At 36.4% G+C, this 144,179-nt stretch overlaps 1 protein-coding gene across 2 annotated transcripts; it reads right to left on the reverse strand.

Moving 5' to 3' along the window:
• Window positions 1-253: 253 nt before the first annotated feature.
• CENPE (centromere protein E) lies at window positions 254-92,616 on the reverse strand. Of its 2 annotated transcripts, XM_030924315.1 has the most exons (49): window positions 92,472-92,616; window positions 90,965-91,056; window positions 90,366-90,455; window positions 90,124-90,242; window positions 89,106-89,225; window positions 88,596-88,677; window positions 88,373-88,440; window positions 88,225-88,290; window positions 84,537-84,588; window positions 81,929-82,016; window positions 81,485-81,614; window positions 80,099-80,218; window positions 78,774-78,932; window positions 75,416-75,563; window positions 74,490-74,578; window positions 73,256-73,423; window positions 61,749-61,823; window positions 61,407-61,526; window positions 59,601-59,723; window positions 59,352-59,517; window positions 58,892-59,046; window positions 57,294-57,608; window positions 56,898-57,170; window positions 56,589-56,747; window positions 51,431-51,634; window positions 49,586-49,744; window positions 47,485-47,775; window positions 47,211-47,366; window positions 45,718-46,008; window positions 44,191-44,469; window positions 43,884-44,042; window positions 43,422-43,706; window positions 42,707-42,994; window positions 41,958-42,116; window positions 40,501-40,659; window positions 39,565-39,855; window positions 38,988-39,146; window positions 38,681-38,812; window positions 37,087-37,188; window positions 34,896-35,114; window positions 32,419-32,616; window positions 31,412-31,615; window positions 16,959-17,177; window positions 14,259-14,444; window positions 10,387-10,499; window positions 8,267-8,364; window positions 5,223-5,406; window positions 3,208-3,494; window positions 254-765 (listed from the first exon to the last, which is right to left on the reverse strand). In XM_030924315.1, exons 1-49 carry the CDS (start codon window positions 92,525-92,527, stop codon window positions 671-673), a joined length of 7,950 nt encoding a protein of 2,649 aa, XP_030780175.1. In that variant the 5' UTR covers window positions 92,528-92,616; the 3' UTR covers window positions 254-670. The 2 variants fall into 2 exon arrangements, with proteins under 2 accessions (XP_030780175.1, XP_010361636.1); XM_010363334.2 differs by lacking the exons at window positions 38,681-38,812; window positions 61,749-61,823.
• Between the last annotated feature and the right edge of the window lie 51,563 nt (window positions 92,617-144,179).

A 144,179-nucleotide genomic window follows, 5' to 3' on the forward strand; every position in this document is an offset into this window, starting at 1 on the left:
AATCTAATAATAAACCAACCAATTTAGAGAGTTTGTATAGGGATTGGGATAGGTAGGTTACCAGGAATGTGAGAAAGAACTTCTGTGGTTATTACAGCAAAAGGAATATTAGAACTGGGAAGTTAAGAGGACATAGCCTCTGCTATCCTTTAAGAATTTAAATCCAGAAAGCTTGTGTGTATTTTCATAGCAAAATATTGAGTCAACAAGAGAGATTACCTCACCAAGAAACCATTAACATTACATAGAAAAGTGGTGATTCAGAACTACTAAACATTTATTGAATGTGTAAGGTATTAAAAATGTTTACAATTTTGTTAATAAAATGATGTTTTATATTAATGTATGTATTATGCTTTGGAATATGCTAAGTCATGTAGATAACTTTACATTTCTTTCAATAACTTTATTCTTTACAAAATATACAAATAAATAAAACAATTCAACTTTTAAAAGTATTACCATATGCAAGAAGAAGGTATTGCTATCACCATTCTAAATTACCACAATACATTCATTTCCTGTTCCCTTATCTTTCAACTCTAGTGGCAAAGTAAAGACTGAATTGAAATTAAGCTGCACTACGACATCATTACCAGGGACAGACACATAAACAAAGTCATTTCCAAACAAGGAATGCTGGACCTCCAGAGAAGTGACGAAGAGGAGTCTACTGAGTTTTGCACTCAGGCACATCTTTTCCTGAGGAGGCATGCCAAGGACCTGGCTGAGAATCCACGCTCTCTGCTCCTGCATTTTGTACCTCTGAGAAAGAAAATGGAAACATTAATCCTATTACAAAAATTTACACAAGAACCAAGCACAGCTGGAAGTGGAAAGGACGTTAAGGCAGGAGAGATGTGAAGAATGAAAAAGGGCAACATGGTTCATCATGTTTGGTCATGAAGATCGTGTATTTCACCTTAGAGTTGGAGAAGTGCACTCCCCATTTTGTCCTAAAATGAACTATTAGACAAACCGTAGCCAAACTGAGAATAAAGTTTTATTTGGAATTCTTCAACTTGAAATTCAAAGTGAATCAAACATGGACTGATTGAGTTTTCTTTCATCCTGTTTCTCAAAATAAATGGTGTGCTAAATAGTATTTTAGAGAATATTTAGTTATCTTTGGAAAGCTTTCTGTGAGCCTTTAAAAAGGACTTTAGCTGCATCTATTTGCTTATAAATAATATTTATTTTACAATTATTATATTTATAAAAGTAAATCTAGTATAACTGGTCTTAGCAATTACCTTAGTTTGTTAAGGTAATTTAGATTACCTTTTATAATTGAAAGTAAAAACTCACATTTGCTTTTTAAAAGACTGGTATTAATTCAAGCTGGGACTATCTCATTTAATTCTGAATTGGTCAGTTTTTGATTTATGTATTCTTCTAGGCTACTCTTTTATTTATCTAAAAACAGTACCAGAGAGATCCATATATTAAAAAAGGACTCAAACATTTTTATTTGCAGTTTGATGAATTCACATTATGCATATACCTCTGGCACCAGCAGACAAAACCAAAAGGTGATTACAGCTGGGTGCGGTAGCATGCACCTGTAGTCCTTGATGCTTAGGACTTGAACCTAGGAGTTCAAGGCCAGCCTGGGCAACATAGCGAGACAGTTTCATGCAAGTGTTAGCTAGCTAATAGAAGGTCCTTAAATGTTTGTTAAATACTATTTCATGAAGAGAATATTTCAAACTTTTCTTGTTCCAAATGTTTCTGTACCTACCTATCTCCCTAAGAACACTTTTAGACTGTCAACTTGATCTAATTTTGATATAGTTGATGAGAACGGATAGATTTTTTCTTAATCACAAAGTAGAGGTTTATAAACTCTGGCAAATATTGCTAAAGGTTTTAAATGAGTTGGCAACTGCCTTTCTTAGTGTACAATTTTATTGCTTTAGATTTCTACAGTTGCATAACAGGGTACCTCTGGTAGGGTAGGCAGATACACTGTCACAAAGGGCTATGCACAATAGATGCTACGTGGTGAGAAAGACTACAAGAAATGCCATGTTACAGTTTCTCCTGCAAGTCCTCCCCCTTCTGTGGACAACCTCCATGCAGAGCTGGGGTAATCCTTGATACTTCCCCACTCCTTTGTTCAATCAGGTGCCTGGTGTTGCTGGTTTTACTCCAAAATCTCTCCTGTCGGTCTACTTCTCTCCATCTCTACTCCAAGTCCACACTACCATCATGTCTTGTTTAGACAACTGTCAAACTCCTGCTCCTACTATTTGGTGGTCACCTTAGAGATGAGGTGATGTTTTCAAAATGTGTGACTCACATTCTCCTGCCATTGCTTAAGATCTTTCAAAGTCTTCCTCTACACAATAAATGAAAAAATTCCTTTATATAATTTACAAAAGTCCAGCATTTCTGGCTCTTAATTCTCTCTTTGGCCTCACTGACTTCACCTACACAAGCTTGTACTCACCGTGCTCTGACCACACCATATTTCTTTCAACTCTCCCCTGGTCATGCTCCCACCTACCCTAATGCTGTTGCTGTTCCATCTGCCTGAGATGCTTTTCCCTCTGCTCTTTGTTAAGATAACTCATGTTAACCTTTTATATCTGATCTCAGTTTCCTTCCTCAATATTCCTCAAATACTTATTATATTCCTCATAGTCTTTTGTAGTTGCACTGCTTGAATTTCATTTTTTTTTTTTTTTTTTAAACCACTTGATTACTGTCTGTATCTTCCATCAGAATTAAGCTCTATGAAGGCAGGGACCACGTCTGGTTTTGCTTATCAATGTGCCATCAGGATCTAATCCTTAACACATAGAAGGGGCTCAAAACAATTTTGCTGATTGAATAAATGAATAAGTAAATGATTCGTCTATTATCTGGCTTGGGTAAAGTAAATATAATGCTATTGGATATTCTGGTCTATTGAATTGATAAGACTTTTCAGTAAAAGTTGCTTTTTAGGGTAGTATCTTCATGTCCTTGAGAAAGTTGCTTGTCTCTCTTTGGACAAAACTAAGGGCTTAAAGGGTAGACTGAAGACTTCACTTGGGGTAAAAGTGAATTGCACTTCATTGCTATGCCTTGGAGAAACCAACTTTCTTACACAGAGTCAGCAAATGAAGCCTGACATTGTAGCTTACTTGACTAAATCACTAATCGACTAATAAGTTCCAACTGTTACCTTCTGATTTTAAAGTAACCAGTATATTTACTTACCTGGACAAAGACCTAAATTTGAGTTATCAAAATAGCGAACTGGATGAGGTGATGGTAAAGACTTTGATCGGCTATCAAAAAACCAAGATTTTGGTGATTCTTTTGGCGTAGGATCATGTAAATTCCGTTCCTTGCATTGAGAGGGTGTAATTTGTTTCTTTTTAGAAGCTGTTCCAGTCACTTTAGGAGACTTCGGAGAATTCTCACAAGTTACTTGTTTGTAAGCCTCTCTTTTAAGTGTTCTTTCCTTCCAAGTTTTGACCTCATTGGAAAGATGCTGATTATTGCTTAAATGTGGGGGAAAAAAAGAGACACTGTAAGACTTCTTGATTCTTAAGATGTATTCACATTTATATTTAAAAATTAAATTGTGATGAAATATATATAACATAAAATATAACATTTTATCACATTTACATTTTAATTTCAACCTCATGCTTCCTGTTTTGACTATTTCCAAAGTTCAGAAAACAAAATGGATCTATATCAATTGAATAATGTAGTAAGTTTCCATGATCATGGAGTCTTGAAAACAAAGTTCTAAGTACATTAGGTTTTCAAATAAATCAATGATATAATCCAGAGTGGCTTATCTATTGATGCTTTGCCACAATAATTTGATAAATTAGTCTCCTGGATAGATGAATCTTTGATGTACCTTTCTTACTGTAAAAGAAAGATTACACTGTGCTCTTCTAGTTACAGTGCTGCTTCTTACAGGAGATGCCACCAGCATTTATCCTGTTCCTCCAGAGAGAAACCTGGGAAGCAGTCCTAGAGACCTCACTCTCTTTCATTTTAACAGTCATCCAAGTCTCTTGATACAATCTCATCCTATCTATCAAATTCACTTCCTTGTTTTTATCCCTATTGGAGCCAAGCTAGTCCATACTAAAATTATGTTTTGCCTGAATTACCATAAACACATTCTAAGATTGGGTCCCTCCATAATGCTCTAGCAGCCAAAGATGCTATAAGATTTCATCAGGCCACTAGCTTAAAACCCTCCGGTGCAGGTAATCCTGCCATTACATTTAGGATACCACTCCATATTCTTCAAAATGAACTATAAGGGTCCATGTAATCTGAATCCATTTACCTCTGGCACCTTGTCTTGCACTTTATTCTGTCTCATTCTCTATACCCTGGCCACACTGGATGTCTTTCAGTCCCACCAATTAGTTATTCTTCTTCACTCAAAGACCATGAACATGTTGTCCCCTGGCCTGGAAAACTTACCCTTCTTCTCTCATCTAGCCTAATTCCTATTCATTTTTCATATGTATTCTGATATAGGCATACCTTGGAGATATTGCAGGTTTGGTTACAGATCACTGTAATAAAGCAAATTGCAGAAATCTTTTGGGTTCCCAGTGTATATAGTAGAAAGATTAGTGCAATAAAACGAGGTATGCCTGTTTGTTGGCTTCTTGATCAACCAACCCTCTACCCCTAACACCTAGATAATGTTGGATTTCTCTTTCATAATATAACCCTTTTATAATCTCCTTTTTGTTTCTGTTTCTTTTTTAATAGCTTTCATGGCAAAGAGTCATTCGTAAAATTATTTAACCCTTTTTTTCCCTACTGTATCACAGTAGAGTGCTTGGGGAAAAGATTCTAATCTTCCACTGTGCTAGAAGCCAAATAATTTGTTAGATCTGTTTATAAAGTAAAAACCCTACAATAATGGACGTAAGGAGTTCCTAAGTAAAGCCTCACTGGCTTGGGTATATGGACTTGTGGTGTATTTCAGCTGCCCCCTCAAAGGTCTTTGTTTCTTCCCTGTTTCTTGGCTTGGTTAGGAATTGTCAGTTGATAGACAGCAAACACTGGAATAGTGTACCCATATTCTCATTTTTTAAAAAAAGACACTTATTACATGAGCTCTAAAAATTACTTTCCCCATAATGACTGAAGTGTTACCACCTGCAAAAAATATGTGCATATACCATGTCCCTACATATATGTAATAGCCATAAGCATACTATCTGTATCATGTAAGCAGATCTTACCTTAACAAGTCATTCTTTTGCTTTATTAGCTGTTCATTTTGCTGCTTTAACTTAGAAATTTCCTTTTCTAGCCTTATATGTTCACTTTTCAAAATAAGAGCTTTTGTGTTTTGTACAATGCCGCTGCCACCTCCACAAGTTAAGGGTTTATTTGAAGGCTGAGAATCAGTATGTTCTGATATCACTGTGGGAGGAAAATACACAAATAGGTGATAATTTTAATTGTCTCCAAAGTTCAAAATAAAGGAAATACTATTAAGTACAATAAGCCATTATAGAGACCAAAACACCTCAAGTCTTGTTTCCCTGGAAGTCACCCTTGACTTCAGCCTTCTACTGTACTCCCTGTTTATCTGACCAACCATCAATTCTATGCCTCTAGAATCCCCCTCCACCAATTTCACTAACATATCCCGATCACCAAGATCTTTCACCCGGACTGCAGCAATAGCAATCCTCTCCACTTACAGCTGTCCTTTGTTGATCTATATTTTCTACATCAGTTTTCCCCTGGAGGGCTTGTTACAACACAGTGCATGTGTGGCGGGGAGGTGAGGTAGGGTGAGAGGGCCACCCTGTCATTCAGTGCATTATATATATTCAATACATATTATTAACTAAATATATGTTAGGATAATATTGAAGCACATATTAAATATTCTACACTATGTGTGTAAAGAGTCTGTTTTGTAAATTGTAGGCAAAGTTGCATAAAAATGTGAGATAGTTATGAAGTGGATTAATCCACTAGGTCACTGGGAATTCACAAAAGACGGATAGTGTGTGTGTGCAGGGCAATTCTTGACGTCTATTTTATTTTGAATTCATCTACATTATGTACCTGAAAGTCATCTACAAATCAAGAATAATTATCCTCAACCTTCTGAAACAAAGAATCCTCACTTCTGTTTTTACCTCTTTAAGTTTCTTGGTAGGCGCTGTGGTTATCCTGTAACAGATACTAGGGAAATTTAAGCTACAATAGGTACTAGACAACACCTTAACACGTTTAGCACCATTTTTTTTTTTTTTTGGAAATGATAACAATAATACAAGCAAAACGAGCAGATATCTTGTTTTGCTTAGTATTTGAAATTTTCAATGTGCTTTTACCCACAACTTTTGGTTTGATCTTTATGTATGTGTGTGTGTGTGTGCGCGCATGTATATAAATAAGTGTATATGTATATATGCTTTTTAAAAAAAGACACTTATTACATGAACTCTAAAAATTACTTTCCCCATAATGACTGAAGTGTTACCACCTGCCAAAAATATGTGCATATACCATGTCCATATATGTGTGCGTTTAACTATATATGTGTGCGCGTGCGTATATATATGTATATACACTTATATGTATCCTGTAACATGTAATATATGGAATTCTATATATTCTGTAAATATGTATTATATACAAGTAATATATATTGCACATTGAAAATTCCAAAAACTAAGCAAAACAAGATATCTGCTTGTATTATATATGCTTATATATAAGTGTATATAAGTATATACACTTACATACACATGTGCATGCACAAATATGTATACACTTATATATGTATGTATAAGTATATATACTTATGCATACATATACTTACATATACATGTAGTTATACATATATACTATATATACTTATAAGTATACTTATACTTATGTATAAGTATATATACATATATACACTTATGTACTTATAGGTATATATAAGTGTGTATATATACTTAAGTATATGTAAGTGTATATATATGCTTATAAGTATATATAGGTGTATATATATGTATATATGTGTATATATATACTTATGAGTATATATAAGTGTACATATATATAAGTATATATTAGAAAATGCTTCACAGCAGTTCTGTTTATTCTGTTTTTTTCTCCTGTAAAAAAGTATATATAAGGAGGCATTAGGAGATATACCTAATGTAAATGATGAGTTAATGGGTGCAGCACACCAACATGGCACACGTATACATATGTAACCTGCATATTGTGCCCATGTACCCTAGAACATAAAGTATAACAAAAAAAGAAAGTGAAAAGACAACCACAGAAATGAGATAAAATATTGTCACATCATATATCTTGTATGTGACCTGCATCCAAAATACGTAAAGAATTCTTACTACTCAATAATAAAAAGACAACCAAATAAAAAAAGTATATGAGTATATAAGTATACTCACATATACGTTTAAGTATATATATACACTCACATATACATATAAGTATATATACTCACATATACTTGTAAATATATAGTATAAGTATATATACTTCTTATATATGTATATATATGTATATATACTTATAAGTATGTATATAAGCATATATATATATGCCTATAAGTTAGAAGATCAGATGCTAACCCCATGATTTCACATAGCCATTGAGATCTGCACCTGACTTAGTTCAGTACTTGTTCTACTGCACAGCTATCTCAAGTACTGTTCAAGCATTCTTTGTTTTCAAACAGGACAGACAGAATATGAAAAAAGGTAGTTTGAGGAATGCATATATATTGAGAAATTTGACCAACAGATCTAAAAAGCATATCTCAGATAAATTTCAAAGACCTTTGCAAGTAAATATTAACTTGGTATTTTTAGTTTCAAGAACAAACAGAATAGTATTTATTTTTACTGCACACCAATTATAACTTATGAAACGTATACAATTAAAATCTATGAAGACGTGTTTCATTTTATTGGGAAGCATAATTCTACATTGATATAGTATAAGTCATTCCTTTATTGCCTGAAGGTATCTTCACTAATAGGTAAAGATTTGACAATACAAAAGCAGAGTTCTTATTTTTCAAGAATCTATAATGGATAAGCATCTAAGATTACAACAAACTAAGATGTCACAAGATATCTGGAAATACGGTTCCAATAAATTCATTTAAAAATACATTGGTGGTCAACTTCTGTTTATTCTCGACTGTCACATACTACATAATATTAGTCTTCAAAGTCTGTTGTGTGTTGAGAAGTAAAATTTAAAGGATCTGAAAATATCTGCATTTTCTACTTACTTGAGGTATCTTGGGCCTGTTGACTTCTTCTGAGATTTTCTCTCAATAGCCTTATAACTTCCTTTTGATATTCTACAGTGGCTTTTGTAGCACTGATTCTAACAAAAACAATAAAAAGATGTAAAAAGTTCAGCAACTAATTTTTTACAGGAGAATAAACAGAGGTACTGTGAAGGATTTTCTAATACATCACACTGACATAATGCCCATAAGTTGCAGTAGATAAGCCCTCATGGTAACTCTCTGGTGCCATGTGCCTTATGGCATTAATGCCATCAAACTAGAAGCATTCTGCTTGGGTGCAGGGACAGTCTGGTTTTCTTATATTGAGAAACCCCAGTTCTTCTGAAGCTTCTGGAGGCCTAATTCATTGGATATTGAACAAAATTATAACTACCTAATTTTTTTTTACCATGGGGTCCTAGAAATATCTTGAAGGTATAAGGAGCATGAAAGAGAAAGTGCAGCTTTATTGCTATATGGTCAGGAAAGCAAACCCTGACTGCAGCTCTGGTCTAAGATGCTACAAAGGTCAAATTCTGATCACTGTTCTCTGGTAGAAAGAGACATTTTATGAGAGTTGCTAGTTTAGGCATTAATCAGCAACGATAAATTATGACTTTCTGCCTTTCTTAATGACTATGAATGTATCTGTATCTGCTGACCCTATTTTTTTTTTTTTTTTTTGAGATGAAGTCTCGCTCTTGTTCCCCAGGCTGGAGTGCAATGGCGTGATCTCAGCTCACTGCAACCTCTGCCTCCCGAGTTCAAGCAATTCTCCTGCCTCAGCCTGCCGAGTAGCTGGGATTACAGGCACCTGCCACCATGCCCGACTAATTTTTGTATTTTTAGTAGAGACAGGGTTTCACCATGTTGGCCAGGCTGGTCTCAAACTCCTGACCTCAGGTGATCTGCCTGCCTTGGCCTCCCAAAGTACTGGGACTACAGGCGTGAGCCACTGCACCCGGCCCTGCTGACCCTATTCTACAAGTAAATTTGTTTTTATAATTGAGAATCTAATAGATTTATGTTTCACTAAAACCAATAGGCTGCTTAGAGAGCATGAAAATTCTGAGAGTTACTCCCTGGGCAAAATAAGAGATCATTAAATATTTATTCAAGATCCTTAGGAAGAATGAAAAGTGTTAAAAGCCAGGAAGCATCTTAAATCCTCTAATATAAAACTTTCTTTACTGATTATGAATGCGAGGGCCAGAGAGAATAAACAGTATAAGGTGATGCATTAGTAAGTGAGAACGTATTTCATTTCTTTTTTGAGATGGAGTCTCACTCTGTCGCCCAGGCTGGAGTGCAGTGGTGTGATACCGGCTCACTGCAAGCTCCGCCTCCCGGGTTCACGCCATTCTCCTGCCTCAGTCTCCCAAGTAGCTGGGACTACAGGTGCCTGGCACCAAGCCCGGTTAATTTTTTTTGTATTTTTAGTAGAGCCGGGGTTTCACTGTGTTAGCCAGGATGGTCTGGATCTCCTGACCTTGTGATCCGCCTGCCTTGGCCTCCCAAAGTGCTGGGATTGAGAACGTACTTCTAATTCAGTTTCCTTGACTCTCTGTTTAATGTTCTTTTCATTATGCTATACCACAAAGAATTTAGGCATGCTGTTATGTATAATGCTACCTATAAATAAATCAGTAAAAAGAGGATATGCTCTTGGGCCCCAGGGAACTATAAACTAAAAGGAAATATAATCTTAACACAAAAACACAGTAAGACCAACAAATGAAATTAAGAGAAACAACAGAAACCTTAGTAAAACTGCTACACACACACACATACACACACACACATACACACACACACACACAAACTCTTAATGTTCACTTTCAGGCATAAAAAAGCCACTTAAAATTGTTTATATTATGTATGACTAAGAAGTGTTCAAAGACATAGTGTGTTAATTGATCAGAATTGTGCTTAGTTTTAAAAATTTTGCATATGTAATGAGATCAGTATATTTAAAATCTATGGATGTTTATACTTTTTAAAGAAGAGCAGTAACAATGTTTTCATAAATTTTATTTTAAAAATTTAACTAATGAAAAGTATATGTAGTTTAGGAAGAAAATCTACTAAAATAACATTAAATTAAGACAAATACGTACTCCTTTTCAAATTCTTTGGCATTTTTCATTTTCTCTAGGTCTATTTTCACAAGCTTCGTTTTGAGATCTTCAATTTCTTCTTTATATGGCTTAGCTCCTAAAGCAACTTTGTCCTAATTTTTTTTTTTTAGAGAAAATAAAAATAATTATTAGAGGAGCTTCAATTTCTCCAATTTTAAAGAATGGTTAGCTGTCTTTGCTCTAATTAAGGACATATAAAAATAGCAAACAATTCCAAATATATGAAAAAGCATCAATTTTAACCGAATAACTAGATATTGATATGAAGTCTATTCGAAGCTAATATGCAATTAGAAACACGATTTTCGCAATTAGAAACATGATTTTTGGCCGGGCGCGGTGGCTCAAGCCTGTAATCCCAGCACTTGGGGAGGCCGAGAGGGGCGGATCATGAGGTCAGGAGATCGAGACCATCCTGGCTAACACGGTGAAACCCCGTCTCTACTAAAAAATACAAAAAACTAGCCGGGCGAGGTGCCGGGCACCTGTAGTCCCAGCTACTTGGGAGGCTGAGGCAGGAGAATGGCGTAAACCCGGGAGGCGGAGCTTGCAGTGAGCTGTGATCCGGCCACTGCACTCCAGCCTGGGCGACAGAGCAAGACTCCATCTCAAAAAAAAAAAAAAAAGAAACATGATTTTTATTTCTTAAAATAAATATATTTTTTTCCAACTGAAAATACCTACAAAATGAAAAAAGTTGGAAATAATGAGAAGGGTGGAAAAAGGTAAATCAGAAAATGAAACAAAAAGATGTTGGAGCAGTGATGTAAACATCAAACTAGAACTAAATTCAGGTCACAAAACAGAGCATTACTAGGTATATTTTGTACTGAAACATAGTTCCATCCAGTGATACAAAACACTGTATTTTATAGCAGCAGTTTTAGTTTCCAGAAAAATGGAATGGAAAATACTGGGAGTTTCTACATACCCAGTGTCCCCTATTCCTTTTCCCCCATATTAACATCATGTATTAGTATGGTACATTTGTTATAAGTGATGAATATTGACACATTATTAAGATCTATAATTTCCATGACAGTTTATTTGTATTGTACATTCAGTGGGTTTTGACAAATGTAAAATGGCACATGTCCATCATTACAGTATCATACAGAATAGTTTCACTGTCCTAAAAAACCCTGTGCTCTGCCTATTCATCCCTCTCTTCTGCATTATCCCCGGCAACTGTTTATTTTTTTTTACTGTCTCTTAGTTTTGCCTTTCTAAAAATGTCATATACTTGAAATCATACAGTATGTAGCCTTTTCAGATTGGCTTCTTCCACTAAGCAATGTGTACTAAGGTCCTCTCATTCCTTTCTTTCTTTTTTTTTTTTTAAGACAAAGTTTCGCTCTTGTCGCCTAGGCTGGGGTGCAGTGGTGTGATCTCGGCTCACTGCAACCTTCACCTCCTGGGTTCAAGCGATTCTCCTGCCTCAGCCCCCTGAGTAGGTGGGATTACAGGCACTCACCACCATGCCTGGCTACTTTTTTGTATTTTTAGTAGAGACAGGGTTTGCCATGTCGGGGAGGCTGGTCTTGAAATCCTGATCTCAGGTGATCCGCCCGCCTTGGCCTCCCAAAGTGCTGGGATTACAGGCATGAGTCACTGCACCCGGCCCTCTCATTTAATTGTTGAAAACTATTCCATTGTATGAATGTACCAATTTATCCATTTACCCACTGAAAGACAGCTTGGGTGTGTCTAAGTCTTAGCAATTATGAACACAGCTGCTATTAACATACACATGCAGCCTTTTGTGTGTACATACATTCTCAGCTCATCTGAGTAAATACCAAGGAATACAACTGCTCAATCATACAAGTATGCTTAGTTTTGTAAGAAACTGTCCAACCATCTTCCACAGTGGCTGTAGCATTTTGCGTGTCCACCAGCAATTAGTAAGAATTCCTTTTGCTCCATACACCAGCATTTGGTGTTCTCGGTGTTTTGGATTTTGGCTATTCTGGTAGGTTTGTAATTGTCTATTATTTTAATTTGTGATTCTCTAATGACATATGATATGAAGCATCTTTTCCTATGGTTATTTGTCATCTGGGTCTTATGCCAATTTTAAGATTGACTGGTTGTTTCTTATCGTTGGTTTTAAGAGTTGTCTGTCTATTTTGTATAACAATCCTTCACCAGATTCATCTTTTGTATATAGTTTCTGCCAGTCTGTGGCTTCTCTTTATTCTCCGGACAGCATCTTTTGCAAAGCAGAAGTTTGTCTCAATAAAATCCAACTTACCAGTTTTTTCTTTATGGATTGTACCTCTTGTATTATAGCTAAAAAAGTCGCCAAACCCAAGGTCACTTAGAACTGCTATGTCATCTTCTTTGAGTTTTCTAGTTTTGCATTTTACATTTATGTCTATGATCTATTTTGAGTTTATTTTTGTGAAAAGTATAAGTTCTTTGTCTTTTTCTTTTGCTTGTGGATGGATATTTAGTTGTCTAGCATCATTAGTTAATCAGACTATCCTTTTCCCATTGAGAAGCCTTTGTTTCCATCTCTCCCAGAATAGAAATGAGAGTTCTGAAAATAGCTTACAGGGCCTTTATGATCTGGTCCTCGGCTACTTCTCACCTTATTTTCTACCTCTATCCTCTTGCTCATTCTGCTCTGGATGCACTACCTTGCTTGTTGTTTTCAGTTTGCTATTTCCTTTGCCTGGAACATTTCTCCCTGGCCACACAGTTTGCCCTATCACTTCCTTCAGATCATCTTACTGGTGTGACATTCCTCGACTCCCCTATATACAATCATCTCTCTTCCCACACATGTCCACCTTCACCCAGAACCATGTACAAAGTGAAATGGAAAAAAATTAAGCCTTGTCTGGCTTAATTTTTTTCCATTTCACTTTTTACCACTTGAGATATAATATACCTCTTAATATATATAACATATATAAAAATATACCTTCTATATTTTACATTTTAAGTTAATATTTTGTCTCCTTCAACTAGAATGTAAGTTCTTTGCTGGCATGGGCTTTGTTTTTTCACTGGCCTCTAGAACAGTGAGTAACACATAGCTGGTGCTCAGCAAATATTTGTTGAATGAAGAAAAATTGTGATCAATTATTTGTAATATTAAAAAATTACAACATTCTAAAACTTTATAGTTGAATTTTTTAGTTTCCAGCTGTAACGATAATTGTCAAAAAAACTTTTTTTTTTTGCCTCTCTACTCATGTCTTACTGAATAGACCAGAATTTTTAGAACAATGTTAAATATGAATAAAGCAGGCATTCTTGACGTGTTCCTAATTTTAACTGGAGTGAAAAGACACTGGAGCAGAACAGCAAATTTAAATATGCCAATTCGGATCAGACTCGAGTAGAAGAAATGTGAGAAGTGGCTGGAACTAAAACAAAAGGGAGTAGTGATTAATGAGTGTGTGATTTGTCTAATGACATTCAAGTTGAAAAACATTTAAATTATGGTTTTTCCCCCCAAAACAGGTCAGATTCAGTCCATGGGACATCAGGTGGGACTCAGTAACAGGAGCAGTAAGTAGAAAGAATTTAAAAATATACTCATCTAACAGTATTATATATTTTGATACGCAATTTTTTTGAAAAATGAAAAAAATATACACTTTAAACTATAAACATGTATGTCTTTTAAAAATTATTTTTCCAACATAATAAAAATAACATTTTACATGACAATACGCTCCTACATTTCACTTATAAGTTAAGTTGCTTCTGCATGAGTACTGAACTTCAGACACACATAGGTAATAGGAAGTTGTCGTGAGAGGGAAGAACAGAGCACCAAGAGAGCTGCTGAATTCAATATGCTAAACAAACAACTTTTATTTTTATGTTTAAGTTACCTGAAGTACTTGAATTGTCTCTTTTGTTGTTTCAAGGCATTTATTTGATTCATTAACTTTGGCTTGAAGTTTTGCTATTATGTCATTAGTCACCTCAAGTTCTTTCTGCATCTTTATAATCTTGCTTTCCTTATGCATAGCACTTTCTTTAGCTTCATGTAGCGAATTTTCCAGTTCTCGAATTTTCTATTAGAAAAAGCACACATTCATAAGCTCTATCATCAAGACAGAATCACAGTATACAAATTTGAGACAGAGATGATCATATTTAGGTATTGTTAACTTTTCACAGATTATATTAACAAAGAGAGGCCAAACATCATTCAATCTACAGACATGTTATTTCCCTCATTTAGATGATGATTTTTGGATTGAAAATGTCAAAGGTTTATATTATAATCTGTCTGCAAATTCTTAAAACATGCAGTTAAAAACAGCACAGTGGTTATGTGATTTATTAGTCAGCATAGTGCTAAGCATATTAAACAGGCACTCATATTTTAAATGAACACTACTTAAACAAACGACATTTGTTAATTGACTCTCTAAAGTAATATATATAACTTATCTTTCCCTTTACTTTCATTAATTTTTATTTATTTTTTTGGAGATGGAGTTTTGCTCCGTTGCCCAGGCTGGAATGCAGTGGCACAATCTCGGCTCTCTGCACTCCACCTCCTGGATTCCAGTGATTGTCCTGCCTCAGCCTTCCGAGTGGCTGGGACTACAGGTATGTGCCACCACGGCTGGCTAATTTTTGTACTTTTAGTAGAGATGGGGTTTCACCACGTTGGCCAGGCCAGTATTGAATTCCTGACCTCAGGTGATCTGCCCGCCTTGGCCTCCCAAAGTGCTGGGATTACAGGCATGAACCACCATGCCCACCCTTATTAATCTTAAATAGAAAAACACAAATATGTGGAAAAAAATTCAAAGACATATAATGAAGAATAAGTCTCCCCTTTTCAGACCCCAAGTTGACCCTGAAGCAATCACTACTAAATGTTTTCAAGTGTTTTCTTCCAGAAATTTTCTATCTATAACTAAATATACATGAATATAGTTTCTAAAAATAGTATACACACAATATACTAAATATAATTCTGCTTTATTTTAAAACTGGAGAACACATCTTTCCATTATCAACACATAGATCTCTCCTATTTTTGTCTTCACGGTCATATAGAATCTCACTTCATAGAGGTATCACATTATTCACACGTACACACTCTTTTTTTTTTGGCAAAATGTCTGGATTTTTTGGGGCCCATTTAGAATTCATTTTTGTTTAATGAGTGAGACAGGAATCCAGTCTTTTTTTTTTCCAGTTGGCTATCCTGTTGTATCAAAATCATGCATTAAGCAATCCATCTTTTCTTTCTTTTCTTTTTTTTTTTTTTGAGACAGTGTCTCACTCTGTTGCCTAGGCTGGTGTGCAGTGGCATGATCGTGGCTCACTGCAGTTTCGATCTCCCAGGCTCAAGTAATCCTCCCAGCTAAGCCTCCCAAGTAGCTGAAACTACAGGTGGACGCCACTGCACCTGGATAACATATTTAAAAAACACTTTTTTTTTTGTAGAGACAGGGTCTTACTATGCAGTCCAAGCTCATCTTAAACTCCTAGGCTCAAGTAATCCCCAAACCTTAGCCTCCCAAAGTCCTGGGATTATAGACTTACACACCTGGCCAAGTAAACGATCTTTTTTTCCACTGAATTGAATGTTACTGTTATCATACACCTGTACTACATTCTGATACTTAATTGGGTATATTTCTGAACTCTCTATTCTGTTCCACTGCTCTACTTGTCCATTCTTGCATCAAACTTGTCTAATGATAGTAGCATATATTTTATTATCTGCTAGACTATTTTCTTGGGTCATTGAAGATTGACCAACTTTCCTTTTGTTTCTTTAAATTATTATTTTGGTAGATGGATTTCATCTTTCCTCTATTTTATCTGTACCAGCTGACTGAGGTCTGTAATGCCCTACAAATCAAAACACTGTATACTAGTGATCTAGTTTTCATTAAGCTGGTGGTTGATGTTTTATCATAAGTTTTTGGTGAAAAATGATAAATTTTAATTTACCATTGGGATCCCTACAAAGTCGTTTTGTGTGCTAACAAAATATAACATTTTGCATATGTTGTTAGACTCCCGAGTAAGGGTAGTTAATAAATTAATTTGTTTATTCAAATAATGTACTGGTTCTTAGATACAAGTTAATCTGCATAACAATCTTGTTATATTTTTAACCTCATATTTTTATTGTGATTACAACATGAAGCAATATTAAATATGCTGGTGATAATAACAGAAAAGTTAAATTGCTATTTCTCTCCAAGCTAATATTTGTTCTGCATACGGACATAGATCACAGTTCAATAAAAAGTCACATGATTTGGAAAACTTTTATGGTAATTGTACCTTAAGCGGTAGTAACTTACACTATATTTTATGAATTTAATAATCAAATGAAGTTACAATTTATATTTTATAATAATATCTTACATAATGTCTAGCTTTATAATTAGTTTAGTTAAATGATAGCCAGAGTAGAACTACTAGTAAAAATCAAGCCCATCACTTACAAAAATAAATGTATTCATGTTCGGTAAAAAGTAAATACTATAATTTTGCTCTAAACTCTGTGGCGAAGCTGCAAATTGAATAAAATTTTATAAGAAATTATATACCTCTGTCGTTAACTGTGTAGCTCTTGATGTAACATGAGGATTCTTATTGTCTTGTGTGGTAGGATTAACCTGGGCACCAGATGCCAAGGAGGTCTTTAATGTTTGGTAGTTTTTAAATAGTTTTTCATTTTTCTCTTTCAGTGATTTCAGGTCCTGTTCCCACTCTTTGGATATGGTAGCACTTCTTTCCTCAAACTCTGTTGATTCATTCATTATGGCCTATTGAACAGTAAAATACCATTACAGCTCCAAAACTATTTATAGTAGTCCCCACTTACCTGTGATTTTATTTTCCATGGTTTCAGTTACTCTCAGTCAAAAATGGTCTGAAAATATTAAATGGGAAATTCCAGAAATAAACAATTCACAGGTTTTGAATTGCACACCATTCTGAGTAGCACAGTGAAATTTTGAGTCATCCTGCTCAGTCCTGCCTGGGATGTAAATCATCCTCTTGTCCAGCATACACTACTTGTTCACTTGATAGTCACCCTGATTATCTGATTGCTGCTGTATTGCAGTACTTGTGTCCAAGTAACCCTTATTTTAATTAATGGCCCCAAAGCACAAGAGTAGTAACGCTGGTAATTTAGACATGCCACAGTGAAGCTGTCAAGTGCTTCTTTTAAGTGAAAAGGTAAAAGTTCTCAAATTAATAAGAAAAAACCATTATATGCTGAGGTTGCTAAGATCTATGGTTAGAATAATATTTTATCCGTGAAACTGTGAAGAAGGAAACAGATATTTATGCTATTTTTGCTGTAGCACTTCAACCTGCAACAGTGTGTGATAAGTGCTTAGTTAAGCTAGAAAAGGCATTAAATTTGTGGTGGAAGACAAGAACAGAAATGTGTTCTAGTTGATGACAGTGTGATGACCAGCAAGCATGGAGCATCTATGAAGACTTCAGCAAGGGATCCCCTGAAAAAAGTGACATCAAGCCCTTTACTGCAAGCAAGAATTATTCATGGATTCAGGAATACAGAAGGTCAATAGCAGTCTAAGACGAAATCAAAATGTCTAGGTCATTCATATTTCTTCATCTTATCAGGTAGGCACTGTATCATCTCACATCGTAAGAAAGGAGAGTGCAGTAAAATAACATATTTTGAGAGTTCACATTCATATAACTTTTACTATAGTATATTGTTAAAATTCTTCTATTTTATTAGTTGTTATTAATCTCTTACTGTGTCTAATTTATAAATTAAACTTTATCATAGGTATGTATGTATAGGAAAACACAGAATACATAGGGTTTGGTACCACCCATGGCATCCACTCGGGGGTAGGGGGTCTTGATATACATATTTTTAAAAAACTTTAAAAAACCCTAGAATTCTAGGACAGTGTATAGGCTGAGGTTCATTATTTAGAACATTCTAAAACAGTACTTTAAAAGAATGTGAATATTCTTTGTAGTTTGCATCAGTTTCTGAAATTTCAGATGTTGGATGTGGATGATGACAATAAAATAAATAATGACTAGAGAGGATTCATATTGATCTGCAAGATGATAATCTCACTTTATTAGATTGTACTAACATATGAAAAGAACATGAAGAATTATGCAGGTTAAAATCATTATATATGCTATGGCTGATAATGAAACACTAACCGATATCTAACAGCAGAGCACAGCTAGAAACTTAACAATTATCTATTTTTCTGCTTCGTTACAAACCTCAATGTTAGCTGGGCATGGTGGCTCATGCCTGTAATCCCAGCACTTTGGGAGGCCAACACAGGTGGATCACAAGGTCAGGAGTTCGAGACCAACCTGGCCAGTAATGGTGAAACCCTGTCTCTACTAAAAACACAAAAATTAGCCAGGCCTGGTGGCGGGCACCTGTAGTCCCAGCTACTTGGGAGGCTAAGGCAGGAGAACTGCTTGTACTTGGGGGCAGAGGTTGCAGTGAACCAAGATCGCGCCACTGCACTCCAGCCTGGGTGACAGAGCGAGACTCTGTCTGAAAATAAAAACAAAAACAAAATAAACCTCAATGTTAAAAAGGAAAACAACTCACTGCTTGTTGGCAATTGATCTGAGTATCCTGTATTTCTGTACAGGGAATAACAAACAATACTCTTTTATATTGAAGGCTAACTAACTTTGAAATTACTGATATCTTTTTTACTTCCTAATTCCTACCAATTGTACTTTCTGTTCTCATCATGAATGGCCCATTGGTATCACCTCATTTGTGGCTTTGTGGTCATTCTACCAGGCTCAGATCTTAAATTTGTTGTCTTCCTAACACCCTGGACACTCCTTGGCTCTGGACTACAGACCTCACACCATACCAAGTTATTAATGCCTACTCTTATGTACTGGAAGAAGCCACATATACATGCTGATCCACACAGTAGAAATCCCTACTCTCTAATCACAACTGGGTCCTCAATATTACAAGAAAAACATCAAATTACAAATAGAGATGATCTTATCCAAACATCGGTTTTGTGCCTTTCTCTACTGATTGTGGACTTTTTTGTTTTTTCTTGAAATCGCCAACTGCTATTTTGCTAGCTCTGGCTAATCAATAAATAGGATGAACTCTCCATGGGAAAACTTTTTAAAAAGGGTATTATTCCTTATTTCAACATGATTCCAATACAATTTGCAGATGAAATTAAATTGTCAGAAAAGAACTACCCAAACATATGAACTATAAAATACATTTTGGAAACGATAATATTAATCTAGCTATCATTGCTCCAATTTAATAAAAAGAAGCAATCTTTTGACTGTTACATGTTTTACCAATGAAACAGAGAAGGGATTACTTCTGAAAGCAGGATGAATACTGCAATTACTTTTGGACTCACCAAATACCAATCAGTGAAATGTAAAACAAGTTATCAAACTGGTCTTAAGCAATGTTAGTCCTTATGACTCAGTACATTTGGGCTGATCACCTTGGGAACAATGATAAAAAAAAAAAATCACAATTTTGAAGTTTCCAGTTTAGCATTTTAGGTGTTTAGAAGTTGCCAGTCCAGGACATGTGCAGTGGCTCATGCCTGTAATCCCAGCGCTTTGGGAGCCTGAGGCAGGTGGATCACAAAGTCTAGAGATCGAGACTATTCTGGCCAACACGGTGAAACCTTGACTCTACTAAAAAATATACAAAAATTAGCTGGGCCTGGTGGTGTGCGCCTGTAGTCCCAGTTACTCGGGAGGCTGAGGCAAGAGAATCACTTGAACCCAGGAGGCGGAGGTTGCAGTAAGCTGAGATTGAGCCACTGCACTCCAGCCTAGGTGAGAGTGAGACTCTGTCTCAAAAAAAAAAAAAAAAAAAAAGAAGTTACCAGTCCATCCTAACAACAAGGAAAAAGCAAAACAAATGAAAAAAAATCTACAAGTCTGCTTAGATCCACCAGAGAAGTGAGGTTGCAGGCAAAGGGATGCTCCCCAAACTGGAGAGGCAGAGAGGCAGACACAGAGAATCATAACAGAGCAGAAACCTTTGCAGGAACCAGTTATGGGGTAGGAAAACCTGAATTGCAATGATGAACTATTGGAGCTCAGTGTTAACTCTGAAAGTTAAAAACTTTGGGGGACCTAGTCATACAGTGGCCGCCACACTTTTGTGTTTACCTTCAGGAGATCTACCAAGTCATCACAGTTAACATTGGAGAAATCCCTTTGTGAGTCTGGCAGGAGAGGAGAAAAGGAACCATTTTGAAATAAAACAGAGCATTTTTATTTTTTCTTAAGGTCTGCCCTCAGCAGAAACTATTTTACAAGAGCCTAACATACTGGGGTTTTATCAGGGCCTAATATATCTGGAAGAGGGGGAAATACTAAGTTTCAGCTGGCTCTTGCCTTCCATGTGAAGGCAGGGAAATATACTCCACCTGTCACACACCACACATACCTTGCCACTACACTACTAAAGGCCTGTTTGCTACGGTTACTTTTACCCACGAAATCATGCCTGCTTTTCAGCAAAAAAAAAATTACAAGACATACTACAGGGCAAAAAACACAGCTTGAAGACAATGAATAAGCATCAGAACCAGAGTCAGAAATGCCAGGAACATTAGAGTTACCAGACCAGAAATTTTTAAAAAATTGATTAATATGCTAGGGGCTTTAGTGGAAAAAGTAGATGACATGCAAGAACATAAACAATGTAAGAAGAGACACAGAAATTTTGAGAAAAAAAATAAAGAGATGCTAGAGATAAAAAATGCTGTTAGACTTTAAACCATCAAAGATCAAAAGAGACAAAGAAGGCCATTACATAATGGTAAAGGGATCAATTCAACAGGAAGAGCTAACTCTCCTAAATATATATGCACCCAATACAGGAGCACCCAGATTCATAAAGCAAGTCCTTAGAGACTTACAAAGAGACTTAGACTCCCATACAATAATAATGGGAGACTTCAACACTCCGCTGTCAACATTAGACAGATCAACGAGACAGAAAGTTAACAAGGATATCCAGGAATTGAACTCATCTCTGCACCAAGCGGACCTAATAGACATCTATAGAACTCTCCACCCCAAATCAACAGAATATACATTCTTCTCAGCACCACATCGCACTTATTCCAAAATTGACCACATAATTGGAAGTAAAGCACTCCTCAGCAAATGTAAAAGAACAGAAATTATAACAAACTGTCTCTCAGACCACAGTGCAATCAAACTAGAACTCAGGACTAAGAAACTCAATCAAAACCGCTCAACTACATGGAAACTGAACAACCTGCTCCTGACTGACTACTGGGTACATAACGAAATGAAAGCGGAAATAAAGATGTTCTTTGAAACCAATGAGAACAAAGATACAACATACCAGAATCTCTGGGACACATTTAAAGCAGTGTGTAGAGGGAAATTTATAGCACTAAATGCCCACAAGAGAAAGCAGGAAAGATCTAAAATTGACACTCTAACATCACAATTGAAAGAACTAGAGAGGCAAGAGCAAACACATTCAAAAGCTAGCAGAAGGCAAGAAATAACTAAGATCAGAGCCGAACTGAAGGAGATAGAGACACAAAAAACCCTCCAAAAAATCAATGAATCCAGGAGTTGGTTTTTTGAAAAGATCAACAAAATTGACAGACCGCTAGCAAGGCTAATAAAGAAGAAAAGAGAGAGGAATCAAATAGATGCAATAAAAAATGATAAAGGGGATATCACCACTGACCCCACAGAAATACAAACTACCATCAGAGAATACTATAAACGCCTCTATGCAAATCAACTAGAAAATCTAGAAGAAATGGATAATTTCCTGGACACTTACACTCTCCCAAGGCTAAACCAGGAAGAAGTTGAATCCCTGAATAGACCAATAGCAGGCTCTGAAATTGAGGCAACAATTAATAGCCTACCCACCAAAAAAAGTCCAGGACCAGATGGATTCACAGCTGAATTCTACCAGAGGTACAAGGAGGAGCTGGTACCATTCCTTCTGAAACTATTCCAATCAATAGAAAAAGAGGGAATCCTCCCTAACTCATTTTATGAGGCCATCATCATCCTAATATCAAAACCTGGTGGAGACACAACAAAAGAAGAAAATCTGAAGCCAATATCCCTGATGAACATCAATATGAAAATCCTCAATAAAATACTGGCAAACCAAATCCAACAGCACATCAAAAAGCTTATCCACCACGATCAAGTTGGCTTCATCCCTGGGATGCAAGGCTGGTTCAACATAGACAAATCAATAAATGTAATTCATCACATAAACAGAACCAGTGACCAAAACCACATGATTATCTCAATAGATGCAGAAAAGGCTTTTGACAAAATTCAACAGCCCTTCATGCTAAAAACGCTCAATAAATTCGGTATTGATGGAACGTACCTCAAAATAATAAGAGCTATTTATGACAAACCCACAGCTAATATCATACTGAATGGGCAAAAACTGGAAAAATTCCCTTTGAAAACTGGCACAAGACAGGGATGCCCTCTCTCACCACTCCTATTCAACATAGTGTTGGAAGTTCTGGCTAGGGCAATCAGGCAAGAGAAAGAAATCAAGGGTATCCAGTTAGGAAAAGAAGAAGTCAAATTGTCCCTGTTTGCAGATGACATGATTGTATATTTAGAAAACCCCATCATCTCAGCCCAAAATCTCCTTAAGCTGATAAGCAACTTCAGCAAAGTCTCAGGATACAAAATTAATGTGCAAAAATCACAAGCATTCTTATACACCAGTAACAGACAAGCAGAGAGCCAAATCAGGAATGAACTTCCATTCACAATTGCTTCAAAGAGAATCAAATACCTAGGAATCCAGCTTACAAGGGATGTCAAGGACCTCTTCAAGGAGAACTACAAACCACTGCTCAGTGAAATAAAAGAGGACACAAACAAATGGAAGAACATACCATGCTCATGGATAGGAAGAATCAATGTCGTGAAAATGGCCATACTCCCCAAGGTTATTTATAGATTCAATGCCATCCCCATCAAGCTACCAATGAGTTTCTTCACAGAATTGGAAAAAACTGCTTTAAAGTTCATATGGAACCAAAAAAGAGCCCGCATTGCCAAGACAATCCTAAGTCAAAAGGACAAAGCTGGAGGCGTCACGCTACCTGACTTCAAACTATACTACAAGGCTACAGTAACCAAAACAGCATGGTACTGGTACCAAAACAGAGATATAGACCAATGGAACAGAACAGAGTCCTCAGAAATAATACCGCACATCTACAGCCATCTGATCTTTGACAAACCTGAGAGAAACAAGAAATGGGGAAAGGATTCCCTATTTAATAAATGGTGCTGGGAAAATTGGCTAGCCATAAGTAGAAAGCTGAAACTGGATCCTTTCCTTACCCCTTATACGAAGATTAATTCAAGATGGATTAGAGACTTAAATGTTAGACCTAATACCATAAAAATCCTAGAAGAAAATCTAGGTAGTACCATTCAGGACATAGGCATGGGCAAGGACTTCATGTCTGAAACACCAAAAGCAACGGCAGCAAAAGCCAAAATTCACAAATGGGATCTAATTAAACTAAAGAGCTTTTGCACAGCAAAAGAAACTACCATCAGAGTGAACAGGCAACCTACAGAATGGGAGAAAATTTTTGCAACCTACTCATCTGACAAAGGGCTAATATCCAGAATCTACAAAGAACTCAAACAAATATACGAGAAAAAAACAAACAACCCCATCAAAAAGTGGGGAAAGGATATGAACAGACATTTCTCAAAAGAAGATATTCATACAGCCAACAGACACATCAAAAAATGCTCATCATCACTCGCCATCAGAGAAATGCAAATCAAAACCACAATGAGATACCATCTCACACCAGTTAGAATGGCAATCATTAAGAAGTCAGGAAACAACAGGTGTTGGAGAGGATGTGGAGAAATAGGAACACTTTTACACTGTTGGTGGGATTGTAAACTAGTTCAACCATTATGGAAAACAGTATGGCAATTCCTCAAGGATCTAGAACTAGATGTACCATATGACCCAGCCATCCCACTACTGGGTATATACCCAAAGGATTATAAATTATTCTACTACAAAGACACATGTACACGTATGTTTATTGCGGCACTATTCACAATAGCAAAGACTTGGAATCAACCCAAATGTCCATCTGTGACAGACTGGATTAAGAAAATGTGGCACATATACACCATGGAATACTATGCAGCCATAAAAAAGGATGAGTTTGCGTCCTTTGTAGGGACATGGATGCAGCTGGAAACCATCATTCTTAGCAAACTATCACAAGAACAGAAAACCAAACACCGCATGTTCTCACTCATAGGTGGGAACTGAACAATGAGATCACTTGGACTCGGGAAGGGGAACATCACGCACTGGGGCCTATCATGGGGAGGGGGGAGGGGGGAGGGGGGAGGAGGGAGGGATTGCATTGGGGAGTTATACATGATATAAATGATGAATTGATGGGTGCTGACGAGTTGATGGGTGCAGCACACCAACATGGCATAAGTATACATATGTAACAAACCTGCACGTTACGCACATGTACCCTAGAACTTAAAGTATAATAAAAAAAAAAAAAAAAAAATGCTGTTAACAGAAATGAAGAATGCTCTTGAAGAGTTCATCAGTAGACTGGCTGAAGAAAGAAACTCAACTTGGAAATATGACAATGGAAACTTCCAAAACTGAAAAGCAAAGAGTAAAAATACTGAAAAAAACCCTAAACAACATTCTAGAACTGTGGGGTAATTATAAACGGTGTAATGTATACATAATGGGAATACCAGAAGGTGAACAGAAAAAGAAAGAGCTGGAATATGTGAAGTAATAATGATTAAGAATTTCCACAGATTAACAATGTACACCAAACCAGGAATCGAGGAAACTCATAATGCTAAACGGGACAAATACCAAAAAAAAAAAAAAAAACAAAACAAAAACTATATCTAAGCATATCATATTCAAACTTCAGAAAAATCAAAGTTTTAATATTTGAAGAAGCTGGTAGGGAAAAAACACCTTACCTATAGGAGACTGAAGGTAAGAATTACATCAGACTGTTCTGAAGCTATTCAAGCTAGAAGACAGTGGAGTGAGAAAACATAACAACCTATAATTCTATACCATGTAAAATTATTCTTCAAAAGTGAAGTAGACATAAAGACTTTCTGAGACAAACAAAAATTGAGGGAATTTGTTGTCAGTAGACCGGCCTTGCAAGAAATGGTAAAAAGAAGTTCTTCCGAGGAAAGGAAAATGATACAGTCAGAAACTCAGATCTACATATAGAAAGGATGGGGCGGATCACGAAGTCAGGAGATCGAGACCATCCTGGCTAAAACAGTGAAACCCCGTCTCTACTAAAAAATACAAAAAAACTAGCCAGGTGAGGTGGCAGGCGCCTGTAGTCCCAGCTACTCGGGAAGCTGAGGCAGGAGCTTGCAGTGAGCTGAAATCCGGCCACTGCACTCCAGCCTGGGCGACAGAGCGAGACTGTCTTTAAAAAAAAAAAAAAAAAAAAAAAAAGAAAGGATGAGCACAAGAGAAGGAATAAGTGAAGGTAAAACAAAAACGTATTTTCTTATGCCTAACTGAGCTAACTTATGTATGCTTACCAATAAGTGAGATGAATGATGGCAATGATACAATGGATGGGAGGGAGAAATGATAAATATGTTGTTATTATAAGGTACTTATATTATCTGTGAGGTGGAAAGTGTTATTTGAAATTGGACTCAGATTAGCTGTAAATAGATATATTGCAAACTCTAGAGCAACCACTAAAACAAGATAGAAGTATACTTGTATGCTAAGCGGAGAAAATGGAATCATAAAATAATTAAAATCATAAAAGGCAGAAAAAATGTGGAAGACAAAAACAGGTACAAAAAATAAGGACAAAAAATAGAAAAGAGAAACAATATGGCAGAGATTAATCCAATTATATCAATAAACACCTTAAATGTCAATGGTCTAAATACACCAATTAAAAGACTGTCAAACCAGATCAAAAAACAAGAGCTGACTGTATGTTGTCTACAAGAAACCCATCTTCAATATAAGGACACATAGATTAGAAAGTAAGGGATGGAGAAAGATACACCATGTTAAAACTAGTCAAAAGAGATGAAGTAGCAATACTAATTTCACACATAGCAGAGTTCAGAGCAAGGAAAACTATCAGGGATAAAGGGACACAGTGATAAAGACATCAATACCCCAAGAAGACATGGCAATTTTTATTTTGCATGCACCTAGCAAAAACGCATTAAAATACTTGAGGCAAAAAATGATAAAACTACAAGGAGAAGTAGATCAATCTATTATAGTTGGAGACTTTAATGCCTCTCCATCAGAAGTGAACAGATCCACCAGGCAGAAAAATCAGTAAGGACATAGTTGAATTTAACAGTACCATCTATCACCTGGATGCAATTGACATCTATTGACTAGTTCATCCAACAACAGCATATTATATATTCTTCTCAAACTCACATTGAATATTTGTGAAGACAGACCACATTCTGGACCCATCATACCATGTCTGCTCTCAGACTACAATGAAATTAAACTAGAAATCCAAAACAGCTGAAAAATCCCCAGATAATTAGATATTTAAACAATACACTTCTAAACAACATATGGGTCACAGGAGAAATAAAGAGAAATTAAAATGTATTTTGAACTAAATGAAAATATGACTTACCAGTATCTGTGGAATGCAGTAAAAGCACTGCTTAGAGGAAAATCTGTAGCATTGAATACATGTATTAGAAAAGAGGAAAGACCTAAAAATCAATAAATGAGGCTTTAACCTTAGGAAACTAAAAATGAGCAGCAAATTAAATCCAAAGTAAGCAGAAGAAATAAAAAGGTTAAAGTAGAAATCAATGAAACTGAAACGGAAAAATTAATAGAGAAAATAAATATCCTAAAAACTGGTTCTTTGAAAAGATCAATAAAGTTAACCTCTAGCTAGGCAAACTAAGAAAAAGAAAAATAATACAAATTACTAATATCAGAAATGGATGAGAGGACATCACTATAGAGCCCATGGACATTAAAAAATATTATGAGCAACTCAATTATTACAACCCACAATTATGAACAACCCACAAATTTGATAATTTAAATGAAATGGATCAATTCTTTGAAAGATACAATCTACCAATACACAAGAAAGGCAGTTTGATTAGGCCTATATCTATCAAAGAAATGGCGTCAGTAATTAAAAACTTTCCAAAACAGAAAGAACCAGGTCTAGATGAATTCAATGGTGAATTCTACCAAATATTTAAGAAATTTAAGGAAAAACTACACCCATTCTCTACAATCTACAATCTCTTCCAGAAGATAGAAACAGAAACACATTCTATGATGTCAGCATTATTCTAATATTAAAACCAGATGATGGATGACATTATACAAGAAAACTACAGACCAATATCGCTCATCAAAATAGATGTAAAAGCTGGGGGCAGTGGTTCATGCCTGTAATCCCAGTACTTTGGGAGGCTGAGGTGGGTGGATCACGAGGTCAGGAATTCGAGACCAGCCTGACCAACATGGTGAAACCCTGTCTCTACTAAAAATATGAAAATTAGTCAGGCATGGTGATGCGTGCCTGTAATCCCAGCTATTCAGGAGGTTGAGGCAGGAGAATCGCTTGAACCTGGGAGGCGGAGGTTGCAGTGAGCCGAGATGGCACCATTGCACTCCAGCCTGGGAGACAGAGTGAGACTCCATCTCAAAAAAAAAAAAAAAAAAAAAAAAAAAGTAAAAAAACATGTGAAAACCGCAACAAAATATTAGGAAGTCAAATCCAATCATGTGTAAAAAAGATTATACATGACCAAATGGGATTTATCCCAGGTATGAAAGGCTGGTTTAACATTCAAAAATCAATTAATGTATCCCATCAAAGGCTAAAGAAGAAAAATCACATGATCATATCAATAGATGCAGAAAAAATATTTGTCAAAATCCAATACCCATTCATAATTTAAAACTCTCAGCAATAGAGATGAACCTGTACAACTTGATAAAGAATGTCTACAAAAAACTACAGCTAACATCATAGTTAATCATGAGAAACTAGAAGTCTTCCTGCTGTGATCAGAAACAAGGCAAGGATGTCCCCTCTCACCTCTGGTTTTCAACACTGTACTAGAAGTCCAAACTAATGCCATAAAACAAGTAAAGGAAATACAAGGTACACAAATCTGTAAAGAAGAAATAAAATAAAACTCTCTTTGTTTACACATGACATGATCATCTGCATAGAAAATCTGAAGGCATCAACAAAAATACTCCTGGAACTAATATGCAACTATAGCAAAGTTGTAGGATAATAAGTCAATATACAAAAGTTAATAGCTTTCCCGTATACCAGTAATTTACAAGTGTAATTTGAAATTAAAAATACATTACCATTTACTAGCACCCCCCAAAATAAAATACATAGGCAAATCTAACAAATATATACAAGATCTATATGAAAAAAACTACTACCAAACTCTGATAAAAAAGAAGAATCAAATAAATGGAGAAATATTCCATATTCATGGATAAAAAGACACGATATCGTTAAGATGTCAGTTCTTTCCATCTATAAATTAGAAGCAATCCCAGCAAAACCATAGGAAGTCATTTTGTGAATAGGGACAAACTAATTCCAAAGTTTATATGGAGAGGCAAAGGACCCAGAATAACCAACACAATGTTGAAGAAGGTCAGAGAACTGACATTACTTGACTCCCAGATTTACTATAAAAATCAGCAGTTTCCAGATTTGCTATCAATGAAAGAACAAATAGATCAATGGAATAGAATAGAGAGCTCAGAAATAGATCCCACATGGTCAAATGATCATTGACAAAGGAGCAAAGACAATATAATGGTGCTGAATCTGGACATCCACAAGTTAAAAAAAAAAAAAAAAAAAAAAAAAGACCTTAAGCACTTCAGAAAAATTAACTCAAGATGGGTCATAGGTTTAAATGTAAAACAAAAACGATGGAAGACAGCATAGGAGAAAATCTAGATGATCTTGGGTTTGGTGATATTTTAGATACAAATGCAAAGGCATAATCTATGAAAGAAATAATTGATAAGCTAGACTTTTTTTTTTTTTTTTTTTTTTTTGAGACAGAGTCTCGCTGTGTCGCCCAGGCTGGAGTGCAGTGGCTGGATCTCAGCTCACTGCAAGCTCCGCCTCCCGGGTTTACGCCATTCTCCTGCCTCAGCCTCCCGAGTAGCTGGGGCTACAGGCACCCGCCACCTCGCCCGGCTAGTTTTTTGTATTTTTTAATAGAGATGGGGTTTCACCGTGTTAGCCAGGATGGTCTCGATCTCCTGACCTCGTGATCCGGCCATCTCGGCCTCCCAAAGTGCTAGGATTACAGGCTTGAGCCACTGCGCCCGGCCTAGACTTTTTTTTTAACATTAAAAATCTGCACTATGAAATACAATGCCACGAGAATGAGAAGACGAGCCACAGACTGGTAGAATATATTTCCAAGACACATCAGATAAAGGACCAATATTCAAAGTATACAAACATTCTTAAACCTTAACAATGAGAAAACAAACAACCTGACTAAAATAGGGGCAACAGACCTGAAGAGACATTTCACCAGAAAAGATACACAGATGACAAATAACTATAAAAAATGTTCAACATCATATGTTATTAGAGAATTGGAGATTGAATGAGATACTACTACACACTTACTAGAATGGTCAAAATCCCAAACTGACAACACCAAATGCTGATGAGAATGTGGAACAACAGGAATTTTATTCGTTGCTGGTGGGAGTGCAAAATGGTACAGCTCCTTTCGAAGACTGTCTGGCAGTTTCTCACAAAACTAAACAAATTTTTACTGTATGATCTAGAAATTGCATTCCTTGGTATTTACTCAAGTGAGTTGAAAATGTATGTCCACACAAAAATATACACATGTATGTTTATAGCAGCTGAACTCATAATTGCCAAAACATACAAGCCACCAAAATATCCTTTGGTAGGTGAGTAGATAAATAAACAGGTACATACAGACAATGGAATATTATTCAGCATTAAAAAGAAATAAGCTATGAAGCCATGAAAAGACATGGGGAAAACGTAAATAAATATTACTAAGTGAAAGTTGTCAACCTGAAAAGGCTATATATACTGTACAATTCCAACATATGACATTCTGGAAAAGGTGATACTATGGAGACGGTAAAAAGATTAGCAGCTGCCAGGGTTTAGGAAGGTGAAGTGATGAATATAGGTGGAACACGGGATTTTTATGGCAGGATAGTAAAATTACTCTGTATGATACTGTAATGATGGATACATGTCATTTTACACTTGTAACTCATAGAACGTACTATGCCAAGTGTGAACCCTAATGTAAGCTACAGACTTTGGGTGATAATGATGTATCAATGTAGGTTTATTGATTGTGCCAAATGTGTCACTCTGATGTGGGCTGTTGATAGGGGAGATTGTTTGTGGAGATGGGATATAAGGGAACTCTCTGTACTTTCTGCTCAATTTTGCTGTGAACCTAAAACTGCTCTTAAAAAAAAAGTTTATTAAAGCACATGAGGCCCAACTAAAGTAGCTGAGCAGGCTTGTCTATGACTTTACCATACTTGCTGCCCATAGCCTTGAAACAGACTCATGTCTTATGATCTCTAAGGCTACTTGTGTAAAAGGCTCAGTTCTTTCAGAAGCAGTGAGAAGGAGAAGAAAAAGAGAATAGTAAAAGGGCTCAAGATTTCACAAGTGGAAACTAAATATTATACAACAAGATTTTGTTACCTTGATCAGTATGAATTGGTAAGGATACATTAGAGGAAGAACACTTTTTACCAAATCAATTTTTTTAAAGCATATACAAACAAAGAAAATATACATAAGTTGCCCTTTTAAGAATGAGTTAGGACAATTAAAGCAAACAGCAACAAAAAAGAAGTAGTACAGCAAAAAGTAATACTTACAATTATTCTGTTATTAAAGAAGTTATTCATTTGACAAATCCTATCATTTTCTTTCTGGATGCCATTTTTAAGCTTTTCTATATCAAAACGAGTATTTAACCACTCTTCCAAAAACCGTGTCATTTCTTTCCTATTACTTAGTATTTGCTGAAATTCAGTCTTTATGGTAGGGAACTCACTTTCTGAGAAATCTTTGAGAATTTCCTGTGTGAAAAATAAGTGTCAAATTGTTTAAACACTAGGAAAGTTTTGATCCAAATATCATACACACACACACACACACACACACACACACACCATAAAAAGAGGGCAATACCTACTGGACTCTTGCTTTTCTTCCTTTTTACATCACTTCTTAATATTTTAAAGTAAACTAAGAAATATAATTGTAAGTTAAAACTTTATTCTAGTTATTTGCATAATATAATTTTGGCAGTATATGTGATGTAACAGATTGTACCTATTAGAATAAAAACTTGTAAAAATGACAATTTTGTGACTAATTGTACAATACCTGAAGTATATCTTAATTTTTATTTTTTGAGATGGTCTCACTATGTTGCCCAGGCTGGTCTTGAATTCTTGGAGACAAGTGATCCTCCTGCCTGAGCCTCTTAAGTGGCTGGAATTATAGGCATGCCACTGGGGCTGGCTTCATGAAGTGTTTCTAAATGTAGCTTCTTAATACATTTAGCAGACCTTACATACATGTTGGGAATTGGATGCCAGCCTCACACAGATGAATAAAAGTAACACATTTCATGTGGAGTTGTTGCAATAAAGAGGTTTCTGACTCCCAGCACAGACGTAAGAAGTTTCCTGTATCTGTGGAGGTCTGAAGGGAGGCTAGTCCATTATTTGCCAGTCTTTATGTCTGGCCAGGTATCACTCTGCAACTTATTTTCAATTTCTGGTAAATGAAAATAGCTCCGAGCACATGAAAAAGTACCTTGCTACTTGATAAAAAGGCTTAAAATCTAATTGAATCCATTTAAAATAAATTATACCTCAATATGTAGATCCATATTCTGGTTCAATTTGAGATCCCTTAATTCTCTGGATGGTACATCACAATCTTGTTGAAGGTGCTGTATTTTAATTAGCAATTCCTTTTGCTTTTCCGCTTCATCAATAAAATCCATTTCAAATTTATTGATGGACTCATGTTGTTCTTCTTTTATTTTTGTAACATAGCTTAACACATACTTGCAGAAAAAATTAAACAAATTGGAAAATGAAAATTTTCTCACATTTACAGGAAGTTTTAATCCTTGAGACTGAGGTAGGATGACATCTCTTATTTACCTATATCCTCTCACAAGTGAGGAAAAGAAAAAGAGCTTCTCTCTATCCCCATTTTCTTCCTCTTAGTATCTTAGGAGAATAACTCCCAGACCTATACTTCCTTATTTCTGACTTCTTATTAGATATACTTCTTGGATGTCTTACAAGTACTTCAAATTCAACATGTTTAAAATGTAACATGATCCCTTTTTCTACAAGTCCTCCTTTTTCTATTGCCCCGTTTTTGGCTAATTACATTGGCAATCACCTGGGTTTCCCAGTTAGACTCATGAGACTCATTTTCAACATCCTATCCTGCCAACCCTGATTGGGTAACCCCGACTGGGTAACCAAGAAGATGATGTTACATGTCTCAAGACTTCCTTGTTGGCTGGGCGCAGTGGCTCATGCCTGTAATCCCAGCACTTTGGGAGGCCAAGGCGGGCGAATCACAAGGTCAGGAGATGGAGACCATCCTGGCTAACATGGTGAAACTCCGTCTCTACTAAACATACAAAAAATTAGCTGGATGTGGTGGTGGGCACCTGTAGTCCCAGCTACTTGGGAGGCTGAGGCAGGAGAATGGCGTGAACCCAGGAGGCGGAGCTTGCAGTGAGCTGAGATCGCACCACTGCACTCCAGCCTGGGGAACACAGCAAGACTTCATCTCAAAAAAAAAAAAAAAAAAAAGACTTCCTTGTCAAGCATATTTAGGTATTTGGCTTCAACGAGACAATAATTTGAATGCCATATGTCTCATGGACTTCATGAATAATTCTAGATGTCTGATTACCAGGATTTGTGGAAGAATTACCAGGGCCTGAAGGGCAATCTACCCATATAGGGCAGATAACAGCTTCCTTATTCCTCAACTTCCACCATTCCTTAACCTATTATAATCTGGTCTCTTCCTTAACTACTCAATTGAAACTGTTCTGACGATGATCACTGATGAGTTCTATTATCACCACATTGAGAGAACATCTTCAGTCCATATTCTGACTCTCTGAAGTATTTGCCACTCATAACTTCATCTCTGACATGCTTTTCTCCACTGATTTGGGTAGCAGCACTTTTGCTAGGTTCTCTCCTGTATCTTTGACTTTTCCAACCTTTAACCCATGTGTTGCTCACTTTTCTGCTACTGACTCTTAGACATTTACCTTTTCCAGAGTTCTGTTTCTATCCTAAGGCTCTTACTCTTCATTATGCTTTCTGGATGATCTTACAAATGTATTATCTATCACTTATATGCTGATCAGTCTCAAATGTTAGTCCTTATTTTCCTCCTGCCAAACCTCAAATTCACATCTAAATGTCTACTTGGTTTCTCTTCTTGGATGTTCCATCATACGTATTTCAGCCCCCAAACATCTCAAATTAAACAATCTCCTGCCTCATCTACTTTGTTTCTCTTCCTATTTTTGAATCTTAGTTAATGGTACCACTATCCACAAACCTCACTAAGCCCAAATCCAAGAACTCCATCTAAACTTCTTTCCCTTATGTCCACTATCAATTATGTAGACCTGCTATTTTAAGCTGCTCAATATTTCTTTAACCTTGTTTGTCCTCTCTAGCCCTATGAAACCTTCCCTAGTAGTACAGTTACATATAAAATCTCATCTGGAACACTGTAACTGCCTCTTATTGCTTTCTGCCACTAGCCTTATCTCCCTCAAACTCATTTCTTCTTTATTCTTTAGTTTAGTACCTAAATGGTAATCAGATCCTGTTACCACCACCACTTAAAATAACTGTCTAATGATTCCCCATCTACAAAAAGGACTCCAAGCTTTGTTATTGAGTCTGGCTTCCACTACAGTTTCATCTTCTGTAACTTTATTTGGTACGTCATATAACTTGCATGCACTTCTATCATTGCACTTAATACCTGTTTATATGTCTGTCTCACCCCAGACTATGAGATCTTTGAGATGTCAACTCTCATCTGCCTCCTGAGCACCCTGACATAATGTCTAGGCCCACAGGCAGAGGTCAGGTGTTGTTGAATGACCAGGTGATAGGTGTATTGATTATCCTACATATTACTGTGCTCAGACTCACATAATCTTTAATTTGGTAGTAAGAATACTAAATAGCAAATATGCCAGCACCCGAAGCAGGACTTACATACATTGATGTTTATAACTGAAATTTACAGCAATATTTACAAGGATATTACTAAAAAAGATGGTACCTTAAGTTTCTTCATGATTCTGTGGAATTCCATGGAACATCTCTGGTTTGCAGTAAAAAGTTTTTCAATGTGTTTGGTTTGTAAATAGGGAAGTGAGAGGTTTGCTTTAACTCTCATTGAAAGCTCTTTTTGGATTTCAATTTCCTTCTCTAAGTCAAGAGACAATCTATTCAAGCACTCATAATGATCATCCATCTCTGAGTATCTCTTCAAAAGCTCCTAAGGAAATGAGAATTCACTCAATTTATAACAATTCATTCTAATATAACAATAAGTTGTTACAACTCTAGAATTGTAACAAAACTCACACTTTAACGTTTTCTGTAGGACAGAAATAAAGATCTTTGTATTTAAAAACAAAAGGAAACTCTTGCTGTCATTTTGGATTACAGAAATAATAGATAATTATTATGGCGATTTAAAAAATTTAAGCAAATATTACAAAGAAAGCCAGGACCAACCATTCTTAACATTTTGATGCATTTTCTTTTAGTTTTTTGAATATCCATGATTTGAATCAACATTGACAAAGTCTGATGAGAAATTTGAGTAAATTCAATTAAGTATGTATTGTAGTTCATGGTTGAGTGCTGGTTTATGTTTACAATAGGCAGTCGGAGTTAGCAGATAAAACAAGTGATTAAGAATCTAACTATTTGTCAGCTTGGTATAGATACTTCACACAATCCTACTCTCTGCCTAGAGTCTGTTTTCTATCCCTTTATCAGATGTAGAGTTCAGGTTCCAGCTGTGCCACTTCTTGACTGGGGAAGTCACTGAGCCATTTTCACAACAGGAAGACCATAATAATTACCACAAAGTTTTCTGGGGTCAAGTAAAATATATGATCTATACCTATATATCTATATAATCTATAAAACAGACACAGTCATTTAGCTGAAGGAGACAAAATTATATTTATAAAAGTGTTTCTATACCCAAGTTTTGAAATAAGTCAGATACAAGTCTGACTTAGTTTAAAATTGAGATTCTACCAATTTACTAGCTGTGTAACCTTGGGCAACTGCTAAACTTCCTTTCTGAGCCGCAGTTTCCTTGTGTATGAATGGAGCAATAAAGCCTATATCATGAGGTAAAACACCCAGTATGGTACGCAGCATACAGTAGACATGCGATAAACCTGGGCCCATAGACTCAAGTGACTTGAGGCTATGCAGGTGACACACTGGTCAGAACACAGGTAGAGAAACATGTAAAATTCAAGTTGCTGTAATCATGTAGTGGGTAACATGTTTAGTTCAGGGTGCTAAACAATAAAACAAGGGCGTTCTCACAAGAATGAGCCCTTTATTCTTAATAATTTAAGAAAAGCTAGATGTTAATCAATCTGGAGTGTTGGAGAGGGGATTCCTGTTTTTGGTTTTAGGATGAATCAGTTACGGTATATAGCAGCATATTGAACACTGACTTATGTCAGGAATGTGCTAAACGATACAGTCATAAACAAAACAAAAATGTCCTTAGAGATCTTGCATTCCAACAGGTGTGACTGCAAATCCTGTTGGCTTTCCCTTCAATGTATATTCAGAATCTCAAGACTTCTCACTACCTCTATTGCTCCCTCTCTGGGACAGGCCAGGATGATCTCTGCCTGGGTGACTGAAATTAGTCTTTATAATGGTCTTCCTGCTTCCACTCTATTTTCAATATAACAATTAAGAGTCATCCCTTTAAAATGTAAGTCAAATTATGTTTCGCTTGCAGTAAAAATTCACCAATGGATCTCCATCTCACTTAATAAAACTCAAAGTCTTTTTTCGTGTCCCACAGCTTGCCTCTTCCCTGATAACTCTCTGAACTCATTTGTTAGCAGCTTGCCCCTTTTCGATGTTCCTTGAACCATCACGGAGTCTTCTGCCTCAGGAACTTTGTACTCGCTGTTCCCTTTGCCTATAAGGGTCTTTTCAGACATCTGTACGGCCTGACCCTTTACCTCCTTCAGGTATTTGCTCAAGTATTACTTTTCTGGTGAGGACTTAAATTCACAAGGTCCCATTGTTGTTTGTGTATGTGTGCATTACACATACATACCTATACTAGGTTACAATGTTTAGAAAAATACTGAGCACTATGGATTCATTCCAGAGGTTCCTTCAATTCCACTTTAGGTTTCAGTAAGCCTTTGGAAGGGAACCAATAATGATTTGTAGTTTTAACAGGAGGTACTTACTTTTATTCTAGAGCACTTTTCTCTCAGGCTTTCTGTAAGGTGCTGTTGTCCATCACTTAGTAACCTTTTTTCAGGTTTTACTTGGTGGTTCTGTTGGTCCTGCTTTGGTAAAAAGAAAATAAAATAAACAGGGCTTTCATCATGACTACATTTACATATAATGTCTAACTGGACACTTAAATTACACGACATTTTAATAATGGAATTAAGTATTACACTTGTAACTCAAAGCAATGTTAAAATGATTAGAAAATAAATAACAGTACCAGTAAGTTTTATAGGGAGTGACTTCAACTCATTGGGAAAAAAGTAGAAAAACCATATAATTTTTGGAGATAGGATTTGTTTTCACAGCTACAAATTAGGTTTTAGGGCCAGGCATGGTAGCTCACGCCTGTAATCCTAGCACTCTGGGAGGATCACTTGAGGTCAGGAGCCCAAAACCAGCCTGGGATACATAGTGAGATCCTGTCTCTATAAAAATAAATACATAAATAAATAAATGAACAAATAACCAGGAAAACAAACACATTAGATTTTAATTTCTGATTCCTACCCTTCCAAATCTCTGCATTATTCACTTGTAGTTTTAAGAGGTGCACTTACTTTTATCCTAAAGCACCTTATTGCCACCAACCAAATATACTTAAAATCACCTGTACTGTCTATTGTGTTTCAAACCCTAGTCATATATTCTTCCCAGCCCCTTGGAAAAGTTCATATTCTGTGTACATTTTGCATTTCTGATTAAAAAGTATAAAGTGAAACAAAAACATTTTCTCCCACTTATTTATCTTGTTCACTACAGTACCTAGAAGAATATTTGTTGAATCAATTAAATCTCTTTATAAACTTAGTTAAGGCCCATATAAAGAAATGAGAATAAAAAAATATTTTTACAGATTTTAATCAACTTATTTGTCTGAACTTTGTTACTTTTAAAAAGAGGATTTAATTAGATATTTTAAGATATATGATTCTGAATATCTATAAATAGTCATACCAGAACAACTTAATTTTTATATTTATCTTGCCTTTTTTTCCTTTTAACTTCGCCAATAAGAGCCCAACTCCAGAACTCCAGCATGTATAGGTAGAGAAATGGGAATATTTGCTCTCTTACAAATCTAATCCTTCAAATATTTCTCCATTTAGAATAATGCTAACTCTTGATTTAAAAAAAACTTTAAAATGTTATATTAAGGGAAATAGTCTGCTTTAACACACTTTATAAAGAATTAAATGTTATTTTCTGAAAATATTTTTGCTTCTTTTAAAACTGTTTTCTATTGTGTGAAAATTATAGTAACCATTTCCCACTATCCTTTACTGTTCATAGAAATTTCCAGAAAAAGAAATAAAAACATTGTAATTCTTTTCAAAAAAGCTTAATTCTTATTAATAGTTACTACACAGGGTAAGATTCTGAACTCACTCTAGCTATCATTTCCCTTAAGGTTGCTACGAATTGGTCCCTTTCCATTTTGAGAGATTCTTTTATCCTCCTTAGCTCATGTCTTTCTTTAGCTACAATTCTAATTTCTTCAAGGCTTTCATGAAGTTTCTTAGTCAACTGGAAGTTATCCATTCTCACATTTTGCATAGATAAGTTTTGGGCCTCAAATTGCTTCTTCAACTGTTCCATCTCATTAATTTTTTTATGACTCATATTGACATCTTCTTTCATTCTAAGCAGATGAAGTTCTTTTTTCCGAAGTTCTTGGATCTTGAGATAATTGTAAAACAAGTTAGAATGTAAGCAATTTTTTCAAGGAAGGAAAATAGTGCCTACTTGTGTTTTATATGCACATGTATATCTACATATCTGTATCTATATCTTTTCAATTCCACGAATAATATGGACAAAGTTACTTCCAAAAGAAGAACAAAACAACACATACCTTTTTCTGTAATTCATCTTTTGATTTATCTAAATCCTTTTGAATGTTTGAAATTTGAGTTGTCTTTTCTAAAATTTTTTCTCTAAGTTTATCAATAGTTTCCTTGTGTTCTTTTGATAGCATATGAGCAGTTTTTAGTTCCTGTTGTATTTCCAGATCCTTTATTGTTAGAAGAAGTCAAGAAATGTAATGACATAAAAGTAATTACCTTTACTTAATAATTAATAAGTTTAAACAAAATCTTAAAAACTATATACTCACAGTTAAAAACAAGCATTATACAACCTCCCAAATTAGAACAGTAAAGTAAAATTTCCTGCTGGTAGCTTCCTCCATAGCCTTCTCCTTTCACACCACTTGGACATCTTTCTAAATCAATATCACATAAAGAGTACACCATTCTTATGCTTAGTTTTCCATTCTTATGCTTAGTTATCCATTATACAGATAGTGCCTTATTGGTGGACAGTTAGATTACTTCTAGGTTTTGGTCACCACACACAATGCTGCAGTGAAGACTGTATTTTTGCCCAAATACGTGAATATAATGGTAGGGTAAAGAGAGAACACAACTCACTCTAGCTTTGGTTTCTTGTAGGCTTTCCATGAGTTGGTCTCTCTCCAGTTTGAGTGTTTCCTCTACTCTTCTTAGATTATCTCTTTCTTTCATTACAGATTTCATTTCTTCAAGGTTTTCATGAAGTTTCTGAGCCAAATTTAAGTTCTCCGTTTCTATTTTACTCAGAGTTAAGCTTTGGTCTTTTATTTGCTTCTTTAGTTGCTCCATTTCGGACACTTTTTTCTGTGTCTCATTGACATCTTTTTTTAACTTAAAAAGTTGATGTTCATTTGCCTTAAGTTCTTGATTCTTAAGATAATCATAAAATAATACGTTAGGTGGCTTTTTAGGGACAGATAAATAATAGTTTCTAAATTGATTAAGACAACTGTCTACTCCTGTTACTCTCACTGATATCTTGCACAATTCCACATAGAATTTTACTTTCTTTTGAGGTATAACACATATAAAGCATGCTAATCTTCAATGTGTAACTTAATTTATTCTTGACACAGGAATAAATCTATGAAACTACAACCCAGATTAAAACAGAGAATATTTCCAGCACTTCATAAAGTTTCTGCGTGCCCCTTCCTAGAGACAGCCGCTATTCTGACCTTTATCATCCTGGTTCACTTTTGCCTGCTTTTGAACTTATATATCAAAATGTATGTATCCATTTTCCTGCTGATGAACATTTGAGTTTTCAGTTTTTTGCTAGTTTGAATAAGGGTGCTATAAACATTCTTGTGTCTTTTTATAGAAGTATGTATGTACTCTTTTCTCTGAGGTACATACCCAATAAGTGGAAATGTGGGCCTCAGGCAGGCTACGTCCAGCATTAGTAAATACTGCCAACGTGTCTTCCAATGTGGTTGAACCATTTTATATCCCCAACAATTTTAGGCACAGATAAATCAGATATCCAATCAAACAATCCCCCCACAAAAATACCTTTTCTTGTAATTTAGCATTTGAATTTTCTAAATCTTTTTGTATATTTGATATTTTATCTGTCTTCTCAGAAACAATTCCTCTGAGTTTGTCAATAGTTTCCTGGTGCTCTTTCAGATGCATGTGAGCAATTCTTAGTTCTTCTTGTTTTTTCAGATCCTTTATCATTAGAAAAATTTTAAAAACAGTGACATATCTTAATATTAGTTTTTTAAAAATAAAGTGATATATTTTCTTAGTAAAAATAGTAACAGTGTTACTCTATATCTTTGCTATTAAGTTACAGGTTTTCTCCTCCTCGTCCTCATCTCTTTACACTCTACTTCTGCTTTTCAGAGGCAAACACATTACACATATATTACTTTTTTTAAGTGTTGCATAGTATTTTGACATACTGTTTATATTTACTGTTTCCTTCCGAGGAACATTTAAGATTGTTTCACATTTTTAATTTTAAAATCACTATAATAAATAACCTGTGGTATATGTATATGTTGTGTTTGTATATACACACACACAGTCCTTTAACAGTACATATGTAGGCTAAAGTCCATAAAGAAAATGCTAATTGCAGACTTGAACATTTTCAAGAGCAGTACCAAATTAAAAGGCTGTATCATTTCATTCTTGCCAACAGTCATACTTGGTTCAAAGAAGGGCTCATTGCTGTAAGACAATACATTGAATTGCTAGAGAGAGGAATGGGCTTATTTTAGCTTCTATTTCTCTAAGACCTTCCCTAACTTGGTCTCGCTCAATTTTAAAGGTTTCCTCTACTCTTCTTAGGCCATCGTTTTCCTTAGTAACAGATCTTACATCCTTAAGGTTTTCATGAAGCTTCTGAGTCAATCTTAATTTCTCCATTTCTACACTTTCCAGAGTTACATTCCAGGCCTCTAGTTGCTTCTTTAACTGACCCGTTTGATACATAATTTCCCTAAGATTATTTTTTACTTTAAGAAGTTGAGGCCGGGCCTGGTGGCTCATGCCTGTAATCCCAGCACTTTGGGAGGCCGAAGCGGGTGGATCATGAGGTCAGGAGATCGAGACCATCCTGGCTAACACGGTGAAATCCTGTCTCTACTAAAAATACAAAAATTAGCTGGGTTTGATGCCATGCATCTGTAATCCTAGCTAATTGGGAGGCTGAGGCAGGAGAATCGCTTGAACCCGAGATCATGCTCCTGCACTCCAGGCAACACAGAGAGACTGTCTCAAAAAACAAACAAACAAAAAAAGCTCTTTCTTCTGAAGTTCTTGGATCTTGAGATAATCACACAATAAGTCAGGATATCAGTAGACACAAAAAGATCAATGACAGTTTCTAAATTGAGTAGCCCAAGTAAGTCTTCACTTGCCTTCAGTTTTAGGGTACTTCATATCTTGTTTCATTACACAAAAAGATTTGATTCAAACTCTCAGTAACTGAGAGTTTAAAAAAATATTTAAAAAAATACCTGTGCTTTTAAGGCAGCATTTGAGTTTTCTAAGTCCTTTTGCATATTTGATATTTCATTTGTTTTCTCTGAAACAATCCCTCTGAGTTCATCAATAGTTTCTTGGTGCTCCTTCAAATGCATGTGAACAATTTTTAGCTCCTCTTGTTTTTCTAGGTCCTTTATTAATAGAAAAATAAAAATAATACATTGAGAGTAATACCATTCACACGGTATAGAAAGGTATAAGGCAGGAGGTAAAAAATCTTCCACCCTCTTCTGAGGCCTCCTAATTCTCACCCTCTAAGCTACTTTTAGATGTCAATACATTCTAGATACATTACTCCTGAACTTACCCTGTTCCCTAACAGGACACTTCACACTTCAAATCAGCACTACGGCTCTACCACATTTTTTATTTGTGGCATAGTATTCCATGATGTGAATGTGCTACACTTATTTAACCAGTTCCCTACCAATGGATGGTTAGAATTTTCCCTGTTTTTGTGTTATTTCATTAATACAACTTGTTGCAAAGAATATCATACAAATATCTTTATAGTTTGTGCAAATGTGTGGAGAATAGTTACAATTTGACTTGTGGATCAACGAATAAACCTTTTGAAAAAATTGGAAGGTATTACCAAATACACTACCACCAACTTTCCTCAGTATTGGACCAATTTTATACTCCCACCAACCCTATGGCAGATTTTTCTCTTAGGATACAATGCCATAGTTACTAGAGGTATAGAGAGATGGTAACTCACTCTAGTTATAGTTTCTCTAAGGTTTTCCTTGAGCTGGTCTCTCTCTACTTTGAGCGTCTCCTCCACACTTCTAAGGTCATCTCTTTCTTTTGTTACAGATCTCATTTCTTCAAGGTTTTCATGTAGTATCCGAGTCAACCTTATATTCTCCATTTCTATGTTTTCCAGGTTTAACTTCTGGGTCTCAAATTGCTCCTTCAAGTGTTCTATTTCACACATTTTTTCCTGAGTCTCATTGACAGCTGTCATCTTAAGAAACTGATATTCTTTTTCTTGAGATTCTTGCATCTGAGAAAATTATAAAGTCAGTTACAACATAGGCAGAATATTTTTAGGAAAAGGAATTGTTCCTAAAATAAGGCAATCATTTTTACATTGTAATCTAAAGTATATACTGCTTTCTTTCATAAGGGATATGAGTAACAATAATTAGATGTCATTTTCCAATTTAACAAAACAAGTCCCACTTCTTCCTATAATTCACCATCAGAATTTCCTAAATCCCGATGAATATTTGCTACTTGAGCTGTCTTCTCTGAAATATTCTGTCTACTAACAGTTTATTGGTACTAAGTTGAATATAAGCAGTTTTTGATTCCTCTTTTATTTCCAGTCCCTTTATGATTAGAGGAAAATCAATAAAACATCACAAGAACACCATCATTATCACCTTAACACTATTACTGTATCCAAAAAAAGTAAGATGGAAACTTACTTTAGCTATAATTTCTTTAGTGTTTTCTTGCAGTTGGTCTCTCTCTATCTGAAGGGCCTCCTGTACTCTTTTCATTTCCTCTTTTTCCTTAATCATAATTTGTATTTCTTCTTGACTTTCTTGAAGTCTGCTAGTCAACTCGAGCATCTTACTTTCTATACTTTGTAGTGCTGGATCCTTGGCTTTGAGATGTTCCTTGAATTGTTTCAGTTCATTCACTTTTTCCTGAGTCTCACTAATTCGTTTTATATTAAGTTGTTCCTCTTTCTTATAAATCTCCTGGATCTTAAACATAATTATAAAATAAGTTAATAGTAAAAAAAAAAAAATGTGAACACACACACACGGGGAAAAGGTTGTCTTCCAAAACAATTAAGTATGCTAAACAGCCGTCTTCATAATCCAGTTAGCTACTCCACCCCCACCCATTTTCCTCCCACTGTTTCTTCATCCCCAATTTACCTTGTTCTGTAATTTATCATTGATTGCTTCTAATTCTTTTTGAATGGTTGATATTTCAGTTTCCTTCTCTGAAATATTCACTCTTAAATCATCAATAGTTTCCTTTTGTTCTCTCAGGCAACAATGAACAACTTTAAGTTCCTCTTCAGTTTCCAGGTGCTTTATTATTAGAGGAAATTCCAATAAATTTACAGAAACATTATAACTATGACGCTGTAATTAACTCCCTTTTCCAAATATTTAGGGTTTATAAAAATATTTGGTTACAAAATATTTTTAAAAAACATGGTGAAAAGATGAAACCTACTTTAGCTGCAATTTCTTTTATATTTTCTTTGAGCTGGTCACTTTCAGACTGAAGAACTTCTTGCAGCCTCTGTAGGTCATCTTTCTCCTTAGCTACAGATTTCATTTCATCATGACTTTCTTGAAGTCTTTTGGACAATCTGAGCATTTCTATTTCTATCCTTAGCAGTGCTGAATCTTTGGGTTTGAATTGCTCCATCTCACTCACAATTTTAGTAGTCTCATTGTCTTTTTCTTTCATATTTAAGGACTGTTCTTGTTTGCTTTGAGACTCTTGGATCTTAAGAGAATCATAAAACAGTATAGTTGATATCCAGAGATATTGTGTTTTAGGGGAAAATAAATCAGGATGCTTTCTAAAACAATTAAGGCAGGATTCAATGCCTCATTTACAGAGCAATCTCTCCATTCTCCCACTCTTCCATTACTCAGGCATTTAACGCCTTTTAAAAATTGAGGTCTCACTGTGTTGTCAGCATCTTATTTGAGGCTGGAGATAAAATGATGAGACTTATAGGATCTCTCTCTTTTTGACACTTATACTTTAAGGACAAAGACAGATATGATGTCGAATCTTACCAAACAGAGATGCTGGCTTCTCCTAGGGCCCAAGTGTCAAATATAATCTATTGTGAATGATTAGAAAGGGCTTCCTAGAGGAGAGAAAGCTTTAACTGAGATCTGAAGGATGAGAGCATTAGTTAGGCTAAAAGGAGTATGGAAGTACTGCAGGTAGAGAGACCTGAGAATCTGAAAGCCATGAGCTGAGGAAGAGCAATACATGAGTGTGGTTGGAGAACAAAGAATAGGAAGAAGAGTAAATTGAAATAAGGCTGGTAAGATCTGCACCTTGGGCCTCATAGGCCACATAGAGAATCCTGGTCTTTATTTAAAAAGTAGCAATAAGATATTAAAATAATGTAAGAAAGGATCATTTAGGCCCAGTGTAGAAACTGGATTAGAGAAGTGTAAGAATGAGTATGGGAAGACAAGTTAGGAGGCTACTGCAGATACCCAGGGAAAGAAATGATGTTCAGTTGGATTAGGGTGGTGGCAGTGTGGAGAGAAAAGCAGGATGATTTTTAAAACACACACTAAAATCAACAAGATTTGGAAACTGGATTATAAAATAAGCAGAGAGGAGGGGATATTAATAGGGATAGCTCCCAGATTTGACTAAAACAATGAGAAAAGACAGTAGTGCCTTATGAAACATTAAAGGAACAGGTTTAAAGAAGAAAATAAAACAATCTCATATTTGGTTTCACCCTTTCTTGTAATTTAGAATTATTTTTTCTAAATTTTTTTTTTAATATTTAAGAAAACAGTTCTTTTCTCTGAAACATCTCTGTTTCAATAGGTTCTTGGTGTTTATAAGCAATTCTTAATTGTTCTGTTCTAGTCATTTCATGATTAAGAGACATTAAAAAACTGGTAACACAATTATAAAACATTATAACTACAACACAAAACAAACCTTGATTCTTATAAGACACTTATTAAAATGAGAGGAAAATACGAAACTTACTTTAGCCAAAGTTTCTCTAATGTGTTCTTTCAGCTGGTCATGTTTAACTTCAAGGGCTTCTTTTATCATTTTAAGGTTGTCTCTTTCCTTGGTTAGAGATTTTATCTCTTTCTGACTTTCTTGAAATTTTTCATTCAACTTGAGCCTTTCCATTTCTATGCTTGCCAGTGTTGTTGAGTCCTTGATTGCGGACTGTTCTTTTAATAACTCCAGTTCATTCACTGTTTCCTGAGTCTCACTAACTTCTTTCACATTAGGAAGTAACTCCCGTTCCTCATTAAGCACTGGGATCTTAGGACATTCATAAAATACCAAGGTTACTATCTGCAGATTATTATCATAAATATATACATTTTTTTTTTGAGATGGCGTCTCACTCTGTTGCCCAGGTTGGAGTGCAGTGGTGTGATCTCAGCTCACTGCAACCTCCGCCTCCTGGGTTCAAGAAATTCTCCTGTCTCCATCTCCTGAGTAGCTGGGATTACAGGTGTGTGCTACCATGCCTGGCTAATTTTTGCATTTTTAGTAGAGACGGGTTTTCACCACGTTGGCCAGGCTGGTCGCAAACTCCTGACTTCAGGTGATCTGCCTGTCTTGGCCTCCCAAACTGCTGGGATTACAGGTGTGAGCCACCGCATCCGGCTGGCTATTATAAATGTTTAAAAGGAAAAGATCAGGAAACTTTTCATGGCAAGGAAAGTCATTTTAAACCCTAAGGTCTACCTTGGATCACAAACTCCTCATTATTCATTTTCCCTGAATTCGTGCTAAAGCTATTCATGACTTTTCTGTTAGTCATATTCTGTCATAATTTTCCTTCTTTCTAGCTCAGACCCAAAGTGAACCAATCCTTATACTTTACTAGCAGTCTGTTGCATACTTCTTATTTCTCCACTAGTTTCCAAATGCTATAAGAGAAAAACCATAGTTGAGCAAACTATATCCCAATAAGTGTATGATTTCCATTTTCAGATGGGCTCCAATGCTATGTCTTAATTTTTCTATGTGTATAGATTGATTTCTCTTTCCATGATAAATTAGTGGTACCATGTAATTTTGCATATTTCTGCATTTACCATATTGGAATTAAGGGATTTTTTTCTAGCTTATAATGGGGGGAAAGAACAATGTCTTATTTATATCCACAGCCTCAATGTCTGGCATGGAGTAGACTTTTCATATAGGTTGGCCCAGTTATCCCAATGTTTCACTTTCTCCATAGCATTTACCACTATTTGATGTTTTCTTGTTCATTTGAGTGCTTATTTATCAGCTTTCTTTCACTACAAATGGATCAGAGGGATTTTAGGGGTTTTGTCTACCTTGTTCTCATTGTATTTCTGTAACCCAGGAGTATGCCTGCCACATTAGACACTCAGCAAATACCCAGGCAATTAACAAACCACATCCTAGCCACTTCTTATTGCTTATTTTTCCCTCAAAGCAGAAAGGAAGGAAGAAGTGACAAAGGATGAAAGGAATAAAAGACATACCTCTTCTTGTAATTTGGTATAGGATTTTTCTAAGTCCTGAATATTTATTATTTGAGCTGTCTTCTCAGATACACTTCTTCTTAGTTCATCAATAGTTTCTTGGTGTTCTTTTAGGTGAATGTGAGCAATTTTTAGCTCTTCTTTTGTTTGTAGGCCCTTGCCAAGTGAAATTTAAAGAATATTGTAACATTATTCCAACATTGCTCTCCTCTTTCCAAGTGGCTCAGATTTTAAAAGAAACACTTAATAGATGAAGGAAAAGGGTATAACTTACTGTAGCTTCAATTTCTCTTATATATCCTCTAAGTTGGTCTCTCTCTGTTTCAAATGACTCCTGTAATTCCTTTAGAACTTTTCTTTCTTTGGTTATAGATTTCATTTCCTCATAATTTTCATTAAGTTTCTGAACCAACTCAAGTCTCTCTGCTTCCCTATGTTCCAATGTCAATTCTTTGTTCTTTAATTCATTCTTTAAATTCTCCATTTCATTAATCTTTTTCTGCATCTCACTCATCTCTTCTTGTACATTAAGAAGTTGTTGCTGTTTTTCTTGGAGTTGCTGGCTCTTAAAATGCACAATTTTTATAATTACCATTTTATCTATATTCTCAAAATTCTTACATAAAATCATTAACAGCCCTGCCTCCTATCACCATATAAATAGACAAGTAGCATTAAAAGTAAACAACACTCACAGGCATAAATGTCTGTAGTGGATTGAATATTGTCCCACCCAAAATTCATGTCTCCTAGGAACCTCAGAATGTGAACTTATTTGGAAACAGAGTCTTTGCAAATGCAATTGGATTAGGCTTGAGATATGATCCTACTGGTGTAGGTCTTCATTCCAAAGAGTGTATTTGTAAGAGACATAAAAGCACATAGATAGGCACAGAGAAGGAGGTCATGTGAAACAGTTACAAGCCAAGGAATGCGAAGGGTAGCTGGGAGACACTGGAAGCTAGGAAGAAGCAAGGAATGATTCTTCCTTAGAGCCTTCAGAGGGAATATGGTATTGGTGACACTTCAAATTTGGACTTCTAGGACTCAGAACTGTGACAGAATATGTCTGTATTGTAAGCCATCAAGTTTACAGCAATTTGCTATGGCAGCCCTAGGAAATTGATATAGGCTGATTAAGCAGATAAAATAAACTGATTAAAGAGATAAGGGGAAGATGAGATAAAGTAAAAAAGCAAAGACACTAATTAAATATACAAATACAGCTACCAAATAACTGTAATTCCTCATCCTCTTAAAAACTTTTGGAGAATTTATTTTCACTTCCAATGAGATGCTTATGGGTGGCTCCCCAAAATACTGAGACATTAACCTTCACAGGCTGATTTTACCTTTTTTATAGGAGTATGACATAGACATAAGGTTTTAGTAAATTTGGTTAGCTGAGATAGTGAAAGGGATCAGAATTAAAAGAAAACACACATTAAGAAAAAAACAGGCTGGGCATGATGGTTCACACCTGTAATCCTAGCACTTTGGGAGGCTGAGGCAGGAGAACTGCTTGAGCCTAGGACTTCGAGACCAGCCTGGGCAACATAGTGAGACCTCGTTTCTACCAAAAATACAAAAATTAGCTGGGTGTTGTGGCACAGCTAATTTAGTCCCAGCTACTTGGGAGGCTGAAGTAGGAGGACTGCCTGAACCCGGGGGGTTGAGGCTACAGTGAGCTGTGATCATGCCACTGCACTCCAGCCTGGCTGACAGAGTGAGACCCTGTTTCCAAAAAAAAAAAAAAAGGAAAGAAAAAGGAAAAAATATTTCACAGAATAATAGAACCACAGTATATTATCTATTATGCAAGTGGCACTGCCCTTACCTTGTGTAGAAAGATTTCTATGGGTGCATTTTAGAATCTCTTGGGAACTACAGCTGTTACAGGGGTCTTAGCTCTTACACAAATATCCCAATAACACCTAACTTCTATATAAGAAATGATTTGGGAAACTGCAAACATCTAAGAGATGGTAACAGTGATAAATCTTACATTTCAGAGAATGGCTAATGAGCTCTGCAAGGAAAGAATCTTTGTTTTGTTGACTAATATATCTCAAGTGCCCAGAACAGTGCCTGGCCCATGACAGTGCTCAGTAAATATTTGATGAATGAATACATCATAGGATTTGTTTAAATGATACAAAGCCCTCTCTCACCTAAAGACTCTAGAATAATATAATCCTCACAAGGTATGTTAGTTTAGATCTCAGTGTAAGTTGAAACTGTCCAAAATGCTAGCACTGAAATACGTTCATTTGGGAGGTATGTGCTATTTCTGGATTTAGGTCTACCGAAATAAAAATTAGCAAAAAAAAGTTTAGTTAGGAAAAATGGCCAGGGAAATAATTTTAAAAATTCACCTTTTTCTTTAGTTTTTCTTCAACTTCTGCCAGTCTGTCACAGGTCCTAGAAAGCTCTTCTTCTTTCTTTATGGTATGGTTCTTTTCTTGTGCAACTATCTCTTGTTGCTTTTTAAGTTCATCTCCAAGAATTCTTAATTCTTCCTGGTTTTCAATGGTCTAGAAAGAAAAAAAAGTTGAGATTAAAGTAAATATTAGCTAACATTTATGAAATCAGGTAAAACATCAGCATTTCCCTTGGTCTGCAAATGAAGAAATCTGGGAAAACTATATAGGAAAAGACAAATTTCAAAAAAGAGAAGTCTTTAATTTAATAGTATAAGATGCCAAGAATCTGCTTTTTATACTGTTTCTTTACTGCTCAATTTACATTCCTACCATGAGAATTAGAATTGGATTTAACATTTTATCATGAGAACTTAGCTCATTTCTGCCTTTAAGCCAAAAGAGACTTTTTCTGAGCTATCACTGAGTAATAGTAAGACTATAGCTATGTTTTTTTCAAACACTGGGATGGCTTCAGTTTCAGCACTGATCACTGCCAGCAAGCTCAAAATGGTAGCCACCCTCTGCTAGTATGACTTGGGCTGATCCTAGTTATTAAGCTCACACAGTGATATTCTCAGGTATCAAGACCACAAAAACATAACAAGCCAGAAGAGACTGAGAAGAAAATATCATTGTTTGTTAGCATGTTTATTTACATTCTGCTCTTTTGACAAAGCAGACATCCCCAAAACTTACAAAATTAAAACAATACAAATGGTCACATTCTACGATTCACAGTGAACTTCTCCAAGTATTTATTTCAACCGATACACATTATATCACCCCTAAACATAGAAAAACTAAAGTGTGAAAATATTGGCAGACATCAACAACAAACAATTAAAAATAAAATTTAAAAATTATGACAGCAAAAAATAAAAGAGAAACATTTAGGAACAAATTTAATAAAACATTTAAAGACCTATACACTGAAAATCTACAACACACCTCTTTGAGAACAGATAAATTACAGGGGAAGATATACAATGGTCTATAAACACAAGAAAAAAATGTTCAACATCTTTAGTCATCAGGGAAAGGCAAATTAAAATAACTATCTACACACCCATTAGAATTGCTAAAATTAAAAGCACCAATAAATATGAAGTGTTGATGAAGAAGGATGTTTGAGCCACCAGAATTCTCTTAATTTGCTAATGGGAATGTAAAATGATATAATTCCTTTGGAAATCAGTCTAGCAAATTCTCATCAGGTTAAACATATTCTTCCCTATGACACAGCAATTCCATTTAGATATTTACCTTATATAAATAAAGATATGTAAATAAAAAGAGTTGTACAAGAATGTTTATAGCAGTTTTATTCAAAATAGCCAAATACTGAACATAACCCAAATTTCCATCAATAGGAAAAAGAATAAAAAAATTATGGTGTATTAACGCAATGAACTATTCCTTGGCAGTAAAAGGGAGTGTAGAAAGTCAAACATAACAGATGACACACTATATGATTCTATTTGTATAAAGCTTTAGAAGAGACAAATGATTTAAGGTGAACATATCATGACTGATAATCTGGCGGGGAGGAGGTGATGAGCGTCTGTGACAGGGGTGTGAGGAAACTTTCTGGGGGTGATGGAACGTCTTCTATCTTGACTGGGGTGAAGAGAAAATGGGTAGAGACATTTGTTAAAAGTCGTCAGACCATACACTTCCATCAGATACATTTATTGCATATAATTTTATTCCATATAAATTATACCTCAATAAAGTTGATAAAAATCTGAAACAAAGAAGACAAAAAGGTATTGCCAAGTATAGAGTGCTAAATCCTACCATTTCAATATTTTCCTTTAGGTCAGTCTTCAATTGTTCCTTTTCTGCTATAACACTCTCTAACACTTGTTGGAGTTCATTCTTCTCTTGTATTAAAGAAAATATCTTCCTCTGTTGCTCAATTATCTCATTATCCTTAACATCTGCAGTTAGAGTGTGGGTATTTTTAGCTTCCAAATCCTGTTTTTTATCTATGCCAACCATCTAGAACATAAACACATTACAGAAGAATTTCTTAAGTAGTTAACAACAACTTTAAACATAATAAAAATAGCCAACACATCTCTTATGTGCCAGATACTATTCTCATATCTTAACACATTTAATCTTGACTGTAACTTTATGAGGCAGGTATTACTGTAATCCTCATTTGACAGATGAGGAAACTGAACTTGAGAGAGGTAAAGTCACTTGCCAAGGTCACTCAGAGGTTTGGCCAGGTTTTGAATCCAAGTGGTCTGGCTCCAAGTTTGTGCTCTTATGTCTGTTCACTAATCAGAACAATATGGACAACTATAAATATTAATAATTGTCTTCATGTATGATAGGTTAACATGATTCTGCATGTTTACTTACTTCAAAATAATGACATTAATACACAAAGGATATCTGACTTTAGTTTGTACATATCTTCCATAAATATTTTCTAAGTTTCATTCTAGTAGCAGTTTGTTTATTTACTACTAAAGGAGTAAACAATCTTGAACTCTATCGCTTTATCTATATTTCCTTGTAAAAGCTGGGAATCATTCCCTGTCTCCCACTCCCTGCAAATCTTTATTCTCAGAGGCAGTCCTACTTACAAAAGGCTGGAGTTTTATTATATGTAGAGGGCTAAATAATTTTGATAGAGACCTATTTCATCAGGGCGAAATTCATCTTTTCTTAATGTATGTATATTTTATATACTGCTTAAGAAAAATACGTTATATAAATTCATTTATCCATAAATAAGTCATGACCAAAGGTAACCTAATACATGAACTCATTGGTAAAGGGAGACAGAGACTGAAATTACTATTGCTGGTATAAATTTAGGGTATTATTATATAACATTACTCTAGTTCAGCAAACAGTCAGCTCCATATTGCCTACACAGGTATTTAAAAGTTTTTATAATAATTTATAATCACATTAGAAAACAAGAGAAAAATAAAGGATAAAAATCATCCACTGTCACCAACTTCACACAACAAACTATTAGAATTCTGGTAAATTTACTTCTGGAGTTTTTGCCATTAAAAGATTTTTTTTTTTTAAACATAGCTATTATAATTAATTTATATATGTGATTCTTTTTAGTTTTTATCTTTTCCACTTAGATCATACGTATTTTCACATGCTGTTATGTAACCTACAAATAGTTTTTAGTAGCTGCTTGATTCTCTAGAGTAGATATAAACCATACTTTATTTAGCAACCCCCTTATTGTTGGCAATATGCATAAGCTTCTGATAATGGTGAACACAGAGCTAACTACAAGAGAAATTAAGGCGGGGAACACATAGTCTTTTGGAACTAGTCTGTTAGATATTATAATTCAGAATCTCATATCTTTCAAATACAAAGCAGATTGAGACAAAATGTTCTGTAATGATAGTCAAGGTTTATTTCAAATCTGAACTCAGCCTAGAAGGTACTTCGACTATCACAGTAATTAATAAAATCTAATAGATCTAATTATTAAATAAAAAATTGTTAGAACATGTGAAAAAGGAAAAAAATGTCCTTTATATAAGTTTACTAATCATAAAATATTTTTGTTGGGATACATTGAAGATATTGCATTTCCAGAAACAGACACATCAAGTAGGATTGAAAATGAGCATTTCAAGGAGATTCATGATAGACCTGCTAGTGCAGCTCTCTGGTGCCCAGATGAACAGGGGAGCACCTGAAATTCCCCATTTCCACTCTTTTATTCCCAGGCCAGATTCCAGCATGAGCATGATACAAGACCAAATTGATCTCAGCCTTCTGTCCCAGACTTTAGGATCCCTGATGAACAGAATGGCCTCAGAAAAGCCCCAGTTACATCCTTTTATCGACATGGATAAATGATTCCAGCATAAACTTGGAAACATAGGATCTCAGCTGTTCCCAGTGAGTATAACTCTACTCTTCCCTTCATCTTCTATTTTCTCTATAATTGCATTTTAGATTTTTTAAAAACAGTTATTAATTGTCATATATTGTCAAAAGTCTACTAAAAAAACCTTCCCATCATAAAAGTGGAAGTTATTATTTCTTTCTTTCTTTTTTTTAAAGACAGGGTCTCACTCTGTTGCCCAGGCTGGAGTGCTGTGGAGTGATCTGGGCTCACTGCAGCCTCAACCTTCCTGGGTTCAGGTGATTCTCCTACCTCAGCCCCGTGAGTGGCTGAGACTACAGGAGCGTTGCTACCATGCCTGGTTAATTTTTGTATTTTTTTTGTAGAGACGGGGTTTCACTATATTGCCCAAGCTGGTCTTGAACTCCTGGAATCAAGCAATCTGCCCACCTTGGCCTCTGAAAGTGCTACGGTTACAGGCATGAGCCATTGGTGCTGGGGGTAAATTTCAAATTGAGGTCAAATGCCTTTGGCCTATGGTTATTCCAAATTATAAATATGCTGAGAACATAAGATACAGAACAAGTGAGAGAGAAGAACTAAAGCATAAGGAGATGGAAATAAAAAAAAAGTTCCTTTTTCCAAGGCAGTATTTTGCCCCGGAGTAAATGGGGGAAAATGCAGCTCATTTTATAGAAGTAATATATAAATGTACAGAGTTTTTTTATATCAACTGGATCTTACTGAATTACTTTGAAATATGTATTTGCTTTTATTTAATAATGTATTCTGTTAAAAATGCATGACTGTACAAACATCAGTTGCATTTCTGTACACTAACAATGAACAATCCAAAGAAGAAATTAAGACAATTTTATGTATAATAGCATCAAAAAAGAATAAAATACTAAGAATAAACTTAACCAAGGAGGTGAAAGACTTATCTGCTGAAAACTGTAAATGTTGCTAAGAAGAAATTAAAGAAGACACAAACGGAAAGACATCCCACATTCATGGATTAGAAGACAATATTTTTAAGACATCAATACTACCAAACAATCTACAGATTTAATGTAATCCCTATCAAAATCCCAATGGCGTCTTTTGCAGAATTAGAAAAATCTATCCTAAGATTCATATAGAATCTTAAAGGACCCCAAATAGAGAAAAGAATCTTGAAAAAGAAGAATGAAGTTGAAGGTCTTATACTTCCTGATTTCAAAACTTATAAAGCTACAATAATCAAAACAGTGTGGTGCTATCATAAAGACAGACATATAAACCACTGGAACAGAATAGAAAGCCCAGAAATTAATGCTTGTGTATATGGTCCACTATCTTCAACAAGGATGCCAAGACTACTTAATGGGGACAGGATGATCTTTTCAAAAAATGGTGCTGGGAAAACAATAGCCACACACAAAAGAACGAAGTTGTGCCCTGACCTTACACTATATATACAAATAAATGCAAAATGGATTACAGGCCTAAACATAAGAGCGAAAATCACAAAACTCTTACAAAAAAACATACAGGAATAGATTCATGACACCAAAACACAGGCAACAAGAGTAAAAATAAATAAACTTGACTACATTGAAATTAAAAACTTCTGTATATCAAAGGATACAATCAACAGAGTAAAAAGACAACCTATGGAATGGGAGAAAATTTCTGCAATATTGCATATAACTGATAAAGGGGTAATATTCAGAAGTATAAAGAACTCCTACAACCCAACAACGAAAATCAAACAACCCAATACAAAAACGGGCAAAAGACTTAAACAGACATTTCTGCAAGGAAGATAAACAAATGGCCAAAAAGCACATGAAGACATTCGACATCACTAATCATTAGGAAAATGCAACTCAAAACCACGAAGAGATACTGCCTCACATCCATTAGGATGGCTACTATCGAAAAAACCAAAAAATAATGTGTTGGCAAAGGTGCATATAAACCAGAACATTTATGTCCTTTTGGTGGGAAGTAAAATGGTACAGCTGTTATGGAAAACACTATGGTGCTTTCTCAAAAAATTAAAAATAGAATTACCATATAACCTAGCAATTCCACTTCTGGATATATACATATCCAAAATAATTGAAAGCAGGGTTTTGAAGAGGTATTTGTTCACCCATGTTCATAGGAGCATTATTCACAACAGCCAATAATGGGTAGAAGCAACCCAAGTGTTCATGACGGATGCATAGATAAGCAAAATGTAGCCTATACATATAATGGAAATTTACCCATAAAAAGGAAGGGAATTCTAACACATGCTACAACATGGATGAAGACATTATGCAAAATGAGATAGGTCAGTTACAAAAAGACAAATACTGCATGATTCCACTTACATGAGGTACTCAGAGTAGCCAAATTCATAAAGACAGAAAAGTAAAATGGTGGTAGCCAGGGTCTGTGGGGAAGGAAAATGGGGAGTTGTTGCCCAGTGGGTATAGTTCTGGTTTTTGCAAGATGAAAAGAATTCTGGAAATTGGTGGTATCACAATGTGAATGAACTTTACACTAGTGAAGTATATACTTAAAATGGTTAAGGTGGTAAATTTTACGTTATGTGTATTTCACTACCAATTTAAAAAATATATACTACTATATACTATTCCAAGCTATAGATTTACAAAAGATTATTTCACCAGTCTCCTACCGAAGAATATTTTAAAATTCTAGCAGTAAATCCTCTGGATAAAATAATATGAACTATAATAAAAATGATATATTATTTAAAAATTACTGTTACCAATATACCATAGAGGTGTTTTAGGAAAGTAGAAAAGAATACTATTAATGAATGAAACCCTGGTATAACATTATAAGGCAATCCCCCCTACAATGGACTGAATTGTAAACTCTAAGTAAGTTTAGTATAGAAAATCTGACATAAAATAAGTATCAGCTATGCAAAATTTGGACTAACACTTTTTTGGGCCCTTTCCTTTTCTAATTGGATAAGTTTGTCAAATTGTTAGTTATTACCATTGTGAATAACAAATAAAATTGAGAGTATTACGTTTAAGTATTTGAGGTTAAAGTGTATATATATACAAGCATATGAAAACTTTGAAAATAAACACCCTTTACCTTTTGCTGAAATTCATCTTTAGTTTCTCCTGTATTTTCCTCCATATGCAAATTCCTGGAAACTTCCTCAGAAATTTTCAATTTTAGTGTATTAATTGTTTCTTGATGTTGTTTCAAAGATTCAAGAGCATTTCGTAATTGTTCTTGAGTATCTATGTTCTTTGTTAGAGAAATATAAAAACAATTTCCAGTAGAATATGAAACAAAATTATTTTATAGCTACTACATAATCATAAGTAATAAATGATGGCCTCTGCAATGTTTTTAAGGGTCTCCAATTTTTCAAAGTTTAATCAATCAAAACCTTACCATGTTTACAGTATCATGAATATCACTTTTGAGTTGGTCCCTCTCAATTTGTAGGCTCTCTTGGAGTTGTTTTAGGTCATCTTTTTCTTGAGTTAAAGTTTTTACTTCTTCTAAAGTTTGCTGCAGTTTCTCAGTAATCAGTGTTTTCTCCCTTTCTACAGTTTGCAGTGTAGAATCTCTATTTTCTAATAGTTCCTTCAGCTGTTCCATCTCATTTAGTCTTTCTTGAACCTCACATGTTTTCTTCTGAAGTTCTTGGGTCTTGTAAGAAAGCTTTAAGAAAGAAAAAGTTAATGTCACCCAGTAAAAGCAGAGCAGTCTGAGGCATACATATACACAGAAACCAAAACCCCAGAAGACTAAGGAGCATTTCTCAAAATAGCATCTTGTACCAACCTCGGTCTTCAAAGCATCCAAACTTGAATCAAATTTTTGTGCTTCTTTAGAGAGATTAACTATTTCCTGATTCATTCTCACATTCTCCTCAAGGACCATCTTATACTTTTGATCAAAGTCCATATGAAGGGTTTTGAAATTTTGGAATTCTTGATCAGTGCTTTTATAATTTGACTGGGTAGTTGCTAGATCATCTTTTGTTTTCCCAATTTCTTCAAGTAAATCTTGAACTCTACTCTCCTTATGAACTACTTCAGAAAATAATGTATCTTTTTCTGATGTTATTATACGGAGCTCTTCAGATTTGTCATGTATCTATGGAAAAGAAAATTTAGGGATGTTAGCAACATATGATTCACTGAAGCAATTTTTAGGAAAAAAAAGCTTTCTCTGCAAAAAGAGAAGTTATTTACATTGAGCAAAAATTTGACTGAGGAAAGGCAATATAGTAGTACTCTTATTGTCACTTTTCTCTAACTCAGCTTGTTTAACTCTGCCTTCGATGTTTTATTTTCTAATCTCTTTGTATTCTAGAAAGTAAGGCCTGCATGGAGAACAGTCAGTAAAGGCACATAATCAGATTGTCTTTATTTCCTTACCCATCATTCTAAAGTGTTTTCTAACTTTATCATGTGGCAGGCATTTCTCAGAATTTGACATTTTTTTCCCTAAAGGCTTTGAATGCGTCCAAAAACTTAATCAATGAACAATGTAAGTAATGTTTAATCATTTAAAATTGTTATTTAAGAAGTATCTTAAGTATTAGGTATGGTCCATGAAAAAAATAAAAATAATAAGTATTACTTAATATGTAAATAATTACATAATTTAAATAACCCATATCTTGTATATTAACAGTTTAATCACTGTGAAAGATAAGGGCAGAGGGAGATGAGAAAAAGAGATAAAGGAAGGACAAAGTGAAGAGGGGCAATACAGCATAGTAGCTACAATCACGGGTTTAAGAGGCATATTTGTGTGGCTCAACTATTAGCTTGATAATGGGTTATTGGGGATAAAAGACTACCTACTTTTGAAGAGTTTATAAGACGAGTAAATGAAATAATGTTTTTGAAGTTCTTTAGCATGATGTTTGCCGTATAGTAAGTACTCACATTTTTAACATTTTTCTTTTAGACAAGTAGAAAGAAAAACTGGCAGGCCATGGATTTACAGAAACATTCACCAGCCTGAAAGATTTGCATTAACCTCTAAAACTTTATCAGTGCAACCTCTTTTCCCTCATTACCGTCTTTTATTCAACATAACGATACTACTACTACCAAAAAAATGGTAAAGACTAAGGGTGGGCCGTAATATTGAACAAATGCAACATTTGAGGAATGGCTGCTACATGGATTATATTACTAAGTATACAGTTAAATGCACTTTGAAAAAATATACATTTTTAAAAATCTAGTAGCATAAGAACAAATTAGAAGATGAACTATATTCATTTCTATTGCTAACTAGTCAAACATTTACAGCATCTCTTTTGCCTGCTAGTTTAAAATAAACTATACCAAAATATTTAAGGCACTATTATCGCAAAGGTTTTTATTTCAAAATAAGGGATAAGTGTTTATAAATGTGTTTACCTCTTTCCTCAGTCTTTCTACTTCAGAAGGTAAAGATTTCAATTCTGAAAGCAAATTGACTTCTTTCCGCAAAGCTTCATTTTCTTCAACTTCTTTATTTAGTTCTTTCTGAAGATCAGTAATCTTTCCTTCCAATTCCAAATTATAGAACAAATCTAGAAAGTTTTGGTAAATTGTATAAAGATCCAATGTTGGTAAACAGGTAATTAAATTTTTAATAGTTCTTGAATCACCTTTTTCAGGATCAGCTAAAGTTTATTTGAAAAATAATCCTTTATGATTTGAAACCCATGGAAATCTTTATAAATAATACCAAATGACACTAAAGCATAATATTGAGTTTTTAAAATGAATATATATATAATGAATTTTTAATCATTGAAATATGCTTGAAAAATTGTTTAGGTACATTTCTAGAAGCAGTCAGATTTGAAAAAAGATGTTTAAAATTACAAAATACCTTTTGGAACTTTGCCATCTATAAGGGAGGTGAGTTTTGTTATCTCATTAAAAGCAGATTGTAATTCTTTCTCCAGATCAACTTGTATTTTCTTTTTTGCCTCCAATTGGCTTTGATATAACTGAATATCATTTTCCATTTGCTTGTATGTACTTGCAAGTTCTTGCTATTGAGAAAAACATTGCAAATGCACAAAAATGCACTGATCATTACAACTACTTTACTATAAATATTACAAAAAATACTTACCATTTTCTCTTTCAGCTCCAGATTTTCACTTCTAAGAAAGGCTGATTCTCTCTTGGCATCAAGGGCTACAGTTTCAGCATCAAACAGAGTCTGTTTCATTTGTTTTTGGTCTTCAATGCTTTCCTAAAGAGATGACAAAAGGGGTTCAGTGAAATCTAATTTTCAGAGTTGGAAAATTCTTAAGAGAATATGTATATAAATGTTAACTCTAGCTAACCAAAAAGTGTATAAATATGCTAGTTACCAAATATATAAAAAGAAATCATGTCTTCCTAATAAAAATATTTTTTAAAAATTCTGGTCATATTTTTCAAATTATATAAGCAATATATCAAATTATATAAGCAATGTATCATAATTTAGACCTGTTTTGTTTAAAGGTTAACACAATTGTTCAGCGAGGCTGCTTTCTATGTATTTTTATTTTGAGTTATTATCTTCAACACATGATCGGTAAGTAGTTAACAGCTAAATTAAAGATATTAACTCACAAATTGAAAAGGAAGAAGACAAATGATCTAATAGATAAACAGAGAAAAGATATGAACAAGAAATTCACAGATGAGAAAATGCAAATGAAAAATAAATGAAAAAAATCTACAACCTCATTTCTAAAGAGAAGTGGTATTTTAATATGACTTTAGCTTATATGAAATCACTGATATGTCTTTGGAAAAAAATTAATAAATTAATACATGAATAAATAAGGAAAAAGAAATAGTAATTTTTAAAAAGTGGGCAGCTCTGCTTGCCACCCTATGAACAGACACTCCAGAATATATAAAAGTGCCTTCCTATCCAGGGCCTCAGAATAGGATGATATAAAATGGTATGAACCCCTTTAAAAAGAATCATTTGTCACAAATAAAAGGCAACAAAAGAATAGAAGGTAACAAAAACTAAAAAACTCAATTGAAAACAGAATAACAGAAACTAGTCTTTTAAAAGTTCCAGCTAGAAACTGTTACTGTAAAAAAAAAACAAAAAGGTACTAAAAACTGGAATCAAACATACTTTCTTGAAGCAATCAGGTATACTGAAAGCAAACTGAAGAGATTAAATGACATCATCATCAGATTCAATGTTATTTAATGCCAAGATCTTATATCAACTAAAATCATCTAGAACTATAAAATTATGAAAAAATATCCAAGTTTAGATATTTAAGACTTTGACTATATACTACTGCATGCATTTGTATAAAACTACTGAAAAAATTCAGAATTTTAAAAATTTACTGATTTTTTATTTTATTTTTTGGAGACAGAGTCTTGCTCTGTTGCCCAGGCTGGAGTGCAATGGCATGATCTCGGCTCATTGCAGCCTCAACCTCCCAAGCTCAAGCAATCCTGCCATCTCAGTTACCCAAGTAGCTGGCAGTATATACCAGGCTTATTTTCCCATATTTTGTAGAGACCAGGTCTCATTATGTTGCCCAGGCTGGTCTTGAACTTGTGGGCTCAAGTGATCGTCCCACCTCAGCCTCCCAAAGTACTGGCATCACAGGGATTAGCCAGCGTGCCTGGCCTAAAACTTATTAATTCTTAATGGGAGCGTGTCCTTAACTTTCTTATATTTACTCAAAGGATGATATGATCAACTTTCTACAAACGTAACTTTATCTCTAAAATGGCAAATACACTAACAGTCCCTATGTCATAGGGTGATTGACAGATTTAATAAAATATATATAAATTTATTACAACAATACCCAGCACAAAGTAGGTCCAGTATAAGTATTTGCTAAGATGATGGTATGCTATATATATTTATGTGATTACATAACAAAATAAACCTGATTTTTACCAATGAGTATGACAAGTCCATTTTTATATTTTCTAGCTTTTGAGAGTCTATGTATTCCTGTAGCTTCTTAATCTGGTCTTCCTTTTCTCTAAGCAGCTCTACTTTTGAACTTAGTTCATTCTAAAAGAATCAAAGGAGAGAGTAACAATTTAGAATCTGATCTGAAGTCTATGGGATAAAAACAGAACTTATATATATTAGTTTAAATCCATAGTAAAATTCAGAGTCACTAATATTTTAAAAACATAATTCCCTTATTTCTGACACTATGATCAGTTACATATGTTGCATGTTTTATAGTTCTAATTGCTTATCAATAGAAATACCCACATGAATGCTCACCTCAAGATCTTGATTATATACTTCTGCATGCTTAACTAAATTCTTTAAGTTCGAAATTTCATGAATTAGTTGCATCTGTAAGAGCATGTGAACAGGTAACAGAGCAAACCAATAGTTAATAAAGCAAAGCAAAGCAAAGCAAAAAAAAAAAAACAAAAAACAAAAGGTATTGGTTCACTGCTTCAGAATCACCCAACAGTTAGAAAGGACTGAGATCAATTGTTCAAGCTATTGCAACAAAGCACCTCATTATTTAAAAATACTAGAAATATCACCCAAAACATATCAAACAAATGAGAAAAAAACCTCAGCATGACCCCACCAAGTAGCTATATCATCTGTTAATAAAGCTACAATAATGTCAATAGCAAATTAGTCTGCACCACTTGGAGGAGAGATTAAAAAAGTGGTAATCAAATCTTGAAAAATACACATTTAGTAGATTTTTGTTTTCAGTCAGTTAAGTACAGAAATGTATTAACACTTATAAAGTTTTTTTTTTTTTCTTCCCATAAAGTATTTATCTGGCTCTACATTAGTGTACTTTGTAATAAGCTCTGATTTAGAATCTAGGTTTGGTTTAGGGTTGTTTCATGCAGTGCCTTTACAATATTATTACTTTCCACCAATGTTACACAGGTATGGAATGATCAACTATTACCTTGATTTATTCCAGAGGAAATATTGTACTCCATTATACTGTTCAACCATGTAAAAGTATAAAGGTAGAAGTATTTTTATTGAGATTTCCTGTCTACCAAAATATCTGTAGCATTAAATATCTGAACACCAAAAAGTTTGTTGAAAACAAGTAAACCACACATAACCAAGATAAATATTTTCCCTATAATCATTTAATCTTCATAATCAGATGAGCACTTACAGAGTAAAAGCAAATTCTAATAGTATGTAAGGGGCTTGAAAATAGTATCTTAGGCCGGGCGCGGTGGCTCAAGCCTGTAATCCCAGCACTTTGGGAGGCCAAGACAGGCGGATCACGAGGTCAGGAGATCGAGACCATCCTGGCTAACACGGTGAAACTCCATCTCCACTAAAAAATACAAAAAACTAGCCGGGCGAGGTGGCGGGCGCCTGTAGTCCCAGCTACTCGGGAGGCTGAGGCAGGAGAATGGCGTAAATCCAGGAGGCAGAGTTTGCAGTGAGCTGAGATCCAGCCACTGCACTCTAGCCTGGGTGACAGAGCGAGACTTCGTCTCACCAAAAAAAAAAAAAAAAGGAAAACAGTATTTTATTTAAATATTTTCTGGATGTTTAACTGAGTCCTGACAAGTTTTAAATTTCAGACTACTGCAAGTGTTGACATTACTATTTCAGGTCAGCGCTATCCAAGAGAAACACAATGTCAGACACATATGTAATTTAAAATGTCCTAGTAGGCACATTAAACATAAAATGAAAAAGGCAGAATTAACTTTGATAACATATTTTATTTAACCGAATATATCAAAAATATTTCTTCCAAAACGTTTTTTCAGGTAATCTATCCAACATGTTTCTTTAGGTAATCAATATAAAAAATAAACGATTTTACATTCTTTTTTATATACTTATGCCAATTCAGACTGGTCCCATTTCAAGTGCTTAATTGCCACATACGGTTAGTGGCTAACCCACTGTAGAGCACAGTCTTAGATATTTGTACTGCTTTTAATTTAAATTGACTCCATCTTTTACCTTTTATTCCCTATTTTTTACTTCTGTGAAAGAAAATCACATTTACCAATAAGGAAGAATCAAAAATCAATCCTAACTTTTAAAAATACTTAAAAGAGATTGGGTACATTCAGGGTAGTACAGCCATAGAAAATGAAAGCATTTAAAGAACACCCATTTAGAAAAGAAAATTTTCCTACTTCTTATTTGAAATAGCACTTTATCTTAGGTACTGGTTTTTATACATAGAAAATAAGTAGCTTTTGTAAAAATAAAAACATATGATCTGATCTATAGTTAATCCATTGCTACCATTTAATTGCATAAATACTATTTATATTGCAGATTTAAATGGTAATTGTCAGTAGGTGAAATGAAATATTTAACTTAAATCTCCAAGTAGTAAAAAGTATAAAATTAAATACACCAAGTTAAAATAGGTAGATGGTAAAGATTTTTCTTATTCCTTGAGTATGGTGATACTTGACATTTCTCATTCTCCCTCTAAAAGATACTATTTAAGCATCTCATGTTACTACTATATTCCCACTAGAAAATTATATACAACTTGGGTGATTTTTGACAAAAGCTTTAGGAAAACCAGGGAAATGACTCCATGTCCTAAGGCCATAATTTGACTTTTATTACCTTTTAGCTACACCTTTCCCCAACATGTAGGTTTTGGAACATATTTTGCTACATACACACAGACTTGTATTTTTAACATGGACTAGATACTGCAAAACTGTTTTTGAACAGGATAAGTTTTTATTACACAATCTTTTAAGTAACCTTAAAATTTGTGTCTAATTAAAAATAAAGGGCCTAGAGCAGTGGCTCACACCTGTAATCCTAGCACTTTGGGAGGCCGACACAAGCAGATCACTTGAGCCTGGGAGTGTGAGACTAGCCTGGCCAACATGGCAAGACCCCCATCTCTATAAAGAAAAAGTTTTTAAATTATATATTTTTTAGATTAGAAAGCTGAGTGTTTTGTTAAAAAGAAAAAAAAGAAAAAAATTTAAAAAGAAGGGAGTAGGATTTTTTCTCCCTCAACTGTGGTTAAAATGGAAGAAAAACTGCAGTGTGATACATGTCATATATTCTGTGGTATTTTTGTAATCCTTCTCTGTGTTGACTCAATTCAATAAGCTTCAGTTTTGCTTATTAATATATTAATGACGTGAGAAAAATATTAGAGAAATTATTGCCATTTATCCTAAAAGTTAGTTTTATGTCATGTTATTATTACATATAAAAAACATATAAAAATTAGGTGAAATTTTAAAGTCAGAAGGGACCTTGGTGAGCACCTGGTCTCTACCTCAAGGGTGGAGAAATACAGGAAGCCCTGAGATTCAATGACTTGCCCAAGGCCTTGGCAATAATTCGTAATAGGACTGGATCTGCGGTGAGTTTATAAGTGGCAAAACTGGGGCTTAAATCCAGGCAATTTCACTCTGGAGACCATGTTCTTAATGATGACACTAAGCCAGTCCCTTTGATAAAATCTAGTTTTATTCATTAAAGTTCAATGGTTTTGTTATGCACGACATTTTGCACTTCATTAATATGCATTTTAAAACAAGTTAAATGAAACCCTGTGGAGAACTTACAGACTTTTACCTCTTTGAATATAATACCTATGGAATGAAGAAATAATTTTAATTTGTAGGTAGAATGGAAATAACAGCTTTGGCATAGAATTATTTTTTCCTTTAAAAAAGAGGTTGAGAAACTGAACAATGATATTAAGGAAAAAGGATCATGGCCTTTTGGGCTAGCCACATAGAAGTCTGAAAAGTAGCTGCAAATTAATTCATCTTTTAACTACATAAAACACTGGGTCTTATTTTTTTTTGAAGGGGGGTGTTCATGAATCATTTTGCAAGCCTGATAACAACTACAGATTCTTGTTCTAGAAAAATGAATATGCATTGAAAAATTCTGCAAAATAATTTCACAGCATCTGTTGCCTCTAGGTTAAGGATACTTTGCACTAATAACTCCTTTTAATCTTTTGGACAATTTCTGAGTCCCTACAGTCTAATGGTTTCTGGATTAAGTTCTCTTAACATGTAGCCTAATATTTTATACTTAAAAAATGAGTGATCTGTTTCTAAAAATTCCATTAAAACTACTATTAGTTATACTAATTTCACTAGTATTAGTTATACTAATTTTCTAAAGAAAAAGAAATCCATTAATATGTAGCATCCATATATAAAACAGTCATCTAGATATTAAAATTCATACTGATCTCAGTAGGAAACGGCTATGCTCTAGGTAGCATTTATGTATCCTCAATAAAATGTAATATACAAACTATAAGGAAACAATTTCAAGACAAATCCATCAAGAGGCAGATACACCAAACCTTCCCATAGATGCTTTTCTTCTTCTCTTGCATAAGCACCAGGGAAACAAATATGATTTAACTATTTTAAAAATATAAATGAAGAAAATATTTCTTAAATTTTCTAAATTGTATATACATATGAAAAATGGTTAGATCTTCAACACTATTTTTAGAAAAAAAATATCTTTAAGACAATACTTCTGAGTGATGTCAAGAAGATGACAGAATAGGAGGTCACCTGTTCATATCCCCCCAAAACAACAAGAATTCTGTACCTATTACAGACAAGTCTTTTTGTGGGAGCCTTTGGATTCAGGTAGGAGGTTGCAAAACCCCAGTAGAATTCAAGACCTAGAAGTGTTGTTTTTGAGAGTGTATACCAATACCCAGGTGGCAGTCCTGCTAATTGTGCTCCCAGGTTCATATGCAAAAGTGGTCCCATTCCTTGAAGGACTTAGCTACAGCCCTGTTTGGCCCAGAGCCTGCAACCAAAACTATCTGTCAAGGGGTCCAGGAGGAATCACACACTCTGGGGTCTGGGCAGATGGGCTCTTTTGTCTGTCGACATTGGTCTTGGCAGTGGACCCAAATGTTAGCCTGTCACTTGGCTCCTGCCCTCTTCAAGCTGTAGTCCTAGCTTAGTACTGCTTGCACAAGGACCCAGAAGGGAACATGCCCATCTGAGCCACCAGGATAGGCTTGTCGGCCTCTGTCCCACAGCAGATTCTGAAGGGGACATGTACTGGTTCCAGCCCTTCCCTGCTGCAGCCTCTCTGCTCCCACCCACACAGAGAACTGCCAAGAGATGAACCTGTCTGAGCCACTGGGACAGGCTTGTAGTCCTCCATCCCACAATAGATCCTGAAGGGGCCCTGTCTCAGCTTCAGTGCCTCTTTGCTGCAGTCAGGAAGCTATCTCGACTGTTTTGGGAACTGCTGGGTGAAGCACCTGCCCCAGCCACCAGGATAGGCTTGATGCATCTTTTCCATAATAGATCCTAAAGGGGTCTTGTCTTGACTGCAGTCCCTCTCTACTGCAGCCTGGCAGTTATCCTGCCTGTGTAGGATAGGCCTGCTGGCTTCCATCACATAGCGGTTCTGGAAAGAACCTTGAATGCCCCAGCTACAGAATGCAAGCAATCCTCCCTGCATAAGGAACTGCTGGGAGTCTTGACTGCTGGTGCTACCAGGTTAAGCTTACCAACATTGGTTCCATAGCACATTCTGAATTAACTGTGAAGCTTGGTTTCAGTTTCTCCTAGCGATAGTCTGAGAATGGTTTTACTAAGCCAGAGTCCTACCGGGAGACAGATGTATCCAAGTCCCTGTGGCAGGTTTTGCAACCCTTGTCCATCAGCAGATTCTCAAATGGCCCTGGATCTTGATACTGACCCCTGTCATCTGTAGAATAAGAACAGCTCTGCCCACCTGGGGACCTACAGAGAAAGGTGTCCAGTAGTGCCTCAGCAGGATAACATGCTGACCTCAGTCATACTATGGATCTTGAAAAGACCTTATAAAGATGGTGAAGACTAAAACAAACAGATAAATTTGTCTTAAATGTGCAGACACTGCTGTGTGACAAGCATCATGATCAGGGAAAAATGATGTCACCAAATGCACAAAGTAAGGTACTGGTGACTGATCCTAAAAGATGGAGATGTATAATCTGCCAAAGAATTCAAAAGAGCTATTTTAAGCAAGCTCAGCAAATTTCAAGAAAACGTAGAGAAACAATCCAGAAATTTATCAGGGAGAATGAAATAATAAAAAAAACCAAACAGAAATCCTACAGCAAGAAAATACAATGAACAAAATGAAAAATGCAATAAAGAACATCAACAGAAGAATTGATCATGGAGAAGAATTTGTGAGCTTGAGACAGGCTATTTGAAAATATAGAGTCAGGAAGCAAAAAGAAAAAAGGATGGAAAGAAATGAAGCTTATGGGACAACATCAAAAAACAAATATTTGGGTCACTGCAGTTCAAGTAGAGAAAGACAACAGGACAGAAAGCTTATTTAAAGAAATAATAGCAGAAAATTCCCAAACCTGAAGAAAGCAATACATATCCACATATAGGAAGGTCAAAGGTTACCAATCAGATTCAATCTAAATGACCCTGCCCTAAGACATATTATATTCAAACTCAAAAGTCAAAGACAAAGAGAAAATCCTAAAAGCAGCAAAGTAGCAAGAGTAAAGAGGCAAATAACATAGAAGGGAGTTCCATTATGGTTAGGAGCAGACTTCTAAGCAGAAATCTCACAGGCTAGGATCACTAAAAAGTCAGGAAACAACAGATGCTGGAGAGGATGTGGAGAAATAGGAATACTTTTACACTGTTGGTGGGAGTGTAAATTAGTTCAACATTGTGGAAGACAATGTAGCAATTCCTCAAGGATCTAGAACTAGAAATAACATTTGACTCAGCAAGCCCATTACTGAGTATATACCCAAAGGATTATAAATCATTCTACCATAAAGACATATGCACACATACATTTATTGCAGCATTGTTCACAACAGCAAAGACTTGGAACCAACCCAAATGCCCATCAATGATAGACTGGATAAAGGAAATGTGTCACATATACACCATGGAATATTATGCAGCCATAGAAAAGGATGAGTTCATGTCCTTTGCAGGGACATGGATGAAGCTAGAAACCATCATTCTCAACAAACTAACACAAGAACAGAAAACCAAACACCACACGTTCTCACTCATAAGTGGGAGTTGAACAATGAGAACACATGGACACAGGGAGGGGAACATCACACACTGGGGCCTGTTGGGGACTGGGGGGCTAGGGGAGGGATAGCATTAGGAGAAATACCTAATGTAATTGACAGGTTGATGGGTGCAGCAAACCACTATGGCATGTGTATACCTATGTAACAAACCTGCATGTTCTGCACATGTACCCCAGAACTTAAAGTATAATTAAACAACAACAACAACAACAACAACAACAACAACAACAAAAAGGAATCTCACAGGCCAGGAGGGAACACAATGATATAGTCAAAGTACTGAAGGAAAACAGTTGTGACATCGAAATTTAGAACATCAAATATTCAGAAGGTGGAAGGAGATCAAGTGTGGAGTTTGTTTGTTTAGTAATCAATGATAATCCGTTATTAGTTTAAAATAACCTGCCATAACTGTAAGACTTTTTCTTGTAAGCCTGATGGTAACCACAAAGGAAAAAAATCTATAATAAATACACTAAAAATAAAAAGGTGTCAAAACATGCTATCAGAGAAAATAATTTAACCAATAAGGAAGACACTGAAATAAGATAAAAGGATCTAAAAAACAAATAGAAAACAATTAGCAAAATGGAAGTAGTAATTTCCTACCTATCAATAGTTCCTACCTATCAATGTAAATGGATTGATTCTCCAATTATAAGACAGAGTTGTTAAATGGATTACAAAATCCAATTATATGCTGCCTGAAAGAGATTAACTTCACCTATAAGATACAAATAGATGGAAAGGAAGGGGTGGAAAAACATATTCCATGCAAACTGAAATTGTAAGACAGCAGGAGAAGCTATACTTATATCAGCTAAAATAGACTTTACATCAAAAAGTGTAAAAGGAGACAAGGTCATAATGATAAAGGGGTCAACTCAGCAAGATGTTACAACAATTGTAAATACATATGCACACTGAACATGGCAGAAAATATATAAAGCAAATAACAATAATCTGAAGGAAGAGAGACTGCAACACAATAATAATAGAGGATTTCGAAACTATACTTTCAGCAATGGACAGATTATTCAGACAGAAAATCAACAAAGAAATAGCAGATTTAAACTGCAGTCTAGACCAAAGACACCTAACAGATGTTTACAGAACATTCCATTTAACAGCTGCAGAAAACACATTCTCATCAACTGCAGATGGAACATTCTCTAAGACAGATAATATTTAGGCCACAAAAACAGTCTTAAAAAATTTAAAATCAAAATTATATCAAGTATCTTTTCTGACCACAATGACATAAAACTAGAAATTAATAATAGCAGAAACTCTGGAAATATTAATTAAACATGCTCCTGAACAACCACTGGGTTAATGAATTAAAAGAGTAATTTAAAAAAGTTAAGACAAATGAAAATGGAAACACAATATACCAAACTGTATAGGATGCAGCAAAAGCAGTTCTAAAAGAGAAATTTATAGTAATAAACACCTACACCAAAAAAGAGGAAAGATCTCAAACTACCTAAACTATTACCTCGAAGAATTAGAAAAACAAGAACAAACTAAACCCTAAATTAGCAAATGGAAAGAATAAAGATGAGAGCTGAAATAAACAAAATAGGGACACAAAATCCACAAAATAAAGAGTTTTTTTTTTTTTTTAAATAAACAAAATCAACAAACCTTTAGCTAGACTAGGTAAAAAAGCTGACTCAAATAAATAAAATCAGAGATAAAAAAGGTGACATTACAATTGATAACACAGAAATACAAAGAATCATGAGACTACTACGAACAATTATACGCCAATAAATTGAAAAACCTAGAAGAAATGAATTCCTGTACCACATTACCTCACAAGACTGAATTATGAATAAATGGAAAACCTAAACAGGCCAGTAATGAGAAAGGAGACTTGAATCAGTAATAAAAAGTCTCCTATCAAAGAAAGACCCTGGACCTGATGGAATCACTGCTGAATTCTACCAATAGTTACAGAAGAACTAATACCAATTCTTCTCAAAGTATTTCAAAAAATTGAAGAGGAAGGAATTTTTCCTAACTTATTCTATGAGGCCAGCATTACACTGATACCAAAAATAGACAAAAAAGGAAAACTACAGGCCAATATCACTGAAGAACAGATGGAAAAACTGTGAACAAAATACTACAAAACTGAATTTAACAGCACATTTAAAAGATAATTCACCATGATAAAGTGGGATTTATCCCAGGAATACAAGAATGGTTCAACATAAACAAATCAATAAACATGACATACCACATTAACAAAACAATGAAAAAAGTCATACAATCACTTCAACAGATGCAGAAAAATCATGACAGAGTTCAATATCTCTTCATGATAAAAACTCTTAATTAGGTATAGAAGTGATATGTCTCAACACAATAAAGGCCACATACAACGAACCCACTGCTAACGTGATACTAAATGGGGAAAAGCTGAAAGCCTTTTACTCTAATATCTGGAACAGAATAAGGATGTTCCCTTTTGCCACTTTTATTCAACATAGTACTGGAAGTTCTAGCTAGAGCTATTCAGCAAAAGAGAAAAATAAAACATAATAGGAAAGGAGAAAGTCAAATTGTCTATATTTGTAGATGATATGATCCTATATACAGAAAACCCTAAGGAATCCATCCAAAACTGTTACAACTAATAAAAAACTCAGTAAAGTTGTAGGATACAAAATCAGCATTAAAAAAAGTAGTATCACTATATGTTAATAGCAAATTATCTAAAAATGACACAAAGAAAAAAATCTCATTTATTACCAAAAAAATACCTAGAAATAAATGTAACCAAGGAGGTGTCAGAAAATGAAATGAATTTGAGGTGTCTCTCAAATGAAAACTATAAATCATTAATGAAAGAAATTGAAGAAGACACAAATGGAAAGATATGCATGTTCATGGATTGGAAGAATATTGTTATGATGTCCATATTGCACAAAGTGATCCACAGATGTAATGGGATATCTATCAAAATACCAAGGACATTCTTTGCAAAAGTAGATTAAAAATAATCTTCACATTTGTATGGAAGCCCAAAAGACCCTGTATAGCCAAAGCAATCTTGAGCAAAAAGAGCAAATCTGGAGACATCATACCATCTGCCTCCAAAATATATTACAAAAGTATAGTAACCAAAATAACATGCTACTGGCATAGAAACAGACAACAGGCCAATAGAACAGAGAACCCAGAGATAAATCCACGCATATACAGCCAACTGATTTTTGACAAAAGTACCAAGAACATATGTTGGGGAAAGGATAGTCCTTCTTCAATAGTGGTGCTGGGAAAACTGAATGAATATCTATCTATATGTTGAAGAAAGAAACTAGATCTCCTGTCTCTCATCATATATAAGAATCAATTCAGAATGAGTTAAGGATGTAAATATTAAGACTTGAAACCATGAAACTACTAGAAAACAAGATAGGGGAAATGCTTCATAACATTGGTCAGGACAAGGAATTTTTGGATAAGACCTTAAAAGCACAACCAAAAAGACCAAAAATAAATAAATGGAATTACAACTAAAGTAAAAGGAAATCATCAATAAAGAGAAAACCTACAGAATGGCAGAAATATTTGCAAACTATACATCTGACATATGGTTAATATCCAAAATATATAAGAAACTCAGACAACTCAAAAGCAAAAAAAAACCCCAAACAACCCAATTAAAATATAGGCAAAAGACCTGAACAGACATTTCTCAAAAGAAGACATACACATGGCCAACAGATATATGAAAAAAAATGTTCAATATTACTAATAATCAAGGGTATGCAAATCAAAACCACAGTGAGGTATTGCCTCATCCCAATCAAAATGGCTTACCAAGAAGGCAGAAAAGAACTTCTTGGCAAGGATGTGGACAAAAGGGAATCCTTTTACACTGTTGGTGGAAATATACAGAAAACAGTATGAGGGTTCCTCAACAAAGCAAAAATAGAACTACTATAAGATCCAGCAGTCCTACTGCTGGGTATATACCCAAAGGAAATTAAATGAGTATGTCCAAGAAATATCTGCATTCCCATATTTACTGCAGCACCTTCCACAACAGCCAAGATATGGAACCAACCTAAGAGTCTATCAACAGAAGAACGGATCAAGAAAATTTGGTATAAAGTCACAATGGAATATTCTTCAGTTATTAAAAAAAAAAAAAAAAAATCCTAGCATCCTACCATTTGGAACAATATGGATGAACCCAAAGGACATTATAAACCAGGCACAGAAAGACAAATACTGCATGATCTCATATGCAGAATCTTAAAAAGGTGATCTCTTAGAAGTAGAAAGTATAATGGTGGTTATTGGAGGCTGGGGTGTTTAGCAGAGAGAAGGAAATGGGGAAATCTTGGTCAGATGACATAATGACAGATGGCAGGAATAAATTTCAACAGCTCTATTGTACAGCAAGGTGACTATAGTTAAAGACAATGTATTGTATTCTTAAAAAACATAAAATTTGTGGATATTATGTGCTATCACCACAAAAACAATTTAACTATGTGAGGTAGTACATTTGAGAGCTAGATTTAACCATTCCACAATGTATATATACTTCAAAACATCATTGTATTGTATACAATAAACACATAAAATATTATCTGTACATTTAAAAAAATATAAAAAAGCTTACATTATAGAAAAAAGAGAATACTACTTTTAAAAGTAGGCTTTTAGTTTAGTTTTACATTTCTGTCTCTCTTACCTCTTGATCTTTTTTAGTTTTTCTTTCTAGAGCCTCAAATTCATCCAAATCATTCTTTTCTTTTAATTTCAATTCCATTTCTTCTTTTTCTGTTCGTAGTTGTTCATAGTCTAATACCAGATTATCATAGTCTGCACGAAGTGAGTTCAACTCACTTTCTATATTCTCCTATTATAAACAAGAACAGATTTTCCAATCAGAAAATTCATATATTTTTTGTTTCCTTAACAAAATTTGGATTATTTAAATAACTAATTTAACTTTGATTTGATATCTTTCTAAAGGTCTACATTTTGGCAAACTAGCTAACTTAGAATAGCTAGTTTGAAAGAAGGAGAATTTTAAAAATATATCAATAAATTGTATGTTTGCCTGTGCCTGACAGGAAATTTTGATCATAAATCCTCAAGCCCCTCAGTAATAAAACTGATAATTTAATTCCCCAATCTAACTAAATCCTATTTTATGTCTCAGATGCTTCTGAATTCAAGAACGGAAACAGAGATATTATTTATTGATTTCTAAAGCTAATGATAACTTTTACTATACTTAAAGAGGCCTATTTCTATTTTCTATATTATTATAAGAAAAGAGATAAACCATGAGTTTAAAAGATACTTTTCCACACCAGAGATTGTAAAAAAAAAAAAAAACCAAGAAACTTCTAATGTATGTCTTAGGAATACAAAAACATTTTGTCAATAATACTTCATAGGAATTAACTAACAATAATAAGGAGCACTGCAATTATATTCTAAAATTCAAATGAAAATTTCTTTACTACTTTATACAACTATACATCTTTAAACACAAGCAATATACAAAGTAAACAAGGAATCTAAACTTATTGATGTATTCACCAAAATTACCTCTCCCTGATGTATTATTCTAAACAGTATAAATGCCTGACAATTGACACTTTTAAAATCAGTCTTGTCACCCTCGTGAAGTTTACCAAGGCAAAACAGAAACTTTACAAACATCATGAATACTAAGATCTGCTAGTAAAGAGCTAGAAGCGAAGGTTTAGCTGCTAGCACATGTCTGCCTTATGAAATTTTTAGTCTTCCTCTAGGTGCCTGATGGTTATAGAGTAGAAATGTAAAGAGAGAAGCCTTTATTAGAGCCAAAATCATTACTAAAATTAAATGAGAACAAGTAACAACAATATTTAATAACAAAAGAATTTTAAAAAGAGTAAAAGCATTATAAGCTGTAAAATACATTAAGTTACCTGATTTAGTAGCTTTGCTGCTGGATTCCATTCTATCTCATTTAATGTATCAAGAGTGTTACTGAAAACATCAGACTCTGAACAGACAGCTATAATTAGAGAAAAAAAATTTGTCCATAAACATGTTTACCAAGTTTCCTAAGTCAAATTAAAAATTACTAAAAAAATTCTTATCAGAGATACTAAGAACTTCAAATTAACTAATATGTGCTCAGGGTATGAATACCAAAAGTACATTAATAGATATGGTGATTTATATTATTGTATGAATTAAGATGACCACTGGTTGGAATTAGTGACACAATTCAGGATCCTTAATGAAATACAGGTTAAAAGGACAAATTCTGAATTTGAGATTTGATCATTATAAGTAGATTTTAAATGCCCCCCCAACAGACTGTACTATTGAAGAAATAATTTTGACAGATTCCTATGTCAATGCCACTCCTTTAAGATTAGCAAAGGCAGATGCCATATAACTAATATTTTAATTGAATAATTAGAACAAAAATAAAAACACCTGTCTCACGTGTGTTTCAACTAGTGCATCATTCTTAAGAGAATCAGAGTAAAGAACTTATGATTACTTTATATTTATTTATTTATTTTTGAGACAGTTTCACTCTTGTCGCCCAGGCTGGAGTGCAATGGATCTTGGCTCACTGCAAGCTCTGCCTCCCAGGTTCAAGTGATTCTCCTGCCTCAGCCTCCCAAGTAGCTGGGATTACAGGCGCCTGTAACCACGCACAGCTAATTTTTTTGTATTTTTAGAATTACTTATTTTAAATAATAATCTCCATTGTAATCACATTTGAAATACACAGTATTTAAACATGTTTATCACATTAACTGAGCTATAAACATAGTTTCCCTTTATAAGGATGCTTTTATAATTAAACACAGTTCCACTTGAAAAAAGCACTCACATTCATCAATTTCCCCTAATAAATTTATAGACGGCTTGTGTGTTTTTGTTGTTATATTTGTTGGCATATTAAATTGATCTGCATAGTTTGAGTTCTTCATTTTGTTAATTTTGCCAAGACACCAAGTAACTCTTCGTTTTCTTTTAGCCTAGGAAGAAATTAAAATTATGTCATATAGATCTGTATTCAAACATAATAAAACAAGGGAACTAGTTTTTATTTTTGAAAACCATTGACTTGGTAGAATTCTTATTAAGCCTAGTTTAAATTTTTACTAGTCTAAGGATATTCCTTTAAAAAAAAAATCAAACTCTTGACTCTTTACTTCACTCTAACTACAGTTTTCTTTATTTCCTACTTTGTCCTCCTCATGATTTATCCACTCCTTCCTCAGCACTTCAGGGACCCATCTCCTGGTTCTTTCCTTACCCAGCTGCTGTACTTACTACTCACCCTGGTTTCTCTTCCTGTGCCTGCCTCTTAAGTATGTTTTTCCAGGTTTCATAGTCACCATTCTTCTTGTCTCTTTACTCAGTGCAAGTATCATCTCATCTTATTTCACTCTCTCAGCAACCCTAGGGTTGCAATCACATCTGAAATACACAACCCTAAGGTTGTTGAGAGAGTCAAATAAGATGAGATGATACTTGTATCGAGTATCAACCTTACTACATCTTTTTAACAGATGAGCTGGGTGCCCAACAAGTTTGGAGAAGTTGTGTAAGGTTGTATAGCCAATTGGTGGCTGAGCCCATGTCTATTACTTAAGAGCCTTTCCATGCAACCATTCCATCACGTTGCCTCTTAAGATTACTTGTTGTCCCCAGAATATACTGCATACTGTCATGCCTGAGTGCTGTTCTTCTGCTTGAAAAAGCCCCATCATATATAAATCCTCCAATAACCTTCAGTTTAATGCTAGTTACTACCAAAGCCACACCTGGACCTTATCATTATCTGAAAGTCATAAACCTAGACTTCTTGCTCTTATCGCTGTTGTTATCCTTCCAAATCATTAATTTAGTTGATCCCACTATAGCTATTTAGCTTATCAGGGGCTATTTAGCTCTGTTCCTTGTTGCATGGCTTTTTTTTGTTGTTGCCATCTCTCTCTTGGTTCTCACCCTCTCATCTTAGATTCCATAGATCACGGTAATCATGTTTGAAATTTGAGGTCAATGTTCTCAAATTATTTGACCCATTCTCTGTCCCTTACATGTATCCCACATGGCACACTCAAATGACACTGTGTTCAAGACATTTATCAGCCTCCTGAGCACTGTCAGAGCCACACAGCCAGAAGACTGGCTGACAAGATAAACCAGATCTTTAAAGCTGGTTGGCAATATTCCCTTCCCCCTTGTCAGCTTTCTTTTTCATTACCTACAAAGGCTAGCCTATTTCAAACCCTTAGTATCTCTGTAAACTTATGACTCTACCATCACCTGCCATCTCAGGAGAAAAATTAAACCTATTTCACAAAGAAAGTATAAACCTAAACTCCTAAGAGTACTACCTGCACAGAGGCCTATCCTTTCCTCTGTGTTTGTTCCAATTCAAGAGGTGTTTCTCCTATGGTAGTCCAACTTTCTACTATATTCAAGATCCCATCCATCTAGGCCACCTCAACACACTACAAGATGGCTTTCACAACCCTACTACTTAATAACTCAAATCACGTTTGCAAATAAGCTGTGTTTCCAAATGCAAATAACTTTTTGTCCATCTTTATCTTATTTAACTTCTTAGCAGAATATGACACTGCTGAACACTACTTCCCTGAAATATTCTCTCCCCTTAGCTACTATATTCACTAGGTTTTATTCTTAACTCTAGAGCTAAACCTGGGCTTCTTTACAAATTCTTCTTTTTCTGCCTTACCCAATTGGAGTTTTGCCTTCTGTTACTTTGCCTTCTGTTGCCTTCTCTGAACATGCAACCAGAACAAACTTTAATTTGGATCTGTAGTAGTTAATGCCCAAATTGATATTTATATCTCAAATCTTCTACCTAATATTCACACGTTTGCATTTTCAACTGCCTGACATCTCAAACAAAAGAAATCCCAAATAAAACACCCACCATTTCCACTGCTCTTTATTCAGTGTTCCTTAATCAATATTGTTACCAGCTACCCAGGAACCCAAGGAATTGCTTGCAAGTCATTCTGGACACCTCCTCCTCCCTTTCTCTGCCCTCAACATCCAAACAACCACAAAGTCCTGCTAAGTTTACTTTCCAAACATTTCTATAATTTATCCAATTCACTCCAACTCCAGAGTCAGTCTTTGCAGGCCCAAGCAATCTGATGTGCACAGCATCTACATCTTTCTCAACTATAATTCTGATGTCACACGCAAGGCTGTTCTTTGTTGTTAGCAAAACGTCACATTCAAATCCCTCAAGGGGGTTTAAAACGCCCCTGCTACTAGAACATCTTAAGTGCAAGGAATGCATCATGTTTCTTCACAACTCCAAGCTTTTGCACATGTAGGTCTCTTTTGAAACATTCTTTTCTAGGTCTTTCATTGGGCTATTTCCTGCTCACCACTCAACCAATAGTTCCTGATTGTCTTCTGTATATCAATGTACATAATGCTTATTCATATTAATAACGTACATTAGTTGAGAATATGCGGTGTGGAAAGTGCTGTGTTGAACTAATTCTACCTATTATCTCTTTTAATTCTCAAACAACACTTATGAGGTGAGTATCAAGCTCTTCCACACTGCTACTTCCACAGGAAAAAGCAGCAAAGTGAATTCAAGAAATTGTCTAAGGCCAAGAGTTAGGAAATGACAGATTTAAATCCAGGCAGTCTAGCTCCAGAGATCATCCTCTTATCCATGACACCCTCACACCCCCAAAAGTCTATTGAATAAATTCCTACTCAATTAAAGACAAACAAAAAAAAACACATAAACAAAGTCAGAATTTTGTTCACTATGTTGTTTTTATTTTCTTTCAGCAGACTCTACATTGGCACAATTATGTTGTTTTATATTCTACACCAATTTTCCTGAGATTAATATTTCTGTTTAAGTATAAAATAATATTTCCACATATTCTAGAAACCTGTGGCTTCCAATCACCTAGTTTCTTTAGAATTTATTAAGCAGCATATTGCAAATAAATTATTTAAATAAACTCCAAACTTGTTGAATTAGAATCTCTACAAGTGAGAATCAGAAATTGGTATTTTTAATGAATCTCTTAGGTACTGTGAAAACAAAATCTTCTGGGTTTCTTGAAAATACTGTATCAAAGGACAGAAAGTGCATACTACATAATAAACATATAGAAATATCAATTCTATTCTCTGTACATCAAGTTTAAGCTGTCATCTTTTAATTTTACCTTTAATTCCTGTTGTGATGTGAGGGAAGAAGAGGTCACCAGCATCCGTGTTAAGTTTTCAATTTTCTCATTCTGTACTTTCTGAAGCAAATCTTTTTCTTCCAAAAGTTGGGCCAATTGGTCTTTTTCCATTGCCTGAGCTCGCGTCTCTAAAGAAACCTATAGAATGCAATATTGGATTATGTTAATAATAAATGTGGTTAAGTTTTAAAACCTTAAAAGTAGCATAAAAGAATAAAATATTACATTTATATATGAACTATAAGAATTTTAATTTCAGTGAAATAAAATTTACTCTAACTACAGAACACCAAAATTCAGTTACCATAAGCAATAATTTCTCACTTACAATAAAATACACATTTCTTCTCATGTAATTATTCTATATACCATGTATAAGACGACAATGCTGTTATAATAACTCTATTAATTGTCTAAGAAGATATGAATAGTCAGAAGTCATAAAACAAAGACTTGAATTCCGATAGTAAAGATAGAGATGTTCTCATAAGATTACCATTTGGTATTTTAGCTCATTTTAAAAAAGATCACTAATGCATGACTTTTTACAAAATATGGGACCATGATGGTTAAAACAAATGAGTAATTATGCTATATTATTAGATTGCAATCTAAGGGTTAGAAGAGGAATTCAGGATAACATGAAAATACAGAAAGTGGTTCTAAGTAACTCTGTAGTTTCTCTTTTTAACCGAATTCATATATATTTGTGAAAAATTTTAAGAAATACCTCTACTTGACCCATTTGATAATCTCAGATTTTGCCCTTTGAAAATAAAAAACAAAATCTAAAATAATTTCAAGAACCAAATCTTTTTTTTTTTTTTTTTGAGATGGAGTCTCGCTGTGTCACCCAGGCTGGAGTGCAGTGGCCAGATCTCAGCTCACTGCAAGCTCTGCCTCCCGGGTTCACGCCATTCTCCTGCCTCAGCCTCCCGAGTAGCTGGGACTACAGGCGCCGCCACCTCGCCCGGCTAGTTTTTTGTATTTTTAGTAGAGACGGGGTTTCACCATGTTAGCCAGGATGGTCTCGATCTCCTGACCTTGTGATCCACCCGTCTCGGCCTCCCAAAGTGCTGGGATTACAGGCTTGAGCCACCGCGCCCGGCCAAGAACCAAATCTTATAATTTATAGTAAATTAAACTAAAATTTTTATGAGTGGATTTCTTCTTGTTTAAAAATGATTTAAAACTTAAGTTGTAGCAACTCAGATATTCAGGAATGAATAGTCTCTGAGCATTTGGGCAGGTCTCCATTCTAAATTGGTTCTTTCTATTTAATGAAATAAATGATTCATACATACCTCCTCTAATTGTTTTTTAAGATCCATTATTTCTTTTCTATACCTTTTCAGGAGAGCTTCATCAGTTGATACCTCATTAACATAAGGAGTATTCTTCATATATTTAGCAGTACTGGCAAACTGGAAACAAAATACAAAAGTGCTAAGTGTTCAACACTTAAAAAAAATTCGAATTTAATTAGTAATATTTAGCTTTCTTATATTCAAGTTTAAAAAACATCAATACTCTTTCCAGCTGGCTTAATACTTTTGAACAAAGGGAACATTCTATGTCCTTACAACAATGCTCTGTAACTTACCCTGGCTGATAGTCTTCAGGAGAATAAACAAAGATATATTGAGAGAACTTAAAAACATCAGCTTATTGGAATCCCATTTACCCCTCAAGGTCCAGTGCTAACACTTCCTCTACTCTGAAGTTTTGCTTCTAGCCAAAGATAACTCTCCTTCCTTTAAACTCTATACTAGTTATTAACCACTTAACTACTAAAATTATGTTGCAAGACAAGTGTTATGTGTCTTGTCACAGAATTCATTAATTCTGTTAAGCTAGGGACACTAGTTTCTCTTTGCACCTCTGATAGTACCTTGATCTGGTGCTCAACATCTATTTAAAGCAATGTTTCTCAGAGTACAAGTACCATAAGTAACTTTAGGTGGGTATCCGAAGGTGACCATTAGATAACACTGAATCCTTCATTGAGAAAGCTACCCTGCTGACATTTCTCATTTTTCTTGAGACATAGTTTTGCTCTTGTTGCCTAGGCTGGAGTGCAATGGCACGATCTCGGCTCACTGCAACCTCTGCCTCCTGGGTTCAAGCGATTCTCGTGCCTCAACCTCCCCAGTAGCTGGAATTACAGGCACGTGCTACCACACCTGGCTAATTTTGTATTTTTAGTAGAGAAAGGGTTTCTCTATGTTGGTCAGGCTGGTTCCTTTCCTTTTTAAAATAGAAAATGTAGGCCTTAGGCTCAGAGCAAATGAAGGCAACAGTTAACTACCAGGAATTTCAGAATTATTTTGTTATACAGACAGACACACAATTTTTTTTGTTACCTTCTATTTGCGGCAAGTAATAATAGTTTCCTATTGATAGGACTAATATTAAAGTTTCCTTTTACAATAAATTAAGTACAAAAAGAGAGTTATTTAAAAAAATATCAAGTCAATTTCAGTAAAATAGTGTTGGATGTGGCAAAAACTGTGAGGGTAAGATACAAATAATTGAAGTCTGGCAAAATTAAATTAAGAAATGCTATTTAGTAGACAACATATCGATTGTAACAGGTGTGTTAATTTAAAAAACTTTGCTTAATTTTAGTAATTTTTTCTGCTTCAAGTTGATCTTCCCCCATATTAAGCTGAGATAAAAATCAAACTCACCTGGAGAGTAGTAAGGGTTTCATCAAAAGATACTGGAGTAATTGTGCAGATAATACGTGTCTTTGCGTTTCCTCCCAAGGAATTCTGGAGAATTCGTGTTAACTTGCTATCTCGATAATTTATGAAACCGCTTAGCAAGGAATAAGTTTATGGGTGAAAAAGATTGAGAATGTTTATATAACAAAGTAGTTGGTTTTTAATGCAGAACTCTTAAATCAGCCACAGTTTCAAAAATTAGTTTACAGGTTATATGAGGCAGATTAAAACTACTAACTAAAAAATATTTAAAACAGAAAGTAAATTCAATAGATTATAGTTGTATGTATTAGCTTTTGAATATATGGAAAAAAATCAGTACATTTGAGTGTCATTGAAATATTGCAATGTTCAACCTAATGAAAAAGGTAAGAATTAGTAGGTAAGTACACAACGGGATAAACTTACCCAACCTGTCCATCACTAAGTTTCTTGATCACTTGTCCCAAAATAAATAAGCTTCGATTTATATTACAGCCTTCCTTGAGTCGCACACCTGCATTTATTAAACAAATACGAAAACCAAACTTGACTCCTTTTCTAGATGATAAACTTATTTATCACTAAGTTAATGAGAGAAATTGGAGGGCAGATGCTAAAGTCTATGCCCTCGTTTAGAGATGAGCCCATCTTTAATATCAGTGGTAGAAGGAGCTCTTTCCCTATTGGTCCCACTTCAAGTGAACCTGAGAAAAATAGTAAAAAGAAAAAAATGAAGAGGGAGGGAAGAATGTGGGGGAAAAAAGACTTCTTTCCTGAAAGAGCTTCTCTAGCTCTTCGGTTCAAATCAATTTTTTTTTTCCAACATCGAAATATAGGCAACTATGAACTTATAAGCAAATTAACCTCTAATTTCTCATTTTTAAATTGTTAATATGCTTACATGGTTCAAAAAGTTTTTTAAAAAAAAGTACACTTTGAAAAAGCTCCCTTCCACTTTTATCCCATATTCAACCAGTTCCTATATCTCTGCCAGGACACCACTGTTATTATTCTTTAGAGATTTTTAAAAATACAAGTTCATATATATTTATTTCCTTCTTTCTTCACTGATATCAATAGTAACAGACCACATATACTATTTTGCACTTTGCTTTTTTTCACTTGGCAACATATCTTGGAAAAATTTCCATATCGGTAAACATTGATCTTTTTCATTCTTTCTTAAAGTATAAAATTCCATTTTACGGCTGCATCAGACTTCATTCACCCACCCCATCCACCCCGTTGAAGGACATGTAGGTTTTCAATCTACTGCCTATACAAAAAAAAATTGCAAAAAATAACTTTGAACAGATGTTACTTCACAGGTGCATTAATTAGCTACTGCTGTAACATTACTACCTAACCAACCAGCTAACACAAGCATTTATTTTTTGTTCACAGGTCTGAGGAGGGACTGGTTTGGTGGATGTAGGCTAGGCTCAGTTGAGTGGCTCTACAACAGGCTGCAGGACGAGCTCAAGTCTGTTGAACAAACTTCTAATCTTCCTTGGATCAGCAGCTCTTTTAATGGCAAGAGTGCAGGTGCAAGCTAAACCATTTAAGCCTTATGAACTATTCACTTACATCTTTGCCCAGTTTTTTGTTGGTTTCTTTTAAACTTTTAAGGCATCTGGACTTTGTATCAGTTACAAAAGGGTTTTCCCACTGTAAGTTGACTTCCAATAATTTTTATAGTTTTTTTAATATTGAAATTTTTGAGCCACTTTTAATGCATTCCTTGGTATATGATATATGGATAATTTTTTTTTCCCAAATGGCCATCAATTAATGAATAATCTATCTTTTCTTCACATATTTGAAGGACCATTTTTATTGTATTCTAACTTCCGTATGTATTCAGGACTCTTGATGGATTTTCTATTCTATTCCACCAGGCTGACAATTCACATAGTTTTATTACTATGGCATTATAATATGTTTTACTATCTTATAGTAAGATAGTAAAATCTTAAATTCCACTTTCTGCTTTTTGGAATTTTCCCGGCTACTCTCGTCTGTTTTTATGTTTCCGTACAAATTTTAAAATCATCTTACCTAGTTTAAACATGAAAATGTACTCTTCATATTTTTATTACGATTGTGTTAAATCTAGAAATTAACCCAGAGGCCTGATATCCTTGTGATTTTGAATCTTCTACATCTAAGTATGCTTTTCCATTTTTTCAAGTATTTGTTTGTGTCCTTCAAGTCTGATTTACAAGTTTTCTTAGGCCGGGTGTGGTGGCTCACACCTGTAATCCCAGAACTTTGGGAGGCCGAGGTGGGTGGATCACTTGAGGTCAAGAGTTGAAGACCAGCCCAGGCAACATGGTGAAACTCTGTCTCTACTAAAAATACAAAAATTAGCTGGGCGTGGTGATGCATGTCTGTAATCCCAGCTACTTGGGTGGCTGAGGCACGAGAACTGCTTGAGCCCAGGAGGTGGAGGTTGCATTGAGCTGAGATCGTGCCACTGCAGTCCAGCCTGGGAGACATAGTGACAGTCTGCCTCAAAAAAATTAAAACAAAACAAAACAAACAAAACATTTTCTTTATATCAGTCTTGTACAAATCTTTGTTGAGTTTCTTCCCAGGTATCACATCTTTTAGGTTATTATAAACGGAGTCTTTCTGTCTACTAAATATTTTAACTGGTTTTTATTAATATTTTAACTTTCTAAAATTAAATTAGTATCTGTATATTAATTTTGTACCCCACTATCTTTCTTAATTTCCTTATTTTGAAAGTTTAAATGGCTTTTATGGAATTCTCATGGGCTTTCCTGCTGTACAATACCATCAATTGTATAATTTTCATTTTTTAATTGATGCTATTGTAGACTAAAATAAAAACCAGATACAGATGCTGATTTCTATGTTAAAAGACTTTTATCAGAAAAATCATCATTAATGAATATTATTAATAATGAATATAATTACTTTATCAATTTCTAAAAATGCCTGGTAATACTTTTTAATTCTGTAAAACAGGAAGACACTAAGACTAACATATTTCATGAGTTTTAATTACCTTCAGCTCCTGTTTGAGCAGCTCTTTCACTGCCTGCAAGATCAACCAAATTCTGTAAGATAGATAAAAATAAATCTTTAGGGCAGATAATCTGAAATAATAAAATTCAAACTACTGAAAGAATATTTTTAATACATGGTATATCAGAATATTCTATCTGTATCCATGTCTCCCATGCTACTGTTTAGGCATTCCCTTTTTTCTCTGAGTCCAGCTGTTCTCTATCCGTTCCTTTCTTTATATCTTCCATAATGCTGCCAGTATAGTTTCTGTTTCCTATACAAAGTCGTCCAAAAACTTACTATGGCAAATATAATTCTTTATAAGCTGGCACTTGCATTGCTCCAACTTTGTATCTATCTATCCCTTATTCTTACCTCTAGTTGAACTACTCACTATTCCCCAAACACCCCATGTACTTCTACACCTTCAAGCACAAGCTTTTTGCTATTTCCTTTATTCAGTTAGTTATAATGTTCTAGTTGGTCTTTATTCTTTATTCAAGAACCAGGTACAAAGATTATCTCCTCAATGTAGCTTTGCCTACTTTATCCTTCCTCCCTGCCAGATCTCAGATGAACTGCTCCTTGAACTGCATAACCAGAACTCTTTATAAACATGACTTATAGATACAACTTACAGTTATAGCACTTATTTTGTTGGGCTAGTCATGTATGCTAGCTGCACTATGCTGTAGCAATACCATGACTTTACTGTGGCATCTTTAAGAGTTGGACCTCTCTTTCATTTCACAAATATTATTGAAAAGAAGTGGCTACTTATCATGCTCCAGGAAGTGCATCAGGTGCTAGGGCTACAAATAAATAAGATCTCTGCTCTCATGGAGCTTACATTCTACATAGAGGAGGAGGCTGGTGAGAAGAGATAAAAAGACAAATAAGAAACATGTTGTGATAAGTGTAACAAGAGATTATTTAAATATAGACCTGGAAAAGGGGCTAGTAGGTTTAGGTTCACGGGATTGGACAGCAGTGTAAGGCTTGTCATTAAGCTGAGATCTGAATGACCAGAGAAGAGGAAGCTGGTCCCAAAAAGATCAAGGGAAACAGTAGTCTAGACAAAAAGAAGAGCCAAAACATTTAAGTCACAAAGCAGAATGTGCTCAGTGTGTTCAAAAAAATAGAAAAGGCAGTGTGGAACAGTTGGTGAAGTGAAGACAGGAAAAGACAGAATAAGAGAAGCAGACAGGGGCCAGATTACGCAGGACTTTTTAAGTAAGATAAAAAACTCTGAAATGTTTAAATTCAATGAGAAGCCATTGCAGGGCTTTATGCAAGGGAGTAATAGAACCCTGCATAAAGCCCAGCAATGGCTTCCACAATGGATCCACTACGACTACTGGGTGGAGGATGGAGTGGGAAGGGGCAAGAGCAGCTGCAGGCAGCCCCATCAGGCAGCTGGGGCAGGAATCTGGGTGAGAGATAATACCAGCTTGGGTTAGGGAGGCGGCAGAGGAAACTGCTTGTAAGAGAAGCAGTGGAGGGATGTCTTGTTTATTTATTTTTTTGATCTCAGAGCCCAACACCATGCTCAGAACACAATAACGACTTAGTAAATAATGTGAGTGATTTGAAAGAAAGTCAAACCTTTAAGTTATTTCTCTCTGTGGAGATTTTTGAGACTAGGCAGGTAAATATGTATTACCAGTTCAGTCTGATTTTTCTTGCAGTGTCCACTACAGATGACACAGATACATAATAAAAGGGCAAAGTGGTAATGAAGGCAGCATGAGTGAAGGTTAAAGATGAAAACAAGCATTCATATTCAAAGATACTCACAGGCCCAACCTATGAGGGAGGAGTTCACTGAAGCAGAAGGAAATAAAGTTAGATTGGTTAAGAGTGTCCAAATCTTGCCCCGGGAAGTGACATACAAAAGCAGTGGTTAGTATATTAGAAATCCTTATTATGACTTCAAGAAACAAAGACAAGAGTCATGGAGACAAGGTTCCAGAAGACTGATGTAATTCAAGAGAGATGAGAAAGTAAACGAGTGTAGCACCCACGAGAATGTTCAAAGGTAGGATCAATAAGAAATGGGACAAGTGGACAAAGAGAAAGGCAGAAAAAGATGAGTCAAAATTGACTTGGGTGTCCAGCTTAGGCAGCTAGGATAATGCTGCTTTTACTGGAAATAAGGAATATTCACTATGGTAGGAAGAAAATAGTTTTGTTTTAGACATATTAAAGTTTGAGATATTGATGGGACACAATTATAACCATCTTTAGGAAGACATGAATTAGAATTCAGAGACTACAGATAAAATATTCGGCAGTCATCAACATGGAAATGATGACAGAATGTTTGAGAGCAAGAACTTAAGTAAGAAAGGCCACAGGATACCTCCAAGTTTTTTTTTTTTTTTAAATTTTTTTAGGAGGGTAGAGAAAAAGAAGCCGGGGTAGAAAACAGAGGAGTACAGCTAAGAGAAACTGGATATTATCATCCCACCAAGGCCAGGAGATAATCAGAAAAGAGCCACCTCTAAAGAGCCAGAGATGACTCCTTAGAGGAGACTTCTTTCCAAGAAGATTCTTAGTGTAAGTGGGTAGGCTGGAGGGTTGGAACAGATGGAACACCGATGACAGAGCATCAAGTAACATGAGGAAAATCATCAAGTAAATCACTGAATATGCCAAGAGTATTAAAGCTAAACTATTAAAAGTTAAAATTATATGAAATATCACAGTCTTGGATGAGAAAACAAAAGAGGTTAGGATTTGGTTTTTTATTGTTAAATTAAAACAAGATTAAAGTCTACTAAAATAAGTTATATAATTTTATAGCAAAATAGCTAAGGTGAAATTAGGATTGAATATTAAGTAATTAATAATCTAACTTTATAAAATCTGAAAATAAATAAACATATCATAGATTGCTTTTTTCCCTGAAGTTTCCTACTCAAATAATCTTAAATCATATCCCACATCAAGCTAAAGAATTTAGGCCCTAAAGATGCAGAATAAAGCAATATGGTAAATGGTAGAAAAGGAGCAAGAAAGAGAGCAATAATTTAGTGTGGCAAGAAGGAAGTGAAGGTTTACTTATGTGTTATATAAGAATGTTTGCATAATGCTTACATTTACTTATTCAACAAATCTATATTAGACATAAAATAGGTACAATGTGTTGGGGCTACAAGGATGAATGCAGTATCACTCCTCAATGGATTTACAGTCTAAAATACTATGTTTATAATACAAAATGTATTTTCTTATTGTACTTAAGTAAAACCTAAAATAATGTGATTACTTTTTAACCATCCAACCTAGATTTTTGTTGATCACGTTAAGTCTAAATTACATTGGCTGAGACTTTAAAAAAAGACCCTCAAATTCTAAGATGACTTAAATTGTTAAATGTGTATAGAAAAAAATTCTACTTCATTAATGGTTAGAAAAAACATCAATCCCTATAACCCTATAGCCCTGACATTTAAATTTTAGGAGATGGCAACCATGACAAAATAGGAAGAAAGATCTTCTGAATTTTTCCTACAACATTTTAGCTAAGAATTTGATGATACTGACAAGACTAAGCAGACAAGTTGTAGACTTCCTCCCACATTTAGTTCAGTTAATAGTTCTTATTAAACCAAACATCCAGCAGCTAAATTAAATTTTGTTTTGGCTCATACAGTGCATTATTATGGTTCATTAATACTCACCAAATGGGATACCTTAACAGATCCTTCACAATTAGAAGGTTCACCCTTCTCTCTACTTTCCAAAATCTAGATAGAAAAAGCAAGCTGTAGAAAAATTAGTGCATTCTTACTTGGAAGATCTAATAGATAGACAGAGAGAATTACCTACCATCCTAAAGATGGTATGAGAACGACTGCTTCTTTGATTCATTTTTGTTTCTCCATAATGCCTGTTCTCTGTAAAAATGAGTTATATTTCAGCTGCATATATATTAAAATCCACAGAAACACAATAATTTTTAACTTAAAGAAGTGTGATTTGAAGCCTAAATGTGCTTGATTGAAAAGACAGTTTTTACAAGTGTTTTTAAGAAATACGCATAAAGTCTTACTTTCTCCCTTTGTAATCCACTTCAAAGCCATTTCTGATGTATATACAACTTCTTCTGTGAGATCAGCAACATACACATTCCTCTGAAACAAGTTTAATTACAGAAAGATTAGAGAAATAGAAGTCACAAGTTTGCTTTTCAAAACAAGGTGCAAACTATTATAGAATTCATTTGTGAAAGTTAAAAGTGGCAAATGGAATCATAATTCTGTAGAAATATAACAAGTAATTCTATGAATACCCACAATTTATTTCATATACCAAAGTACATCAAATTCCAACCTGATACTTCCATCTTGCTATTTTTACACTTAAACCAAAATATTAGAGCTGTCAGTATTTGAAAACTATTCATGTTGTTTAAAAGATGAATATAAATACTTCAAAAAAACCCTCACATACTATAGAAATAGGAGACACTTTAAAAACTATAGAAATTACAGGTAAACGTTCAAGAACAATAAACCCAATAAGTAAGTCAATTTAAAGCTCCCTTAAGTCTGCTACTCACATTGACATCTTCTCGAATAATAAGAGGTTTCATTTTTTGAGTGCCACAGAGTAAATCTGTAATGGTTTCATTGTATATTTCCATGTAAGATACACGTAAGAGAAATTCCCTATCAGGAAACTAGAAGAAAAAAATTATATAAAAACACCAGGAAGCATCCAATTGTGAAAACCTAATACTAAATGCTCATGTGCTTAAAGAGGTAAAATGTCTGTAAAACAAATTAAGAAAACCCTTGGTTCTAATGTTGACAAAATAATAAACACAAAAATATAAAAGCATCGCTACAGAAATAATGAAAAGTGAAGTAACATAAAGCTGGGAGAACACCAACTCTAGGCTCAAACTCTAGGCTCAAACTAAAATCCTATCAAAAGACGTTCTTATTTTTTTTTCATTTTTGATATAAACATTTAATAAAATAGGGATGGGTGAATTTTTCTCTAATAAGATGGAGCACATCTGTCTCAGCAAAAAAGTCAATATGATGTTTAATGATAAGACACCAGAAGTATCCCCACTAAAGTTTCCCCACTGAAATCAGGAGCAAGACAAGAATATCTGTTATCACACTATAAGATGTTCTTATTTTAATAAAAATGCTAATTTTAAACCACCTCTTAACTAACTAGGTTGTCTATTCTGGCTTTCTGCTTCCCTTCTTTTTTTTTTTTTAACCTATAGCTACTTTCTACTGTTCCTTTATAGTCACTGATAGTTAAATGGTTAGGTGGAGCTAACCATGATAAAATTTTCTTGTTCCTTAATGCCTACTTTTTGTTCAGAGTATTATTGTTGCACAATTCAAGGGAAAGAATAAAAGAAATTTAAGTTTTATAAAGTAAGTTGTAGCGATAAAAGTGAATCTATGCTATGTCTTTCTTCTTTCACCATGGAAAATCAAACAATAACTGTAAATCTACTTCCTTTCATCTTTACAAGAGAAATACACTAAGACTCGTACCCAGTTTTAACTAGTTTTACCAGTACGTACTAGAAATCCAGTTAAGTTACTTACCTTCTTAATTTTTTGGAAAATGTCATGAATTGCCCTGGGTGTAACTCCCAAATGATCTTCTGAGCCCATCATGGTATATGTTTTTCCTGAAGCGGTCTGTCCATAGGCAAATATAGTACCTGCAAAAAACAAAACACACATATGCAAAGATTAAAAACAAACCTATAATGGGTAAAACTATGCATGCTTGTTGCACAGACGCCCAAGACTAAAATGTTTCTGCAACATTAGTGAATACAAACCATTGTAGCCTTGTATGGCAGAATCGATGATTGGTGCTGCTATTTCTTCATACACATTTTTGGTAGTTTCATTACCATGAAAGACACGATCTAAACAACAACAGCAACAACAACAACAACACAGAAGTTAAACCAAATGAATCAACTATGTTTTCATTCCAAATTAGTAATTATTCCTAAAAGTAAAACTGTCAGAATGTAGGATGATCAAGTATTTAAGACACAGTATTTTCTTCAACTTTTTGGTTCTCTGAAAATACCCTTCCCTAAGGTAAAATGAGTTCATTTACACACTCAAAAAATACACTACAAGTCAACTTTTCTATGTTCTTTCCAGAGTCAGTAAGGCATAGTGTTTGCACATGGGGGTCTGGAATCTACCTAGATGAAAATTAGGTAACTGTGATTATAACTGTTTTAAATACCAGTTGGTTACCTTACTTAAACACATGATGGATAAACAATTTTGTTTCCAGTGAAGCAGTTTGTAGAAGGCTTAGTCTAATCTTTAGTGACAACTCTAATATTACTGATTAGCCTTTTGTACTTTTAATAGCAAAAGGATAACACGGTAACTTTTTATGCTATTATAAGCTTACCAAAATTGAAGGATTTACTTCCATCAACTTGATAAATGGCATTATTGTCAGTTTTCCAGTAAACTTGGGCAGTTTCTCCAAGTGATTCTTCTCTAAAAGAATAAAAACACTGCATTTAATCAGTCATAAAAGTCATGTCTTAGGAGGGATAATTTAAAAGATTTCACCTTCCAAAGGATATTTTGAAAGATAATAATATGAGAGAATGAAAGAAAGTCCATCTTTGAGGATTCAAGTCTTAAATGGAGCTTTAGTGACCTCTTGCCCCCTCAAGTGTTTTCTTGTGAAGGCTTTCATTCTCACCCTCTCCCCCAGTACTGGTAAATGAAGGGATGGTTCAAAATGCAACACTGATTGTGTCTGTCTTGCTTAAAATTCTTAAAACTTTTTGGAAACTTATGAAATCCTCAGCATGGCACGAATCCTAGATCATGTCTTTTCTCTCTTCCATTTTCCTCTGAATTCCTAGATACATCCTAAGCTCTACCTGAAGGTCTTCCCCAAATGACAGATGTAACCTCTCTGTGCCTGGAGTACTCTGACTTTCCTTTCCATTAAGTAACATAGCCATTATTTCACTCTTGAAAAGTGTCAAGACTTTCCTGACACCAGTTCATTCCACAGAAGTTGTCTTCTCTCTGATGGGCTAATGATTCCTCTAGTAAACATTCTCCACCTGCCCATCATAACACTTGTCACAAAGTATCGTAATGGTTTCTTTATGCAGCGGTTTAAGGCATTAGATAACAAGATCCTCAAAAATAGGAGATTCCTGATCTTGGTATTTACATTTATTAAACCCCGTGTTCAATAAAAATTTCACACTCACACAAAGTGTTAGCATTTTGGGTCGAGGGCCAGAAGCCAGCGAAGCAAACTGACTTCATTTATTCCTCTTCCTGCTTTTTCTCCATAGTATTTATTACGTACATATCACCACTTAACATCTACATTTTCAACTTTACTTTCTGTCTCGCCCCATTAGAATGGAAGAACCACTGAGCAATGACAGGAGTGTCTGTGTAGTACAAAGGTACTAAAAAAATTGATAAATATTTGTAGAATGAATGAAGTCTTGAGTGACGACTGACCTCATTGTGACAAGACAGACTAGCTCTTGTCTTCAGGGGGTCTGAAGACAGCAGTTACGTGTAAAATGACTAACTGTGATTAGGGCTAGGAAGGCACGGTCCCATACGACTTCTCTAGGGCGGGGAATGGGGCAGGGAGGAGCAGACGCGGCAAGGCAGAGCAGCACAGAGGGGAAGGCCTGTAATGTCAGCGAGACTGAGTTAAATTTAAGTGAATCTCGCAGCTGGAAAGTATCTTCTAGATCTCCGATCCTCCCCCGTCACTTTACAGACCCTGAAACGGTGGCCAGCGGCCGAGTTACTAGACAGCAGAGCCGGGAAGCAGCGGCTCCTGGAAACGCCGCAGGCCTCGCCCCTCTGGCTCAGGGCGGCGCCGCAGGCCCAGCGGGCACCGGGCCGTGGTGTGGGTCCCCTACCTGCTGTTCAGCGGCCGCACTCGCACGCAGACGGCCACGGCTCCTTCCTCCGCCATCGTCTTAGGCTGAACAGGTCCCAGGAAAATGGCCAGGACCCTCCGCGGCCGATGCTTCAGGGCGCACGGGCAGCCCCGCCTTTAAATTTAAAATTTCCCAAACGCTGCATCTGATTGAGCCGTGGCCTCGTGACGTCATGGGCCATTCCACCTGCGGCGCAGCGCGGGGTACGCAAGGCGGGCGGCGGGACTACACCTAAACACGAGAGGGGATTTAAAGGGCCTGGCGGAGAGTCGCGGAAGAGGGTCGAAGGGAGGGGCGCCTGGGAGTTGGCGGAGAGCGGTGGTCCTGGAATACCAGAATACTGTAATCTGCCAAAAGCCAGCGAACATCATCCTCCACCCCATCCTTAAAGAGTTTGGAACCCGTAGACGAAACCAGGTAGAGATACATGTATTTTTCACTACCCAAACAGAATTGCTGTCCTTTAAAGAAACTACACCAACAGTTTAAAATAAACTTCAAACATCAAGAGTTGAAACTCACTGTGCAGTCCAGAAACGTGACAAGCCTGTTGTGCGCCTTAGAAAATCTGAGTTTAGGCTTTTTTCCTGTTTCTTTCTCTCTTTCTGTAACTCGTTTCCATTAGCTGTGGCTTCCTAAGAGGTTGAATTAGGGAAAATAATTACTGAGGACTGAAAAACTGATTGAGTAATGGATTGATACTTTTTTTTGGAGGCTGAGTCTCGCTCTGTCACGGCAGGCTGGAGTGCAGTGGTGCCATCTCGGATCACTGCAACCTCCACCTCCTCTCTTTCAAGCGATTCTCCTGCCTCAGCCTCCGGAGTAGCTGGGATTACTGGCACTTGCCACCACGCCCAGCTAATTTTTGTATTTTTAGTAGAGAGGGGGCTTTGCCATGTTGGCCAAGCTGGTCTCAAACTCCTGACCTCAGGTGATCCACCCGCCTCAGTGTCCCAAAATGCTGGGATTATAGGCATGAGCCACCCCTCCTGGCCTGGGTTGTTAACTGTTATTAACTGAGAGGGAAATCAGTTCTCAATACAGTAATTTTTTCCCCAAAAATAGTGCTTGTCTTCCTTTTGTCTCTCTCTCTCTCTTTTTTTAATAGACATGAGTTCTTGCTCTGTCACCTAGGCTAGAGTGCAGTGGCCTGTACACAGCTCACTGAAGGCTCAACTCCTGGCCTCAGCTCAAGAGGGGTTCCCGCCTCAACCTGAGTAGCTTGGATTACAGGCACATCACCAGACCAGATAATTTTTAATTTTTTTGTAGAGACAGGGTGGGGTGGGGATTAGGGTAGGGAGTGGGGGTCTCACAGTGTTGCCCAGGCATTTCTTGAACTTCTAGATTCAAGCGATCCTCCTGCCTCGGCCTCCCAAAGTGCTGGGATTACAAGCATGAGCCACTGTGCCTGGCCTAGCTCTTTATGTGTACTTTAGAAACTTATCCAAGATGTTTCATTTATTAAGAGAAATTCAAGGTGCACATTTATGTACACAGAATATGTCTGGATATACATGCATAATTTCTGGAAAGATAGACAGAATATGCCTAATTTCCTTGCAGAGTGAGGACTGAGTTAGATGGTAGACTGAGTTAGATGAAACTAGTTTCTTTCAATTTAAAGAAACTAGTTAATAGATAAGAAGAGTAAAGAAAACTGAGTCGATTCATTCAATATTTGTTTAAATATTGGTTATTTAAATATTGGTTAACCAGCTGTGAGGTAGTATAAACAACTCTTTTTTATTGCTAGACTGTAAAGATACTTGGCTATATCTAGTAAGAAAATACAGAGTTAAGGAAGGTATATTTTAACTGTAGTTTTTGTTTTTAATGGTGGGCAAATATGCCACATAGCTGAAGGCAAGGAACCTATGAAGAAGGAGAAGGGAGATGTGATTAATCAAAATTTCTAATGAGACAAGAGGAGATTGGTTCACGAGTAAAGAGAAGGCATCAGCCTTTCATAGTTGTGCTTATGACAGTTGCTATGACTGTCTTTTTGTTGTCATCATCACAGCAGGTGACATTTATTGAATATTTACTATATGCCAGGCTTTCTATTATATGCTCTATATCCAATTTCTCATCTGACTTTCCAAATTGTTCATCAAGAAATATTCATTGAACAACTATTATGTTCCAGATACAGTTCTAGGGTCAGGAAGCACAACAGTGAATAGAATAGACAAAGCACTTGTTGTAGAGTTGTTATTCTCTTAGGGGAGATGGATAATACTGAAAAATTTCAATCTCTGTCTCTCTCTCTCTTTCTACACACACACACACACACACACACACACACTGTAATGATTAGTAGGATCAGGAGACAGAGAGAGAGTGATAAGGTGGGATAAGAGTGCTAGTTTCTTATGAAACACATTCTTGTGGGAAGCAGCAGACAATACATAACAAATATATAGTAAAATAACATGTTGGAAGGAAGGTTTACTTTAGATGAGATGTTCAAGAAAGACCTGAGGAGGTGACCTTTGAAGTGAAACCTATGTGATAAGAATGAGCCAGACTTGGGAGGACCAGAGAAAGGGCGTACCAGACAGAGGAACAAGTAAGTCAAAGAAGCCAAGGCTTGATCGAGTTTGTCATCTGCCTGAGACACAAAGGGGAGGGCCCTGTGACTGAAGCATTTATGGTAACGGAGAGAGGTAGGCAGGTCCAGGTCCAGGTCCTGTGGGGCCTCGTGGACTGTGATAAAATGTTTGGATCTTATTCTCAAGGGTGAGGGGAAGCCTATGGAGTGTTTTAAGCAAGGGAGTAAAAAGGGATTCATTAATTCCTTCAAACAAGACATTCTTCATTTCACTATGAAAATAGAAACTTCCAGAAAAGACTTTGCCCTAGCTCCTGTCAGCCTGGCTACTCACTATGTGCATTTGTGATTGCATACTCACCTTCCAGACTGTAACTTGATAAACACCTGTGTGTTTTCCACTCTGGAAACTCTCCATGTGTGCACTAGATCCAGTTCTCTCCTTCTCACTCTCTGTCCTGCATTATCATTTTCTCCTGCTCTAGTAAACCAGTCTTAACAGTAAACATATGCCTTAATTTCTCCCATATTGAGTGTCTAATATATGTGGCAAACTTAAAATGTCTAATACCAAATTCATGTTCTTCCCCTCAAAATCTGCTTAATCAGCAGTTTTCTGCTTCTCAGTTGATGCAAGTCAATCCTTCCGGTTATCCAGGTGCAAACTCTGGAGCCATGCTGCTCAGCTTCTCACCTGAAAATTCTGTCAGGGCCACCTTGAGAATATTTCAGAATATGACAGTTTGTCACAACTTACACTTCAGCTACCTGGTCCAAAATACCATCATCTAGCATTGAGCTCATCTCAGTGTTTCTACCCTTGCCAATCCCCACTGCCAGTCTGTTCTCAACACAGCAATTTGAGTGATTCTTTGAAAATGTGTCAGATCATGATACTCCTCTCTCAAGACCCCCAGTGCCACACCTTCATCCCCACCCTCTGATTTCTCTCAGAACAAAACCCAATGTCTTTCAGTTGTCTCCAAGCCTCACATGATCTTGCCCTTTATTTGCCCTCTGGCCTTACCTCCTACCACTGTCCCTCCCCTTTGCTCTCCCTACTCCAGCCACACCGGCCATGGGCAGTTTCCTGAATCCCAGACAAACCCCCTCTTAAGACCTTTGCACTGGCTGCTCTGTCTGGATGGAAGCCTCTCACTCCAGATATCCATGTTTCCCTCCTTCCCATTGATTCCAGCGTCTCCTCAAATGTCACCCTCTCATAGCTCTCTCTGTATAAAATAGCAACTCCATTGTATGTTACTTCTATTTCTTAAATCTTCTTCTTAGTTATAAGATTACTTGTAACTTTTAGACATAATATGTGTATGAGTATTAATTTATGTATATATGTCTCCTCTCACTAGAGTGACATAATTTTTGTTTACTCCTTATCCCCTGTGCATACAAAGGTGCTTGACATAGAGTAAACATTCAATTAAAAAATACTTATTACTTAAGTATTACTTACATGCTTACTGGCATAATTTCTGGGAAGATACACACAATACACCTAGCTTTCTTTGGAGGGAAAGGACTGAGTTGGAAAATAGATTCATCTTTCATTTTATAATATTATTTCATAGCTATTAACATTTTAACCACATGAATATTAGTTTCTCTCAAGTTAAATAAATTAGTTGAGATAAATCAGTGAATAAAATAGAGTCTACTCATTCAGAATTTGTTTTGGTTATCTAGCTATGAGCTCATAGGGATTACCCTTTTTCATGACTAAAAATTGTGAAGAGGCGGGGCTGCTTCCAATAAGCTAATCCAGAGTATCGTGATATATACATACCATGGAATACTACTCAGCCATAGAAGGGAATTAAATAATGGGATTCACAGCAACCTGGATGGAATTGGAGACCGTTATTCTAAGTTATTCTAAGTGAAGTAACTCAGGAATGGAAAACCAAACGTCATATATTCTTGTAAGTGGGAGCTAAGCTATGAGGACTCAAAGGCATAAGAATGATACAATGAACTTTGGGGACTTGGGGGAAAAGGTGGGAGGACGTGAGAGATGAAAGTACACATTACACATTGGGTACAGTGTGCACTGCTTGGGTGATGGGTGCACCAGAATCTCAGAAATCACCACTAAAGAACTTATTCATGAAATAAATAAATTAAAAATAAATAAATAAAATAAAAGAATAACAGCCAACATGCATGTAATTGGAGGCCATTGTCCCAAGTGAAATGACTCACAAACAGGAAGTAAAAAACTGCATGTTGTCACTTATAAGTGAGAGCTAATCAATGGGTACACATGGACATTGTATTAGTCTGTTCTCATGGTGCTTATAAAGAAATACCTGAGACTGGGTAACTTATGAAGAGGTTTTAATTGATTTACAGTTCTGCATGGCTAGGGAGGCTTCAGGAAACACAATCATGGTGGAAGGCAAAGCAGAAGCAGGCACCTTCTTCACAAGGAGGCAGGAGAGTGAGTGGGAGCAGTGGAAATGCCAGACGCTTATAAAACCATCAGATCTCTTGAGAACTCACTCAGTAATAGAGAACAGCATGAGAGAAACCATCCCCATGATCCAATCACTTCCCACCAGGTCCTTCCCATGAGACATGGGGATTATGGGGATTAAAATTCAAGATGAGATGTGGTGGGGACACAGTCAAACCATATCAGACATATAGAGTGAAAAAGACACTGGCAACTCCAAAAGGTGGGAGAGTGCTAGGGGACTGAGGGATGGAATACTACCAGTTTGGTACGGTGTTCACTATTTGGGTTATGGGAACACTAAAAACCCAAATTTCATCACTACGCAATATATCCATGTAACACAACTGCATGACATGCACAGATGTAGCCCCTAAATCTAGAAAAATTTTCAAAAAGACGAAAAAGAAATAAACATGTTCTAATAAAAAAGAGATGGACCAAGTAAATCCAACTAAAAATATTTTTAAAATATAAAAATAAAAATAGATTGAGTGGTCAGGGAAAGCATACAGATTAAATAACCTATCTAAAGTGATAGAACTTCTGGACAGAGAGGCTTAACATTTGGATGCCTACCATTTCTCTCATAGGCAATCAAAATTTTTTGTTAACTTTTTTTTTTACCTAAAAGACTAATACCTGCATATGATCAAAAGATTCAAATGAACAGAAGATTCACAGTGAAAAACAAATCTTTCTACATTGACTCCTAAGGTGTCATTTCACCTCCCTAGAGGCAACTGTGCCATTTCCTAAAGTATTCTCCTTAAAATAATTTACAGATATGCACACATATAGATCTTTTTCTGTATTGCCTGTCTTTTACATAAAAAGGTACCTGTCATACATGCTGTAGTGAACTGTGCTTAAATGTGATCTTTATGTAAGTATTTTCATTCAGTTTAAGAAGAAAAGTGAATTTCTGAGGCATATTAATTGCACACACTTTTATCTTGATGTTTCAATTACTCTTTTTTCCCCAACTGTGTTATTTATGCTGAAGCTGCAGAGGGCACTGTGATATTTCCCAAAGCATGGCATCGCCTTGAATGGTGTTTTGAAGAATGCGAATATGGTGCAAACTGCAGGATCTGGAGAAGCTACTGATATTAAAAATATACATCAATTCAAATTACTCACCTCTTCTCACTTATTTTAATGCATTTCATATAAAAGTAATTGTAATATACTTATTACATACAATCGCCTTTAATGGGGTAATTTTTTATTTCAAATTTTATTTAGGTACATGAAGTACATGTGCAGATTTGTCACATGGGAATATTGTGTGATGCTGAAGTTTGGGATATGGGTGTCATCCATAGTGAGCATGGTGCCTGATAGGTAGTTATTCAACCCCCTCCCCGCTCCCTCCCTCTCCTTTCTAGTAGTCCACAATGTCTATTGTTCCCATATTTATGTCCATGTGTGGTCAATGTGTAGCTCCACTTATAAGTAAGAATATGCAGTATTTTATTTTCTGTTCCTGCATTAAGTTGCTTAGGATTATGGCCTAAATAGGAGTAATTTTTGTTTAATAGAGAGAATGCCTAATTTTCAAAGCACAATTCTTATTTTTAATTTGGAGATATCTATTTGTAACGATCACAGACATAGTATCTCTTACCTTTTAATCAAAGTAACAGGGTGTTTGTATTTGTATGGCATCATGGTAACTACTCTGGCCTGGGTCAGTCCAAAGACGATTTCTAAGCTATGCCGTACTGGAAAATCATTTATCTCTGTGTGTCATCATTTTCTAATCCATACAATGAGAGAACTGGATGAGAAAATTTCTAAGGTTTTTCTTCAGCTTCAGTAATTCTATAATGTCTTCATTAAAAAAAAAATTGAATTGCTGGGAGAATAGATTCTAAGTTACACAAAAATATGTGAGGTAATGCATATATTAATTACCTTGATTTAGCCATTCCACAAGATATACATACTACAAAACATCATATTGTACCCCATAAATAGAAGTACTTTTTGTCAGTTAAAAAATAAAAAATTTTTAAAGGGAAACTTGTTCAAATTGAGTATGGATGAGTGTAAAATTGAATATAGATTTGTGAGGGAGTAGGAAAAGTGATCTATGTTACCGAGAAAATCTAATGTAGTCACACTGTGGCAGAGGATGATGGCAGCCCACCAAAATCTATTCTCTTCTTTCTGGCCAGAAGGCAAGATTACATTCCCAGCCTGTCTTGCATTTAAGGGCCACTTCTAGGCCTATATAAAACTCCAAGGGTACACTTTTCCTGCCTTATCCTTGGTGAACATCCTTTCTTCTTTTCTTCATTGATTCTTCCAAATGCTGACCACTCTTTTCAAGCCCAGGTTTCATCCTCATCTTTATTGAGAAACCAGGACCATCAGGCAAGATGTCTCAACTCCCAGGTTTCCCACCCTACCTCCTGCACCCCTACTGATCTATATCTCCCCCAACTCTTCCCTCTTTTCATGAACGTATAGAGTGAAGGGTCTATGGTGTCCGAGATGAGCCTTTCCATGTATGTCCTTGGCTGTTTTCTCTCCAGTCTCCTCCACATCCTTGCTCCAGGAGTTATTTGCTCTCCTATTTCAGAAAAATACTAGAAAATAACAAAAAGAATCATCTGTAATTTCACCTTAAAAATTATCTAAATTGTATAGAGGAATGTTCCTTCTATTACCCAATCATCAAATTTCATCTTCCCTAAGGTAATCTATGTTAATTAAATTTATATTTCTTGAATATATGCAATACATCTATGTGGATAATCAGATGTTTTCATATTTTCAAGAATAAAATTATTCTGTAATTGATTGAAAATTTGCTTTTTATACTAACAAATCAATATATAGATCTGCCTTTTATATTGGCTGCATGATATTCAATTATATGGTAGCTTTAGAGTTTATTCAATCATTTCTTTCTTTTTTCTTTTCTTTTTTTTTTTTAAATGGAGTCTTGCTCTGTTACCCAGGCTAGAGTGTAGTGGTGTGGTATCAGCTCACTGCCACCTTTGCCTGCCAGGTTCAAGTGATTCTCCTGCCTCAGCCTCCCGAGTAGCGGGGATTACAGGCATCTGACACCATGCCCAGCTAATTTCTTTATTTTTAATAGAAACAGGGTTTCACCATGTTGGCCAGGCTGGTCTTGAACTCCTAAACTCAGGCAATCCACGTGCCTCGGCCTCCCAAAGTGCTGAGATTACAGGTGTGGGCCACCATGCCCGGCCTCAATCATTTCTTTATGTATATTTAGATTATTTCTAATTTTCAATATTGCTTATAATACAAAAATCCATCTGCATATGTCTTTCCATACTTATGCTTTTAGTTTCATAAATTAGATTGCTAGAAGCTAAAATGCTGACTCAAATGATATGCTTGTTTTTTTTTTTTAATTTTTTTAATTATTATACTTTAAGTTCTAGAGTACATGTGCATAACGTGCAGGTTTGTTACATATGTATACTTGTGCCATGTTGGTGTGCTGCACCCATCAACTCGTCAGCACCCATCAATTCGTCATTTATATCAGGTATAACTCCCAATGCAATCCCTCCCCCCGCCCCCCTCCCCATGATAGGCCCCAGTGTGTGATGTTCCCCTTCCCGAGTCCAAGTGATCTCATTGTTCCGTTCCCACCTGTGAGTGAGAACATGCAATGTTTGGTTTTCTGTTCTTGTGATAGTTTGCTAAGAATGATGGTTTCCAGCTGCATCCCTGTCCCTACAAAGGATGCAAATTCATCCTTTTTCATGGCTGCATAGTATTCCATGGTGTATATGTGCCACATTTTCTTAATCCAGTCTGTCACTGATGGACATTTGGGTTGATTCCAAGTCTTTGCTATTGTGAATAGTGCCACAATAAACATACATGTGCATGTGTCCTTATAGCAGCATGATTTATAATCCTTTAGGTATATACTCAGTAGTGGGATGGCTGGGTCATATGGTACATCTAGTTCTAGATCCTTGAGGAATTGCCATACTGTTTTCCATAATGGTTGAACTAGTTTACAATCCCACCAACAGTGTAAAAGTGTTCCTATTTCTCCACATCCTCTCCAGCACCTGTTGTAGCCTGACTTTTGAATGATTGCCATTCTAACTGGTGTGAGATGGTATCTCATTGTGGTTTTGATTTGCATTTCTCTGATGGCGAGTGATGATGAGCATTTTTTCATGTGTCTGTTGGCTGTATGAATGTCTTCTTTTGAGAAATGTCTGTTCATATCCTTTGCCCACTTTTTGATGGGGTTGTTTGTTTTTTTTCTTGTAAATTTGTTTGAGTTCTTTGTAGGTTCTGGATATTAGCCCTTTGTCAGATGAGTAGATTGCAAAAATGTTCTCCCATTCTGTAGGTTGCCTGTTCACTCTGATGGTAGTTTCTTTTGCTGTGCAGAAGCTCTTTAGTTTAATGAGATCCCATTTGTCAATTTTGGCTTTTGTTGCTGATGCTTTTGGTGTTTTAGACATGAAGTCCTTGCCCATGCCTATGTCCTGAATGGTACTACCTAGGTTTTCTTCTAGGGTTTTTATGGTATTAGGTCTAACATTTAAGTCTCTAATCCATCTTGAATTAATCTTCGTATAAGGAGTAAGGAAAGGATCCAGTCTCAGCTTTCTACTTATGGCTAGCCAATTTTCCCAGCACCATTTATTAAATAGGGAATCCTTTCCCCATTTCTTGTTTCTCTCAGGTTTGTCAAAGATCAGATGGCTGTAGATGTGTGGTATTATTTCTGAGGACTCTGTTCTGTTCCATTGGTCTATATCTCTGTTTTGGTACCAGTACCATGCTGTTTTGGTGACTGTAGCCTTGTAGTATAGTTTGAAGTCAAGTAGCGTGATGCCTCCAGCTTTGTTCTTTTGACTTAGGATTGTCTTGGCAATGCGGGCTCTTTTTTGGTTCCATATGAACTTTAAAGCAGTTTTTTCCAATTCTGTGAAGAAACTCATTGGTAGCTTGATGGGGATGGCATTGAATCTATAAATAACCTTGGGCAGTATGGCCATTTTCACAATATTGATTCTTCCTATCCATGAGCATGGTATGTTCTTCCATTTGTTTGTGTCCTCTTTGATTTCACTGAGCAGTGGTTTGTAGTTCTCCTTGAAGAGGTCCTTTACATCCCTTGTAAGTTGGATTCCTAGGTATTTTATTCTCTTTGAAGCAATTGTGAATGGAAGTTCATTCATGATTTGGCTCTCTGTTTGTCTGTTACTGGTGTATAAGAATGCTTGTGATTTTTGCACATTAATTTTGTATCCTGAGACTTTGCTGAAGTTTCTTATCAGCTTAAGGAGATGTTGGGCTGAGACAATGGGGTTTTCTAAATATACAATCATGTCATCTGCAAACAGGGACAATTTGACTTCTTCTTTTCCTAACTGGATACCCTTGATTTCTTTCTCTTGCCTGATTGCCCTAGCCAGAACTTCCAACACTATGTTGAATAATAGCGGTGAGAGAGGGCATCCCTGTCTTGTGCCAGTTTTCAGAGGGAATTTTTCCAGTTTTTGCCCATTCAGTATGATATTGGCTGTGGGTTTGTCATAAATAGCTCTTATTATTTTGAGGTACGTTCCATCAATACCGAATTTATTGAGCGTTTTTAGCATGAAGGGCTGTTGAATTTTGTCAAAAGCCTTTTCTGCATCTATTGAGATAATCATTTGGTTCTTGTCTTTGGTTCTGTTTATATGCTGGATTATGTTTATTGATTTGTGAATGTTGAACCAGCCTTGCATCCCAGGGATGAAGCCCACTTGATCATGGTGGATAAGCTTTTTGATGTGCTGCTGAATCCGTTTTGTCAGTATTTTATGGAGGATTTTTGCATCGATGTTCATCAGGGATATTGGTCTAAAATTCTCTTTTTTTGTTGTGTCTCTGCCAGGCTTTGGTATCAGGATGATGTTGGCCTCATAAAATGAGTTAGGGAGGATTCCCTCTTTTTCTATTGATTGGAATAGTTTCAGAAGGAATGGTACCAGCTCCTCCTTGTACCTTTGGTAGAATTCAGCTGTGAATCCATCTGGTCCTGGACTTTTTTTGGTTGGTAGGCTATTAATTATTGCCTCAATTTCAGAGCCTGCTATTGGTCTATTTAGGGATTCAACTTCTTCCTGTTTTAGTCTTGGAAGAGTGTAAGCGTCCAGGAAATTATCCATTTCTTCTAGATTTTCTAGTTGATTTGCGTAGAGGTGTTTATAGTATTCTCTGATGGTAGTTTGTATTTCTGTGGGGTCGGTGGTGATATCCCCTTTATCATTTTTTATTGCGTCTATTTGATTCTTCTCTCTTTTCTTCTTTATTAGTCTTGCTAGCGGTCTGTCAATTTTGTTGATCGTTTCAAAATACCAACTCCTGGATTCATTGATTTTTTGGAGGGTTTTTTGTGTCTCTATCTCCTTCAGATCTGCTCTGATCTTAGTTATTTCTTGCCTTCTGCTAGCTTTTGAATGTGTTTGCTCTTGCCTCTCTAATTCTTTTAATTGTGATGTTAGAGTGTCAATTTTAGATCTTTCCAGCTTTCTCTTGTAGGCATTTAGTGCTATCAATTTCCCTCTACACACTGCTTTAAATGTGTCCCAGAGATTCTGGTATGTTGTATCTTTGTTCTCATTGGTTTCAAAGAACATCTTTATTTCTGCCTTCATTTTGTTATGTACCCAGTAGTCATTCAGGAGCAGGTTGTTCAGTTTCCATGTAGTTGAGCGGTTTTGATTGAGTTTCTTAGTCCTGAGTTCTAGTTTGATTGCACTGTGGTCTGAGAGTCAGTTTGTTATGATTTCTGTTCTTTTACATTTGCTGAGGAGTGCTTTACTTCCAATTATGTGGTCAATTTTGGAATAAGTGCGATGTGGTGCTGAGAAGAATGTATATTCTGTTGATTTGGGGTGGAGAGTTCTATAGATGTCTATTAGGTGCGCTTGGTGCAGAGATGAGTTCAATTCCTGGATATCCTTGTTAACTTTCTGTCTTGTTGATCTGTCTAATGTTGACAGTGGAGTGGTGAAGTCTCCCATTATTATTGTATGGGAGTCTAAGTCTCTTTGTAAGTCTCTAAGGACTTGCTTTATGAATCTGGGTGCTCCTGTATTGGGTACATATATATTTAGGATAGTTAGCTCTTCCTGTTGAATTGATCCCTTTACCATTATGTAATGGCCTTCTTTGTCTACTTTGATCTTTGATGGTTTAAAATCTGTTTTATCAGAGACTAGTATTGCGACCCCTGCTTTCTTTTGTTCTCCATTTGCTTGGTAGATCTTCCTCCATCCCTTTATTTTGAGCCTATGTATGTCTCTGCATGTGAGATGGGTCTCCTGAATACAGCAGACTGATGGGTCTTGAATCTTTATCCAGTTTGATAGTCTGTGTCTTTTAATTGGAGCATTTAGTCCATTTACATTTAAGGTTAATATTGTTATGTGTGAACTTGATCCTGCCATTATGATATTAACTGGTTATTTTGCTCGTTATTTGATGCAGTTTCTTCCTAGCCTCGATGGTCTTTACATTTTGGCATGTTTTTGCAATGGCTGGTACCGGTTGTTCCTTTCCATGTTTAGGGCTTCCTTCAGGGTCTCTTGTAAGGCAGGCCTGGTGGTGACAAAATCTCTAAGCATTTGCTTATCTGTAAAGGATTTTATTTCTCCTTCACTGATGAAACTTAGTTTGGCTGGATATGAAATTCTGGGTTTAAAATTCTTTTCTTTAAGAACGTTGAATATTGGCCCCCGCTCTCTTCTGGCTTGTAGAGTTTCTGCCGAGACATCTGCTGTTAGTCTGATGGGCTTCCCTTTGTGGGTAACCCGACCTTTCTCTCTGGCTGCCCTTAAGATTTTTTCCTTCATTTCAACTTTGGTGAATCTGGCAATTATGTGTCTTGGAGTTGCTCTTCTGGAGGAGTATCTTTGTGGTGTTCTCTGTATTTCCTGAATTTGAATGTTGGCCTGCCCTACTAGGTTGGGGAAGTTCTCCTGGATGATATCCTGAAGAGTGTTTTCCAACTTGGTTCCATTTTCCCCCTCACTTTCAGGCACCCCAATCAGACGTAGATTTGGTCTTTTTACATAATCCCATACTTCTTGCAGGCTTTGTTCATTTCTTTTTCTTCTTTTTTCTTTTGGTTTCTCTTCTTGCTTCGTTTCATTCATTTGATCCTCAATTGCTGATACTCTTTCTTCCAATTGATCGAGTCGGTTACTGAAGCTTGTGCATTTGTCACGTATTTCTTGTGTCATGGTTTTCATCTCTGTCATTTCGTTTATGACCTTCTCTGCATTAATTATTCTAGTTGTCAATTCTTCTACTCTTTTTTCAAGATTTTTAGTTTCTTTGCACTGGGTACGTAATTCCTCCTTTAGTTCTGAGAAATTTGATGGACTGAAGCCTTCTTCTCTCATCTCGTCAAAGTCATTCTCTGACCAGCTTTGATCCGTTGCTGGCGATGAGCTGCGCTCCTTTGCAGGGGGAGATGTGCTCTTGTTTTTTGAATTTCCAGCTTTCCTGCCCTGCTTTTTCCCCATCTTTGTGGTTTTATCTGCCTCTGGTCTTTGATGATGGTGACGTACTGATGGGGTTTTGGTATAGGTGTCCTTCCTGTTTGTTAGTTTTCCTTCTAACAGTCAGGACCCTCAGCTGCAGGTCTGTTAGAGATTGCTTGAGGTCCACTCCAGACCCTGTTTGCCTGGGTATCAGCAGCATAGGTTGCAGAAGATAGAATATTGCTGAACAGCGAGTGTACCTGTCTGATTCTTACTTTGGAAGCTTCCTCTCAGGGGTGTACTCCACCCTGTGAGGTGTGGGGTGTCAGACTGCCCCTAGTGGGGGATGTCTCCCAGTTAGGCTACTCAGGGGTCAGGGACCCACTTGAGCAGGCAGTCTGTCCGTTCTCAGATCTCAACCTCTGTGTGGGGAGATCCACTGCTCTCTTCAAAGCTGTCAGACAGAGTCGTTTGCGTATGCAGAGGTTTCTGCTACTTTTTTTGTTGTTGTTGTTTAGCTGTGCCCTGTCCCCAGAGGTGGAGTCTACAGAGACAGGCAGGTTTCCTTGAGCTGCTGTGAGCTCCACCCAGTTCGAACTTCCCAGCGGCTTTGTTTACCCACTTAAGCCTCAGCAATGGCGGGCGCCCCTCACCCAGCCTCGCTGCTGCCTTGCGGTTAGATCACAGACTGCTGTGCTAGCAATGAGGGGGGCTCCGTGGCCATGGGACCTTCCCGGCCAGGTGTGGGATATAATCTCCTGGTGTGGTCGTTTGCTTAAAGCGCAGTATTGGGGTGGGAGTTACCCGATTTTCCAGGTGGTGTGTATCTCAGTTCCCCTGGGTGGGAAAAGGGATTCCCTTCCCCCTTGCGCTTCCCAGGTGAGGCGATGCCTCCTCCTGCTTCAGCTCTCGCTGGTCGGGCTGCAGCAGCTGACCAGCACCAATTGTCCAGCACTCCCTAGTGAGATGACCCCAGTACCTCAGTTGAAAATGCGGAAATCACTGGTCTTCTGTGTCGCTCGCACTGGGAGTTAGAGACTGGAGCTGTTCCTATTTGGCCATCTTGCTCCGCCCCTGAGATATTCAACATTCTCAAAGAAAAAAATCTTCAACCAAGAATGTCATATTCAGCCAAACTGACCTTCCTCAGCAAAGGAGAAATAAGGTCCTTTTCATATGAACAAATGCTGAGGGAGTTCATTACCATGGAGTTTTGTATTGTTACTAGCCAATAAAAAACACACTTAAGTACACAGACCAGTGACACTATAAAGCAACTATACAAACAAGCCAGCATAATCTGCTAACAACACAATTACAATATCAAATCTATACATACTAATACTGACCTTGAATATAAATGGGCTAAATGCCCCATTTAAAAGGCACAGAATAGCAATGTGGTTAAAAAGCCAGACCTAATAGTGTGCTGTTTTCAAGAGCTCCATCTCACATGCAGTTACACCCATAGGCTCTAAATAAAGGCATGAAGGAAAATCTACTAAGCAAATGGAAATCAGAAAAAAGCAGGGGCTGCAATCCTGTTTTTAGACAAAACAGACTTTAAACCATTAAAGATCAAAATAGACAAAGAAGGGCATTATGTTAATATAATGATAAAGAGTTCGAGAATACCTAACTATCCTAAATATATATGCACCCAACACAGGAGCACCGAAATTCATACAGCATGTTCTTAGAGACCTCCAAAAAGACATAGTCTTGCACACAATAAAAGTGGGAGACTTCAGCACTCCATTGACACTATTAGACCAATCATTGAGGCAGAAAGTTAACAAAGATATTCAAGAACTAAACTCAGCACTGGATCAATGGACCTGAAAGACATCTACAGAACTCTCCACCCCAAAACAACAGAATATACCTCCTTCTTATTGCTACATGGCACATACTCTGAAATCAACTACATAAACAGACATAAAAGAATCCTCATCAAATGCAAAAGGACTGAATTATAACAACCATTCAGTTGGACCACAGTACATTAAGATTAGAAATGAAGAGTAAAAAAATTACTCAAAACTACAAAATTACATGGAAATTGAATAAATCTGCTCCTGAATGACTTTTGGGTAAATCATGAAAACAGAAATCAAAAAGTTATTTGAAACTAATGAGACCCACAATACAACATACCAGAATCTCTAGGACACAGCTATGGTAATGTTAAGAGGGAAATTTATTGCACTAAATGCTCACAACAGAAAGTAAGGAAGATATCAAATTAACAACCAACATCACATTGAAAAGAACTAGTGAAGCAAGAGCAAACCAACCACAAAGGTAGCAGAAGGCAAGAAATAACCAAAATTGGAGCTGAACTGGAAACTGAGACAGAAAACCCATTCAAAGGGTCAATAAATCCAGGAGTTGGTTTTTTTTTTTTTTTTTTAAAGATAAATAGGCCACTATTTATCTTATTATTGTAATAAGACTAATAAAGAAGAAAAGGGAGATGAGCCAGAGAAACACAATTGGAAATGACAAAGGGAATATTAACACTGACTCCACATAAATACAAATAACCATCAGCGACGGCTACAAACAGGTTTATGCACAGAAACTAGAAAACCCAGAGGAGAAGGATAAATTCCTGGGCATGTACACTCTTTCAAGACTGAACTAGAAGAAATTAAAACCCTGTACAGACCAATGATGAGATCCAAATTGAATCAGTTATGAATAGGCTATCAACCATAAAAAAACCCTGGACCAGATGAATTCACAGCCAAATTATACCAGATGTACAAAGAAGAGCTGGTACCATTCCTACTGAAATTATTCCAAAAAATTGAGGGGAGGGACTCCTCAATTCATTCAATGAGGCCAGCATCATCCTGATACCAAAATCTGTCAAAGACACAACAAAAAATAAAACTTCAGACCAATATCCTTGACAAACATTGATGCAAAAATCCTCAACAAAATACTGGCAAATCCAATGCAGAAGCACATCAAAAAGCGAATTCACCATGACCAAGTAGGCTTTGTCCCTGGGATGCAATGTTGGTTCCACATATGCAAATCAAAAAATGTGATTCATCACGTAAACAGAACTAAAGACAGAAATCACATGATTATCTCAATAGTTGCAGAAAAGGCTTTCTATAAAATTCAATATCTCTTCGTGTTAAAAACCCTCAACGAACTAGGCAGTAGAGGAACAGACCTCAACATAATAAGAGCTATTTATGACAAACCCACAGCCAAAACCATAGTGAATGAGCAAAAACTGGAAGCATTCCCTTTGAAAACCAGTGCTAGACAAGGATGCTCTCTTACTTTTCCTATTTAACATAGTATTGGAAGTCCTGGCCAGAATAATCAGGCAAGAGAAAGAAATAAAGGGCATCCATATAGGAAGAGAGGAAGTAAATTTCATTGTTTGCAGACTACATGATTATATACCTAGAAAACCCAATAGTCTTGGCCCAAAAGCTTATTAAGATAATAAACAACTTCAGCAAAGTTTCAGGGTACAAAATCAATATAGGGAAATCACTAACAGTCGTATACATCAGCAGCAGCCAAGTGAAGAGCCAAGTCAAGAACACAATCCCATTCACAATAGCCACAAAAGGAATAAATAACCTGGGAATACAGCTATCCAGAGAGGTGAAAGATCTCTACAATGAGAAGTAAAAAACAATTCTGAGAGAAATCAGAGATGACACAAATGAAAAAACATTCCATGTTCATAAATCAGAAGAATCGGTATAATTAAAATGACCATAGCACCCAAACAATTTACAGAATCAATGCTAATTGTACCCAACTTTTAAAGACATTCTTCATAGAACTAGAAAAAATTATTTTAAAATTCATATGGAACCAAAAAGGAGCCCAAATAGCCAAGACAATCCTAAGTAAAAAGAGCAAAAGGGAAGACTTCATGCTACCAGATTTCAAACTATACTCCAGGGCTAGAGTAATCAAAACAGCATGGTACTGGTACAAAAACATACACATAGAGCTATAGAACAGAAAAGAGAATCCAAAAATAAGGCCAAACACCTGCAACCCTTTAGGCGGCTTAGGCCTGCCCTGTGGAGCATCCCTGTGGGGGACTCTGGCCAGCTTGAGCAATGTAGATCCTGAGCGCGCTCCTGGGTAGGCATTTGCCTCACTGGAACACCTCATCAGAGAGGTGCATGGCAGGCCCCCACGGAGGATCAACGCAGTGACTGAACACTGGGAAAGAACTGGTACCTGGAGTCTGGACATCTGAAACTTGGTAAGACTGGTCTTTGGAACCTGTCCACTCCATCTGAGTGGAAGTGTGGCCTGATCACCCACGACGTGCCTGTACAAGTACTTTGGTTTTTGTTTTTGACTTGAATTGGATTGCTTGATGCTTTGGTTTTGGTTTTGACCTGGCTGAATTTCTTGATACTCTGATTTTGGTTTTGACTCTGGTTTGGTGTAAACTGTAAAGTGTGTGTGTGCCCTTTTTACCCATTGTTTGTTTTGTGGTGTGCGTGTGGTGTGAGTGTGGTGTTTTGTCTCGAGAAAGCATGGTTCAGGCACAAAGTAAGCCCCCCCCACCAGAAACTATGTTGAAAATTTTGAAGAAAGGATTTAAGGGAGACTATGGAGTACTATGACACCAGGAAAACTTAAAACTTTGTGTAAGATAGACTGGCCAACATTAGAGGTGCATTGGTCATCAGAAGGAAGCCTGGACAGGTCCCTTGTTTCAAAGGTATGGCACAAGGTAACCCGTAAGCCAGGGTACCCAGACTAGTTCCCATATATAGACACTTGGTTACAGCTGGTTTTAGATGCTCCCCCCGCCCATTCCCCTCCCCTCCCTACACACACAGTGGTTGAGAGAATAACAGCTGTCAGAGGCATGGAAAGACCAGCAGAGACAGAGAGAGGAAAGAGAGAGAAAAAGAGGCAAGGAGAGAGAGGAAAAGACAGAGGAAGAGACAGAGAGACAAAGAGGGAGTCAAGAAGAGAGAGAGAAAGAGAGAGACAGAGAAAGAGGAAGAGACAGAGGCAAAAGGAAAGTCAAAGAGAGAGACAGAAAGTCAAAGAGAAAGAAAGAGAAAGAGAGAAATATACAAGTAGTTAAGAAAAAAACAGTGTACCCTATTCCTTTAAAAGCCAGGGTAAATTTAAAACCTATAATTGATAATTAAAGGTCTTCTCCATGACCCTACAACACTCCAATACCACCTTGTTGTAAGTGTAAACAAGGACATAGCCTGAAAGCACTGAGGCCACTGACAACGTGTAGCCTCCCTATCAAAAATCCTTAAGCCGGTAACCCATGGATGGCCCAAATGCATTCAGTCTGTAGTGGCAACTGCTTTGCTAACAGAAGAAAGTAGAAAAATAACTTTTAGAGGAAACCTCATTGTGAGCGTATCTCACCAGTTAGAAGTATCCTAAGTTAAAAAAAAAAAAAAAAGATGATTTAACATTAATCACTGAAAATTCCCTTAACCCAGCAAGTTTCCTAACAGGAGATCTAAGTCTTAATCACCGTACAAAGGTCCGACCAGACCTAGAAAGAACTTCCTTCAGGACAAGAGGATAGATGGTTCCTCCCAGGTAATTGAAGGAAGAAAAAAAAAGCCATCTATACCAATTCTAAGTTAATTTGGACTAAACAAGTTCTTATTAATAGCAAAGGACAATTGAAATCCCAAACTTACAAAGTTTTCAACAAAAGTAAAGTTTGCTAAAAGTTAATAGTGTAACATGTATTATAGGCACATCTAATCTTGTGCCTTAGACAGTCTAGTCCACAGACATAAAGGAAGTTCACTTTGGAAAAGAATGGTTATCATCTTTGAAAAAAAAAAAGGGAAAAAAAGTGGGAGCAGAATTTATGTAAAAAGAATGTTATATGGTAAATTCTTGTCCTGAAATAAATTAACTGGTTGTTTAAAGAAAAAAATGTTTGTAATAAGTCAGAAAGTTGAGGCATGTCAAAGAATTGTCTGTGAAAGTTGTGAAGAAAAAGTTATAAAAAAGAATTTATACCAGAAATATTATATAATTTAAAAATCATAAGGCCTCCTGAGTACTACTGAAGAAACAGTTTATGTGCAAGCTGTATAAGGAAAGTAAAATATACCTTTGGTAAAAAGGTTATAAGGTGGCATAAGAATGTTAATTTTTACCTACATTAAAAGGTTAAACAATTTTTGTTTTGAAGGTTTAAGCAAGTTTTAAAATGTTAATTGTAAAGAAAATTCTGTGTGTACACATATTAGCTGAAGTTAAAGGGGGATCATCCAGTTTTTCTGTGAAGTGGACATTGAAGTAAAAACACAATGGATTTTTCTTAAAGCAGTAACCTGCTCTTTAACAAAGATTATAAAAGGTTAGAGTCTATAAAAATCTTACCTTATGGTCTGACATTAAAAATTAAATAAATATGTCTACAAATTTTATTAAAACTTGTTTTAACATTAATAGCACACTAATATAAAGGTAAAATTTAGCTTATCTGTTATAAAAATCATACAGGAAGCATTGTCAGATATAAAATGGTGTTTGGCTTCTTTGGTCTAAAAACTAACAAGAATAGGTACTAAAGGAAATTTCTCAGTAGAAAGGTACCAAGGACTATAAAGTCCACTGCTGATGTCCCCGTATTTTAAACAAAAGGTCAATTTCTTAAAAATTATATACTTGGTTTATCTTACACTTTCCTTTCCCTCAAAACTAAGTCTTTTAGCACATGTACCACCCCTAGAATTTCCAGTAAACCAGCACCAACCGGAAGATCACATTCTCATCAAAAGGTGAAAAGAAGGGAAACTCGAGCCAGTCTAGGAAGGACCCTACCTTGTGCTGCTAACCACTGAGACTGCTACTTGTACAGCGAAGAAAGGATGGACTCATCACATCCTAGTCAAGAAAGCGCCACCCCCTTCAGAGTGGTGGGCCATAGTCCCAGGGGAAAACCCTACCAAACTAAAACTAAGAAAAATTTAACTCTTTTTTCTATTCTATTACTCTTTCTTCTTTCCTCGCTCTATTGTTGACCATCTAGTTATTAACATAACCAAGTCAATTTTGCTTCAAACTGTTGCATTTAATGCTTGCCTTGTTAGACCTTGTGGGGACTTGCCAAGTCAAAGACAGCTCTCTGCTTCAGAAAAGTACCTCTGTCCCTCCTGACTCTCCTCAGACTGGGCAATAGTAAATTAGGACCATTTAATCTGGGGAAATTTCAATAAAAGACCTGAGTGTCAACCAGGAGTCTTGCCCCCCAATGTAGAGCTTTTATGCTGTAGTTGGTCCAACATTCTGTGGACAACTAAAGAGCAAGGATGGATGGCCCCAACAGGTTTTTGTAATTTCCTAAAATCATGCATTCATTTTACTAGAAGATCATAGAAGTTAAAGATTTAAAAGAAACTTTGGCAATGAAGACAGGATACCAAGATGCAAATGCCTGGTTGAAATGGATCAAATATTCCATCTTCATGTTAAACAAAAGCAATTGTTATGCTTGTGCACATGGCAGGCCAGAGGCCCAGATTGTCCCTTTTCCACTAAGGTGGTCCTCCAGTAAACCAGGTGTGGGCTGCATGGTAGCTTTTTTCCAGGATTCTTCAGCCTGGAGTAATAAGTTGTGCCAAGCTCTTTGTGCTATATCCCAAAGTCCGGCACCCTGCGAGTCAGCCCCTGAGGGCCATCCAGCTTCCATCTCCCAACACTAAGTTCACTTCCTGTCTCTCACAACAGGGAGGAAACTTAGCATTCCTTGGAGACCTGAAAGGATGCAGTGAGCTTAAGAATTTTCCAGAGCTTATCAATCAGTCAGCCCTTGTTCATCCTGGAGTGGATGTGTGGTGGTTTTGTGGTGGACCTTTACTGGGCACTCTGCCGAATAACTGGAGTGGAACTTGTGCTTTAGTCCAATTGGCTGTCCCTTTCACCCTGGCATTTCATTAACCAGAGGGAGGAAAAATAAGAGATCATAAAGCAAGAGAAGCCCCTTATGGGTCTTTCGACTCTCACACCTATTTAGACGCAATTGGAGTCCCGCGCGGAATACCAGATCAATTTAAAGCTTGAAATCAAATAGCTGCAGGATTTTAAGTCAATATTTTGGTGGGTGACAGTTAATAAAAATGTAGATTGGATAAACTACATCTGTTATAACCAAGAGCAATGAGCTTTTCATGAGTTAAAAGAAAAACTCATGTCAGCCTCAGTCCTGGGGCTACTTGACCTGACAGAACCCTTTACACTCTATGTGTTAGAAAGAGAAAAAATGGCAGTTGGAGTTTTAACCCAGACTGTGGGGCCCTGGTCAAGGCCAGTGGCCTATCTCTCAAAACAACTAGACAGGGTTTCCAAAGGCTGGCCTCCATGTCTAAGGGCCCTGGCAGCAGTGGCCCTGTTAGCACAAGAAGCAGATAAACTAACCCTTGGGCAAAACATGAATATAAAGTCCCCTCATGCTGTGGTAACTTTGATGAATACCAAAGGACATCATTGGCTAACAAATGCTAGATTAACCAAGTACCAAAGCTAGCTATGTGAAAACCCCCCATAACCATTGAAGTTTGCAACACCCTAAACCCCGCCACCTTGTTCCCGGTATCAGAGAGCTCAGTTGAACATAACCGTATAGAGGCATTGTATCGGGGGAACCTGCCCCGATGGTTAACGTTGGTTCTTTTCTATTTCCTTAAGTGTCTCAGCTGGTCTGAGAAATAAAGGGAAAGAGTACAAAAGAGAGAAATTTTAAAGCTGGGTTTCTGGGGGAGACATCACATGTTGGCAGGTTCCATGATGCTCCCTGAGCCGTAAAACCAGCAAGTTTTTATTAGCGATTTTCAAAAGTGGAGGGAGTGCATGAATAGGGTGTGGGTCACAGAGATCACATGCTTCATAAGGTAATAGAATATCACAAAGCAAGTGGAGGCAGGGTGAGATCACAGGACCACAGGATAGGGCGAAATTGCTAATGAAGTTTAGGGCATGCATTGTCATTGATAGCATCTTATCAGGAGACAGGGTTTGAGAGCAGACAACCTGTGTGATCAAAATTAGGCAGGAATTTCCTCATCTTAATAAGCCTGGGAGTGCTACAGGAGACCGGGGCTTATTTCATCCTTTTGGCTTCGACCATAAAAGACGGCCACCTCCAAGGGGGCCATTCATAGACCTACCCTCAGGGGCGCATTCTCTTTCTCAGGGATGTTCCTTGCTGAGTAAAAGAATTCAGCAATATTTCTCCTATTTGCTTTTCAAAGAAGAGAAATATGGCTCTGTTTTGTCCGACTCACCAGCAGTCAGTCTAAGGCCATCTCCCTTGTTCTTTGAACATTGCTGTTATCCTCTTCCTTTTTCAAGATTCCTAGATTTCATATTGTTCAAACACACATGCTCTACAAACAATTTGTGCAGTTAACACAATCATCACAGGGTCCTGAGGTGACATACATCCTCCTTAGCTTATGAAGATGATGGGATTAAGAGATTAAAGTAAAGACAGGCATAGGAAATCACAAAGATATTGATTGGGGAAGTGATAAGTGTCCATGAAATCTTCACAATTTATGTTCAGAGATTGCAGTAAAGACAGGCGTAAGAAATTATAAAAGTATTAATTTGGGGAACTAATAAATGTCCATGAAATCTTCACAATTTATCTTCTTCTGCCATAGCTTCAGCTGGTCCCTCTGTTTGTGGTCCCTGACTTCCCACAACAGTATTGGACTCAGTTTATTCTACTGGGCCCAACATCCAAGACCATCCTTGAGCATCAGTAAACTATGAGCTGTACATAGATGGGTGCAGCTTCACCAACCCCTGCAAAGTGACTCTGAAGAAGACAACAAGCCCTGCTCCAGTCACACCCAGAAGTTAGGAATAGGATGTCGTTCTCTTAATTAGAAAAGAGGATATATGGCAGAAAATAAGTACATTTGTCATGAATTAGGACTTTGTGGAAATGAATGTGCATACTGGTCTTGTGTCATTTAGGCTACTTGGATAAAAAATGGAAAAAATCCTGTCTACCTTCAGAAAGGGGAAAGTGGCACTTTCTTTACCAGCGGTCAGTGTAACCCCTTAGAACTAGTAATAACCAATCCCCTTAATCTTCACTGGAAAATAAGGGAGTGTGTAACCCTAGGAATTGATGGGGCTGGACTGGATCCTCGAGTAAATATTGTGGTTTAAAGAGTTTATAAACACTCTCCTGAGACAGTATTTCAAACCTTCTATGATGAACTGAATGTGCCAGTACTAGAAATTCCAGGGAAAACAAGAAATTTGTTTTTGCAATTAGCCAAGCATGTAGCCCAGTCTCTCCATGTCACTTCACATTATGTATGTGGAGAAACTGTAATAGGAGATCAATGGTCATGGGGAGCATGAGAATTAGTACCTACAGACCCAGTTCCTGATGAATTCCTGGCTCAAAAGAATCACCCTGATAACTTCTGGGTCCTAAAAGCCTCAATCATTAGACAATACTGTATAGCAAGAGTAGGGAAGGACTTCACCCTTCCTGTGGGAAAACTCAGCTGCCTTGGGGAAAAGCTGTATAATAGTACTACAAAAACAGCCACCTAATGGAGTTCAAACCACACTAAATTCCTGAAGTAATTTAGTAAATTCCCAAAGTTGCAAACCGTGTGGACCCACCCGGAGTCCCACGGGGACTAGACAGCCCCCACTGCATTCTACTGGATATGTGGGCATAGAGCTTATGCCAAATTACCTGACCAGGGGTCAGGTAGTTGTGTTATTGGCACTGTTAAGCCATCTTTCTTTCTACTGTCCATAAAGACAGGCAAACTCCTGGGCTTCCCTGTCTATGCTTCCTGCAAAAAAAGAAGCATAGCTATAGGAAATTGGAAAGATGATGAATGGCCCCCTTAGAGAATCATACAATATTATGGGCCTCCTACTTAGGCACAAGATGGCTCACGGGGATATTGTACCCCCATTTATGTGCTCAACTGAATCATACGGTTACAAGCTGTCTTAATCACTAATTTTTAATCACTAATATTTAATCGCTAATAAAACCGGCAGAGCCTCGACTATTCTGGCCTGGCAAAAAACTCAGATGAGAAATGCTATCTATCAAAATAGATTGGCTCTCCACTACTTACTAGCAGCTGAAGGGGGGATCATGGGAAATTTAACCTTACTAATTGCTGTCTACACGTAGATGATCAAGGGCAAGTAGTTGAAGACATAGTTAGAGATATGACAAAACTGGCACATTTGCCTGTTCAAGTGTGGTCTGGATTTGATCCTGGGGCCATGTTTGGAAAATGGTTCCTAGTGCTACGAGGATTTAAAACTCTTATAATAGGAGTTATAATAATAGAAACCTGCTTACTGCTCCCTTGTTTGCTACCTGTACTTCTTCAAATGATAAAAACCTTCATTACTACCTTAGTTCACCAAAATGCTTCAGCACAAGTGTACTATATGAATCACTATCGATCTGTCTTGCAAGAAGACATGGGTAGTAAGAATAAAAGTGAGAACTCCCATTAATGAGTGAAATTGTCGAAGCGGGGGAGTAAGGGAGGAGATCACCTCTCATATTGTCTTATGCCCAATTTCTGCCTCCAAAAAAAGAAGAAGTAAAAAATAAAAGGCAAAAATTAAATCCACAGGCAGACAGCCCAGTGCTGCACCGCTGCACCTTGAACCTGGTTAAAGATTGACTCCTGACCTAACTGGTTATCTATAGATTCCAGACATTGTATGAAAAAGTATTGTGAAAACCCCTGTCCTGTTCTGTTCCATTCTGATTACCAGTGCATGCAGCCCCCAGTCACGTATCCCCTGCTTGCTCAATTGATCATGACCCTCTCATGTGGACCCCCTTAGAGTTGTAAGCCCTTAAAAGGGACAAGAATTGCTCACTTGGAGAGCTTGGTTTTTGGAGACGTCAGTCTTACCGAAGCTCCTGGCCGAATAAAACCTTTCCTTCTTTAACTCGTTGTCTGAGGGGTTTTGTCTGCAGCTTGTCTTGCTACAGACAAAAGCAAAAATTGACAAATGGGATCTAAGTAAGCTCATCACAGCAAAGGAAACTATCAACAGAGTAAACAACCTACAGAATGGGAAAAAATTTTTGCAAACTATCTGACAAAGGTCTAATATCTAACACCTATAAGAAACTTAAACAAATTTACAAGAAAAAAATCCATTAAAAAGTGGGCAAAAGACATGAACAGACACTTTTCAAAAGAAGACTTACATGGAAACAGAGCATAAAAGTTCAGAACATTTGCAGCCTGACAATGTCATAGAAAAGAAGATCCAATTTTCTGAGGTGAAATTCAAGCTGGCTGCAGGAATTTGCATAAACAATGAGGAGTTGAATGTTAATTCCCAAGACACCAGGGAAAATGTCTCCAGTGCATGTGGGAGGTCATCACAGTAGGACTCCCATCACAGCCTGGAGGCCTAGGAGGAAAAAGTAGTTTCATGGGCCCAGGGTCCACATGCTGTGTGCAACCTAGAGACTTGGTGCCCTGTGTCCCAGCTGCTCCAGCCATGGCAGAAAGGGGCCAATGTAGAGCTTGGTCCATGACTTCAGAGGATGTGAGCCCCAAGCTTTGGCACCTTCCATGTGGTACTGAGCCTGTGAGTGCGCAGAAGTCAAGAATTGGGATTTGGGAACTTCCACCTAGACTTCAGAAGATGTATGGAAATGCCTGGAAGCCCAGGCAGAAGTATGTTGCCAAGACAAGGCCCTCATGGAAAACTTCTGCAAGGGCAGTTTGGAAGGGAAATGTCAGAGCCCCCACATAGTGTCCCTATTGGGGCAGTGCCTAGTGGAGGTGTGAGAAGAGGGCCGCCATCCTCCAGACCTTAGAATGGTAGATCTACTGACAGCTTGCACTGTGCACCTGGAAAAACTGCAGACACTCAATGCCAGCCTGTGAAAGCAGCCAGGAGGGAGGCTGTATCCTGCAAAGCCACAGGGGTGGAGCTGCCCAAGACCATGGGAACCCACCTCTTGCATCAGCATGACCCAGATGTGAGACATGAAGTCAAAAGAGATCATTTTGGAGCTTTAAGATTTGACAGCCCTGCTGGATTTTGGACTTGTATGAGGCCTGTAGCCCTGTAGTTTTGGCCAATTTTTCCCATTTGGAATAGCTGTATTTACACAATTCCTGCACCCCCACTGTATCTAGGAAGTAACTAACTTATATTTTATTTTACAGGCTCATAGGTGGAAGGGACTTGCCTTGTCTCAGATGAGACTTTGGACTGTAGCCTTTTGAATTAATTCTGAAATGAGTTTAGACTTTGGGTGACTGTTGGGAAGGCATAATTGCTTTTGAAATGTGAGGACATGAGATTTGGGAGGGGCCAGGGTTGAAATGATATGGTTTGGCTGTATCCCTACCCAAATCTAGTCTTGAATTTCCACGTGTTGTGAGAGGGACCTGGTAGGAGGTAATTGAATCATAGGGGCAGGCCTTTCCCATGCTGTTCTCATGATAGCAAATAAGTCTCACAAGATCTGATGGTTGTGAAAAAGGGAGTTACCCCTCACAAACTCCTCTTCTCTTGTCCACCACTATGTGACACTTGCCTTCTGCCTTCCACCATGATTATGAGCTGTCACCAGCCACATGGAACTGTAAGTCCATTACATCTCTTTCTTTTCTAAATTGCCCTGTCTCGGGTATGTCTTTATCAGCTGTGTGAAAACAGATGAATACACTGGGTATATACTGAGAGGAATATAAATCATTCCACCATAAAGACACATGCATGTGAATGTTCACTGCAGCACTATTCACAATAGCAAAGACATGAAATCAACCTAAATAACCATCAATGGTAGGCTGGATAAAGAAAATGTGGTACCTTTACACCATGGAATATGATACATCCATTAAAAAAGAATGAGATCATATTCTTTGCAGGAACATGAATGGAGCTAGAGGCCATCATCCATGGCAAACTAACACAGGAACAGAAAACCAAATACCACATGTTCTTGCTTATAAGTGGGAGCTAAATGATAGGAACACACGGACACAAAGATGAGAACAACCAACACCAGGTTATACTTAAGGGTGGAGGGTAGGAGATGGGAGAGGATCAGAAAAAATAATATATTGGGTCCAAGGCTTAGTATCTGGGTGATGGAATAATCTGTACAACAAACCACTGTGACACAAGTTTACCTATGTAACAAACATGCACATGTACCCCTGAACCTAAAATAAAAGTTAAAACAAAAGATTATAAAAATAACTCGGCTTTTAGAATGTGTTTGTTTGTAAGAGATAACAAAACCCTAGCAAAAACAATAAGGAATACAGGATAGTAGTAATGTTCAAAGGATAGTTGAAGCATGTTAAAGATTTTGCTTGCTTTGGAGGAAACAAAATGTCTCCAATAATGCCCTCAGATTTTGTTAGAAAAACTTAGAGTTAACTATGCACCAGTTAGGTTCTATAGATGAGCTATAATCTCCTTTATCATGATACCTAAATGTCTGTGTATGAATTCCACTTCCTGAATTCAGAAATATGCTTGGGTGAGGCTTTCATTGGTGAGGTTGAAGGTGACAAGTCAGGGCTGTGATTGTGTCTGAGTGTGCTGTGCTATTCTATACCCTGCCATATTACATAGTTCATGACTCCAGATTGTCATCCACCTGTACCTTGTCAACCCGCATCCACCTATCCTGAATGGCATATGAGCATATGGACCAGGATAGTGGTTTCTTGGGGAAAGGGGCCTTAGGGGGACTTTTGGGGTACTGGTTATATTTTATTTCTTGAAATTCATGGAGGTTACAAAAGTATGTTCACTTTGTGAATGTTCATTGCATTCGTATATTATGTATTAGAGTATACATAGTTGGTACATTAATTATAATAGCCAGTTTATAGTTTGTGTATTATATCATACTTCAGTTACATACTTTCTTTTTAGAAAGGTAAGTATTCTCATTTCTATTTCTTAATTGTGCAAATTAGCTTAGAAGATTGATTTATTTGGCATTGAATCAGCTGTGGAACACAGGTCTAGTGCTTCTGTACCACTGCTACAGCTTTCAAAAAGATTTTACTTAAATTAACATCCATTTAGATAATTAAACTTTTCCTAACATTCTTCACCTTTTACTTTCTCTTTAAAAGACCATATAGTAGATATTTTGGGCTTTAAGGGTCATATGGTCTCTGTTGTAACCACTCAACTTTGCCAGTATAGTGCAGAATCAGCCATAGACAATACATAAAGGAATGAATGTGATGGTGTTTCAACATAAATTTATTTATAGGCAGTAAAACTTGAATTTTATATAATTTTTACATATATGAAATGGTATTCTTCTTTTGTTTTCTTTGCAACCATTCAAAAAAATGAAACCAAAACCATTCTTAGTTATTGAGCCATACATAAATGGGTGGCAGACTGGATTTGTCCATGAGCCTCAGTTTGCCAACCCCTGTTTAAGGAGGTTTATTCGCAGAGTTGACATTAGTTATAATTTATATCAATAACTTATGTATTTCCTTATATGCATGGGCAAAGGAGCAGCACCCCACTCTCCATACTGTCAAGATCTTTAAATGGTAACATTTTCGGCTTATTTAGTATATCACTAATTTCATGGCTCATAGGTTAAGCCAGAAAGTTCCCTGAAAAATATTTCTGTTTGCAAGTTCTCTCCTGTGTTTTCTTTCATTTCTTCCCTTTGCATTTAATGAGAATAAACAAAATGTTCTGGGATAAGAACAAGAAGATTCATCAAATGTCAACAGCTGTTGAACCAGCTGTTATTGAAAAAGTGTTTGATTAGCACCCTAGGGCAATCAAGCCACTTTAGCTGCGGGTGTACTAAGTGAAAGAAGAAATAGAAAGCACAGCTAACTAATGATGGGTTTCACTATTGATGAGAGCCCACCTCATTTGGAAAAAGATGCAGGTAACAAAGGAGTAGTAACTAAAAGACTGCTAAAAACTATCCTTCATAAGAACTCATGTTAATTTTGGTAAAAAATATTAAAGAAAGTCAAGGAATGTGAAAAGAAAGAGCTGAAAAAGTTACCTGTTAATACATAAAATCAAAATCTGATGGTCTATATGTCATTGATTCTCAGTTGATTTCCTGGGGCTTGAATGCTAGAGATTTCCCACAAATGTGGTACCAGATTTTGCTCATCAAGTTTTGGCTACAGCTGAGAATGAAAGCTATTTTAGAAATGTCTGGCAGACTGAACTCACAGCCCTGAGTGTCATAAGATGTGGTGTAGTTGATCCTACCTCCATAGAGCTGGAAAAAAGATGTGGTGAAGAGTGGAGCAAAAATTGCTGCAAGGAGCATAGAAGAGGTGGCATACATCCACAAACTTAGCACCTAGGAAAGACTTGGGTTTACTGAAACAAATGAGAATTTGGCCTGGGGAGATTATGGGATGGAATTCAAGGTAGTAAACACACTTCTATTCAAACAGCAAGACAGTGCTGAAGGTCATCCAAGGAAATGCAGTAATATATGGCTACAATTGCATTTCTTTGAATGTGTATCTAAAAATTCTAGTATTTTGTGTAAAGTGTGCCATGAACACAATCATGGTTTAAATAAGTGTTTCTCAAGATGAACACTACTGGGACACTGGGCAGGGTAATTTTTTTTTCTTGTAAAAATAGTCTCACATCCTTTGCAGGGTGTTTCATTCCTGGTGCCACCCACTAAATTACGACCATATCCCCCAGCTATTGTGACAACTAAAATATCTTTACATCTTCACACTCTTCCAAATGCCTGTTAGATATATAGTACCACCAATCCTGGTTCAGAAACGCTGGTTTAAATAATACACTTGTTCTATGTTGTGAATCTTATTCACACTGGAACTTTGTCAGGCTATTTGATGGACAGGTATCTTATACACTACTAGAGTTTGCAAAAATAGACACCTTGGCAATAATACATAGAGATATGAAATGCTTCTTTCGCCCTTCGGATGAACAAAATAAAAAGGACACATTAAATAAAAGATGTTCATCCCTAAAATTAAAGTATATTGTTCTTTATTCTCTCTATTATATATATACATAAGGGTGGCATATTAAAGTTTGTATATGGCCATTTCTAAAAAGCAGGACTTAAAAAAAATTCAATAGATTTAGGGATACAAGTTGTTTTTGGTTACATGACTTAATTTTATAGTAGTGAAGTCTGGGCTTTTAGTGTATTCATCACCCAAATAGTGTACATTTTACCCAATAGGTAGCTTTTCATCCCCTCCCCACTCCAACCCTCCCTGCTCCAGTGTTCATTATACCACTCCATTTGCCTTTGCATACACGTAGCTTAGCTCCCATTTATAAGGGAGAACATGCGGTATTTGGTTTTCCATTCTTGAGTTACTTCACTCAGGATAATGGCCTCCAGTTCTATCCAAGTTGCTGCAAGTGACATTATTTTGTTCTTTTTTATGGCTGAGTAATATTCCATGATATATATACATATATGTGTATATGCTTGTGTGTCTGTATATATAAAATATATAAAAAACAAAATCACTTTTAGTTACATGAACTAATGCCTCATATAAAATAAAATGTATATATGTATATATGATATTACATTAACATTTCATTATCTACCTGTAGCAGAGAAATAGGCATTGCTTGTTTATTGCTTCCCTGAAATTAGATTAAAATGTCCCACTTGTTTTCAGGTTTTCCACAATTTCAGCACGGTCTTGGCTTAAGTCTTTTGAGAGCTATCTTCAGACTTTATGTCACTTCTGTATAATTTCTGTTAAAAACTTTGAGATCATCGTATTTTTCTCTCCTTTCTCAATACATTTTAAATTTGTTGTTTCGCTATGTTTGACTATGTCTAGTATTTTTTCTGCTATTATTTATTCCAAATTGAAGAGATCATTTCCTATCTAAATTTCTGTCATGCTCATATTACAAACTAGTCCAAAATAACATGTTAAAATAGCAGTTAAATATGTTTCATCAAGCTTGTGCAAGGGATATTATCAGAAAAGGAAGCATGAGGATATTATCAGAAAGGGAAGAAGTAATGACCAAAAAATAAAAATAAAAGAGGGAGAGAAGACTAGAATATATGAGGCAGTTTTTTAAAGCAAGATTTGGCTTCTAATAGATATTCAGATAATCGAAAGTCCTCATCACTACCATCTCTTGCCTGTGCTGAATTTGTCACCTGTGTTAGGGATGATTCATTCCTGTTTTCTATGTGGAAATCTGTAATAACATTATTATTTCCCTTTCTTTCTTTCTCATCTGAATGCTCTCCACCAGATTGGCACAGTAAGGCTTATGAATCAGTAAGTTTTATTCTTGTATCATATCTATGTAGCCACTGTTGAGTTTTTATTTCCAAAATCATGATCTGTAATAGAAGCAGAAGGAGAAACACTACGTGTGCCCCCAAACCACCTAAGTTTCCTAAGTAGTGCTTCGAGGTTGCTCAAGTTAAATTCTGCCTATATTGTTTCTCACAGTGAATCAGCAGAAATGAGTCCACATCCAATATGGTTACATGTTTTGCCTGACTCACTTAAGAGCAGTTACTTCTCTATCAAAGTTTTGAAAATAATTAGTTATCTCCATGATAAATCTTATTCAGTAATATCTCAATAACCTAACTAATGGGAGTCACTTAGTTTCTTGCGTCAAAATTTCAAGTTATTTAAAATAAGATTTTAATAATGCTTAATCCATATACTGCTATGTAGTGGTACCATACCTTAGTAGAAAGAACATCAGAATGGGTGTCAAAAATAAATCCTAACATAATGAGTGTAGAGTTTGTCAGCAGTATGACTTACTAGTATACCCTAAACTTTTCTAATGCTGTAGGGGAGAAATGACGATACCTGAGATTTTTGTAATATATGTAAAAGTACTTCACAAACATTTCATGTACAAATGCAACTATAAGTTAGTGTGATTGATATATCAACCCTTGAGTCCATGTGTGTGTGTGTGTGTGTGTGTGTGTGTGTGTGTGTTTTGGTTGATGTTCTTTTCTCTTGTTTCCTTCTGTATCTGATTAGACATCATCTCTGTTAGTTTCTTTCTATATCATACTTCTATCTTAGAGGCAGTGTACGGAGACAGAGTTTTAAAACCCCAGGTCTTCTTTTTTTTTCCCCTTGTAATTTACTGATTTGTTGCTTATTTGTAAAGTTAGGATAATAATACAATCTCACTAATTGTTGTCAGGGTCAAATAGAAACATGATAAAAAAATCAAGAGTTCTTGTGTTGAATTCTTTCCCAAACCCAAATACCCAACTATGTAGTAGATAGTCCCTCATTGATTTTCACTATTTCTTCTAACTCGATTTTTTAAAGACTGAAGCAATTTTCTCACACAAATATCCTCCTGTGTTCTCTTTCTTAATCAATAACTCTATGATGTGCCAACTAGCCCAAGTATCTGGGACTAATCTCTTTTATTCCATCAACAATGAAGCCTTACTGAATTGACCTTATATAATTTTAATTCTTGTGGCTCTCCATTCCAATTTTCACTACGTTAGTTCAGGCATTTGTGATTTTATACCTGGGTTATTGCAATGGCCTTCTAACTCTCCTTTTGGTCTATAGAATTCTCTGTCCTGTGTCCAACTCATTTTCCTCCTTGGTGTTGGTAGGTGCTTTTTAGAATGTGTATCTAATCACCTATCTAATTCCTTGAAATATTAAACAGCAATGGTAATAGTAAGCAGATGACCTTATGTAAAAATTCATCCAATGTTCTTCCCTTAAGGATAAGATCATATTAAAAAAGCATCCAGTGAGTCCTGTTTTATTAACTATTTTCTTCTTTTTTAAAATCGACAATTGCTGCTAAACTATGCTAAATGCATTTTCTATACCTGTAGAGATAATTGTATGGTTTTTCTCTCCTTTGAGCTATTAGGATTTCATGATATTGAACAATTTTTGCATTCCTGGAATAAACTTACTTGGTCATCCTGTGTTTTCCTTCTAGTGTGCTGCTGGATGACATTTGCCAATATATTATGTGTAATTTTTACATTGATAATCATAAGTGATATTAGTTTGTAGTTTTTATTCTTGTGTAAACCTTGTAACTTAAGGTATCAGTATTATCCCTGCATCTTTAAATTGAATTTGTTTTTTTCTCCCTTTTGTATATGCTCTGAAACAGTTTAAATAACACTAGAATTGTGTGAACTAAAAATATTGAGTAGAACTCTCCCCAGAAACATTTGAGTCTGGTGCCCTTTAAGGAATAGCTCTTTTATCTTTTTTTTTCTATTTTTTTGATGGTAATTGGCTTGTTTACAGTTTTACATTTCTTCTTTCTTCTGTTAGTTACGTTACATTGTAATCACTAGAAAATTTTCCATTTCACTCAAGTTTTAAAATGTATTTGATTATAGTTTCATAATACAGTTTTCAAAACAAAAAATTGATTTATATGGTTATTTGGCCTTTGTCGTTTCTTATTTTGTGTATTTATGCTCTTTTATTTTTATTAAATCATTTTCTATTTTAAAAATGTGTCCAAGTAGCAGATTTTAATTTATATATTGGTTTTACTGTTTTTCTGTTTCCTATTTCATCAATTTTGAATTGATACTTAAAGTGCATATGTTAAATGACTATAGATGCATAGATTTGACTATATTAATGATATAACATGTAAAATGTATGCATTTAATAAATACTTATTGAATGAGATTTTTCTCTTATATATTGGAGAATATTTGAATATATTACATATTTAGAAAATACACTTGGGTTTTCTAGTTTTTGTTTTTTTTTTTTGAGATGGAGTCTTGCTTTATTGCTCAGGCTAGAGTGCGCTGGCATGACCTCTGCTCACTGCAACCTCTGCCTCCTGGGTTCAAGTGATTCTCCTGTCTCAGCCTCCCGAGTAGCTGGGATTACAGGTGCATGCCACCATGCCCAGCTAATTTTTTGTATTTATAGTAGAGACAGGGTTTCACTGTGTTAGCCACGATGGTCTTGATCTCCTGACTTCATGATCCACCTGCCTTGGCCTCCTAAAGTGCTGGGATTACAGGCATGAGCCACTGCACCCTGCTGGGTTTTCTAGTATTTTATCAGTGTTGTCTTTTATGGTGAGTGGTTAATCAGTCCTTAGAATTTTCATCCTAATATTTTAGAAAAAAGCTTTATGGGCTAAGATTTCTGAAAGGACTGAAGTGGTGCAACAGTGAAAAGTGTGCTAAATTGTAGCTACAACTAATTTTGGACTATTAGGAAGAAAGAAACTAAAATTAAAGGCCATTTGCAAAACAAAAGTCTTTATCAATGGATAATGCAAGACATTTAATAATTGCTATGAGTAAATTATTATCTGGGGATATTGTTGGTTTCTCTGTAGATATTTTTAATCTTTTGGTATAATATAAGAAGTGTCACTATAAAGTAATTAATATAGGAATGTTTTATTTGGCTTATAGCAAGTATGCCAGTACTCTCAGAAACGATATTAAGAATGAAGAAACCAGGATAAGAGTACACCAAGATGTGTACAGAGAGACACTGTAGCTGGTGGAAAGAGAATTGGAATAAGAGCAAGAAGAACCCCAACTCTGCCAACAGCTGGTCATGTGAGTGAGCCCAAATTACTTGACGTATTTTACCTGCAAAATCATTGGGTTGTCTCAATTCATGCTTAATACTCATTTTCTGATATCATGATTTTAGGTTTAAAATAATTTAAATGACCAATGAAAGTGTTGAGATTATGCATAGCTAATTAGCTCAGAATGATTGATGCCTGAAAAATTAAATGTAGATTAAAGTTGTGTGTATATGTGTTTATGTATATGCGTGTGTATGTTAGAGAATGAGTTTAAAAGAAGAAAGCTTAAAGAGGGTGATTATTTGTGTAAGATGCAATATGGAAGTAAAACTTGCAATACTTTAGTTTGCATTTTATATTTGGGTTATTTTGCTGAAATTGAAAAATATTCAGATCAAATCTAAACTGAGATAAGCATCTTCAAATGCTTTTTATTAGGTTACTTTATATTGGGTTAAATGTGGTTTCAGTTGAATGAAATGTAAAGAAGTGGGTGTGGAAAATCATGGGATGAAAACTGATGCTAGAGAATTTAGAAGCACCATATTAATTTGTTGGTTTATCTCTACACCTCCGTATCTGACACAATGCCTGGCCCATAATAAATGCTCAATAAATCTCTGTTGGATAGAATTGTGGCAGTAAATAGCAAAAATAAAGTATATAGCAGGTCATTCACTGTTTTAACATAAAGTCTGTACTCATATATATATCTCTGTAGTACATATGGTTACATTTTGCTTTGCAGTAATAACATTTAAGGTTTTAATTGAATGAAGCAGGTTGTCTTGAATGGGTGGTTGGTATTTTAGTCTTATTCATCAGTACTTTACATGAAATACAAATTTTTCTATTTGTCTAAAATATTAATATAAAATACCATGGTAAGTAGCAAAATTAAAGAGTAAGGGAAATATTTCTTACAGTGTTTTTAATAGGACAAACTTCGATAACATTTGGCACTCTCCTCACTCACTTGTATTGCTATTTACTTATTTCCACCAAAATTTCCTTCACAGACTTAATTTGTATGTATTTAGCAGTACGTTTAAAATACCTTACTTGAAGTTGGGAGCTCTTCTTGGATGTTTGCAGTACTCTGGTGTTTCAAGCCAGTCAGCTTATGATAATTGCTTTTGTGCCCCTTTCTGGTTACCCCGTGATTAATAATTGGCCCTGTGATTTTATTTTGTATTCTTTTGAAATAATTATTTGTGGTTTTCTACTTCCCAAGTTTTCAGAATTCTGCTTTCATCTTTCGTACATCGTAACCCCAAATATAGTCTTCAGGTAATTCTCTGCTTTTCAAGAAGAGTGAAAGCTAGAAACCTGTTTTGTTTTCTGGCCTTTACTTAGAGTCACTAGCACAATATTTACATTTAACATAATTGCACTCTCATATTAGTCACTTGCTTTTATGTGGTTTGTTTTTATTTCTCTAAATTTTAAATTGAGTACAGAAATTATGTGTCATATTAGGTTTTGTGTTTTCACGGCACTTGTCACTGAGACTCACTCAATTTATATCTGGAATTTGTAACTGAAAATGGTTTCAGGTTTCTTTTACTCCTTTCTTCTTTTGTGAATCTGTACAGCAACCTATAATGAATGTTATGATTCACTTTCAATACTGCTGCTCTGAAAGATTTAGAGATAGTACATAATCTTTCATCTAATATCTTTATGGCTACAAAAAAGAATGGATAAGCAAAATTTTTATTGACCTTAGTGACGCATTAAAATATTTTAAAAACATAATTCTAGAGATAATAAAATCACGAAAGCATGAGTTCAGCAATTATTTTGAAAAGTTTAGCAATTTTTCTATACTTGACTCTCATAATATTATTCCAGGTAGAAAACTTATATGTCTTTCTTTGTGGTCTAAAAAGATTAAATCTTCTTGTCTACAATAAAAATGTCATTTTTTTTTCTTGTTAGAGCCCTCTTACTGATAGAGAATGTCTGGTCCCCATTACTCATGAGGAAAAAATAAATGTTTTAGAAAATGTGTATTTTACTCAACCTGAATTCTACTTAATTTTCCATATATCAAATAGTTTACTCAAATATAACTTCTGGTTTAATATTTTATGTGATTTGTAGTATATGTTAGTCATGAAACTTTTTAAAAACTTTTTTTTTATTTCAATAAAACTTTTGGGGAACAAGTGGTGTTTGGTTACATGAATAAATTCTTTAGTGGTGATTTGTGAGATTTTTGTGCCTCCATCACCCGAGCAGTGTATGCTATACCCAATGTGTAGTCTTTTATCCCTTGCCACCCCCAATCCTTTCCCCTGTGTCCCCAGAATCCAATGTATCATTCTTATGTCTTTGCATCCTCGTAGCTTAGCTCCCACACAGGAGTGAGAATGTATGATGTTTGGTTTTCCATTCCTGAGTTACTTCACTTAGAATCATAGTCTCCAATTCTATCCAGGTTGCTGTGAATGCCATTATTTTGTTCCTTCTTATGGCTGAGTAGTATTCCATGGTATACATATACCACATATTCTTTATCCACTAGTTGATTGATGGGCATTTTGGCTGGTTCCATATCTTAGCAATTTCAAGTTGTGCTACTATAAAAGTGCATGTGCAAGTATCTTTTTCATATATTGACTTTTCCTCTGGGTAGATACCTAGAAGTGGGATTGTTGGATCAAACAGTAGATCTACTTTTAGTTCTTTAAGGAATCTCCACACTGTTTTCCATAATGGTTGTACTAGTTTGCATTTCCACCAACAGTGTAAAAATGTTCCCTTTTTGCTGCATTCATGCCAACATCCGTTATTTTTTTATTATAGTCGTTCTTGCAGGAGTGAGGTGGTATTTGTATTTCCCTGATAATTAGTGATGTTGAGCATTTTTCCATATGCTTGTTGGCCATATGTATATCTTCCTTTGAGAACTGTCTATTCAACCCCATTTTTTGATGGGATTGTTTGTGTTTTTCTTGCTGCTTCGTTTGAGTTCATTGTAGATTCTGGATATTAGTCCTTTGTCAAATGTACAGATTGTGAAGATTTTCTCCCATGCTGTGGATTGTCCGTTAACTCTGCTGGTTATTTCTTTTGTTGTGCAGAAGCTTTTTAGTTGAAATAAGTCCCATCTATTTATCTTTGATTTTGTTGCTTTTGCTTTTGGGTTCATGGTGATGAAGTATTTGCCTAAGCCAATGTCTAGAAGGGGTTTTCCGATGTTAACTTCTAGAGTCTTTATGGTTTCAGGTCTTAGATTTAAGTCTTTGATCTATCTAGCAATTAGTTGATTTTTGTATAAAGTGAAAGATGAGGATCCAGTTTTATTCTTCTACATGTGGCTTGCCTATTATCCCAGCACCATTTGTTAAATAGAGTGTCCTTTCCCCGCTTTATGTTTTTGTGTGCTTTGTAGAAGATCAATTGACTGTAAGTATTTGGCTTTATTTCTTGGTTCTCTATTCTGTTCTGTTGGTCTATGTGCCTATTTTTCATACCAGTACCTTGCTGTTTTGGTAACTATGGCTTATAGTATAGTTTGAAGTTGGGTAATGTGATGTCTTCAGATTTATTCTCTTTGCTTACTATTGCTTTGGCTATGCAGGCTTTTTTTGGTTCTATATGAATTTTAGAATTGTCTTTTCTAGTTCTGTGAAGAATGATGGTGGTATTTTGATGAAAATTGTATTGAATTTGTAGATTGCTTTTGGTAGTATGGTCATTTTCACAATATTGATTCTACTCATCCATGAGCATGGAATGGGTGGAATCAATACTGTGTTGCTTATGAATTATCTCAGCAGTGTTTTGTAGTTTTCTTTGTAGAGGTTTTTCATGTCCTTGGTTAGGTATATTCCTAAGTATTTTATTTTATTTTTTGAAGTTGTGATGAAAGTGTTAGAGATCTTGATTTGATTTTCAGCTTGGTCACTGTTGGTGTATAGCAGTGCTACTGATTTGTGTACATTAATTTTGTATCCTGAAATTTTGCTGAATTCATTTATCATTTCTAGGAGCTTTTTGGTGAATCTTTAGAGTTTTCTAGGTATACAATCATATCATCAGCAAATAGTGACAGTTTGACTTCCTCTTTACCAATTTGGATGCCCTTTATTTCTTTCTTCTGTGTGATTTCTCTGGCTGGAACTTCTAGTACTATGTTGAATAGAAGTGGTGAAAGTGGGAATTATTGTCTTGTTCCAGTTCTCAGGGGGAATGCTTTCAACTTTTCTCCATTTAGTATAATGTTGGCTGTGGGTTTGTCATAGATGCTTTTATTGCCTTAAGGTATGTCCCCTCTATGCCTATCTTTCTGAGGGTTTTAATCATAAACAGTTGCTGAATTTCATCAAATGTTTTTTCTGCATCTACTGAGATGATCACGTGATTTTTGTTTTTAATTCTGTTTATGTAGTGTATCATATTATCAACCTATGTATGTTAAACCATGCCTGCATTCCTGGTTTGAAACCCACTTGATCATGGTGGATTTTTTTTGATATACTGTTGTATTCAGTTTGCTAGTATTTTGTTGAGGATTTTAGCATCCATGTTCATCCGGTATATTGGTCTGTATTTTCTTTTTTGTTGTGTCCTTCCCTGGTTTTGGTATTAGGGTGACACTGGCTTCATAGAATAATTTAGGGAGGACTCCCTCTTTCTCTATCTTGTGGAATAGTGTCAATAGAATTAGCACCAATTCTTCTTTGAATATCTGATAGAATTCAGCTGTGAATCCATCTGGTCCTGGACTTTTATTACCATTTCAGTCTCTCTGCTTGTTACTGGTTTGTTCAGAGATTCTGTATCTTACTGCTTTAATCTAGTAGGGTTGTATATTTCCAGGAATTTATCCATTTCCTGTAGATTTTCTAGGTTATGTGCATAAAGATGCTCATGGTAGCCTTGAATGAACTTTTGTGTTTCTGTGGTATTGGTTGTAATCTCCTGTTTTGTTTCTAATTGAGCTTGTTAGGATCTTCACTCTTCTTGGTTAATCTTACTAATGGTCTATCAATTTTATTTATATTTTCAAAGAACCAGCTTTTTATTTCATTTATCTTTTGTATTACTTTTGTTTCAATTTCATTTAGTTCTGCTCTGATCTTCGTTATTTCTTTTCTTCTGCTGGGTTTAGGTTTGGATTGTTCTTGTTTCTCCAGTTATGTGAGGTATGACCTTAGATTGTCTGTTCTTCCATGTGCTGATGAATAGAATGTATATTCTGCGTTCTTGGGTGGACTGTTCTGTAAATATCTGTTATGTTTGTTTATTATAGGGTATAGTTTAAGTCCACTGCTTCTTTGTTGATTTTGTGTCTTGATGACCTGTCTAGTGCTCTCAGTGGAGTATTGAAGTCCCCAACTATTATTGTGTTGCCAGGTATCTCACTTGTTAGGTCTGGCAGTAATTGTTTTATAAATCTGGGAAGTCCAGAGTTAGGTGCATATATATTTAGAATTGTGATATATTTCTGTTGAACTGGTGCTTTTATCATTATATGATGTCTCTGTCTTTTTAAACTGCTGTTGCTTAAAGTTTTGTTTTATCTGATATAAGAGTAACTACTCCTGTTCACTATTCCAGTTGCATGGAATATCTTTTTCCACCTCTACTTTATGTACATCCTTATGTGTTAGGTGAGTCTCCTGAAGACAGCAGAAATTTGGTTGGTGAATGCTTATTTATTTTGCCATTGTGTATATTTTAAATAGAGCGTTTAAGCACTTTATATTCAATGCTAGTATTGAGATGTGAGGTACTATTCTATTCATTGTGCTATTTGTTTCCTGAATACCTTGTTTTTTTCATTATGCTGTTGTTATATAGGTTCTGTGAGATTTATGCTTTAAGGAGATTCTATTTTGGTGCATTTCAAGGATTTGTTTAAAGGTTTAGAGCTTCTTTTAGCAATTCTTGTAGTGCTGGCTTGGTAGTGGCAAATTCTCCCAGTGTTTGTTTGTCTAGAAAAGACTGTATCTCTCCTTCATTTATGAAGTTCAGTTTCCTTGGATACAAAATTCTTGGCTGATAAAGGAGGCTAAAAATAGGACCCCAGGCCAGGCCCGGTGGCTCATGCCTATAATCCCAGCACTTTGGGAGGCCGAGGCGGGTGGATCACCTGAGGTCAGGAGTTCAAGACCAGCCTGGCCAACATGGTAAAACCCCGTCTCTACTAAAAATACAAAAATTAGCCAAGCGTGGTGGCAGGCACCTGTAATCCCAGTTACTCGGGAGGATGAGGCAGGAGAATTGCTTGAGGCCAGGAGGCGGAGGTTGCAGTGAGCTGAGATCATGCCACTGTACTCCAGCCTGGCCAACAGAGCAAGACTCTGTCTCAAAAACAAAACAAAACAAGAACAACAAAAAATAGGACCCCAATCCCTTCTAGCTTGTAGGGTTTCTGCTGAGATATCTGTTGTTAATCTGCTAGTTTTTCCTTTGTAGGTTACCTGATACTTTTGCCTCAGAGCTCTTAAGCTTCTTTCCTTCATCTTGACTTTAGATAACCTGATGGCTATGTGCCTATATGATGATCTCTTTGTGATGAATTTCCCAGATGTTCTTTGAGCTGCTTGTATTTGGATGTCTAGATCTCTAGCAAGGCTGGGGAAGTTTTCCTCAATTATTCCCTCAAATATATTTTCCAAACTTCTAGATATCTCTTCTTCCTTGGGAACACCAATTATTCTTAGGTTCAGATGTTTAACATAGCTCCAAACTTCTTGGAGGCTTTGTTCATTTTTAAAAATTCTTTTTTCTTTGTTTTTAGTGGATTGGGTTAATTAGAAAGCCTTGTCTTCCAGCTCTGAAGTTCTTTCTTCTGCTTTTTCAATTCTGTTGCTGAGACTTCCCAATGCATTTTACACTTCTGTGTGTCCTTGATTTCCAGAAATTGTGATTGTTATTTATGCTATCTATTTCACTGAAGAATTTATTCCTTTCATATCCTGTATCATGTTTTTTTATTTATTTAGTTGGCCTTCACCTTCCTTTGATGCCTCCTTGATAGCTTAATAATTGACCTTCTGAATTCTTTTTCTGGCAATTCAGAGGTTTTGTCTTGGTTTGGATCCATTGCTGGTGACCTGGTGTGATCCTCTGGGGGCATTAAAGAACCTTGTTTTGTCATATTTCCAGAGTTGTTTTTCTGGTTCCTTCTTATTTGGGTAGACTATGTCAGAGGTAAGATCTGGGATTCAAAGGCTGCTGTTAAGATTCTTTTTTCCCATAGGGTGCTCTCTTGATATGGTATTCTCCCCATTCCCCTAGGAATGGGCTTCCTGAGAGCTGAACTGTAGTTCTTGGTCTAGCCACTCAGCAGAGCTACTAGGCTCTGGGCTGGTACTAGGGAGTGTCTGCAAAGAGCTCTGTGATGTGATCTGTCTTCAGGTTTTGCAGCTGTGGATACCAGCACGTGCTCTTGTGGAGGTAGCAGGGGAGTGAAGTGGACTCTGTGAGGGTCCTTGGTTGTGTTTTTGTTTAGTGCGCTGGTTTTGTGTTGGTTGGCCTCCAGCCAGGAGGTGGCACTTTCAAGAGCTCATCAGCTGTGGTTCTATAGGGAGGAGGCTAACTTGCTCTAGGGATACCTGGTTAGGTATTCAGGTGTCTCAGGCAGTGGACAGAGCTATAAAACTCCCAAGAGATTATGATCTTTGTCCTCGGTTACCAGGTTAGGTAGAGAAAGACCATGAGGTTGGGGCAGGGATAGGTATGTCTGAGCTCAGCCTCTCCTTGGGTGGGGCTTGCTGCAGCTGCTGTAAGGGATGGGGATGTGGTTCCTAGTCCAATGGAGTTACATTCCCATGGGGATTATGGCTGCCTCTGCTGAGTCATACAGGTCACTAAGGAAGTGGGAGAAAGCTGGTAGTCACAAGCCTCACCCAGCTTCCATGCAGCCTGCCATCCAAAAGGCCTATGTCATTCCCACTGTGCCCCCTGAATAGCACCGGGTCTATTTCCAGGCACTGGTGATCAGGACTGAGAACTTGCTCCAGAGCACAAGCCTCCCTGTTGAGAAAGCAAGCAGACTCATAGGTTTTCACCATCTCAGGGAGCCTGCAGCGGTGATCTAGTTCCTTCAAAGCGTCCATGGATTCTCTTGGCTTTCCTGGTGTGTTCCTATGGTAGTTCTTAGAGCAAAAGTTCATGACATGTCTCCACATGCTGCTGTGTTCATCTGAGCAGTAGCTGCAGGCTAGTCCTACATCCTATTGGCCATCTCCTACAACAGTTCTGGTCATGAAATTTTAAGCACAATAGAGCATATCATATCTATTAATTATGTATTTACTTGCTTCAATATTGCTATGAAAACTTTGAAAGTTAAGACTAGAGTACTAATATAACTATTTTAACATTTTTGCATGCCCGTTGCAAATACTGCCCAGTGCACAGAACAGCCCCTCCCAACAATTATTAGATCCAAAATGCTCGTAGCACTGAGGTTGAGAAACTCCGATTTAGATTGCTGATATGTGAAAGAAAATCTATTAGGCTCTGGAAATTATTTTCTTTCTGCCATTAAAAGATGTAGAGGATGACATTGCTTCTTTAATTTAATTAATTAATTTATTTATATTTTGAGACGAAGTTTTGCTCTGTCACCCAGGCTGGAAATGAGTGGCATGATCTTGCCTCACTGCAACCTCTGCCTCCTGGGTTCAAGTGATTCTCTTGCCTCAGCTCAGCTAATTTTTGTATTTTTAGTAGAGATGGGGTTTCACCATGTTGGCCAGGCTGGTTTCAAACTCCTGACCTCAAGTGATTCACCCGCCTTGGCCTCCCCAAGTGCTGGGATTACAGGCGTGAGCCACTGTGCCCAGTTCCGAGATTGCTTCAAGTTTTTTTTTAATTTTTAATTTTGGGATTGCTTCTTGTACTGCTGGATGTTGTCTTGTATGAATGTGATACCTGGAACTCTGGTAGCCATCTTGTGACTCTGAGGGGAAGCGAGGTATATTAGTTATGGTTCTCCAGAGAAACCATTAACAGGCTATACCTGTATCTATCATCTATATCTACAAAGAGATTGATTTTATTATAAGGTATTGGCTCATGTGATTATAAAGGCTAAGAAGTCTCACAATCTTTCCTCTGAAACCCAGAAAGACTGATGGTATAGTTTGAAGGCTTGAGACTTGGAGAGCTGATGGTGTAGATTTCCCTTCTCAGTCTGAAAGCCTGAGAACCAGAAGCATCGAAGGCAGAAGACTGATATTCCAGCTCAGCAGTCAGTCAAGAAAAGAAAGAGAAAGAGATAAAAAATTCCATTACTTCATCTTTTTCTTCTATTCAAACCCTCAATGGATTGGGTGATGCCCACCCACACTGGGGAAGATGAATTTCTTTGCTCATTCTCCTAATTCAAATGCTAATTTCCTTCTGATACATCCCTATAGACACTTAGAAGCAACGTAAGTAACATTTAACCAGATGACCAGGCATCCCCTGATCCAGAGAGGTTGACAAATACAACTAATTGTCACAAGTTCATCCTTTTTCAACTTGGAACCTATATGCATCTCCTTAAATTATATTTAATCTCCAGACAGAGACAATAGTAAAGCCATAGTTCTGCTGTGATATAATTACACTGCATACAACCAAAAATACACTCCCTCTTCTGTCTTAGTCTGCTCAGAATGCTATAACAAAATAATAGACTGGGTAATTTATAAGCAATAAAAATGTATTGCTCATAGTACTGGAAAAGGGGTGTCCAAGATCAAGGCACCAGCATATTCAATGTCTGGTGAGGGTGTGCTTTCTGCTTCAAAGCACCTACTTGCCCTCACATGGTGGGAGAGGGTCAGGGAATTCATTTGAGCTTTTTTTTCATAAGGGCACTAACCCCTTCATGAAAATGGATCCCTATAACTTAATCACTTCCCAAAGGCCCCACCTCTTAATACTATCACATTTAGCATTATGTTCCAACACACAAATTTTGGGGGGACACCAACATTCTGATCATAGCACCTTTCCTAAAAGAAGAGGTAAATCTTTGAGTGTTGTTTACTCTTTTTATGAATATTCTGTAATTTAATAACTTTGTTGTAAAATAAAATTTATATTGTACTCACATAAAATCAGTACATCTTGTTATATGATAAGGGAATAAGAGAAGAAAACAAAGATATTTTCAATACACACAAACACACATGTTCATAACAAAGTACTCATGACAATTACAGTCTTCATTTTTATAACTGGTTACAAGATTCTTATAACTTGTCGTACGATTATAGTTGATATAACTGGTACATGTAACTATCTTCTTCCATTACCCATTTTGTATGGTGGTGGTTCTATATCTGGTAGATTGACCCAAACGTTTTTTTCTGAAAGGTCTAAGTCATTAGTGGTCCTATCTGAATTGAGTTGTGATAGTTTTCCATTGATCAAAATCACAGGGCATGCTAATACTAAGAGGCATCCTAAAAGATCTACTGCATTCAAGACATTGTTTTTCTTACTTCTATTGTAGAGCAGTAGTTCAGTTTCCCCCTGGTCATTAGCATCAATCACCAACATAGTAACTTTGTTCTTTTCTTATTGATTCAGAGGCATGAGGATTTCAAAGTGGGCAGGTGGCAGCCTTAACTTCCAGTTCAGTGGAATCATTGCTGTGTCTCCTGGTAGAAGTATCTGCTCTTTGAGACTAGGACATTCAGGCCAGCAGAATATCAGGTTGCATGAATAGGAAGCAAATATTTTGTTAGTGGGTCACACGTAATAGCAGCATCACTCCTGTTTTCACTCCTTGATTTCTGAACCTGTAAATCCTGGCTACGGTAGAAACAGCATCATTTATCAGATGTTGATTCAGAGCATATCCTCAGAATCTTGCCCCAACCTTGCAAGTTCTTGCCACCCAGCTGGCACTTAACTGAGTCTTTGGAAGAACATCCCACCATTCTATCAAACCAGCTGTTTTAGATGGTGGTGAACATAGAAAGACCAGTGAAATTCCAGAAGCATGGGCCTATTGTCGCACTTCTTTTGTTGCGAAAGGAACTCCTGGATCAGAAGCAATGCTGTGTGGAATACCATAATGCTGGATAAGACATTCTATAAGTCCACAAATGATAGTTTTGGCAGAAGTATTGCATGCAGTGAAGGTAAATCCATATCTAGGGTAAATGTTGGTTTGAGTAAGAACAAAACACTGCTCTTCCATGATGGAAGTGGTCCAATGTAATCAACCTGCCACCAGGTAGCTGGCTGATCACCCTGGGGAGTGACGCCATATCAGGGACTCATATGTCTTTTTTACTGCTGGCAGATTGATCACTCAATGGTGGCTGTAGCCAGGTTGACCTTGGTGAGTGGAAGTCCATGTTGCTGAGCCCATACCTAACCTTCATTTCTGCCACCATGACCACTTTGTTCATGAGCCCACTGGACAATGACGGATGTGGCTGGGGAAAGAGACAGATTGCTAGCCACAAAAACAATCATCCTATTCACTTGATTATTAAAATACTCCTCTGCTGAGGTCACCCTTTGGTGAGCATTCACATGAAACACAAATGTCTTCATGTATTTTGCCCATTCTGAGATCTATCCAGATACTTCTTCCCCAAATTGCCTTGTCACCAGTTTTCCAGTCATGTTCCTTCCTAGTTCCTGACCACCCTTTGCCCAGCTCAGGAATTGATATACAATCACAAATTAAGCCATTTCTTCTTTTAAGAAAAGTGCATAACCAGGTGCACTCCCCTAAGTTCTGCTCACCAAGAGACATTTTCTTCACCAGGAAATTGTCCTTCAGCGATGTTCCAGAAAGTGGTTGTAGTGCTGCTGCTGTCTTTTTGGTGGTGCTTATATATCACGCAAAACCATCTGTAAACCAGGTCTGAGTCTCCTCTTCCTCTGCCAACTGATTATAGAAAACGACTCATGAGACCGTAGATACAGACTCAGAAAGAGACAGCAGTGAAGCAATGGTGGGGACCAAAGGGATTTGGGCCAATTCTTCATGTTACTTGTTCCTTCTGGATGTCCTTAGCTCTGATCACATATGTACCACTTCCACTTGATGACAGAGAGCTGCTTGCTGTACATGCCCAACTTTATGGCATGGTAAGTCAGATGACATTCAGTAAATGATGAGCGGCTCAGTTTCCGTGGTTACTCAGTGGCCCATTGTCAAACATTCTGCCTCTACTAATGCCCAGTAGCAAGCCAAGAGCCGTTTCTCAAAAGGAGAGTATTATCTGTGGTAGATGGCAAACCTTTGCGCTGAATTTCCAAAGGACTACCCTGCAATTTTCCAATAGGGTCTGCCAAAGACTCCAAATAGCATACCATCTGCCATTTCTACCTTTCGACCACTATCGTATCTGCTCGATCATATGGCTCAAGTAGCAGAGCAGCTTGCACATCAGCCTGGACTTACTGGGGAGCTTTCTTTTGCTCTGACCCCACTCAAAACTACCAGCTTTTTAAGTCACTAGGTAAGGGGGCTGGAGTAACACACCCAAATGAAGAATACATTGCTTCCAAAATTGTAAGGGGCCCACTAGACATTGTGCCTTTTTCTTATTGTAGGAGGGGCCAGATCCATCAACTTGTTCTTCACATTAGAAGAAATATGTCAACATGTCCCATACCACTGATCCCTAGAAATTTCACTGGAGCAGAAGGCCCATGAATTTTAGTCAGATTTATTTTATTTCCTTTGACATGAAAATATATTACCTTTAAGTCTAGAGTAGTTGGTACTTCTTAATTATTGTGTCCAATCAACATATCATCAATGTAATGGACCAGTGTGGAATCTTGTGGAAGGGAACAATGATCAAGATCCCTGTGAACTAAATTATGACATAGGGCTGGAGAGTTGATATGTACTTGAAATACAACTGTGATGTATTTCTGACTTTGCCAACTGAAAGCAAACTGCTTCTGGTGGGCCTTATGGACAAATATGGAGAAAAAGTATACTTCTTCCATAGCTACATGGTAGGTACTAGGAATGTGTTAATTTTCGCAAGTAATGAAACCACATTTGGTACAGGAGCTGCAATTCAAGTTACCATCTGGTTGATCTTACAATAATCTATAGTCATTCTGTAAGATTCATTTGTCTTCTGAATGGCCCAAATGGAAGAGTTGAATGGGGATGTGTTGGGAACCACTACCCTACCTTTTTCTTTTTTTTTGAAATTATACTTTAAGTTCTAGGGTACATGTGCACAACATGCAGGTTTGTTACATATGTATACATGTGCCATGTTGGTGTGCTGCACCCATTAACTCGTCATTTACATTAGGTATATCTCCTAATGCTATCCTAATGCCTGCCCCCTCCCCACAATAGGACCCAGTGTGTGATGTTCCCCTTCCTGTGTCCAAGTGAGCTCATTGTTCATTTCCCACCTATGAGTGAGAACATGCGGTGTTTGGTTTTCTTTTCTTGCGATAGTTTGCTGAGAGTGATGGTTTCCAGCTGCAGCCATGTCCCTACAAAGGACATGAACTCACCCTTTTTTATGGCTGCATAGTATTCCATGGTGTACATGTGCCACATTTTCTTAATCCAGTCTGTCACTGTGGACATTTGGGTTGATTACAAGTCTTTGGTATTGTGAATAGTGCCACAATAAACATGTGTGCATGTGTCTTTATAACAGCATGATTTATAATCCTTTGGGTATATACCCAGTAATGGGATGGCTGCGTCAAATGGTATTTCTAGTTCTAGATCCTTGAGGAATCGCCACACTGTTTTCCACAATGGTTGAACTAGTTTACAGTCCCACCAACAGTGTAAAAGTGTTCCTATTTCTCCACATCCTCTTTACCCTGCCTCTTTCAAGTCCTTTATGGCTGCACTAATCTCTACAGTCTCTATAGGAATACAGTGTTGTTTTTGGCTCACTATTTTCCTAGGTGGAGGCAGTTCTAGTGGCTTTCATTTTTTCCCCCATAGTAGCCTTCATTCCATAGATTAGGAATCAATGTGGGGATTCTGTCAGTTGCTGAGTGTATTTATTCTATTATTTATTTATTTTCTGAGACAGAGCCTCACTCTGTTACCCAGGCTGGATTGCAATAGCACGATCTTAGCTCACTGCAACCTCCACCTCCTGGGTTCAAGCGATTCTCATGCCTCAGCCTCCTGAGTAGCTGGCACTACAGGCTGGAACTACAGGCGAGCACCACCATGCTTGGCTAATTTTTGGCATTTTTAGTAGAGACAGGGTTTCACCATGTTGGTCAGGCTGGTCTCAAACTCAAGTGATCCATTAGCTTTGACCTCCCAAAGCATTGGGATTACCGGCGTAGGCCACCTTGCTTGGCTGATTCTAATTATGCTTTTTCAGAACTAGAGAAATAACCACAGGATGGATTTGCGGACCTTCTGTGAGATGGACCTGAGCTCAAACTCCATTGATCATCTGACTCAATAAATTCCTACTGTGACTAGTAGGCCACAGTGATGTTTTGGGTCTCCAGGAATTAATGTCAGTTTAGAGCCAGTGCCCAGGAGCCCCTAAAAACTCTGATTATTTCCTTTTCCTCAATGAAATCCTGATAACTGTATGTCCCTTTGGGGAAGAGTGGGAGAAAGATTAGCTGTACAAATTTTTGGCAATGTACCAGGGCTCTTCCTCAAGGGGAATTGGCTACCCTTTCACCCAAGGTGTTCTGAGTCTGTAAACTGGCTAAAGTAGAAAAACAGATAAGGGGCATATGTCTCTGTTTTTCTGATTCAGATTAGACTTTTGTTTACTTGACTTAGAACTTTTCTGCTTGTACAGATCAAATGTATATTTCATGGTTTCTTATTCATTTCACTTCTAGGAACGTCGTGATCAACTAGCTAATGACACAGGCCTGCACAAATCATACCATTCTGCTTGCTGTTTTTGCTTTGTTATTCACCACAGTGATAATGCCCACCATGCTTTTGATATCTGAGTGCTTTCACTTGGCTCCTGCCACTCTAGCATCTAATTAGTCTCATTGTATTTATGTTTCTCAGTGTAGCATATGCAGTTTCCACTGTAAGTTCTGGCTTACTGAGAAGAGCAATCTTGAGCCCTTTAACCCAATGTTGAAGCTCTCCTCACAGATTTATTTCTCACAGTAATGGTGTAAGATATGTCTTCTGGGTCCTCCCAGCACGGGTGGGCAGATCTTCAATGACAAATCCACTCTAACATTCTAATCTCCTTAATCTCCTTAAGTGTTTGTATTTATTCCTCTACATTCAACAAAGGTAGGTTGGGCATTTCCAATTTCCTTACTATGGGCCACATTTTGGTCCGTTTCAGCCCACCAACCAAATGTACTGCTAGAGTTCATTCTAGCTCCCTGAGCTCAAGTTTAAATGCAAAATCTCTGCTTAGTGAACCGATATCAATATATTTAGCCTGATCCATATTTATGTTCCTTCTATGGTTATTCCACACCTTTAGAATCCATTCCCTCACATGTTTCCTAGATTGTAATATGTATAAATTAGAAAACTCAGGTAGTTCTTTTGGAGTGTAATATACCTTCTAATGGGTCACATTTTGTACCTTACATTAGGGACCTGCTGGAACTCAAGTCTATTTATAGGTCTAGAAACAAATAGGTGGGTCTTTGGTGGAGGTGGATCCCTAGGAGAATCAGCATTGTCTTGTAGGGCAACTGCTTCAGGGGAGGCCATTACAGTTTTCTCAGTCAATGCAAGGTTAATACTCAGCTAGGCATAGAAAGGCTGATAATAAAAGGTGTGGGAAGGTTGCTACTGCTGGGAGTGAGGAGATCTCTTTCACTGTCAAAGAAGACTCATCAAAATTTAGAAGCTTATTGTCTCCAGCATCATTAGGGTCTTCCCACATGTCCCCATCCCAACTTACAATATCTCATTCTTTCCATTCAACCTTCATTTTAACAGTAGACACTCTGCGAGGCTGATAGTTCATCTTGAATGGTAATTTAGCCAGTCATAGGAGAGGACCCATGTTTGATTTTCAGCAAGCTCAGCCCTGTAGCTGAAGGAGATAAGGGTTTTGTTCAGAGCAAACATAGGAGATTTCTGGTCATTTTAAAAGCTCTTCACTGAGGAATTTGAATCCCTGAGCGCATCCTCTTTTTTTTTCCTTTTTCCTTTTTTTTTTTGGTCCAGCAACATTAGGAGCAACCAGCTAGTCTTATTCTATTAGTTAGTTTTAAAAAATGTTCTAAAGTAGACAGCCAGCTTCTTTCTTTCTTTTTCTTTCTTTCTTTTTTTTGATAGGATCTTGCTTTGTTGCATGGGCTGGAGTGCAGTGCCATGCTCACCTCCTGGCTAATTTTAATTTTTTATAGATACAAGGTCTTCCTGTGTTGCTCAGGCTGATCCTGAACTCCTGGGCTCAAGCAATCCTCCTGCGTCAGCCTTCCAAGTACTGCGATTATAGATATGAGCCACCACACCTGGCCAGCTCTTTGCTTCTTATAAGTGGTAGTACCAAATTCAGATATTTTATATATCTCTATTGCCATGTTATGCCATGATTGATCATTGTTCTCTTTATTACTGGACTTTAATTAGATTAGAAAGCCAATTCCAGAAATTCTAGAAAACCAATTCAGAATATTCATGCTTAAAATTT

Source organism: Rhinopithecus roxellana, chromosome 2, assembly GCF_007565055.1.
Source record: "Rhinopithecus roxellana isolate Shanxi Qingling chromosome 2, ASM756505v1, whole genome shotgun sequence".
Classification (NCBI taxonomy): Eukaryota; Metazoa; Chordata; class Mammalia; order Primates; family Cercopithecidae; genus Rhinopithecus; species Rhinopithecus roxellana.

Bases quoted from the DNA above. Each gene is read 5' to 3' on its own strand.
- CENPE (XM_030924315.1), bottom strand. From the start codon at position 92,527: ATGGCGGAGGAAGGAGCCGTGGCCGTCTGCGTGCGAGTGCGGCCGCTG. The intron at 5,407-8,266 runs GTAAGTAGAAAA...TTCCTCCCACAG, and splicing joins ACAGGCCCAAGATACCTCAA to TGATATCAGAACATACTGAT. The intron at 766-3,207 runs GTAAGTAAATAT...TTTCTTTCTCAG, and splicing joins AAATTTAGGTCTTTGTCCAG to AGGTACAAAATGCAGGAGCA.